This window comes from Leuresthes tenuis, unplaced genomic scaffold (assembly GCF_036924035.1).
Source record: "Leuresthes tenuis unplaced genomic scaffold, fLeuTen1.0.hap1 SCAF_21, whole genome shotgun sequence".
Lineage (NCBI taxonomy): Eukaryota > Metazoa > Chordata > Actinopteri > Atheriniformes > Atherinopsidae > Leuresthes > Leuresthes tenuis.
This window is the reverse complement of record NW_027325375.1, coordinates 2,446,963-2,591,141: the sequence shown is the minus strand read 5'-3', so window position 1 is coordinate 2,591,141 and position 144,179 is coordinate 2,446,963. Positions and strand designations below refer to the sequence as shown.

General features: G+C 42.3%; 3 protein-coding genes across 6 annotated transcripts; all 3 read right to left on the bottom strand.

The window, feature by feature from the left end:
- Positions 1-21,336: 21,336 nt before the first annotated feature.
- On the bottom strand, positions 21,337-23,272 carry msx2b (muscle segment homeobox 2b). The gene is made up of 2 exons (XM_072375337.1): positions 22,743-23,272; positions 21,337-22,280 (listed from the first exon to the last, which is right to left on the bottom strand). Exons 1-2 carry the CDS (start codon positions 23,131-23,133, stop codon positions 21,829-21,831), a joined length of 843 nt encoding a protein of 280 aa, XP_072231438.1. The 5' UTR covers positions 23,134-23,272; the 3' UTR covers positions 21,337-21,828.
- Positions 23,273-81,700: 58,428 nt separating this feature from the next.
- Positions 81,701-116,772, bottom strand: nsg2 (neuronal vesicle trafficking associated 2). Of its 2 annotated transcripts, none has more exons than XM_072374613.1 (5): positions 116,267-116,772; positions 115,761-115,930; positions 103,143-103,253; positions 85,354-85,464; positions 81,701-83,011 (listed from the first exon to the last, which is right to left on the bottom strand). In XM_072374613.1, exons 2-5 carry the CDS (start codon positions 115,887-115,889, stop codon positions 82,820-82,822), a joined length of 543 nt encoding a protein of 180 aa, XP_072230714.1. In that variant the 5' UTR covers positions 115,890-115,930; positions 116,267-116,772; the 3' UTR covers positions 81,701-82,819. The 2 variants fall into 2 exon arrangements, with proteins under 2 accessions (XP_072230714.1, XP_072230713.1); XM_072374612.1 differs by having other exon boundaries at positions 115,761-115,944; positions 116,267-116,771.
- Positions 116,773-117,947: 1,175 nt separating this feature from the next.
- Positions 117,948-142,891, bottom strand: cpeb4b (cytoplasmic polyadenylation element binding protein 4b). 3 transcript variants are annotated; one of them, XM_072375423.1, is made up of 12 exons: positions 142,457-142,891; positions 139,663-140,900; positions 132,010-132,100; positions 128,047-128,097; positions 125,974-125,997; positions 125,180-125,350; positions 124,969-125,058; positions 124,592-124,710; positions 124,403-124,517; positions 123,481-123,662; positions 122,146-122,418; positions 117,948-119,655 (listed from the first exon to the last, which is right to left on the bottom strand). In XM_072375423.1, the coding sequence occupies exons 2-11, from the start codon at positions 140,851-140,853 to the stop codon at positions 122,191-122,193; spliced, it is 2,262 nt and encodes a 753-aa protein (XP_072231524.1). In that variant the 5' UTR covers positions 140,854-140,900; positions 142,457-142,891; the 3' UTR covers positions 117,948-119,655; positions 122,146-122,190. The 3 variants fall into 3 exon arrangements, with proteins under 3 accessions (XP_072231524.1, XP_072231523.1, XP_072231525.1); XM_072375422.1 differs by having other exon boundaries at positions 117,948-122,418; XM_072375424.1 differs by lacking the exon at positions 125,974-125,997 and having other exon boundaries at positions 117,948-122,418.
- Between the last annotated feature and the right edge of the window lie 1,288 nt (positions 142,892-144,179).

Sequence of the window (144,179 nt, the reverse complement as noted above, 5' to 3'; positions counted from 1 at the left end):
ACATTCCCCCTTCAGTCGACATCTGTTCAAGGTGGAGCTTTTGGATGCCTGTGAAATACTGAATATGTTCTTGATGATATATTGATCCATTTTGTGTTTCAAATCTGCGATATTTTGTCCAGTTTATTTGATCTGAGCTCAAATCTTCAGATTGAATTTAAAAATTCACAGATTTTAAGATTGTTTAATCATTTCAAAGTTGCAGTTAAACAAAAATAAAACTGTCTTCTGCTGTAGTTTTTTGCTGTTTGAGCAACAGATTGATGAACAGGTAAGAGCAGCAGCACTTTTACCTGAGCATGGTGTGGTTTTGGCATCATATTTGCAGAAAATCTGGTCATGAATATCTGGGATTTAACGCAGACACTGGTTCATCCTTCATCTTTATAAGGTGCATGGTTTCAGTGGTGATTCTGCAATTGTTTACGATTCTATCCAAGCTGCCCCAAAGCTTCTCCTCCATGGGTGTGACATAGGTTTACAGTCCACTGTAGATATGGAGCTCACAGCAATTTTCTGCAAAGTCTGTCCTCAAAACATGCGTCCATGTCTTTTTTTTTCTTGCTTACTGGTGCAGAAAGGGCAATTTCTGTTAAATAAGCCATGGATGGAGAAAATGCAGACACTGCAAATTTGCTTCAATTAACTGAGCACAGTTTTGGTAAGTGACCATTTAAAATCAATCCTTATAATGTGTTTTCACCTTATGTCATTAGAGCAGCCAATACACGGTTTATGTTCACAGAGGAACCTTAGTTGTTCCTGATTTACGATCAAAGTGGTCTTTAGATATCAAATAGCTTCTATGAATAGATGCTCATGCATATGCAGATGATACCTGGAAAAATGCAGACCTTTCCTGAGCCTTTGTCACTCAATTCTAATGCAGACCATCATTACCAGCTGTTGGTTAGAGATGTCAGTCCTTCTGCTTAAATAGGTTAGACATTCAGCAGAGGCCTTAGCAGACGTAATACCTGACTGCTGATGCGTTGTCAGTTTTAAAATAGACTTTCACAGCACCTGTTAATGGTTTCAATTTGCTTTTAGGGGGTGGTGTGGTTGTCTGGAGCACCGCTGAGACACCTTAGAGTCTGTCAAGGAGTTATCAGTGCTGAGTCCAAACAATGAATCTCATCCTGGAAGAGCCGAGTGAACAAAGCATCAATTCTTATTTGAAGAGCGTGTGAAAGGATCAATAGAAATATAATGAAAAAATAACACATCTTCTGTCTATATTAAAGTTAAGTGGGTCTATACAAAATCATTATACAAGGCCATCCATGGCAATTTGTGTCTGGGGGGAAATATTGGAGGTCTTTTTCACATCGACATCATGTCCTTGTTTGTGACGTTGTGTAATACTGATGTTTGACTAAAAATATAGCTGACAGATGCTTTGGGAAAGATAAATGCTCTGAAGTCAACCTGCTTCTGACCTCCGTTTGTGTTGCTCATTACAGCAGAGCAGAAGCCAGCTTTTCAGTCTCTGCACAGAAATCTTCTCATCGATATACTCCACAGCAGAACGAACAAGCCATTTATTCGGCACCAATTGCTTCTTTGCAGTTTACCGAGCGGGTCTGTGGATTGGTTTGATGAAAACAAAAATGCAGAATGATGCATTATGTTCTTTTGTGTCTTCCTTCCGTCTTTTTTATTTAGAAGTGAAGGGGAAACGCAAACTAAATGTCTCTGTTCGTGCCTCGTTTAAAATGAAACTGACTGAATGCTATCAGGGTGTTAACATATGTACGGATCGTATTTAGGAGCTAATAGCTCCAATATGTATTCCAAAATTCATGAAAATCAAACTCATGGGGGTCATCGTGTAAGCTGATTAGCAGAATTTGACGCGACAGAGTGGAGGCATATGCTGTTTGCTCTCTCTGCCTCAGCAGAAAGGACAGAAACACACAGTGGTGGGCTTTTTTCCTGATCTTGCTTCACACAAGAGACTGTATTAGCTCTCCCACCCATCAAATCCTTGTCATTTATGGTTATCCCCCTGTTAGAGGCTGGGTAGAGAGGATATTCATCACATTTGTAGTTAGAGTAGGACATCAAAGCAGCAGGCATTGAAATACTTTGTGTGAAGATGAAAAGCAATTATAGTTAATTGCTCTTGTGAGGGCAGACTCTGATAGGAGGTTTTTTATAAGAACATCAGGTGGTAATGATCAATTCATTAGGTATTCAATCTTGGGTGGCCAGAAAGCTGAGATAAGGAGAGAAGATTGCATAATGGCCATGTTGTATGTCCCAGTATATAAGCTATATAAGCTCATATTCTAATGACTCATTGTTTGATTTCAAGGTCATTATCCAAAGATGTTTTCACTTGACACACTGAAAAAAGACAAAAGAAGATTTTAAACAAGCACAGACCAAATTTAAACAGAACCTTAACAATCAAGAGAATAAAATCCAGATTAGTTTTCCATCTATAACAGTGTGGAGTTTTTTTAACGGGTTGTTTTGTAGAGGAAAGCAGAAGATGGCACTAATTCCCCAGCCAGAACTGCAAAATAAGAAGGAACATTAAAATGAGGCAAGAAAACAAAGTGTGAACCCGTTAACATGACAGGCCTGATGACAGAGAGCACATAACTATGGAAACTGAGACGTTTGAACTACAAATATAACACGACGTGTTCTTTAAAGACTTCTGGCTGCAGCTCTGCGTGCACGTCATCTTTCATTCATTGCATCAGCTTCTGTTGCACTTACACCACGTCTCAGTAATAATTTAATTTACCTGTTTTTATTGCTTTGTTAAAAACCTTCAGAACAGCTTGATTTAAAAAAAAATGCTGCCAACGGATCCTAAATTGAAAGAAGAGGCTAGAAATAGAACAACTGTAAACAAAATTTGACACGTGCACAATACACGTAAGATTTTTCTTTTCCCACTTAAAACCGGTGGGATTCGCCACATGAACAGAGGCTTTTGGTGATTTACGTCACATAGATACTCAGACTAAGTTCAGACTGATTAACAAAAACTCTGCTTATTGGGAAAATTCTAATTTAATTATATCATATGTATTGATTTTTGTACTATGCGACCAGTCTGTTATTAACTTCATGAGTGCTTAACCAAGTCGTGAGTTCCCTGACCATATATGGAAAGTGATAATTAGTGTTGGACCCAGAGCGGCTGCGGGTGCAGTCAAGGTCAGTTCTGGGACGGGAGGAACAGGAGACGGCATGTTATAAGAAGCCGTCCCAGAGGACTGCTCTCGGAGCATCGTTTGGATCTGTATCATCCTTCTTCTTAGCAAGAATTAAAGCGCTTAAAAGTTGCAGTTTACCAAATCCTAGTAATTATTTCGACCCTAAGAGAGGTGGCACTCGGGTGAATTGTGTTCCCAGTCAAAGCCGATCGTTCTCTAGAGCTACCGGCTAAGTCTGTTTGGCGTGTTGGGGGAGGTGGTGTTCTTCAGGGTAGAAAGGATGCCCCTGCTCTGATGGCACTTCGTAATCTGTTCCAGCACCATGGAAATATAAATGGGAACAGCTGGAATTAAAGAATTTATTACCTGTCATAAATCATAACAGGAGGACACAGAACAAACTACAATATTTAACGTTCTTTGGATTCAGAAATGAATACAAATGAGTCATTTGAAGGTAACCTGTCCAACAATACTGTGTATCTAAATACCCTGTAAAATAAACAGGTTCCTACCTTATTCGCTAAGTCAGATAGTTAGTTAGTCATTTCATCAACTTCCCTGTTGTCCTCCGATGTGTCATTGCCCCGGCTGCCGGCCCCACAATGAAGTGAGATAAAAAGCTTGTTTCTCTACACACCATTTGAACTCCATTAGGCCTGACCTAATCTATAAGCCACAGCCGAGCGGGTGATGCTGTGTCAGCAGCCTCTGTCATGTACTCACCACAGCGGTGTGAGTCTCAGAGTTTGAACTCATACATCAAGTCACAAATACGTTTTCCCCCACAATTCAGTTCATGACGCATATTTTGTAAGGTTGCATGTGTGTGTCAAGGAAAAGAGAGCAGTTTGCATGTGTTTACAACTGGTTTTTGTGCCTTTATTGTACATTTGTTTGCACAAAAAAGTGGGAATTTTTGGAATTACCTTCCCCCAAACACGATGAATTTCCTGCAGCCTTGCAACTGTCCCCATAATTTTACTTCTCATGGTATTATTTATGATAACCAGTCTATTTTTCTGAATAAATCTTGATTATAAACAGAAATCATCATGCATGCATCAAACAAAAGCTGAGTACTTTCAAGTCAAGATCCCTTTGATATGCTGTCCTTCCACGAGAGGAATATTGTTTCTGAAATTCTCTTTGAAGGCATTTGGTCAGAGTCTATTTACTTGGTTATTTATTGTCCCATGCCGGTCCTTTCTTTTTGTTCGTCTAGTTTTGTTCTTCAGTATTTTCAACAACCATTCCCACGGAGGGGTATTTTTGTCGACCTAGAGGGAAATGTTCTCCTTTTCAGTGAAGTAAACATCTGTTTTGCTTTTCTAATAGCAAAGTGCAGCGACCGTGTGGTGATTCAACATTCAGTATGTCCGATTAATTAAATCTTTTATATTAATTCCCACACGTGAATCATGTCAAGGAGGAAAAACAAGAGCTTTGTTTTATCTCTCTTCCTGTTTCAACAGTAGTTGCCTGATCGAAACAGTGAGGCAGCCCAGAATTTAGCAGGAATGCTAAAAGTAAAAGTGCGTAAAGTAAAGCTAAGAGTGCAACAAACTTATGTCTCACACACACACAAAATACAAATACACCAACATCTGTTTGTTGAGTAGCACTTTATGCTGCTCCCTGTCCGTCTCTACTTTCCATGTACCTAATAAAGCTATGGGATGTTCATGTCAAGCACTGTGCTTCCTGTTTCACACCTCTGGTCGTGCCACATTCTGTTAGCATTCTCTGTTCAGGCGGCCGTATGAAAGTGAGACACACACCTGCCTCAGCCAAAGTACAAAGCCTGTCGCATCTCTACCATTCAGTTTACTTTGCTTCTGGCAACTTAGATTGTTGTGTACTGGGCTAGTTTTCTGTTCAGGTTGATGGATAACAGCCAGACTGGCTACACAGCTTGCCAGTTGGTTATGTGTATGCATGGCTGAAGAAATACCTCCAGGGTGAACGTATCAGCCTCACCCTCTTTTGTCCTTTCGTCGCTGTTCCTTGCCCCTCCTTTGCTCCTTCCTCCCCACCCCAGTCAAAACTAAACAGCAGCTGCACAAGAGGTAAAAGTGTCAGAAAGTGCCACAACTGTGTTCCTCTTGGTTTTTAGGCAGGTTCCTAGAATAGAACAGTGTTCACAGCATGGGGAGCGGAAGCTAAACCCTGGAGGCTGACATCCTCTATTCAGAAGTAGCAGTCCTTAAACTAGCTGCCAGACACTTGCACATGCAAACACAAACACTGGCAGGCAGAAAGAAGCAACAAAACGGAAAGAAAGCGTGAGCACTTGGAATTATGACTGAACAGAGACTGCATTTAGCGATCTCATGTGAATATTAACAGACACTCACTCACAAACACTTGTTTACAAAGAGCAACAGATCGAGACTGAATAAGGAATAATCTACTGATATGAGCTATGCTCAACTGCATCCCCTCTCACTGTCCAGCTGCTGAACAACTGCAAAACCAGAAAAGGTTGAATTTAATTCTTAAAAAAAGTGGTAAATAACTCATTTTAACATGAAATTTCTCTGTCATGCCCAATATGTGTCACAATTTTCCTCTCACATACTCCCAAATTGCTTCTATGATCTCTGTCCATGTGTGTTTCATGGTAAATTATACAGACACATATTGTCTTTTAGACCGGCTTTTGGTGCAAAGTAACTTTGCGGAACAGAACATAATCCCAGAATAATCCAAAATGTCAGGCATCAAGCTATGCACTTGTGACGGCTGCACAGAGGTTTCAGCCAATCAGTGTCCTATAATGGCAGAAATAGGCGAGATTTACTGTTAGTTCCTCAAAAGGTCATCATAAGTGCTGCTTTAAGATTTATTTAAGGGAAGGAAAAGCTTTATTTAGAACTCTTTGGTATTTCAGTGGAAAGAATGGTTTCTTCCAGCTGACCTCAGCCAAGTTTGATTTACTTCCTGACTCAGCTGGGATTTGTTGATCTGCCCAGTTAAGTTTAGCTTGTATTAGACACTAATACACAGATGGTTCTTCCAACCACCTGCCAAGTACTTTTTCAAAGTGTCTTCCCCTTTCCAGACATTTCCACGAGCAGCTTTCCAGATGGTTCTGTGTAACAAACCATCTGGCGTGTTGGGTTGTGCAGCGCCAGTGCCCTTAGTTGCAATAATAAGAGATCTTAATGGAACAACTGCCTTTAACAGACACCTTCCTCCATTTTTAGAACAGTAGTTTTGGAAAAGCCATTTCTTCTTTTCATATTTCTCAGTTTCTTTTGGGAGTATGTATATTTGTGAGCTGCTGGGCTATTGGAAATGAACAAATTATTTTATCTATTCATAAAACATGGTTTAAAAAAACATCCTCCACAAACACTGGAATGTTTATCGATGCAAGTCTGATATTAACGTCCATAATTTTGGATTGAGACTTCCTGAATGATAAAATGTTCATGTCTCAAGGGATATTATCTATCTATATGTATCTTTTGCCATCACAGACTGCTTATATATCATTTTATGTGTCTTTGGAAGCTTCGTGAGCTGTGAATGTATCTCAGAACAACACAAATTGAATGACTGACAATAAACCATAAGTCACAGTGTGATTAGTTGAAAAGGTAATACCAACTGCCCTGGCTGAGTTGCAAATCATTTACAAACGTATCTCCAAATCAATAGTAATTATTTAAACTGTATTAGATATGCAGTGGGGGGTGTAACTGAAGCAGCGGATTCTACTGTTGTCGATAACCCAGTCGTAGCCATATTCTGAGCAGGTGGAAATCTGTGCTAATCTTGCAAGAAATGCCAGCAAATACCATCTGAAGCTGATATACATCTTTTGCAGGGTTTTGTGTATTGTGGGTCAGTTAAATTAAAGCCAAGCAAGCAGCCAGGTGTCCCATTACATTTGAACTGAGCACCACAAATGGAAAAGACCACAGCACTGTGCAAAACTGTCTCTTGTTTCTTTATGTCTTGCTTCCAAGGATCTGCATCTGTTTTTTTTTTTAAAGTGGTTTGAAGCAATACTTTGGTATTGGTCTTTCAAAGTTTTTTGGACGTTGGCTGCTTTTTATATCATTTTAAGTCTACTCCTTGTACCTGACATTGTTTCCACAATGTGTTTTTGTTTTTAAACCACTGAAGGTTGGACTCATTCAAGCATAAAGACAGCCTCTAACTCATCAGATGGACCATTGTGGCATTTACGCGTAAGTGACAACTTAGCAAAGAACCAATTTAAATTGTATCTGACGGCCTGTCACAAAAGTATATCATTTATAAAAAGTGATTTTAATAAAAACACCAAAAACAACACAGTTTGACTGACATGAAATAGTATTTTTGCACCACCAAGAGGATTCCCACAGAGCTATGAGCTGAAAACTTGGCATATCTCAGCATGATGTGCAATAAGTCCTCAATAAATTTGAGGAAACTGGGAAAATAAAAGTGAAATGTCTACAGCAGATGAACAGGATCTGAAAGTGATGTCCTTAAGAAAGAGGAAAAAATCCAGCAAAGACCTGACAGGACCTGAGAGATGCATCTGGACCTTCAGCTGATCCATCTACTGTTGGCCCAAGCCTCATCAGAAATGGTCTCCATGGAAGGGTGGCTGTCAAGAAGCCGTTCTTAAGGAAGGGAAACAGGGAGAAAAGGCTGAGCTATGCCAAATGACACAAGAAGTGGACTGAAAATCAGTGGCAACAGGTCTTATGGAGGGATGAATCCTCCCCAGAGCCCGGACCTCAACATTATTGAAGCAGTGTGGGATCATCTGACAGAGAACGGAACAAAAGGCAGCCCACATCCAAAGAAGAGCTTTGAGATGTCCTTCAAGAAGCCTGGAGAACTATTCCTGAAGACTCCTTAAAGAACTGACAGAAAGCTCGTCTCAGAGGGTTCAGGCTGTGTTGGAGAATAAAGGAGCTCAGACCAGATATTCCCTTTAAAGCTCGTCATAAACTGTTCTTGCCTCATGTACTGTTTCAGTTCACATGTGCACGTTTCAATAAATAACGGCACTTATTTCCCACTTCCCTGGAAAAAAGGAAGAAAGAAGAGATGGCTCGACACTTTTGCAATGTGTTTATTCATTACTTCTTAAATCAAATTCACATCTATAAGGTGAACTTTTTTAAGGCTCACTGAGCAATCGTCACGTTTTGCTCAATAGGTCACAGCTCTATGCTAAGTGGTGTAGTATCAACTATATTTAAGTTTATATGCCAGATGACAATATTTTCTTGTTAATTTCATTAATATCTATGAGGTTTGTATAAAGTAAGGTGAAATTGTTGTATTAGAGACCAACGGGGCACCATATCTCTGGATTGCTCCTGACAACTAGCTCTTGTTCTGTTAGTCTTCCCCACTGTGACTCCACTGTGAACCATGACATCATGAAATGTCTTGCAGCAAAGAGAGATCTACTGGCCAATAGAAAACTTCATAGACATCAGAGATTAAAGTATGGAAAACAAAGGGGAAGTCCATTTCAAAGATGACAGTAAGACACATTTTCAACTGTGAAAATGACCCATATCTCCAGAAACCCCTGGATCCTCTTCAGATGTTAACAGCTCTTGTCATATTACGTTGCCCTATGAAAGGTCACACATAGCAAATTGCCCTTGCAATGGTACAAAAATGGCCAAACAGGCTTTGTCAGACTGACAAAGCAGGCAGCCACCACCCCCGGGTCATCTTGCCTTTAATGTGACGCAGCAGTGTCGAGCTCTGCTGACTCTTCGGGATGTGCAACGTGTAGGATACTGACAGCCAGATTCTCCCTCTGAAGACTGCAATGTGGAGGGTCTTCCCTCCACCCTGTGAGTCATATACATTCATACATGCATACAAGTGTACAAGGGCATCTGACCCTCTGAGAGGACATGTGGGTGAAGAAATCCCCTTGGTTATCATACAGGCCTGAATGTAAGATCTGACAGAGACATATTTCAGGATGTGGACTCGCTGCACATGGCCTCTCTATACGTCCACATGTATATGTTACAATGCATGAAAGGTACTACCTCCAGTAGGGGTCCTTAGGCCCATCTGCCTACCTGTAAGAAGTTTTGGATAAAATGCATAAACATAAACAATGTTATGCTACAATCATTTCAATTAATTTCCCACCTTAATTCCACATCCCATGAGAAAGCTGAAACAGATTTGCAGAACTATTGGCACTATTTTTAAATTTTTCTGTTAAATATTCAGACCTCTTTCTGTGGCATTTGAGGTTTTATTAATTGGACTTTAGTCTCTTGGTCTGCCTGCCTCCTGTACCTTTAATTGATTGAGCCTGATTTGTTCAGTCACACACCTGTCCTCACAGTCAGAACTGAGGGAGCAAAAACCAAGTCATGATCTGAAGGAAGTCACTGCTGAACCCAGAAAGGATTTCTTCAAGGGTAACTATTAAGTTATGTTCAATTCAGATGGATATGTTAGTCTTTAGGGATTGGTTTGAAAAGAAAAGAAAAAAAAAAAAACATTGCCTTTCCTCATAAATATCAGGCTATGGCCAGAAAACCCTGTAACACAAAACAAGGTGGCAGGTGGATATAAAGGCACCAAAAACACTGTGTTGGCGTCGGTAAAGTCGGGTTACCTAAACCGTATTTCTCTGAAAGACAACTGTAGAATTCAGTGTCTGTTCCCTTCTGAGATATCGAATCTCTAACAGGCTGAAATACACCAGTTTACAGGCTGGTCTGATGTTAAATTATCACGACATCCTAACTCAGAACAGTCGGTGGAATAGATGAGTATCGCTTCACATGGTAACAGAAAGTCTTGACACATTACTGTACCGTGTAATGTGGTTCCACGGGGTCACACTCATTTTTACATATTTCTGTTACACTTCCTCCTACAGCAAAATGACACAAAATGGGCACTTGCTGTGTTAAAAAGGGAAGACAGTTTTCCTGTTGGTACCCTATAAAATAAAAGCAACCCCCAACAAGATCTGGGATGTATCTCAGTTCAGCCTTTTCAGTATTCTCATTGCTTCTTATCAGGGTGTCACAGGACATGGGGCAGAAACTCCCTACTCCGAAGGGTGAATACAAAGAAGAACCGGGAGAGGTAAAGAGTAGCTCAAAACCAGGAAAGACCAGAAGAAAAACAGGAAGCAAGGTAACTAACGAGGGACGAATGAACTGACGACTGAAAGGAAAACTAGAAGAAGACGTGAAAACTGAGACCAAAAGCCATAACAGAGAAACTCCTAAACCACGACAGCTACAGCTATACTTTTATAGTATAACAACTAGATTTATGCTTGCTTATATCAAAAGGAGTTCCTCATTCCTTGTCAAATATCTTAAAGAAAATTTGGGAATTTGCTTATTCATACATGTTAGAGACAGTTCGGTTACTGTGAAATAAAAGATACACTGATGTCTATCAGAGTGAAAACAACGGTTACTGGTTTCATCATGACATTAAAGGGGAACTCCGGTATTTTTAAACCTAGACCTTATTTCGGGCATGAAATACTTTAAGAAGAATGAATGAATGAACGTGTGCTATAGCTCTGTTAGCTCATAGCTGCTGTTATGTGGCTACTTGCAGCTATAGGAGAGCTAACGGAGGGATTTCTACACAGGCACTCTACTGGGACCACTTCATCCACACGCCCCCCTGCAGCACAGCTCATTCACTCCGGTAAGAACGTCCATCTTACTCAAAGTCGTCGTTCACGTCGTCAAAATCTGATAAATATCCTGCCATGTTGCACAAAACTATCAGCAGCAAACTCTGTGTGAAGTTAGCCGACTGTCAGTAGCCACATAACAGCACCTATAAAGTAAAAAGTATAAAGTACACGTTCGTTCATTCATTCGGTTTAAAGTATAGGTGAAATAAAGACAGATAATGCCTTATTTAGATATTTAGAGGCTGTATTTTCTATGCCCTGCTATTTCCCGTTATATGGATATACATGATCTCGAGTTATCTAAATATCTTCCGAAGGACGCTGACTTTCACCAAACTGTTCTCAGTGAGTAGATGAACGTATTTCATGCCAGAAATAAGGTCCAGGTTTAAAAATACCGGAGTTTCCCTTTAAAGTCACCATGCTGTAACCTATGTCTTTCCACAGGGATCCACAAATCATGCACTGGAACGTGCCACCTGATAAATACAGACACAGATACAGACATGCATGCAGTCATTTGAGGGGAAAAATCACAAAAAGTCTTTCGATGCCAAAGTTTCGCTTTTCTGGACACAAAGACAAATAAAAATGAGGTAAATACAACTTCAGATAAACAACAGTTTGTGATATAGTATGTTCTTTATTTGGGGAAACAAAGAAAAATGCTGAAGCCGTGTCTATGTATAGCCTTATAAATGTACTTTGTTCTTCACGTTACTGTATATTAAAACAATCGATCACTCTCTCGCTGGCAGGCACAAGTGTGATAACACAATGGGAGCCAAGTTTTTTGGACTGGAGGTCAAATTTCACAGCCGCAGTCTGTTGGATGTTTGACAAGAAGCAAGTTTGTGTCACTTATTTCTTGCAAGTCACAGTGGACCAGACATCAGTAACTACATACGTGTATGGCAAGCCCAAAAAACAAAAGCAAGGACTGAAATGCTGTCTTAAGTCCTGAAGGAATCATTGAGACTGAAGAATATCCCTGCAGAGCGATATGGTTTGAATTAAAATGCTGCACGAGCAGATCAACCATCTTTGTTGTGTGCAGACGTGCAAACAGTACCACTCACCCAGTGCTGACTTTCTGAGCTCCTTATCTACAAACTCCTAATGCTCTTATGATTCCAAACCTTTTAACCCTCCTGCTGTGTCTGAGGAGTGTTTACACCCCCTGCTGTTTGTGTGCCAAATCTGACAGCAACCTAAACATGAATAGAAAAACCTATACAAATGAAGATGGATCTGTTTTCTATATGACCTTGCATGAAATAACATAGAGCGTGAAAATCATTAAATGTGGGCTTTTCATCTATTGAAATGGAGCCATCTATACAGCGCTCGAATCTACAGTTCTAGTACAAGATGCATCGAATCGACTAAAGCATAAACAAACATAACATATAGTTAATTTCCTGCCGTGTTGACTCCAGGCCACTTACATATACACTATACCTGGGACAGTATACCTGTGTTTCCCTGTCTGCCAAGTACAGATTGCTGGTGTTTCCACCATTATGAGTGACAGATTTGCAGGATTGTCAGCACAATGCGGTGGAATCACACCACCATGCGCAATTTCATTCTGTCTGTCATTATCACAGGAGGAGTCTTTGTATGTGAGCTGCTCCTCGCCTCACATGCAGGCTCGAACACAGTGAAGTTGCTTCAATACCTTTTTGAGAGAAAATTCCAACTCTGCTGAGTAGAGGGGCCAGAAACTGTCCATGCATCTATTTTCTATACTCACCTCATTGTATCCAGGCTTGTGGAGGGCCTGGAGCCTCACCCAGATGCCACAGGACGATAGGCAGGGTACACCTTGTACAGGACGCCAGTTCATCACAAGACCAACACAGAGAAAGACACATGCCCACACTCAGTGGTAGAGTTTAGAATCACCACTCCACCTGACATGCATGTTTTTGGCCGATGGGAGGAAGCTGGAGAGAACCCCTGCATGCACAGAGGAGAACATGCAAACTCCACACCGAAAGGCCCCCCATGACATTCAAACTGTGAGCTGGCAGTGCTAACCACCACACTTCTGTGAAGCCTGTGGGAGACGCCAAAAAGACGCAGTGTTCAAGGACGTCTTCAAGAAGTACAGATATGATTTATATTCCACTGTAAAAACATCATCAGTTATACTTGCAGCGAGCGAATTTGCTGATTTATTCTCTAATTTCTTCGTCACCCTCAACACCCAAAGTGCCGTATCTAAACTGTGTCTAAAAACAACAAGAACAGGAGGGAGTTTTTGTCTTAATCAACAATGGGAAGCGACACAACCACCCACACCTTCTCTAACACACAACCCTTTGATCAACTGCTGCACTCGTGTTTCTGTGACATACACATGCTCACAAATTTGTCACTTCAACTCCCCGACCGATCCCTTTAGAACCTGTGCACAATGCTTCCTAATGAACCAGAAAAAGGGAAGAACCTAGCAATCACATGAAGTCATACAAGTGAATCTATAAATAGTATATAATCCCACAGCTACAATATGTTCTCACACATCATATGGTCTCAACAGCCTGCAAATCACACGCCTTCAGGCTCGACTCAAAACCAACCTGATGGAATGAGAGTGGAAATGACTACTCAAAGGTAATGCTCAATCACAGCTGGAGACAAAGCTATTATTGTTTTGTTTTTTTTCCATATTGCAGCAGCACTTGAGCCTCTCCTGCATTGAAATTCAAGTGGGTGCGCTACCTTTCAAGAGACAATATTTCTATTCTCCGGAACAGTCACCCCTCCACACTCGGCCCCAGAGTTCAACAATAGTTTTCATACATATCACTGCATGAGGGGATTTCTTTCTCTTTTTTTCTACTATGCAGTGCTGCTTATTTTCCTGACTGCATCATGCAGAATATAGACACCTCCTGTCTGCCAAAAGCTTATCAGCATGCGCTGGTGCTCAGCCCGTGACTTGGAGCAGCGCGAGTCGAAGAGGAGATGAGGCAACAGCACAGTGGCAATAAGTGCGTGCGTGTTTCTGACAGCGTCTCGGTTTGCGTGGGATAGGGACGGAGCATCTGTGTGTTTACGGTCTGCGTGTGTCAGATCAAAGGGGAAAGATAGAGAAATCACTGCAATGGCATGTGTGGCCAGCACTCTACTGCACTGTCAGTCTATAACTGTGACATTTCTAAAAGCAGAAAAGGCTCTACGATGGAGCCGAGTGTGCACGTGTGCGGCATATACGGCAAACTCAGTGAGCGCTTTGACCAATCAGATCCTTTGGGTTCTCCTGTGAAGTAGTGGAGGCTGAATGAATGGAGGATTTGAGTCACAATACTCAAGCACTCAAATATTTTGCTCCCTCTTCACACACACTCATCACACTCTTACTTAAGCACGTAAAAGGCATTTCCTCAGCCGCATATGTGCACACGCTCACTCCCTCAAGCACTTGTGCCCGGGCTTTCTGCTGTGTAAACAGGTGCTAGAACAATATGAGAGCATGCCAGCAGGTTTTCTTCTCTCTATGTTATCATTTGCATTTTTAAAGACATTTAATCTCAATTCAGCGTTCACAAAAATAACTCAAGCAAGGCAGACTCTCTGCGTCTTTACAGATGCTGAATATAGACCCCCCTCCAATTTAAAGCAACCTGTTTTTGGATGGATCATATGGTGCTCGGTGAGGGTGCTCCTGCTAACATTTGTTGCTATAGTGACACCTGCTGGACGAGAAAGGAAAGTTTGTCCCTGCGATCCATTCAGCTCGTGCGTCAGTATGTGGGACCCATTGTTATGCTTGTGGAGTTCAATTCAATCTGCAACATAAAAGCAGTTCTGAACATCATCACAGTTCAGACGGACTTTTGAATGGTGGCTCGGAAGTGCAAAACTCAACATTACACAGAACACAACAACATTTTTTATGGAAAAAGTAGGGACAACAGCACCATGTCTGTTGCAACAAGTCCATTTAATTTCTTGTTTCCGATGTGTGCCACTCCCATCTGTCTCCTTACATTACAAAAAGCTGTTTTCTTCACTACCCACTTCAAACTGCAGCACAGCCCTGAAGATGGATTTCAATTCACAGCTTACAATTAGCCAGTTAGAGGAAAGCCAGAAGAAAAATGCCATTCGTGTTTTGCTTCTCTGTCTTTGTTTGTTCTGCAGACAGCCTTTGTCATGGTGTGGGGACACTGCATGAATTCTGGTTCTGATTATCTCAAAAATTGTGACCAAATCCAATCAAAAAAACTGGTTGACTGGTTAAATACGGGCCGCAGTGTCTCACAAACAGTATAAACCGTCTCACAAACAGCATAAACTACATGAATTAGACTGGTTTCAGCCTGGTTCTGATTATCCCAAAGTTTGTGACCAAATCCAATAAAAAAACTGGTTGACTGGTTAAATATGGGCTGCAGTGTCTCACAAACAGTATAAACCGTCTCACAAACAGCATAAACTACATGAATTAGACTGGTTTCAGCCTGGTTCTGATTATCCCAAAGTTTGTGACCAAATCCAATCAAAAAAACTGGTTGACTGGTTAAATATGGGCTGCAGTGTCTCACAAACAGCATAAACTACATGAATTAGACTGGTTTCAGCCTGGTTCTGGTCTTATCCCAAAAATTGTGACCAAATCCAATCAAAAAAACCATTTGACTGGTTAAATACGGGCTGCAGTGTCTCACAAACAGTATAAACCGTCTCACAAACAGCATAAACTACATGAATTAGACTGGTTTCAGCCTGGTTCTGATTATCCCAAAGTTTGTGACCAAATCCAATAAAAAAACTGGTTGACTGGTTAAATATGGCCCGCTGTGTCTCACAAACAGTATAAACCCTTTTAGTAAATAATGTGCAACAATTACTGACATCTAGTGGTCAAGTTGGAGATAGCAACTGTCTCAAATGCTATCAGTGTACCATTAGATCTTGTAGATAAATTCTCAGCTTCCACCTAGATCCAGACAAAATAGCATATGAATAGCAAAGCAAGTTTCCTATTTTTAGGTCCTCTTTAGGGCACGATGGCCTGGCTTTAAGGATGATGTCACCCTAATCCTTGCCTTACACACAAAATGTCACTTCACTATAATCATACACAATGCTACATTGTACGGCATTAAATACGGGGTTCTCTTAATGAAAGATATAGGCAGTGTTCGATCCCAGGATGATTTTCAACCAATATTTCTACACTCCATCGTGGTGATGGACTAAAATGAAAATATCCGTCTACTTTCTTCAGATCATTATTAGGGTTGTGGGTACATCAGGTCGAAAGGTAGAAACAGTGCAGTTTGATCTTGGATCTGTGGGTTTCAATAGTTTATTTCCCACTTTTTTTTTGCATTCTTCCTTCTCCAGTTATCCTTCAAAACAACAAACCATGCATGTGTGACAGCAGACCGACCTATTCGGGTGCCAATAGGGGCGAATTGCACCTGTTAGACAGTATGTGGGGTCACTTTACCCTCTCTGATAGGCCCCAGAAAATCCTAACTCCATTTGATTAGTTTTGAGCTCAGTCAAAACTGCTCTTTCAAATCTCCCAGCCAGGATTAGTGAGTGGATTGGAGCATGTTTTACAACCCTCCGGATGCATGTACAAAGCTTAAAAGTGTCACAATGGCAGCGTCTGCTTATCCGTCTTGCACAACGATAAGCAAATTGTAGAGTTTACATGATTTGATTATGTGGTTTATCATCAGGGCCAACCAACCCTGTCAGGCTCACCTCATCTTTTATGTTTGCACAATAATAACTTACATCCAGGTAATAATTATATTGGAAAATGATATGTATTTCCTGTCCTCATCGTTGCCAAACAGGTGTATGCTTTTAAAGCAGCAGAACGGCTCTGATGGCCTGATCTTCGGTGGCGTTTTCCCCTCTCTGCACTAAGCGTTGATGCTTTAATGGGCTGACAGACTGTGATAATGACATACACAATACAGACATGTTAATGAATCTGCTCCAGTTTGCATCTCATGTGTCGTTTAGACTCTGAATTCCTAAATTCATTAGCTGCCTTTCTTTCTAACCGTACAAATCAGTGTGTTTGTGTGTTGTCCTTCACAATGTAAAAGCTCAACCACTTTACTGCAGCAGTCATTTTTAACCCTAAATCCCCATTAGACTCTCAGCTTCCTCTCTCTGAGCATCAAGTACATCAATGAGTCCCCGAGAGGCCGTGGTGGTTTCAGATAAGGTGGCTCCGCATTTGCATTAAAAGCTTATTCGTGACGTCACGGTCACAGTGTAATTGGTATAAATGGCAATTTGCAGTGCTTTCAGAAGCCTCTTTGAGCTGAGAGATGCATTTCAGCTTCACTGTGACTGAAGGGCATTAATTCCACTGCTGAACTGTGGATCTGTCTCGGTTATAAGCCTCATTTGTGTATCTGTCAACGATCCATCGGTGAACAATGTTGAGAAAGTACTTGTACAACATTTCTGATGCAACTGCTCAGCATCAGGAAGGCGGCTTATCTGCTTCCCCTCGCTGCTTGTGGGTGTGTGTCCATGCAATCATTTGCAATGTGTCACACAGAGAAGCAGAACTCCCACATAAGAGGACAACACGCCTAATGAGCCTCATTTTATGTGACAGTTTTAATGGAATTTAGATCAAACATGCAGTTTGAGATTTAGCCGACAAACAGTAAAATCCACAAACAGCATTTAACCTTGTGAGCTCCTATTGACTTGTGTGTTCGTAACAGAAATGTATTGGTTAAAAGCAATTAACTCCAGCACACAGTTACAAGTCAATAATTCTTGGAATGATGTGTGCATAATGGTGTTGGTGACACATCGTGTTTTCTGCTCAGGTACTCTGGTCCTATTTAAAGCTTTGATGACTTCACTTCTTCAGAGACTTTCCAGTTGTGTGTAAAGTAGGAACTAAATGACACAATGAGAGAATAAATACCTGGTAAAATGTTCACCTTGTTATTTTTACACTGTGTGTGTGTATCTGTGCACTTTTTCCCTGTATTCATAAGGTCCAAAAACAATGGGCCCACTATACTTGTGAGGTCCAGTGTGTTTTCAGGGACTAAATGGTGGACCCAAAATGTTTAAAGAGAATTTTGAGTGTTCATGCTTGGTTTTGTGGTTAGGAACAATGCAGTTCCAGTACGCTGTGCTCTAATTTGTACAGGGAAAGTCAGTTGGGTCTCTCTTTAAATAGGGAAGGAAGTACATACACTGCCCGTCCAAAAAAAGAAAACTCACCACCTGGATTTATCTAAGCAAATAAGGAAGAGCCTCCAATCGGATACTTACTGCATGGATGGTTCTGTTTCAGCTGGCAACAAGTTATTTAACCCTAACTGATGCAGTGAGTAGCTTCTCATTTCTCAAACAACCTTGCTGGAAAAGATGTTAATCTGTTTGAGAAGGGTCAGATTATTGGCATGCATCGATAAAAGAGAACATCTAAGAAGATTGGGTTGAGAACTGTCTGCATACTAAAAACTGGAAGGATAGTGGGGAAGAAATGTGGTCGGAAAAATCTTGAATGATGGTGAGCACTTAAACGTTTGGTGAAATCGTAAAAAATAACAACATCAGAGCTCACGGCTGTTTGATAGTGAGAGTAAGAGCATTTCCACATGCACAATGTGAAGGCAGCTCCGGGGACTGGACCTACAGCTGTGTAGCCTGAAGAAAACCACTTATCAGTGAGGCTAATCATGAAAAAAGCTTCAATTTCCAAGGAGCATAAGATTCAGCAACATTATGAGTCCAAAGAATGAGGTCAGCTGACCACCTGAACATGCTGAATGAGCAGGTTATTCTTTATTTTCTTCTTCCCTGATGGCACGGGCATATTCCAAGATGACAATGGAGAGTGGTTCAGTGAGCATGAGACATCATTCTCACACAAGGATTGGCCACCACAGAGAGAGGAAACACCATTGAGAACCTTCGGGATGTGCTGGAGAGGACTTTGTGCAGCACTCAGACTCTCGCATCATCACCACACGATCTTGGCAAACATGAATGCAACTGGACGGAAATGACTGTTGTGACATTGCAGAAGGTTACCGAAATGATGTCACAGCGTGCTGCAATCAAAGCTGAAGGCGCTCCAACGAAATATTAGAGTGTGAGACTCTTTTTCTGGACGGGAACTGCATCTATATGTCTGAAATATTGACTGATTTTCTGTCTGTGAAGCTCTTGGAGGTCAGTTATCAGTTTTCAGTGTAGCCTCTATTAAATGCGTTTCTTTTTGATTTTATATGTATTGCTGTGGGCATCCTTGTTGAGTCCTAAAGGCTTAATCTGAACCTTCAATGACAGCTGAACTAAAGATTCAACTCATGGGAAAAAAAATCCACAAAGAGGTCAAAATAAAACCAGCAGAAAATGTATAACATCTGAAGCACCAAGTTAGAGTCACTTTAGCCTCATCTGGGTTTTTCGAATTGCTTCACAAACAGCCCTCCTTATCGTGTTTTTATGTATGCTGCACTTTTTTACTTTACTTTCTTATACTCCCATATTAGGTGAAGTGTCTGCAAAGGAGAAAAAGACCAATCAAACACCTGTGCATAAAGGTTTGTGGGTACATTTGAGATACCTGTGCTGTGAGATGTAAGATGTGAGTGTTTTAAGTGTTCTTAAGGATCTTTGAATAAATTCACCAGGATCTGGTTCCTCTTTATTCCCACATCATCTCACCACCTGCTTTCATGAAATCCAGCTTGGTTGTTCTTATAGAAACTACAGTTAGACACACAAAGAAATGGCACTGGAACACACCTCTGGCTCAGAAATGACCTTGGTGGAGGAGAATAATGGACTCTCACCACATTTATTTCTATCTATTCATCTTGCTCTGTTCGTTCACTGTGTCCACGTGCATTTAGAAATGTAACTTGATCAAGTTACTTTGTGTCCACAGTGTCCACTGCCAGCACTTCCACTGCAGGGAAGGTTCCTCTTGGGATGCTATGCAACAAACAGCCACAAGAGGAGGTAGGAGACAAGCACATGACCCGAGCCAGAGGGGCGCTGAGTCACATGTTGCCTTTAAGTAACACACAAAACCACAAATATGACCAATCACTGGGAAATGAGCAATAACTAACAGTGACAAAAAACAATCCTCAGTGCTAATGACAGCCCTTGGCACAAAGAGACTCCTTCATTGAATTCCCCACCACTGAAATTCAACACTCCTCCACTAAGTGGCACAAACTTGGTGTTTCACAAGAGACTCCCAGTCACTCCTGCCAATCTGCACTTCATTAAGCTACTTGCTCTGCCTGGCAGTTCCATCTGCCTGCCTTGTTCTGATTAAAGAGGAACCTCATAAATACACTGCTGCCCATAAACGATTTCCTCATTACATCAAAGTCACACGGAAGTTGTAAGCTGCTTTTACATTTCCAGCTACTCACAGGAACCACACACCATCAAAAGTCACCCTGCGGCTCTGAAGGCAGCGACACTGAGCCGGACGGCTGTGGTGGACGTTTGTTCATTCAAACCCAGGTTAACAGCGGTCATAGATAAGTTTAATGGCAGGAAGAGCAGAAGGCTGGAGCGGATAAAGGCAGCAGCATGTGAGTTAACTGAGCGAGTTCCAACTCTGGGGACGTTCTGACAATCAACACCTTTCCTGCAAGCAAAGTCAGAGACTCCCATGGCTTATTTCCACTTAAATAAAGAGCGAATGGAGCTGGCGTACCTTGATGCTAAGTTAGCCTCGTGCCTCTGTTGAATGTCAGAGTCGAATACCACAACAATGCTCACCATGGTGTGCAGAGATGATGCAGAAAGTGGACATGTTCACTCAGGATCTCTGCCTCAGTAGCACAAATGAAAGATGTTACCAGTGGGGTGGATGACGGGAACTATCTGTGAAGCTGTAGAATTTATGAGCATCATTTATGCTTTGTCAAACATTGCCTTGAACTGACCACCGTCTGATGGGAAACACAGACTCAGAATTAAACCGCACAAACACACAAAGAGCAGCTGCATGCGCACAAAGCTGTAGGCCAAGACGGAGCGAATAACAGCCTGGCTGGTTTGCTCCAGAAGCTTCCAAACACTCCAGTCGAATTCTCAGTGAACATAGATGCTCATGCTTACATTTTGCTACTTTATTGGTTTTTTTACACATAAAACAAAATGTCACATCTGTAGTTCAATCTGGTCAGCTTTAATTTCAGAAGCATGAATGTGGGAGGAAAATATCAACTGCATAGCAAAAGGTAGCCCCTTTCAGATATGTGCAAGAAGAAGAACAATATAAATATAGATTTGTACCATATTCTTATCATAAATACACAACAAACAGTAAGGCATTCTTACATTTTCCAGCATTGTATTTCATAGGGAATAAATATGTCTATGTGCTATAAGTGTGTCGTAAAGAAATTAGGGGAACAATGAAACTTTTATTGCTACAAAAGATAAAACGTTAACAAAGTTTAAACCGAGGCGATTCAAACAGAGTTTTTTTTTTAAAGGTAATCAGGTTTTGGAAATGAAAAACGACGCTTCGCTGATATGTTTTATCTGGCCTGAGTAGCTGAAACATCCATTCATCCACACAAGCATCCTGACATTAAGGCCCTTATCGCCACGAGGCTGTGCCTGAGCGGCGAGGCTCGCTGAAGTCTCCGTTTTGGTGCCCAGTCCAAGTCCTCGCCCTGCTTAATTATTGCAGATGTAAACAAGTGAAGAGCATAAACAGCTGGACAGTAACACCCCTCCTCATACAGGCAAGTCATGTAAACAGGCAGTCTAAGGGGGAAAAGCAGGAAGCCTTTTTATCCTCGCTGTTGGAAAAGAAGAAGAAGAAGAAGAAGAAGATGCCTAATTTGATTTGAAGTGCTCCGAAAGTTGCACTTCTTGTGCAGTAGATATATTATATACATGGACTTTTAAAAAAAAAGGTTAAGCACACATCCTCCATGTCCATTTTTTGTGAATGCTTTGAAACATGTGAAAATATTTCCATTTTTATGATAAGTGGTACATGCTGTAGCCCAGAGGCGCAGCGTAGAGTCCTAAAGGTGAGATGGGCAGCATGGGTCTGTGGTGGTGGTGATATGCAGAGTACTGTCCGTACAGCGACATGGTGCCCAGAGACAGAGGTAACGTAAAGCCAGGGTGTAATGCTCCTGCAGCCGTGGCCGCCACGGCCGCCGTCTTGGCGTCAGCTGCCATCTTGAGTTTCTCCAGCTCGGCCTCCTGGAGCCTCTTAGCTTTTGCCCGACGATTCTGGAACCAGATCTTCACCTGGGTCTCTGTCAGGGTCAGGGAGGAGGAGAACTCGGCCCGCTCTGCGATGGACAGGTACTGCTTCTGCCTGAACTTCCTCTCCAGGGCCAGGAGCTGAGATGTGGTGAAGGGGGTGCGGGGCTTTCGGTTGGTCTTGTGTTTTCTCAGCTGACAGGCGGCACTGACATGACCTGGGAGAAGAAAAGAGGAAGAGATTAGAATGAGAATTGCACTATGAATGCACCAGTTCACCCAATTATCACATCATCTGATTGGATTAGGAGCAGACACTGGGTGGCTGCAGGCTATAGTTTAAATGAACATGTCAAACAGTTGCTATACTTTAAAAATAGTCAAACTGCAGCAACTGTTTGACCTTACAAGGTTCAAGAGCAGCACATATTCTGATCCCCGGTGTAATCTGTAACAGAGTCATCCCTTTACACTTTTATCTGCTGAATGGATCATCTTTAGATCTCTGGAGATTCAGATGGTGGCATCCTGCAGGCGATGGACTGTTCTGGCAGTAAACCTTAAAGTCTTCCTTAAAGGCTCAAGCTGAAGCATAATGTTGATTTTATGCTCTGCAGAGTGAGACCAAACGCCGACAGTAAATATATCTGAATGAGTCACTCGGTAAATTGGAAACTTACGAGGTTGTGTCGAAAACCCGCCGGCAGTAACCCAGGCTCCGCAGTCCTCCGACTCCGACGCCTCAGATTTTACCGGCGACGAAGGCGTATTAGTCAAACTCATCTGACTGGGGACGGGAGGACTGCACGTCTCTCGGCACAGATACAAAGAGTTTAAACCCGTGGTGGACACCACCACCGCACCGCCCTTCGTGCTGCAGACGGATTCCCCGCCGCGGGTGTCCGTCTTCTTCCCGGACATGAGCGCCTCGACGCTGAACGGGTGATGCCGTCGCACCACCGGAGATGTCTTCTCCTCACCCGGCCCCTCTGTCCCCGGCAAGTCCGTCCGGTTACTGTCCTCCTCGGACGAACTGCATCCCAAGTCGTTAATAGTCTCCCGGGAGGCCATTTCTCCTCCGAAAAAACAGGTGGACTCCACGCGGACACGGCCGTCAAAGTTGAGCCAGGTGACACTCGCCCCCGTGAGCGCAATGATACGAGCTGTCAAGTAGTATGAGGGAGTATGTGCGTTGACACGACTCAACTCTGACCAATCACTGCTGCCCAAGATGTTTATGTCTGTGAGCTCATGCTGCTTTCAGGGACACCAGGAAACTTACTTTGTTTTTGAAGGAGCGCAGTGCTGCAAATCCCTTCAAAGTCCCTGAATGATCCCTTCATTCACTTTGTCACACGCACATATCTGTAGGCACCAAGTAGTCCAAGCTCACACTTTTATCCGGTTTTAAACCAGAAAAAAACATTGTAGGGTGACGACAATAATCGGAAACAGTCGTTTCTCACAGCCTTTTCTCCAAAATGCTGTAATGAAGTCAATTTTTCTAAACAGGGCTTTCATATCTCTTTTTTTTTCCGAGTAGTCGAAATTTCTTTGAAAACTTGATGCAGATTGTCCCCGTGCCACCTCTTTGATTTGATAAGTGAATTCAGGGAAATGGGCTGTAAAAATATTAGCAGTGCTACAGCATCATCACATGTTAAGCTCCAGTAATGGATTAGCTCTAACCTCATGAGACTGCATGTGTAAACATGGGCCCCATGTGGATAATTAAGCAGAATTATACCCAGGATGAAACACTGATCCCTTTCTTCTTGATTTCTCTCTCCGATTTGTTTGGTGTTCCCTTCATTGGGACTTTCCAAATTAACCTTCAGTGATCTTGTGCACTATACTGTAGCGATCCTAAATTTATGGAGGGGTTTCACACTCAAATTAAAGAGTAAATGGCTTAACATGATTACATATTCTGTACTTAATACGCTTGGCTTGGTCCAGTTGTTGTCTGAGGCACGACTGGACACAAAGTAGATTAGGCATTCACATGTCTCTCCATGTCTGTGGCTGAATCATTCATCTTATGTCCTATGATTCAGTCACATTTACTATCCACAGCAGACATCAAGTAACTCACTGTGATGTATTATGAAATAACTTATTGTGATTTTTACATGGACAATTTCACACTCTTTCAGATGAAAGTTCCCAACTCCTAATTGAGGACTTTACACTTATTGAGCCGTGTGTCTCAAGAAACAGTCGTTTGATGGTGGTTGAAATTCTTCCATCAGCGAATCTTTGACTCATTTGTGTGAACTCAACACAGTTCTTGCTAAATGATAATCACAGTTTCACATCACAAGGTCCATATAAGCAGTGACTTTGTATGTACAGCCCACAGCAAAGCCACCACAGCCTCCCGATCCAACAGAAATAAGTTGTCTTTCAGTTTGTTTTGAAGCCGTCTGTTTTTCCCCTAAACACACCGGATGCTAAACTTATCCAAAGCACTTTTCTCTATAAATTGATCTAAACTTTCCTCTGTTTTTGCATGTAGCCAGCAGGTCTGAGTAGCTTGTGCAGCAGAGCTCAGTTCCCAGGAGGCTGCCACTGCTGCCTTATTAAAGTAGGGTTATTTCACAGACAATCAGAGGTTTGTGAAGGCGCCAGTGAGCGGCCAGATGAAAGAGCTGACTCCTCAGGGGAGAAACTGTTGCCCTTTTTTTTTTACAGCTCTGTTCAGGATCCCTACCTCCTTCCTCCTCCACCCACGCCACTTCTCGCTCTCTGGCTGTGTCCGTAACCCTGCAGGCACCTTGTCAGTCAGCCACATAGCATGTTCTTGGTGGACTGTCATTTTCGTATGTTTGCTACTTTTCTAACTCCTGACTTCATCCTTTTGGTCCTTCATTCTTGCTAGTTTTACTTTAGCTATGCATCCCTATCCAAGGCACCCTCTTCATATATTCCTGGGGCTCATCTTCCTTTCTGTCCTGACCTACAGATGATTTGTTCATTTCAATTTGTTTGCCTCAGACATGATTCACTCCTGCTCCTGACCTTTTGCCCTTCCTTCCACAGTCTCTCTCTGTTTTGCTCCTTCATTCTGTCCATTCTTGCTTTCTGTACGTGTTTCTTTCCAGATTTGTTCTTACCGTCAACACAAAAACGTCTGATTTACATATGATCTGAAGTCCTACAGTTCTTCACTTGTGAATTATTAAAAATGACACAGGGAGCTGTGATCTTTAAAGTTTGAAGAAGGAAGCACTCAATCATTTATTTGTATTACATGGACGACACAACCAGTGTTGCACCAATAAATATTACACCCTCTACTGACAACTTTTCTATAAATAATGTCAGGCTCAAGTGAAAAAAGTGTGAGTGGATGTGATGCATTATCTATGAAATGCCAAGCCTTTCTGCTTGGTGCAAATTAGGAAATACTTGTATGTCTACAGTTATCAAAAAGAATATTGCTGGAGAAGTAGAAAGGGGTAAAGAGGAAGGAAGGAAGGAGGAGGTGGGGTAGAAACGAGAGGGGTGCCCTGCTGGGTGTAGCAAAATTACCCACACATCCTACTTCCTTTTTTCCATAATATCGTTTAAGCTTGATAATAGCGAAAGTAATTTGTCTGAGCATGTTTGTCTGTGTGTGAACTGCGTAGATGTCTGAGTGCGTGCATGTGTGACTTCTTGAGAAGTCTCTGGTTGTGAGGGTCGGGCACACCTCAGAGCATTGTAATTACAGCAGAAGCTTTGAAGTGGTGGAATGTTTGGTGGGATAATCAGCAGGCTGGGCTACACTTACATTGCCATTAAAACACTCATTCATGCCAGCGACATCACACATTTTATTATCTCTGCTGATACAAAAACAAAAAATAGGGGGCTTGGAAAGTAACACATTAAAAAGCTAAAAAAATAAAGTTTTTTTATAGCAAAAACTTATCTGATTTCACTCAGCATTATCTGGTAGATCCTCCCGTTTACTGCCACTTCTTCTGACCTTTTCCTCATATGTGTTGTTTTAGCTGGTCAGGTCTCGGTTCAGCAACATCATGTGCCCAAAAATTGGGTCAATTGACTATTTGAACAGTTTTACTGTCCGGATTTTTTTCTTGATATTTTTTCCTCCAGGCTCATTCCAAGCTGACAAGGCCAAGATTCACCAAATTGTGAAGGAGTAGTTGAACATTTTCATTCATGGATTAACCACCACAGAGTTCAGACCTCAACCTCACTAAGAAACTCTACATAGAAAGTCCTATTCTGCCATCGTTAAGACAAGATCTTGGTAAAAAAATGAACGGCTGAGACATAGCGACATTGCATAAACTTAGCAAATGTTGCCACAGCAAATAAGCACAATAAAGCTAACAAAGCTAACAGCAATCCAACAAAACACATACTGGAGTACGTGAACTTTTTTTCTGGTTTTCTGTGGGAAAGTCATGTGAAAAAGAAAGTTTGTTGGACGCTTTTTGCCTTTATCAGTGGTGCTCAGCAGAGAAGAAAATGCAGTGTTTCTCCAGAACCTGTAACAGACGCCGGTCCACAGCACAAATCACGGCTAAAAAAATGTCTTGCACTTTGTGAAACTGTCCTAAAAGTCTTGTCTTTTGGGACTCTGTAGTCCATGGCTGTAATCAGTGGTTTGACATGCAAAAACGTTAAGTTGAGCCCCATCTGACTCAACATATTCTAATGTTCCTGCACGTTTCCTTTCAAGACTGGGGTGGAAAATGTGGCTCTTTAGTGCTTACTTGCAACTAGCATCATTGTGAAAAGATCTGCAAACAACCCAACTGTGCATTTGGGGCTTTTTTTAAAGCTTTTTTTTACTCTGCTGTACAACAGGACACTGTGCTGGTAGAGTTGATGAGGATAATTATTTACAACAATAGGTGGCAAAATATCTTTAGATACAAAATGTGTGCAAATACAATTTGTATTTTCCCCTGTTATTTCCCCCTGTTATGCATTAAGTTGAAGGCCTACTACGTTCTTCTAATGCGAAACAAAAACACGGTTAGCTAGTTTTTGGGAAACATTTAGCTCAGCAAAATGATGTAAAACTAAAACTAATTACATTTTGTGAAAGAGTTTTAGTGACATTTGAAGTATTATTCCAGCTCTCTTTTTATATCCCTCGCCTACACACATTTAGACGCAGTGTGGTACACAGCTAAACCAAACTCCTCTCAGTGGAAACTGTAACTTATCAAACCAGTGGGACAAGTTGTAAACAACTGACACATGCACGCTCAAGTTGATCACATTGTTCTGACTTGGTACCTAATTACCTCAGTGCTGTCACCCACTCCACCTCTCCCTCTCTGCGAGGCTTGGGAAATCCTCAGAAACCCCGCCTGTAATGCACCTAAATGACTACCTTGAATGCTACAATGGCGCCAGTGCCAATTAGCTGCTAACACAGCAGACAGATCTATTCAGAAGCCAGAGAATGAGGCCTCCTGTAATGTGAAAGATTCATGGCCATTTTGCTAATGACAAGAGAAGGAGGCAATCTGTTGCTTGACTCAGTCATGGGCCATGTTACAGGATAGTCAGCTGATGACTGTGAGGCTGCAGGGGATGGCTCTTGAGAACAGCCCCACTGGATTATAGGTCACTGTCGGGGCTGAATGGTTAACATTAAAACACACATCTGTACAGATATGTGGAAGATTTCTGTAACTAATGCTGAAAGTTTTGCTTTAAAATAATGTTTTGGTTCCCTCCTTTTTGTGCCAGAACATATGCATGAACCAAACTGCTCTTTTGAGGACTATAATTTCTGCCAACCGCAGTTTTATTATTGGAAGTGCTCTCTGCTCTTTGATGAAGTTTTTGAACACTACCTGTGTACTTACATATAGGCTTATCTGGGTTTACAGCCTCACAGCTCCACAACCCTTCATTATCAGGTCTTCCTTTCATTTTGTGACTCAAATATTACGCCTTGAGGATTTTTGGATGTTTGGGCGTATTCAAGCTCGGCAACCTTTTCACCCTCCTTATATCCAAATAAAATTGTGCAAATGGGCCTGCATTTATCTCCTTTACAGGTGACATCTTAAAGTATTCCTTTTTTATCATCTAGTGTATCACATGAATTTGTTTTGAGGAGCATCTTGCAAATGTAAAAAGTGTAGTATTACTGAGGATTTAAGCCAAGGAGTTCCATGTTTCAGCTGATTTTACTTTGTGCTCGGAAGTGACTAAAGATGTGGCTTGGGTCTATGTGATCAAATTCAACTGAAGTGGATTAAACTGAGGCTTTTGGAAAATGATGGTGGAGTGAAATGAGGATAAGACACAAGAAGGATCCCCAGTCTCTTCGTATATGATTTTCAGTTTTCGTGTCAAACTCTGAACCTCGATACAGAGTTTAGGACCAGCCAGGGGCCATCTGATCCTTATACAATCATGTACATTCCCTGTGACATGTTATGCCTTAATTGGTTCTGACAGGTAGGATTTATGACGAGGCCATCGAGTAAATCACAAGGCCGCCTGTTACAATGTAGAGGCACTGAAATGGTATGATTGTTTTTAAGTGGTGCTCGAGGGGCTTGTGTGCATATATGTAATTATTCGAATGACGTGTGTGTGTGTGTGGGTGTGTTGCATGTGATCATGTAAACGTGCACTGTCTGGGAAGTTTTCCAGAGATTGGGGAAATCCACCTTCCACACAACAAACAATTCAAACCACAAGAACAAATCTCCTCAAGTGAAATTTTTGTCTCATTACAGTAAATTACATTTCATGGTAGAAAAAAGCCACAACTTTCCCAGCTATTATGACTGAGTTACACGCACTCTTCGGGTTACAAGTGAATGAAATGCGCTTACACACAAGAGCTGAAGTGGGACAAATAGAATTTATTCGTGCAACAACATCAGTCTTTCAGCAACTGTGACTACACAGTGATAATAAAAAGCTTTTCCAATTATAGTGTTTAATTAAGTTCTTAAGCCATGGAAATTTATTACTATACATTGGTCTATGTCATAGTTTAAGTTCATTGTCATACACCATAAAGCTTGTCAAGTACAGTATATCACCAGCTTAAAATCATATTTTAATTGCCACAGAAAATGTATCATTAAGATCTGATGGCTTGACAACCTGGTGCAGATGTGTGATGTCCCTACAGCAACATAAATTAAATCCTGGTTAAAATATGCTGCTGAAAAGTCAGTGTTTTTCAAGTAGTAACTTGTTCAATCATGTTAAAATATATATATATATGACTGTACCCCACTGGGGGAATAAAGTATTTTTCTATCCTATTCTATTCTATTCTCTACATGTATTGAAGTGTTTAGAAAATAATCCGGTTCTTACCAGTTTCTAAAAGCAGGTAAATACAACCTCAGACAAACAACAACACATGACATACTACACCGTGTCATTATTTATTTAACAGGCTAGAAAAAGACTGAACCAAACTGCCAAAGCATTGTATGAGATTCTATATATAGAATCTCATATAGACTAGGAATTCAGAGGGTAAGTTATAGCCTGATGCTGCTATTGAAGTGCACTTGATCATCAGCAGGTGTGAGCGCCTCTATAGAGCCATAAGTTGTGGTAGTTTGCTGGTCTGGAGCATTCAGGCGTGTATAAACACAATTCCAGGAGGAGGAAAGACAACAGCAATAATTTTGGAGAAGTTTTCCAAGCAATCAGGAGAATGTTAAAGGGCTATTTTAGGACTATTTTCAGTTATAGGGCCAGTTAAGCCAACTGTACATTTTCAAGGGACTATTTTTCCGTATTTTTGAAAAAATATCTCTGTAAAAGACTAGAAAGCAGAAAACATTGATATGTCAGGCCAAGCAGTAGCAAAAATGTCCACATTAAGGACACATTAAAGTACAAGGAAAGAACCTTCTGAGCAGGTCAAGTCAGCTGGTTATCCTTTGGTGAAAACAGTAGTTTGTGTGTGGCCAAACCGAAAGACAAAAGTGATGTTTGTGTGGACAAACCTCTGGAGTTGCTGCCCAACAACACATGACCGTGTAAGGCAATGAAAGCTCTGGGAAACATCGACAAACTGCATAGAGACATCGTTATGGTTATGGTTTCCGGCACACAAAAGTCGCTTTCAGATAGTGATGTGCCTTCTTTGCACATTGTGTCATGTGTGAAAGTACAGAGCCGGGACACGGGCCGGAGTTGATCCGCCGCTGATATTCCTCTGAGCCGGCGAGGGAGGTCGTAACGGAGCCTTCTCACTCATATATGTGATTTGGGAGGAGGAATGGCCGTGGGTTCAGAGACACAACTCATGTGGACATGCAAGAAGCAGGCAGAGATGCTCAAAACCTCAGTTTTTTACGTGTATGTGTGTGAACATACGTGTGTGTACACACATATCTACATATATATCGTATAGTATATAAATCACTGACCAAAAAGGAGGCCTTTTGACTTTTTATATACTTCAAAACAGTAAAATAGAGACATAAAAGAAAAGAAATGTCTCATTTCTAACGTTAGTACTTTTGAAATCTCTTTATTGGGCCAAAGGTTTGCTATCTCGGTATGAATCAAGCCTTTTGAAATACAGCACTAAAAGTTCAGTCATCTTTACTGAGCTTCAAGTTTGTATCTCTGTGTTTAACCTCTTTGGGTTGAATTCAGTTTGGGCAGCTTGGCCATTGGTGTCTAATCAGATCTTTTTTTTATAGAGTCATAAAATTACAAAGCACTTCCCTGAATAAACAAAACAGTCACCACTTTAAGACAAGGAAAAGCGAACATCAAAGTCTGTCACAACCATTTGAAAGGTCAGCGGTTGGAGAGGGGCTGGCTGGCTCACTGACTCATTTGTTAGTTGCCCAGTGATTTAAACAGTTTAAGATGATCAAGTGCCTGAATGAGCAAATGGCTGAAAAACCTCAGAGCTGATTGATTAACTGTGCAGCAGATTATCCAAATCACTCAGAGGTCGTCTGATTGATAGATGGTTCTGGAAGTCAGGTGATCATGGAAATATAATATGAGGTAAATACCAGCATATGACCTGACATGACAGCAGATCTGGGTTAAAATGAAAGGTTTACCGCTGTAAACTGATGTTAACAAGTGGAAAACTCCAGTCACTATGGGGTCAAGTATAGAGCTTGATATGATGCACACTGCAACACAAACATATCGGCTTTGTTCTGACCCTGTAGAGCAAGAAGTGGCTGAGGAGTTGCTGTGGCCAGTTCTGCACCCACAGGGTCAAAGGTAAAACTCTGCATGCTACCTTTGAAATGGAGTAAGATGAACTTGCCATTAAACTAATTGGCAGTAACCACACAAGCCAAAGAAAAAAGACAAAGAGTGTGTATGATCAGCAGACTAAGAATAAAAGTGGGCATAAGCTTGATTGTCTCAATTATGACACTTAAAGCGCTTTCAAAGAGGATAACGGTTGGCTGTGTTCGTCACATCTATACCATGCTTTTGTGAATTCATATTCAATCATTCCTAGAAAACACCTCCCACTGCATTTCACATTTTCATCCTCTTGAGTAACATAAACAACATCCACATCCTGTAAAGCAGCGCTCCTATGAGCTGCAGGAGTTTGGACAATCCGTGGTCTTCACCCTTTTCCTCATTCAGTGAACGGGGATCAATGCAAATGCAAATCCGTCCCACCTCCATCTCCCCCCACCAGTAGCTGAAAGTGGCCTTCACTAGTCTCTCTCTGTTTAGTCTTCAGTATGCTCACTTTAGCACCTCTGATGGTGTTGTAATTCAGCCATAAATGTTTGAGCCACAGAGGTATTCTCAAGAGGAAAAAGTTGAGTTCCAAGTTTACGTGCACAAAATAAATAACAGAATCAAAGTGTATTGAATTTCTGTGGCTTTCAACAGTGTAAGAAAGGCTATGCTTGCTAGCCAAGAGCTGCAGTGTGCGAGCTCCTGAGATCTAGCTCTCAGTTACAATCTGAGGGACCCTGCGACTCAGAGGTCCCTGCTCATTCAGTCGTTTTTTCAACTAGCTTCAGAGTTCCTAGTCAAGTGCTCCGGGGAGCTAATATGGCTAATTGGACCCCTACGTCTTTGGAATTCGCAACTAATTCAGCTGAGAGAGAGCTGATGGTTTACTCGGTTACATGCTGCCATTCCGACATCTCGCCATTCCGACATTGGTCTCCAATTGTCGGCGACAATTAATTTTTTATCAAACGTCCCGCCATTCCGACACTTTTTTCCTCCTATGGTCGGAATAGCAGTATGTTTTTTTTTTTTTAACATACCGCCATTCCGACAGTTCCTTTTAATAGCCTGTTTTACCCAAAACATTTTGCACTAATGATATGCCGGCGCAAATACGCCCTAAAGTTTGGCGCACAAGCTCTGCACATGCAGAGGCCACAGCCTCGCAAACAAACTTTAATAATCTATTATCAAAATCCCCTGAAATTCAAATATAAAAATACAGATATTAATGTAACTCTGGCGAGACTGAAACTGATTAAGCAGAAATACAGTGTCAGTGAGCTGTCAGCAGCCAGCTGGAGCGGAGCTCTCCACAGAGCCCATGCGTCTTTTGCCCGCTGTCATCATATGCAAAAGTAATAATTGCAATAACAGATATCACGGCTACTGCACAGGACACAGTTGCGAGCACTCTGCCTTGCCTTGCCAATAGGAGAGGAGAGAAATGCCAGCATAGAACGTATAAAACACAACAAAATGCAGTAAAAACGTTTATTCGTGTTATTCACGTGATTTATGAGTACTCGCTCCAATTATGGGAAGCGCGGATGGGCTTTGCGCATTTGGCACAAACACACAGCCGTTGCGCAAGGCTTTATACAGCCTGTTGATATCTTAAGGTCCTAACTGGTCACACCTGGGAGTAAATGTCATGTAGAGATTGTTTTTATATGGCATTACAGCTGAACATATAGCTTTCATCCACAAACCAACGTGGGAGAGCCCGAAGACGCATGTGCCAGACGCATATAGGCATGCGTAAAACCAATTTTGACCACTTCATGCTGTTTATTTGCTTTCCTTTAGTTAACTTTCGTTTCTTTTGGATTCTTGTGCGTGTTATGGAGCCGTTTCGGTCCATGTTTGTAAGCCTTTTTTTCCTGGATTAAATTTTCGGAAGTTGAAACAAGTGGCATTAGAGTGTGTGATTGAAAACCACCGCGGACTGCTTCTCCTCCTCCAGTTGCCCAGACTTTGTGTTTTTAATAACGCTTGTCTGTAAACATGTGTTAAACATATAAATTGCATGAACAGAAAGAAGGGACTCACCTGTTGAGTAACACACATTTCCTTATACGGAAAGCCTTGTCGGAATGGCGGGATTTCGGAATGGGTGTTGCCACCCCCTCACAATGCATGCAAGCCCCACAACACATGGTTCCTTAAAATAGTTTGTTTAACGTGTTGAAGTGTGGAAAGTTCAATGTTTTGTTTAAAAACACTTAATTCTATGTTTGATTACAGTCTATATCAAACTACATGACCTTTCATAACTAATCAGAGCAACTGCACCTCAGTTACATGATTGGGTGAAAAAGATCATCCCAAAGAGTGATTATTTGTCACTGTACAATTACAGAGAATTTGATCATTTCATCATCTACATACAAAACATCATTAAAAGATTCAGAGAATATTGGAGCAAGGTTGAAAAACCAATGCTGGGTGGCTTTGGACTTCTGGTCCTCAGACGGCGCGGATTTAAAATCTGATTCAGTCGCAGACATCATTGCTGCCCCTTTCATTCAGTGCTCACTTTAGCACCTCTGATGGTGTTGTAATTCAGCCATAAATGTTTGAGCCACAGAGCTATTCTCAAGAGGAAAAAGTTGAGTTCCAAGTTTACGTGCACAAAATAAATAACAGAATCAAAGTGTATTGAATTTCTGTGGCTTTCAACAGTGTAAGAAAGGCTATGCTTGCTAGCCAAGAGCTGCAGTGTGCAAGCTCCTGAGATCTAGCTCTCAGTCACAATCTGAGGGACCCTGCGACTCAGAGGTCCCTGCTCATTCAGTCGTTTTTTCAACTAGCTTCAGAGTTCCTAGTCAAGTGCTCCGGGGAGCTAATATGGCTAATTGGACCCCTGCTGATGGTTTACTCAGCAGCGGAGCTTTGGAGCAAACCGAGCTAGCATTTAGGTAAAAAAGCCTAGAGACACCCGCTTAAGAACTACGGTTTATTGCTTCTTCTGTCTTCTCCATAATGCTTGTGCTAACATCTGATCGCATGCTAGCTTCTCTTTTCCATGGTTCCTCACAATGCATGCAAGCCCCACCCCACATGGTTCCTTAAAATAGTTTGTTTAACGTGTTGAAGTGTGGAAAGTTCAGTGTTTTGTTTAAAAACACTTAATTCTATGTTTGATTACAGTCTATATCAAAGTACATGACCTTTCATAACTAATCAGAGCAACTGCACCTCAGTTACATGATTGGGTGAAAAAGATCATCCCAAAGAGTGATTATTTCTCACTGTACAATTACAGAGAATTTGATAATTTCATCATCTACATACAAAACATCATTAAAAGATTCAGAGAATATTGGAGCAAGGTTGAAAAACCAATGCTGGGTGGCTTTGGACTTCTGGTCCTCAGACGGCGCGGATTTAAAATCTGATTCAGTCGCTGACATCATTGCTGCCCCTTTCATTCAGTGCGGTTACATGAGCGCCATCGGATCTGATTAATGGCTAAATTACAATAACACTGAGTTATTCAGCTCATGTAGACGCCTTAATCTGACAAGAAAATGGATCGGATCGAATTAAGACCCCGAGATAACTCGATCCAAACGTGCACTGAACGTGCACATAGACGACAGTGGATCGGATCTGCACATGCTCCAGATTTTTTCTGTTGTTGTCGTCAGAAAGAAACAAACAAGGCGATGGAGAATGCGCCGTTGTGCATCGTCTGTGCCATAACCAGCTCATCACAGATGGAGAGGGACGCAGCTTCATCTCGCTCTGCGTTCCCCATCTTTCTGAATGCCTGAGTTTGTTGTTGTTGGCGGTGAAGACGTCAACAGGAAGTGGCTCTATTAGCGATAGCTGAAATGGGGACAGCGCCACCTATCGTACCGGGGTATGACATGCTTTGTGCCAGTGATTCCATTCATTCACCGCCATATATCCAAGGATAATTACCCTCAGATAAGGAGCAGAACCCAACTGTAGCTGTAATCCAGCTAATCTCATCATGTGGACCCCCTGAGTGTTACAGAGGAGCCACACTGACTTGATGTTTTTATTTTCTGAACCAACACTTTGGAGTTTTGAGTCACTTTCACTCTTCTTTTGAGCGTGTAGGCAGATGTAAAATCTATGTGCTCATAGATATTTTCAGTAATGCTGTCGTCACAACAAGCATAAATTGATTTAATTTTATAAACAAAAGAATTCAGTGTTGTAAATTAACATTTTGTCATTCTTTAGACTTGTTGAAATGTCACACGGTTGTTTAATGCATCTATTTAGAGACAACAAAGTATTTGCCATACGTTTAAATGCTGGAATATGGCTTCTCAGCAACTTCCTCAGAACATATTTGAGAATTGTCCTTTTTTTCTAACTCTCCCTGCATCACTTGTGGTACCTCCCTCCAAACCTCTTAAGTTTGGCAGTCTGCTGATCTGAAGATAATTGTTAACTGTAATAGTAGCCAGGAAATGGAGTGATCAACTCCAGATGATGAGACAAGAATGCGGAGGGAACAAGTAAGAAAGACACTGACAAAACAGATATTGTCAGGGGGAAAGGAAGTTATTTTTACCAAAGATGTGACAATTAGTTGCATATATTCATGTAAACACTGTATTTGTATGTAAAGCGCTCTGCAACATTTAGGTCGCACTTCGGTTAATTCTGTACTTGACTGAGTAGCAATTACCAACCATTCAATAGTATTTGAGCACTACTTAAATCTTATTTACTTGCAGTTTCCCTGTGGCTGTGTTTCAGTACAATGTCTGCATCTGCCAACTTGACCCAGGGTTTGAGGAACTGTGTGACATTGTTTGCATTTGGAGTAATGACTGTCATTATGGTGAATTAGTACTCTACCCAAACACAACTGATTCTCTAAAACCACCCCACAGTGTTCTGTCTCTATCTCTCTCTGGTCCTGGTGCCTTGTTACAATCAATTAAGCTGATTACAAGCACAATCTTCACCACTTCAAAGGAGGGCCATTAGAGCGGGTGAGACTAACTGTCTCTTCACTCCACTGCCCTGTTGTTTGTCTCAGAGTCAGAGGCTTCAGATATATTATTCTTTAACTTTTGAGGTGCTGAAATTGGTTGGTGGTTTAAATAAAAAATACCCCATTGGAAACAAAACAATGTTTTCATTCTTAGATTAAAGGATAAATGACAAGTAATGAGCTGGAGACAATTGGTGCCATGGGTCCTCTTTAAAGTTAAAGGTTGGCTCCTCGTCAGGTCAGACAACAGGTCTCACAATAAACCAGGGACACAGAGAGGGAGCGAGACATCAAGTCTAGACAGCATATTTAGGGACCCTCCCTGATTGCTTTGTTCTGCACCATGTCTACAGGTAATTGCTTCAACAAACCACTGGGAACCCTGTCAAATCTGAGACAAGGGATGGGTGAAATGAGTGAAAAATAAATTAGGCAAAGGCATTAATATCTTCATGCATCGCTGTTCGTATGTAGATTTGTGCTCCAGTGAGATGTCATGCAATGATGTGTGTTAAGGTATGAACAATAAATATCTGTGTTGCCATAAAAACAAACGGATATTTTGGTAAGAAGTTCTGATGCTTTAAAAGTCAGAGCATCAGCCAAGCAATGCAGAGTAATTATGAGTAATTAATAGAATTTAATCTGAAGATAATGATCAATTTATCTGATTTAAGATGGAATCTGAATGTATATCACATTCATAGCACCGACAGCAAACTGTTTATGGAGGGCTGTGTCATGCTATTCCAACATATGTGCTTTCAAATAATGTGTAAATTGAATATATGAAACAACAACATCAGTCTAGTGTGGCGAGTCCTGCAGCTCTGTGACAACCTCTGCTGTCAGCTCAAAGGAGCGACAACAGAAATCCGGTCACAGCAGTCCCCACCCAAACTGTCTTTGTGACTCTGACTTTGTAAGAGTAGCATTAGTGACTAACACGTCCTTCAGATACATTTACATCTACTCTATCTGTGCAAATAGGAGTGTGTTTTGTTTGTAGATGTTTTCTACCACAATATTCATATTAAAACATGTGGAAGCCCCTTCGGCCTTCGGTACATTAGTCATTTCTGGATTATCAATCAAAGCAGATACAAATCTGCAATTAACCTCAAATAAAACATTAGGCGCCAGAGTAAATTTTATCTTAACAGTATGAAAAACAGCTCTGTACTGCCCTTAACCTATAAAGATGGACTGATAGCGCAGAGCTGCGTTTGAGATGTTCATGTTAATTCTAAATGATCCATGAAAGTATGGTTTTGGCTATGACTGTGTAGTTTACTTATTATCTCATGAAAGCGAGGCTACTGCAGCTGCATTATAGCACACTTATACAGCAAGACAATTGCAATCCTGTTCAGAGATAAAAACAGGATCAAATTTAATGGCTCATTTCTGTTCTCTTTGAACATGCAAATAGAAAAAATCTCTCTTAGAGACAGTTTTTCCACTTTAATAGATATAATTGTGTATATTTAGAAAGTAGTATGATTTCTACATTGCATGTCAGTGACAGTGTACATTAAGTCATTGGTTGATCAAACAGTGATGCTTATCTGTTGTAGGGTTTTCCTGCTTTACTTTACCTGGAATTTACAACTGACAGCAGTGATGTCCTCTTCTAGGCACTGAATATATGCTATGAGAGCCTTAGATGCAGATAAGAGCACCATTAAAAATAAGATTTGTGTCAGTGTCCGTCATGCTGGCATGTCCATGGGAAAAAAAGCAGAAAATGAATTTGATAGATGACAATCTAATCCATTATGAAAGCATAGTCTCTTTACAATAAACCCTTTTCTCTGTGAGCCTTTGTATTAATCCATGTTAACACACTTGATTGTGATAACAGATAATATATGGCAGAAGGCGCCAGATGTCTTGTCAGAACTTCAGCCCTCTTTGTTACGGAAAACTGTCTATTTCTCTGCAACACATCAAGCTCATAAATCAGTGATTTATTAGATAACTCAAAGAGTGTTGGACATACCTGCCCAAGTTTTCTTAAACTGACCAAAACCCACGTCTGTAATTAATTCAGATTTAATCTATTTAAACCTTTATTTGACACACACAACTAAAAAAACCAAAGTATTTTCAGTATCTTATGTGACCAGCCTCAAAGTTTGCAGAAAGTAAAAAAAAATTCACTCAAAAGAGGACAAGAAAAGACATTTAACTCTGGAAGATTGAGCAGATTCGTTGATAACAGGTCACGGTGTCAGGGTTGGGTAAGTAGCGTTCTCTAAAGACACGATGTTTTGGTTTCTTGGTTTTCTTATCATCTGGTTTCCCCTTTTAGTTATTGGTTTACTTCTTGCACTGCTTCCTGTTTTATTTTGTATCGCTTGCCCTTATGTGTATTCTGGTGATTCACTTCCTGTCTTCAGCTGCTGATTTTGCCTCAGCTGCTGTTCATTTTGTAATTTAAACTGTAGTATATATCCTCCAGCTGCTTCTTTCTTCAGTGCCAGACTGTAGTTGTTCTCCTGCTGCTCTCAGTTGCCTTGTCCTTGTCAGCCAGTCTTGTTACTTTCTGTAAGTGTATTATTAAAGCCTGTGAAAATCATCTCCAGCTCCGGTAGTCTTGCATTTGGGTCCACTTTTTGCCTCTTGTGACAGGTTTAGTCTTTTGAAGGAAGGATGGGCCTCAACGAATTCCATGAGAAAATCATTGATCGGTTAAAAAATAATATTTCCCAATCCAAAATTGCAAAAAACTTCTCTTATCTTTTAACATCTGCAGTGTAAAATATTGTGACAAGATTCAGGGAATCGTGCAAAATCTGGGCTCCCTGCAGACGATCTTTGAGCTGCTGCTGCATTCAAAATGATGAAACTCAAACTGTATTACACAAGAAGGAAGCTCTATATCAACTATGTGCTGAAACACGGCCAAGTTATCTGATGATGAGCTCATCTGAGATGGACAGAAAGACGGTGGACATGTGTTCTGTCCAAGTTTCAACAGCTTCTGGGGGAAAAAACCACTGATTTTTAATTCCAAAGTAAAGAATAACAAGCCAGGCTGATAAAAGGTGAGCATGACACTATCTGTGATGGTATGGGGGGTGCATTAGTTTCCATGGACTGGATGACTTGCATAAGTATGACGGTAACTTTCATGTAGAGGCAAGCTCTGAGGTCTTTCCACTGGCTGCCGGTCCATCAGAGGATAGACTTTAAAGCTCTGAATGGACCAAAATGCATCAGTGACCTCCTGACCCAGTATGAACCTTCCAGACCCCTCAGGTCATCTGGATCTGGTTCTTTATCAGTTCCCAGAGTCAGAACCAGACCTGGAGAAGCTGCATTCAGCTTCTATGCTCCACATGTCTGGAACAAACTCCCAGAAAGCCTCAGATCAGCTGAAACACTCTAGATAGATGTGAAAACACATCTATTTTCAGCTGCATTTGAATAAGCTTGAGTTTCAAAATGGAATCATATTTTAACTCCTGATTTTATCTTTCATATATATTTTTTTTTTTCTGATTTTATCTATTGTTCTTATTTCTTTCTTTTGTTTAAATTTTAAACATGCTTTTTATTTCTTCTGTTTTAATGTCTCTGTAAAGCACTTTGAATCACCTTGTCGTTGAATTGTTCTGTACAAATAAACTTGCCTTGCCTTGCAAATGCAGAATAAGAATTCTAAAGAGAGCTTTTACTGCATGTCTTACAACAATGTGGCTTCACAGGCACAGTGTGCTCCTGCCTCCTATTAAAGATACATGAGCGGGGAAGTCAGACAACATCAACCCCTGACTGTCGAGCACCGATTCCTCTTCCAAAAGTCCAATAATTGCTGTCCTCCATTTTCAGATGATTGAAACGGACAATTAAATGGAATTTGCTGACTTCAAATTCTAGATTTGTTGATCATTTGTTGTTCAGACACTGAAAATAAGTTAAAGTTAAGTTAAACCCATGTTTGAACAAAGTTAATACCTAATTTCTTCGAACTGATAAACTTTCGAGAGTTCGTACGTGCATAATCCTCACTTGGAGTTCATGTTGAAGGGGCGTCATTGCCAACAACACAGTGTGACACAGCTTCCAGAAGCCTGGAGCTTCCAGAAGATGACCAGACATTGTTATCTTAATCCCTGTGCTCAGAGCAAAAGGAAAACAAGGGAAAGTCTTCCTCGGACTAACTCTAACGTCAGTTTAAGTGTCCCTGAGTAACACTTTTAATCTGTTTGTGTGTAACTGTGGCTTGTAAAACTGGCTGAGCAGCAAATGTTTGTCAGGTTTTGATCAAAGAGAAAAACACAATTTAAAATCTTGGCTCACTCATGTTGGAGCGTCCTTTGCCCCCACCCCCACTCCACAACCTTGGTCACCCCCTTTTGCACGCACACTCACTCAGCAATATTGCTTTGTCAGCCCACATTTAGAGGATTAACCTCGAAACTGCCCAAGGCCATCCCAGCTCTCCTCCAACCTCAGCTACTTCCCCCACCTTTCTCAGTGTTTCCTTCCCTGCAGCTCCCTCTCTGTGAAGACTTGCACAACAAGTGGCGCCGCTGTAGAGCCCCCTGGGTATTAGAGGGTTGAGTGGCGTCCCAGAGAGCCGTAATTACACCAGCGTTCAGGTGATTTAAGGGTCCTGGAACATGCTGACCCATGCACGGCACTGAAATCCTGCATTACACTGACACCTATTATGTGACACATTATTTATCCTCCTGTTTCAAATTTAACGATCTCACCGGCGTAAATAAGGTTTTGCTGTTAATTGCTTTTAATTCTGCACAAACATGCATGAATCGGTTCCCATGGTATGTCATTCCACTGCCTGCATTTCTTGCCAGTTGTAATTTACACTAATTTGAAGTACGGGTTAAAAAATGCATTTAGAAAATCAACTGCATTAAACTCTTTTGGGCTTCCCTGTGTAATTCCATCGGCTTTATTGCTGTTATTTATATTCTCTATTACCAGTCCTAGTAAATGGAAACTATTAGGAAAGAAATGATAAACCTAAACAAGTGCTAGTCACAAGAACTTGGACTTGACAGGCTATAATAAGGAAAAAGGCTGATAATTGGGTTAGGTGGACTCTCCGCCCCCAGCAGACACAGTGGTGACAAGAGGGAATGTTTCCTCTTGAACAAAGTTGGGGGTATTACTACCTAATGGGAAGGAGGATGTTCCTCTGCCCTGTTCTCTTCAACTCTCACCTCTTCTCTCTTATCTTCTCTGTCTTTGGCTTTGACTCGCTGCATTCAGAGCATCCACTTTGTATTAGAAATTCAATGTTTGTGTCTGCACAAGGCTAAATGTTCCCTCCTTTTCCCTGCAGGAGGTTCAAAAGTTGCATCAAAGTGTCCCCGTGCATTTCATGGTGCTCTTGCGCTACATTCTGTGCAGTTTTGGGGCAGGCACCAGCAGCTTTTTGCTCAACACAAGTTGTATATGGCTGAGAATCCAACATGCATTGGAAAACATGCGTGTGCTATGGCTTGAGAAGGTAAATAATCTATTCATCTCTGCTGAAATCATCGTACTTCAACTCCGGGGGCCTACACTTTAAAAAGGAATTTGCATACGACTTTTGTAAGAGCGTTGCCTCATTTGACAGCGAAAACAAAACAAGGAGAGAGATTTGAAATCATTTCTTTTCGCTCAACGCTTTCTTAGCGTTAGCAAATGAGGTATCAAAGTTTCCTTTCTTCCTACTACGGTTTGTGTCTAACAGTACTGGTAAAGAAATTATGCCTTTTCAGTTGTAATCCCTGCAATTAAGGCTGTAGGTGCGGCTCCATTACCTCAGCAGGATTAGTAATGACCCAGGAGAGAATATAATTGCTTCTTAATTTGAAGTTGTGAAGTGCATGAAATACCTGAGGCTCAGCCTGCCGTCTCAGCAGTGGTTAGTTCATAGATTAGCTACCCCCCCCCTTTCTTTTTTTCTTTCCAAACTCGGAGCTTTCTAGGACATGTGGTTTATGATGCTCTCTGCACTCTTCACTCAGGGAAATTTGAAAGAGATGTTACCCTGAAGACAGCTCCCAAAGGGTAAAGATGTGTTAAACCAGAGAAGATGCACCCGAGGCTCAGGGTGAATCACGAAAAAGGCTCGTTACGTCACATTATTCTTGCAGATAAGCACAACTTTTGCTTTATGCACGTTTAAAGTAATGCATTTCAGTTGAAGATTGTGTTTTCTGTTGTTTTTTTTATATACCTGCACCAGTTTTTGTGTAGTTTCATATTTGTTTTTAACATTTTTCTGATCATGTTGTTTTTTTTGTCAAATCCTGTGTTTAATGCTATATCTTTAAGGCCCTTTAATGTGTTAATTTAATTCATAAAATCAGCTGATAAAGAATAATAGAATAGTCACGGGAAACAGTTCATGCTTGTAATCCCCTTATTGTAAAGTAATCTTATCTCACTGGACTGTGTCTGCATATATTATTCCCTTTAACTTCATATTAATGTCTAAAACACACCGTTTTGCCATTATTCCTCCAGCGGATGAGCTGACTGTCAAATGTGAGCAATTCAATTCAATTCAATTTATTTCAATTCAATTCAATTTTATTTATAAAGCTCTCTGCACTCTTCACTCAGGGAAATTTGAAAGAGATGTTACCCTGAAGACAGCTCCCAAAGGGTAAAGATGTGTTAAACCAGAGAAGATGCAGCCGAGGCTCAGGGTGAATCATGAAAAAGGCTCGTTACGTCACAGTATTCTTGCAGATAAGCACAACTTTTGCTTTATGCACTTTTAAAGTAATGCATTTCAGTTGAAGGTTGTGTTTTCTGTTGTTTTTTTTCTATACCTGCACCAGTTTTTGTGTAGTTTCATATTCGTTTTTAACATCATTTGTATGTGAGACAGGCCGTGATGTTTTCCTAACCCTAACCAAGCTATTTGTAATCCCTTAAAATAACCAAAAAGTAAAGAAAGAAAAAATCAGCACAGAGCAAATGGGAGCAAAAGTGAAGTTTAAAACAAACTTGGACACAACTAGCCATTCTCTTTGATATAATGACTCCTCCGGTCTACGGCTACTATGTAGGACAATTATGACATTTATTTTGACGTGTGGGAATGACGCCGCCGTCACGCCGTCCAGCAGGTGAGTCAGCAACACCTCTCATTATTTAGACCTGACATCTGTCTAAGCCACTATATAATTACAAGGCCTTTGAGCACCCATAATCGTCTTTCACGTCCTGTTTATTGTCCTCAGGGAGACGTTTCCATGAGCGTCCATTATCATCATTACAGTCACAGATACCTCAGAGGCCAACACCTACTAATCATTGTCTCTCTGCAGGGATTTAACATTATTGTTTCTGTTTGTGTTTAATCAGAAATAAACAGGGTTAGAGACAGATCCACCTGCTCAAAAGAAAACAACGTCATTTATGTGTTGAAATGAGCAGCTTGGTCAGGGGGACAAGTTCATGGGTGCAACATAAAGAAGCTCCAGGTTCAACTCTCAGAAGAAGCTCCAACAGCTGGAAGATGTGCAGGTCAGGTTAAATTCAAGGTTGCCTGAAGGTACGAGTGTGAACCATTAGTTTACATTCATGGTCGTTGAGTTAGTTCTGGGAATAACTGATAAATAACTGGATCCTGGTTTGATTCCTGAGTAGAACTGTTATTCTGGTCCTTTACACTCAAGTGTTTATTGTAAAGTTCATTACGGTCCTTTTTGGTTTAGGCTGAAAGTTACCTGGTTCAGTTTAGGAACAAGTGTGAGTAATAAGAATGAATTTCTGCCATCCTTAGAATGAATGAATGACCTGGGGTGGGGCTCGGATAGAAAAGCTTCTTTCTATGGTCCAGACACTCAATTCTGTGTATTCCTGTGAGGCTCAAAGTTTATAGTCTTGTTTGCAGATATTCTGTTAAACCTTTTAACTATTTCTGATCATGTTGTTTTTTGTCAAATCCTGTGTTTAATACTATATCTTTAAGGCCCTTTAATGTGTTAATTTAATTCATCAAATCAGCTGATAAAGAATAATAGAATAGTCACGGGAAACAGTTCATGCTTGTAATCCCCTTATTGTAATGTAATCTTATCTCACTGGACTGTGTCTGCATATATTATTCCCTTTAACTTCATATTAATGTCTAAAACACACCGTTTTGCCATTATTCCTCCAGCGGATGAGCTGACTGTCAAATGTGAGCAATTCAATTCAATTCAATTTATTTCAATTCAATTCAATTCAATTCAATTTATTTCAATTCAATTCAATTCAATTCAATTTATTTCAATTCAATTCAATTCAATTCAATTTTATTTATAAAGAGCTAGATTACAATTGTCATCTCAAGGCACTTAAGTAATAAAGTTCAATTCAAGCCAATTGGAATTCAATTCATTGTAATTATAATCCAATTAATTCATATGGAGCCAATTCAAAAATAATATCCTAGCTAAGGAAACCAACAGATTGGACCGAAACTTGTCTTCAGTCCAATCTCCCGTCCTGAGCCTGAGGGACTGTGGAAAGGAACGACTCCCTTTAACAGGAAGAAACCTCTGGCAGAACCAGAACCAGGAAGAAACCTCTGGCAGAACCAGAACCGGGAAGAAACCTCTGGCAGAACCAGGAAGAAACCTCTGGCAGAACCAGAACCAGGAAGAAACCTCTGGCAGAACCAGAACCAGGAAGAAACCTCTGGCAGACTCAGGAAGAAACCTCTGGCAGAACCAGACTCAGGAAGAAACCTCTGGCAGAACCAGAACCAGGAAGAAACCTCTGGCAGAACCAGAACCAGGAAGAAACCTCTGGCAGACTCAGGAAGAAACCTCTGGCAGAACCAGACTCAGGAAGAAACCTCTGGCAGAACCAGAACCAGGAAGAAACCTCTGGCAGAACCAGACTCGGGAAGAAACCTCTGGCAGAACCAGACTCAGGAAGAAACCTCTGGCAGAACCAGAACCAGGAAGAAACCTCTGGCAGAACCAGACTCGGGAAGAAACCTCTGGCAGAACCAGAACCAGGAAGAAACCTCTGGCAGGACCAGAACCAGGAAGAAACCTCTGGCAGAACCAGACTCAGGAAGAAACCTCTGGCAGGACTAGAACCAGGAAGGGTGTCCATCCGCCTGGACCAGCTGGGGTTTGAGAAGACAGAAAAGAGGGAAAAGAGGGGGGAAAAACACCATAACACCATTCAAAGGATACCTGCTGGAACAGGGAAACACAAGTTAATAACCACAATAATGTCACAGGGACAGAAAATCATTTGAGAAATTAAACAGGGGGAAAAAGAGAGCAAAGAGAGGAAAGGTGTGACAGATGAGGCCCCCCAGCAGTCTGGGCCTATAGCAGCTTAACTATGGGAGCAATGTGTGTGATGGAGGACATTAAAGGGTTAAGTGACCTGCATTGTTAGAGTGAGAATGAAACAGTGGTGCTCTGATTGAAGGAGCCGCAGAAAGAGAGGCGGACAAGCAACAGGATGTCAATTAAACAGCAGGAGTGAAATCCACACTTGGTGTCAGCTTGAAGCTGTCAGCTGTCAATAGAGCGGGATGCCAGCCAGTCCGTGTGCTTGGTTGTGTGTGTGTGTGTGTGTGGAAGCATGTTTACACATTGTTGCTGTAATTGGAAACATTCGTTCATCCATGCACAAGTAAACTTTCAGATAAAAGTCAACTTTAACCGAAACAAATAATATGAAATCTTGTTCTCATGCACGCAGGTGCAATTATCGCTGTAGAAATGTTCCACTTTGCCGTGTGATAGAAAGCACTGGCTTGTGTTTGCATTTGTTTCATGAAACTCCAAAAACAAACAATTATAGCTGTTACATTACCGCCCTTTTCCATTGATTTTCATGCCTGCTGTACTCTTGGTAGATAAGTCTCAGCACACAAGGCAAATCAAGAGGGAAGCTCTCACTGAACCGACTATTCAGCATCTCAAACCATCTTACCCTCTGAGTGAAAGTTAAAGGCTAAGTTGCTCTTTCATTTAATGCATTTATCGTGTTAACAGTGACATAATAACTTATCATCTGTCCATAGCTTGTTTCAGACTGTAAAAGCAGCACCGTTTCTCTTAGATGGATTATATTTCCTCCTTCTGTGCAGACACTGTTCACAAGAAAGACACAATAAAAAAGGCAAGTTGAAACGGTACATTCATTCATGTGATGTGGCCCGCTATCATCATGTTAGATGAGTTAGTTACTGACAGGTCATTGTAGGTGGAAGCTTCCCTTTAACAACTGTAACACAGAACAGTTTGGTGAAAGTCGGCGTCCTTCAGAAGATATTTAGATAACTGGAGATCCATATAACGGAGTGAACGGGGCTTAGAGGATGCAGCCTCTAAATAAGGCATTATCTGTCTTTATTTCACCAATACTTTAAGAAGAATGAATGAATGAATGTGTGCTATAGCTCTGTTAGCTCATAGCTGCTGTTATGTGGCTACTTGCAGCTATAGGAGAGCTAACGGAGGGATTTCTACACAGGCACACTACTGGGACCACTTCATCCACACGCCCCCCTGCAGCTCAGTTTATTCACTCCGTGCTCTGTGACAGTCGGCTAACTTCACACAGAGTTTGCTGCTGATAGTTTTGTGCAACATGGCAGGATATTTATCAGATTTTGACAACGTGAACAACGACTTTCAGTGAGATGGACGTTCTTACCGGAGTGAATAAACTGTGCTGCAGGGGGGCGTGTGGATGAAGTGGTCCCAGTAGAGTGCCTGTGTAGAAATCCCTCCGTTAGCTCTCCTATAGCTGCAAGTAGCCACATAACAGCAGCTATGAGCTAACAGAGCTATGAGCTAACAGCAGCTATGAGCTAACAGAGCTATGAGCTAACAGCAGCTATGAGCTAACAGAGCTATAGTACACGTTCATTCATTCATTCTTCTTAAAGTATTGGTGAAATAAAGACAGATAATGCCTTATTTAGAGGCTGCATCCTCTAAGCCCCGTTCACTCCGTTATATGGATCTCCAGTTATCTAAATATCTTCAGAAGGACGCCGACTTTCACCAAACTGTTCTCAGTGGGTAGATGAACGTATTTCATGCCAGAAACAAGGTTTAAAAATACCGGAGTTCCCCTTTAATCGTGGCTTTGTTCAGTGTGTTCGCTTTTTTCTGTCATATCCCTTTTGAATTAGCGAATAAAGTGAATTAGAAATAAAAGAAAATTTGATTTAAAGTTTATTCTTATCTTCAAAATATTTACAGCAGCTGACTCAACTTCAAAGCAGAAGATAAAAGCAACAACGATGTCGTGAGTGCTGCCGTTCTTCTCCATCAGAAGTCTCTTTCCACCCATTTGCTGCTCCATCTTGTCTAATCAAGAACTCTTTTGATTAATGAGGCGCTTCTGGTCGCCACGTGCTCTGATTAACTAGCCTCAGTAGATTTTAAGGCACCTTCCAAATTGACACCCAAACCCAGCATAAAAGGAGGAGTGAAGTAGCATAATGAGCAATTATAGATGCATTAAATTCAACTTTAAGACTTACATGGATGATTTGTTCAGATGATCACAACCTGTATTAAGCCCATATGTTTCACTTCAAGAGAAATCTGCTAAAAATGGACACCAGTATGTTTGGTGCATGCAGGGGCGCGCACACACACACACACACACACACACAACAGAATTTAGAGAGGGAATAAGTCAACCTTGATGGGAAGCTGCCATTGACCTTCTGTGTGTGTGTTTGTGTGCCTCTTTGCTGTGTTTCCACTAAATTAAGAACTTATTAGGACTTAAAAAGCCTATCCTATTTCACGCAGGGAACCTGGATTACCCTTCAAAGCCTGCGGTTTGGCTCTTTTTATGTTGTAACACTTAATATTTTATGTCAGTGTGACAGTTGGAGCATTTAAGAGGGGTCATATGTCAAAGTTAGATTTTAACGCTGCATAAATGCACTTCTTGCCAACAGCTAATTGCACGTGTTGTGGATTTGTCTGTCAGAACGAAGAGGAAATAAATGTCTTCCACTGACCCAAAGTACAAATGTTTTGCAGTAACAGCATTTTTTTCCTCACAATTTTAGTCACAAGTTGACAGTTTTATGTCATTAAATGTACATTTTAAACAGTAATTATAATGCTTTATCAGCTTTTTATTTGGACTCTATTGTCTAATAACACAAAGTCAGAGTCAGGTTTTTTTCCAGCGCTGCACGAATCATCAGAGCAACTTTATTTAGATATTGTCGGTGCTTATTTCCAGGAACGCTTCACAAAGCGAGGGATGCGGCGTTAGCAGGAGCTGCTCCACCAGGGCCCCAAATGCAGTAAATCCATCTTCACATAAACAAGCGACATGGGGAACTGCAGGGTTGTTATGGGGTGGTGTGAAGCCACAGCCTCGCCTCGCTTGGAACCAAAAAATGGCCCCATGACTTCAGGTCTGCTACACATTTTTTTTAAAAGTTTACCACAGCCGTGATTAAAAACCCTTTTAGTGGCCAGCACTAAAAGTGTTTACACACTTGTCCGTAATTAGGAATCAGGCTTTTGTAGACTGCAGTTATAAAGTCGTTGGACTACAGAGATTCCAGTTAGATAAATATACATTTCTGGCAAAGTTATTGTGAAAATGATGAAACATTAACGTAATGCATGAGGAGTAAACACAGAAAGACAGGAAAGAAAAATGGATGAATTATATTGATGAAAGCCGTGCTGATGAGAATAGATAATAACGCATGAATCATGGTGTCACATCATGTTTTATTCGGAGGCCGCCTTTATTTTAAGCAGACCTCTGTGGAAGTGTCTCTCCGTCTCATTCTATCTGTCATCATATTGCATTAGCGTTAGCACTAAATGCATCGATGGAGGATATCAGATTGCCTGCCGAGATGAGACGGGCCGTGAATCAAACAGATACAGAGTGCTGCTGGAGACAATCCTTGTGTTCTTCTTCACAGCTGCTGCCAACAGCAGGCCAGTTCTGTCTCATTGTGTTGCTCAGAGCCTCCGACACAGCAGTGAAACTCTAGCCGTTTCTATTATGGTGGATACACTAATAAAAGTGGCTCGGTTTCAAACAGGAGAACCTGTTTTGTGGTTTCTAAGCCTGTCACTTAACCTGTGAGCTTCTTTTCCCCATTAAACCTGTCTCTGGAGATGTGTGCTGGGTGTGTGTTTGTACACGTGAAGTGCATGGTGGTGCACGAGGGATTGTGGCCAACTGTTGTCTACATATTTCAACTTAGTTTCCTGCTGTTTGTTTTCTGTGTTCAGACTCAAACGGTTTAGCCTCTTCCCTTTGATCAGCGCTTTATTATTGTGGCTCAAGATTTATAACTTTGTTCACAGCCTCAACATCAGAAAGACTTGGGATGCAACAAGGGAGAATCCATATTAAATGTTTTTAATGTTCCAAAGCTTTCATATGGACAGCATGAGCTGACACACAGACTGAGAAGCATCTTTTTTCTCTCTCGCTTTTATAAAACGTCTTCATGTCAGTCCCCAGACTCATTGTTGGTCATAAATTAGTTTTCTTATCATTAATTCTAAACAGTTTCTTTAAGTTCAGCCATTTGGCGACATACACCCAATGAAAAACTGTAGAATCTATTGATTAACTCGCTCTTGCACTGGAAGTGACGGGCAGGCCAGACCCTCTCTTAGAGTTTTCTCATCTCTTTTGCCCTTAAATTTGATGCTGTGAGCTTCCATCATTCCCCATAAACTCCATTAGCCCGATGGACAAATCTGTATGGTCAAGTCTGAACTTCTGCGTTCACTCGTGTCGGTATCTGGACAGAGTCAGGTCACGAGCATATTGTGTGTGAAGATGACCTCCAAGTCACACCCCCTTAAACTGTGTGATTTATGTCTTTAGTTTAAGTGAGTAAAGATTGGATTTCACTTGCACAGAAGCTCTTGTTCTCTACATTTACAACAGAGCAGAGATTAGAGTCATAGAAGTTAATCATTATTGCACAAGAACTCCCCCTAATGGTGAGGCCAGATACTCACAACATGCTTTTTTGTTCTCATGAAAGATGGAATAGCAAAGTGTAAACTCTTTGGCCAAAGTCGGAGCACTTTGTTTTCCCCCTCCTCCTCACCTTGAGTTGAACGGAGAGCCAGTGCACCGTACTTTTACTCCTTCGGTAGTCACACAAACACACTAAATTAATTCCTTGAACTGATTAAATGCTGTTGTGCAAGATCCCTGGAAATGATATAATAATTCAATAGAACAGGGACATCATTCAAACCTAATTTCCGGGATGATGGCTGCACAGCGGTGTGGTGGTTAGCACCACTGCCCCACAGCAAGCAGCTTCCCAGTCTGACTCTCAGCTCTGGCCTTTGTGTGGGAACAATGCAGACATGAGGACAAGCTGGGAGGTTCACCTTTATGCACTTAGGTACGATACTTACATGAATGTTTGCTTCGAAAACATTTGAACTGATCCTTTATCTGTCAGTTCGCCTGACAGAAGAGCAAATTACACGAGTATGGACCAATAACCTCTTTTTTTTTTTTTTTTTAAAAAGCCAGTTTTATCATATAAAATGTTCATGGAAAATATGAAAGAAAACATAGATATCGAATGATAGAAAATATTAAAGGAGCAAAGAACATTTCTGGCACATCAACTGCCCCATTATGCCTCACTATCATTGAATCACTGAGACACGTGAAGAATGCTTTCAGATACCGTCTTGTGATGATATAATAAGACTGATATATAAATAGAGAGCTGTTTGTGATATTTTCATCAATAATCTGCATCGTTTTCTCTAAAGAGAAGCGTTTTCTATTGTGTGTCCATTCTGTTTAGGTTTATATTTGCTTTAGCAACATCACTGAAGTCTTTTTTTTTTGTCAATTTAGAAACAATGTTAGAGTTCAATGGAAGCCAGTCAGTAACTCCATTATTTAACATCCGGTCTAACCTGCTCAGCTTCTAAACTCAGCTTGAAATACATTCTTACCAACCTTTACTCCAACTTTTACTCCAGGTCGGTAAAGAAGCAGTTCGCTGTTTACTTTTGGTTATTTCAGCAGATAGAGAACAGTCAATAGTCAAGTAAAGCATCTTCTTAAAGCTGCATTTCGCTTCAGGAATTCAAGATTTGGTAAAAAAGTAATGCAGAACTCTTATGGCAGACAGGAGCAGGCTGAAAAGACCATCATTTTGTCCAGACTAAACACGGAGAAGCAGCATTTAGCCGTTATTCTGCAAACAAGTGGAACAAACAGCCAGAAGAGATTAAACTGTCACCAAATGTAGACATTTTTATATCCAGGTTAAAAACATTTCTTTTCTCATGCGTCTGTACATTAAATCTGCTCGATATCTTTTAACTTATCTAGACTGTTGCTTGTTTTTATTCATTTTAATAATTTTATTTCTTTCTATTTATATTCTTTTACATATTTTAATGCTTTTTTCAATGTTTTTATTTCATGCAAAGCACTTTGAATTGTTTTGCACATGAAATGTGCTACAAATAAATTTGACTTGACTTGTTACAGAAGCTTAAAGGTGTTGCCATTCTCCCAGCAGCCACCAAGGAACCAAACAAGGCAACATGTGGACAAAAGCTCAATAAATGTTGCTCTCCAGGATTGATTTCTGCATTTATACAAACAGCCAGTAGGTGTCACTGTGCATCCTCTGAAGATAAAGAAGGAGGAGGAGGTTTTAAATTCAGATAGACGAGTAGTAAAGGCTCAGGTTTACAACTCTTTTTCTACTATGAAACATCACATTATGCTCACTATGTACAGCGTGTTTGAAATAAGTGACGAGCGTCCTTATTCAGCCGTACGGCGCTCAGAATTGTGCAGGTTTTTCTGTTTTGTTTTCAAAAGCATGAGGAGACCAGTATGCTTAAAACAAAAAGTGTGAGCCGGACAGGCTTTGCTCATTACCGCTCTTCTTTCCTGTGAAAATTTTCATTATGAAGAATGAGGCTCAAACAGAATGTGGCTGATGAATTCATCAGGGAAGTAGTTAATGAGATGAAAAGGCTGGAATAAAAGAGACTGAATCAAAGAAATGCATTCAAAGCTTTTGTGATTTTTATCTTTCGTTCTTTTTTTTTTTGTTTATTTACCAAATATTTGTCACAGTGTGCGTTTCGTCAAGAAGGAGCGACATTGTGTTTCTCCAGCTGCTGTCAGGCTTTTGTGTTGCAGCAATTGTTGATGCACCGTCCAGCGGTTATTCATACTCTGACCACGTACCTCTGAGTTTACCCCTTCTCTTGTGGCTGCAGAAGATGTGTTTGTGTGGGCTCCCTCACTGATAATAGCTTAAGATATAGATTGCACCTGAGAAAACACACAGAGTGATTCAAACAAGAAGGATACAAGCAGATTAATTACTGGGTTAAAAGTCACTTTGTTTTGCTGAAATCACCTCCATGACACAGATTGTGTAGAAGTCTTGATCGCCTCTCATCATGGATACAAAGATTTATAGAAACATGTGTAAACGTAGGCAAAAAGCAGCACATCAGGCAAAGTTTTCTGATAACTCTGATAAGGTAATGTGTTGTAATTTCTCCAAATAGTCTGCAGGAATACTTTTCCAGACTCCTTCCAAACCCTTCAATAACGTTTAATCCTCTGGGGATCATTCATCACTCCATAAGACTCACTGCCGCGGACTTTCAGCCCAGTTCGTGTGTCATTTGGCAATACCTCAGCTTTTTATCGCTGTTTCCCCTCTTTAAGACTCTCTTCTTTCCTTCCATTTCAAATTAGGTTTTGGCGAATGCTACATGGATCAGCTGAAGGGCCAGATGCATCTTCCAAGTCCTGTGTCAGGTCTTTTCTGGATTTTTCTCTTAAAGGCGCAGTATCTCATCCTCTCTGAATGCCCTTTTTGTCAGATGCGTTGATGTTCTCCTCACATTGTCACAGCTATCAATAAATATGTGTGAAATAAAATCTGTCTCAGGCATGTAAAAATCACTGCACTTTGGCCAAATCAATGACTGGACGTCTTACAAGTCCGACATGTACCTTTCACATCAAATGCAGCTATTCAGCAACATTGTGCGCCAGTCAATGACTGCATTTGCCACGGTTTCTGACGTTGGCCCGATGCTCTTCCAGCACACTGGGAGGATGCGTGTGCATTGTGGAAGTGTGGCTCTGCAGGGAGCTCAGAGGGGAGGGAGTGGGAGTTTGTCAGATGTGTGGTTTCAAAATCTAGCTTTCTCTCGCTTTGGGATTACATCCCCCACAGGAGAACATCACTTTTAGATAGTGTTTATCTGCTGTATATGGTTTCGAAGGCCTGCCACGTCTTCATTTGTCCTCCACTCGTTCAGCGTCTCAGTTCTTTTAAAACCATATCCCAGGTTTTGGGCCAATAGTGCTTGGGAATAACTTTGATTTTTCATAAATGCAGCTTGACAAATTTGAACAAATCATATGTCTTAGCTACAGACTTCTTATAATAAAGGACCTAAAGATATCAAAATGTGTTCCTTGCTTAGTTGTCACCTATGAGTAGACACAACACCGATTTATTCCTTGAATTAGATGCCTTTTTTTATCCGAGGATGATCCATAGGTCAGTGGCTGAGCAAACAATAAAAAACACTTTCCTATGAAAATGTTCAGGTACAACCACTGAAAATGAGAGAACGAGCAGCCAATCTCCAAAGAAAGATTTTAAAGTAATCCTGGAGAAGTATTATTTGAGACCATTTCTAAAGGTTACATTAAAGTTTGGCTCCTTTGAAGCAAATATGAAGAAGTGAGGAGTGACTTTAACACAGTGCTGCACCTCCTCAGACAACCACATTAACATCTAAAAGAGCAGAAAAAACATCCTTTCATGGTGAATGAATATTGATGTAACTGCAGAACGTTATTAATCATGATAAGATCAAAGCTTTATTAGTCACAACAGCAAAATTGTATTGATCAAAGAGCAATATACAGTAGCTTTAACTGAATAGTCCATTTAGTGTGAGCGAGAAGTCAAAGGGTTTCATGTCCAACATGGAAAAGAGAATTCTGTAAGAGTTCGTCACACTAGGCTGGAGTCACGTGGTTTTAATGTATGGTTTAAGTCCTGACTTGACACCCTCATTGAATAACACTGTTTAACTTACCATGCAGTAAGTTACCAAGCATTAGCTTTGTTTCTGTCACACATGTGACCAAAATGGCTCAGAGTCTCTGTCCTGAGTGCTGTGGCTGCATTCCACACTGAAACCTAACAAATGGCAGTAGTTTTGATGGCTGCTTGTGTAGCGGGACTGAAGCTGTGATGCACAGTTTTGCGTGTTTTACCTGTCTGCTGCTGAGTTTTCATCATGCAGCATCTGATGTTTACATGTATTATATCACTTCCTGTTACCACATTTGTGTTCTGTGTGACTTTTCGCTCTTTTTGGATCACTAAACATCACTAAATTTCTTCTTAAAGTGACACATTTCACACTGTAAACTCCATCATGCAGTTCTTCTTCTGTTCTATCGCATGTTTGCAGAGATCTTTTATCGTAGCTTAGCACGGCTACCAGTCCTCTCCCTTCATCTCCTGCTTTCAGTCGTTTTGCTGCTCCTCTGCCATCTACATGTAACAAAGATTGTCTTATTTCAATCTTGGAGACTCCTTTTAAATACTGCTGGCAAAAGGATAAATGTAGATACAGTAAGACATTTATTCAGTTACTGCCACATCTAACCAGTGGTGACATATTTAGCCGCACGTCATCTTCCAACCACTGACTGTGAGGTGGTGTCCAGCTACATAGATAACAGGTAATCTTTCTGGAGAAAACCTGGTCTGATTAAGAGGGAAATATGGCCGAATGAATTAGTCATCCGAAATCACCATGACAACCCAGGGTTCAGACCAGGACACAGAGTTGCAGTCTCCTCTCTGCAGCTTCCCACTTCCTGCCACGCCCCCAAACTGCGTAATGTCTGCCCAAAGAAAATGAAGACAAAAAACTTCACAGAACAAAAACATAAAACTATTATATTTCCAAGTCTCTGTTAATAAATTACATGACTGGTGACCCTCAAATTATTGTATTTTGTCCTACAGATATCTGGCTAGCTTTAATTAATGAACTCCCTTTAGCTATTTAAATTCCTCAAACCGCAGCCTGAGGAGGAGTGGCAGCAATCTTCAAATCAGGGTTACTAATCAGTTCTAGGTTCTAGTTTTAGCTCGTTTGACTCTCCGACTCTCAGCGTTTCTTAAAATTAACACAGACCTCTTCTCTTAATCAAATCAAATAGTATTTCCTGTCTTATGTTAACCCATTTTTGATAACCTTTGAGTTTAAATTAGTTGACTACTGAAACTAAATTTAAAGAACCAGTTCCATTATCCTATAATTATCCCAAACTATCCTAAACTTTACTCTTGGTTATCCTGTTAATGGCGCTACAGTTTCAGAGCGTAAAACATTAAAAGATGTCACCCCTCTGACAACGAAGGTAATCGGTCAGAGGAGGCTGGCTCTTTGGTTTAATTCACACATCAGTGCTCTAAAGCAGACTGCAAGAAAGCTGGAAAGAAAGTGACTTTCCTCTAATTTAGAAGAACCTCAATTAGTCTGGACGGATAGAGTAATGACAGAAGACTGCTTATTATTCACAACAGCAGTCCCAGGTTTCTTTTCAGCACTGACTGCATGTCAAATGTGGCTCAAATCCGATGTATTTTCTCATAAATGACTCGGATCAGATTTGTTCGTGTCAATGTGAACAGCACAGATCCCATCCGATTTTTTTCAGTTCAGACTTTAGTATGAGGTCATAAATCAGATTCAGATCGGGTTTTTTTGCAATGCGACCTCAGTCTATGCGGTCAAATCGGAATTCATGCGGCTTCTGCATCTCTCCCGATCAACATTCATCACAATTCTGCACAGGTGGAAGTCACCACATGTCTTTTCTAAACATGATGGACGAGCCGTTATTCGGCTGAAGCTGGAGCTGTGCTGGACTTAATAAGCATTTGGGAGGATAACTCCTGTATCTAGTGAAGCCTTTGTTTTTTGCTCATGCATCTTTGCTCTTTTCATTTCAATGTCGTTCTCCAATGAAATTGTTTCTATCAGAGAGAGAATTTATTGAATCCTTCCCACTAGCGTCACTGATGTATCATAAAGTCGAGCAACTTTAGAAGTGTCCTTGGAACCTGATTTTGTCCATTAAGCTCTTCTTCTTCTCTCAGAGCTTGCTGAGCTAACAAGAAGAAGAAGAAGAGCTTAATCTAAACCATCAACACTGTTCAAGAAGACAAGAGAAGCATAAGCTCATAGTTAGGGATGGCTCAGGTGAGCCTGAAACATCCCATAGTTCTGCTGCTATAGGCCCAGCCTGCTGGGGGGGCTCCCATGATGCACCTCTCCTCCCTCCATGTACATATGACATCATTGCTGTCATTAACTTGTGTTTCTCTCTCTCAGCAGGTGTCTCTGGCCTGGTGTTACGCTGCTTGTTGTCCCCTCTTTCCTGTCCTCTCAGCCCCAGCTGGTCCAGGCAGATGGACCCTTCCTGGTTCTGGTTCTGATGGAGGTTTCTTCCTGGTTCTGGTTCTGATGGAGGTTTCTTCCATAAAACTGCCTTGAGACAACATTTGTTGTGATTTAACGCAACATAAATCAAACTGAACCGAATGATTAAATCAGCTAATCATCAGCTAATCATCAGCCTGGTAAAATTTCCAGATAAAATTAATGTCTCACCTTGTCGATTAAAGGCAGCATGAGCATTAATCAGCACCCTAAACCCTCACAGAAGGTTAATTGTTGCTTGTTTCGTTTTTTTTTATGGGTCATATTCATAAGGGGGAAAAAAAAAAAGCACTTTGTGTTAAGGCAGCGGTCTGTTTCAAAGCTGTTTTACACACGTTTTACACAAAAGATGTAAGAGGTCATGATAAAATACCATAAAACTATGGTAGCAGTTTGAATTTGTTCCTTCAGTCCTGACTGCGCATGAGAATCAGCTTTATTCTGGCGTGTGAGTGTTGGAGAAAAAGAGGTTTTATAGGATCATTTAACTGAATAAACAAATAACTAATACAGTTTTTGTTTTTTCTTGCTGGTTTGTTTCAATTTCAGAAACATTGTATTAGGTTTGAAATCCTATTTGTGATAAATTTGTTAAAAATCAGACATTTTTAAAGGTATCCAAGCTAAGTTGAAGCTCAAGAAGTGATTCTAAATACGCCCGGGAAGGAGTAATTACACCCAAATAATACACTTTTAATTCCCTTATAAGGAAATTAATGTTCTACCAACTTAACATGAAGAAAAATTAAATGGAAGCCTATTTAATGTCTCTGTGAGATTATTCAGATGTCTTTGAAATAACAGCTCTGATCAAAGGAGCTTCACCTACATCCTCCCCTCATAATCTTAACAACTCTCTGAATCCATTAATCTGAACATCCTCTCCATTTCTGGCTTCCAATCCCTTCCAGACGCACTGCAATGGATCCACTATCTGCTATGGATGTTCTGAGCAAAGTCAAGGAGCACTTTAATGCCTCTGTTGAACAGAAATGAGCCCTGCAGAGGCAGAGCGACTGTCAATAAACAGTCAATAAATAGGAAGATGCAAATAGAATTTTATTTTGCTGCTTACCTGAGTTTAGAATCACTTCTTGAGCTTCTGTTTTCGTTTAATCTTAGCTGGGGCACAGCTGGGTCACCAGTCCATCACAGACACTTAAAAGGTCATGACTTTCTATCTGCAGCTGGAAACTTTGATAAGAATAGCCAGTTAATACAACTAGTTTGCTTCCACGCCTTAAAATCAGAAGAGTAAGCAAGAACAGCAATATTCTTTAATTTAAGATGTTTGTCCAAAGCTAAAATAACCCAAATACCGGAGATCTACGCTCCCAGCTGCAAGCACACAGTGGCTCAAAGATGGATCTGAATAGATCAATAAATGCTTCTTATTATCACACAATCATTTAGTAATTATTTGATTCCTTTTTGACAAAATATTCAGCGTTCGTTCTACTGCACTTACAGAAGAAACCGGACTAAAACTAAAGCTAATAGGGAATAATCTACCAGATTACAACAGATACATTAACACTTGCTGTAAAGACAACTCAGGGGATCAGGATGTTACTGCGTTTAACAGTTACTATGTGGCCTCATTAGTTTACGTCTCACATCATTAGAGAATGCCTTGGATTTTATGTCGTATTTTCTCATTTGTTATTCCTTTGGCCTCTCATTCCTTCCCTTCATCCATCTTTTGGGATGAAAGGCAGGGTATCAGCCTCTCTCCTCTTTTCCAAAGCCAGTCAGTTGCAGACCCAAGCAGTGAGAGGGATTATCCCTCTATTTCTATTAGTCACACACTCATAAGCCATGTATCCCTCCAAAGCTTTGTGTCAGCAACTCCACATCCAAAGTGGAGAGACTTCTCATTATTACTGGATTGAGAGGTTTTAGCTTAGACACAACCCGCAATATTCTGAGCGTTTCAAGCAGAATGTATTTCACAGATTACCACACGCTTTAATGTGTTTCAGCTTTCCTTAAGTTCTTAATTAGGCTTCTCGTTAAACTCAGAGGGACTATTTTGGAAAGGTTAATGCGCATCTTTAATGAGAATTTGTAAACAACATTATTTTGGACAGTGTGGACACTGAGAATCTGTTTTTCTATCAATCCAAAATACCAGCAAGTTCTAATAGTGGAGCAGTCACCATTTTGTTTGTTGGGGTTATTGCACGAACGGGGCAATTAGGACGCTGACTAAATGACAGTCTAATGAAAAGCCTTGCAAGTTGTGCAGTTTGGGTTCCTCTCCTGATCACATGCACTGATCACATGCACTGATCACATGCACTGATCACATGCACGATCCAACAGAGACTGAGGGAGACGAGTGAAACGGTGAGTGATTCATTTCCAGCAGAATGCTGTGATTCAGAAACAGAGGCTTTCCTGCTGTTTGTAGTTTGGCGAGGCGCTGGCAGATCTGGAACATCCATCCATTTTCTACACCCACTTAATCCAGTTTATGATCATGGGGGGGGGCTGGAGCCTATCCCAGCAGAGTACACCGTGGACAGGTGGCCGGTCCATCACAGGGCCGCACAGAGACAGCCGTGCACGCTCGTCCTTCACACTCACTCCTAAGGACAATTTAGAGACATCAATTATCCTAACGTGCATGTTTTTGGGCAGCCGGAGTATCCAGAGAGAACCCAGGCATACACGGGGAGAACAGCAGCCTCCACACAGACAGAACCAGCCGGGATCTGAACCTGGAACCCGTTGCTGTGAAGTGACGGTGCTCAGCACGCACCTTCCTAAAAGGTAGTAACAAGAGATCGTGACAAAGTCCCAAAAAACAACATGAAAACCTGACTGGTGTTGAATCACTGAAGAGAACAAATGAACTGACAGCAAGAGGAGAGCTTTTAAGGAACAAGATCAGCCACAAACATCTTAAAGTGTTTCCGTTAACGAGCCACAAAGGATTGGACGACTGAGGCGCCACTTCCAGGACAGTTTTATTGTTTCTGTTATGCTTTATTGGAGTTTTCTTTTATGGTGAAAGACCTGTGAACAGTGAAAAATCAAATGCAACCCTAGAAACCATCTGGAACCCCAAACACTAGATAAGCACTGACATATTCACATTCAAAAAGCCTTTTGTTTTCATGTTCAAAACATGCTTAGAAAGTATTTTCCATGTTTCTAATGATGTCAACATGGATTTGTTTGGTTCATTTAACTATATATAAACTTTGATAGCTAAACAATTGAAAATAAAAACATAATTTTGCACCAAATATGTATGTTTCAGTTAATAACATTGAGTTTAACATATATTTAAAAGCCTAAGTGTTCCTGCAAATAAAGCAGGCTGTGATAGCTTCCTTAGCAATACAGTTGCTGTTGTTGCCATAGCGATATACAGTATTTAGTCAACAAACATCAGAATAAACATGTACAACTACAAATATAAGATAAAATCTCAGACTGCTGCACACAAACTGCACTTACTGTGAAACAGATGAAAATAATCAGTGAGCTGGTGAGACTTCAGCTGAAAAACGAATGTATTTGTCACTTTTTGTGATGTTTGTTTTTCCTTTCTGTTTCTTGCTTGGGTTCTGTCACTTCCTGGCCTGTTTCCTCAGTTTCAGTGCATCAGCTCCACTCCTTTCACCTGCGTTCACTCATCCTCAGCTGCACTCATTCATCAATCATGCTCTGGAGCTAAACTCCCTTCACTCCTTCACTCCTTCCCAGATCCTCACCGTTACCCCCTGGTTCCTTGTGGCTATTTTTATGAGTCTAGTCCATCCAAGTTTTCTCAGCGTTTTGGTTTTATGTATCTCCGGCTTTGCCTTTATTTGAAATAAATAGTTTTGATTCATTTTTGCATCCTTCCTCGCCTCCACCGCCGACACGTGACAATAATAAGAGGAAGCATGTGTGTGCAGGAGTAAAACTTGATTCTCTCCACAGCTCCGAGTGCAAAGAACAAAACTATGTAGTAGCATTAATGCACATTTATCCTCAGGCGCAGAGTGCATTCCTGTGTGAAAAAGCTCCACAGGCTGACGCCAAGGGTAGTTCGATATGGTTTAGTGTACAGAAAGTCAGTGCTGCCTGCCATGAAATATCATTTGGACAATGCTGCAGGGAGGAATAGACATTTCAGAAACATGTGAGCACATAACACTGCCTGGTTTTTCATCTCTTCGGACTCCACAACCTTCTTTATCTTCTCAGTCTCAGCAGTACTTTTCCTGCAGTAATTATGTGACTATCCTTGAACTCTAAACTAATTTAGTCAACTTTTTCTTTGAAGAGCTCATTCAAGAGTCTCAGACTACTTAATTCCTGAGAAAAAAAAGCATTTTGCTGATTGTCGAGGTTGTGTTTCATTTTTAGGGATGTCAGCGGATTTTAACCCCCAAAAAATAACAGTTTTTTACTACTAAAAACTGAACTTTCAGTGACCTTTTATCTACTGAAGTCCTTCTACGTATTTTAACTCGAGCATCAACATAAACATTTTCAGGCATAGAATACAAGCAGATGTTTGAATTTATAAAATGTGCAACCACAAATCAGTCAATTCAAAGCAGTGATTCATACATTTACTGGGACTTTTCTTGCTGTGCAGGCAGTATGAATGTTGCTCTTGTTCATTCAGTTTAATGTACGTCAGATTTTGCATTTCAGGCCTGAAATGTCGACTGTGAGAGATTTAAACCCCGGTCGGATCGTATAGAATGATTGGATGATTACCTGACCTTGTGCACCTGTGTTAGTCATGCTTTCAGCACTTGTTCCACCCCACGCATGTGTTCATTTAGTTGATTACTCCACACCTGTGTTCTATCAGCTACCTTTCCCTATTTAAACATGATCCGTGTTCACTTTGTTCCTTTGCACAGACAGTGAACAGTTTCAGTCAAGCTCTCCTGTGCATTAACTCATATATTTCCTATGTTTCCTATATCTGCTTTATCATCATTGTTGGGGGAGCAGGACTTAAACCCAGAATACACTGTGTGATTCTTACAATGGTGGCAATCATTTAAAGGAAAAAAAGCTACAAAAAGTGGTGCTTTTGGTGCTGTGTTGCACAGCTGGGTTTGGACTCCAGCCTGGGCCCTTTGCTGCATGAATTCCCCTCGTCTCTCTGTCCATTTAATGTCTCATAAAGTTAACTAACATCCAAAGAACCTTGGACAAGTGCAACACACAACATAGTAAAACTGGCTCTAAATATAAGCGTCTTTCAGTGAGACACCAGCTTTGGCCCCAAGACAAACAGATTTACCGAAAGGAATCGCTTCATTTCTGATTCCGCTCACATCTCTTTTTAATTAAAGTGATCAATATTGTTGTCTCTGCCCCACCGAATGGAGCTTTAATTTTCGACCTCTACTCTCTGCAGCTTAAAGTCAATCTCTGCCTCAGTAATAGACTAGATTTAGCTAGAATAATCGACCTCAGTGTAGACTGCATATCCCTTATGAACCCATCACCAGCATTTTAAAGATAATGGTGGCAGTTTCTTCAGCAGTTTGCCTACGGATCTCCTTACTGATTATTCTCAGCTTTGTTGTGTCTTTCCAACACCTGCAAAATGAGGAGAAGCAGTCACATTTGGTCACATTTATAACTGAGTTGAGCTAAAACCATCATTACTCTTAGGTCACTTACATAATGGGGGCGTCCACATCTGATATGTATCTGAAGTTATCTGAATGCTGTTTTCGTTTAATCCATTTACCCTGACCACGGTCCACCCTCCTCTGTGAATAGATACTGAAAACTCACCAACTGGAAATCTATCTTTGTGCTTAGTGAAACTGAGTTACAACGTTGGCCTACTCATTTGAAGTCAGAGATTTAGTGACTGTCTTTGGATATAATGTGAGCTAGAAGCTGTAACTGTGTAAAAATCATAGACTCCAGTTCAGCTGGAACTAATTTGTTATGTTCTGTATGAGTTTGTTCCCCTAAACCCTAACCCAAAGGCATTTGTTACAGATACAGCCTATATTTCCCTCCAAAGAATACCCACTGATCATTAGAGCATTGACATGGGAAGAATAAAAATGGCGTCCATGTCGGGTTGTAAAAATGTTTTTTAGCCCTAACACTGATTTATCTTCTTGCTCTAATCAAGTAACGTCACCCCAAACCTAACCAATAAGTGTTGTTGAGAACACTTTTCCACCCATTAGTCTGATGTTGGACATACTGCCTGGGATTGGCATAATTACATAGAAGCAATATCACTAGAAGATGAACTCCCGGGAAGCATCGAACCCTAAAGAAACCTGACACTACAGGAAATGTGTGTCAAACAGTGCTTTACTTTCTCTGCCACCCCTTTAACTGCAGAGACGATGAAGAATTGAACTCACAGACCCTCCACAGTCGGGTTGAGTCACAGGACTGGAAAACCTGGAGGAGTAGATCAGATTATTCATTTAAGCCACCCACCCTCTCTTTGATAAGCTGGTGTGGCCACAGACTCGGAGGAGAGATTCAACATTTAATGTGTGCAAACTTCCATCCTGGTGAACAAAGCTTCCTGCCAAAGTCGCCAATTTCACTCCAAAGTAAACGTGACATAAAACAATGCAAAGCACACGTCCTGTGCAGCTTAATTCACTTTGGCTCAATGCTTTGATGAGAATTGTGAAAATAAATAAAGAAATATTTCAACAGTAAGTTGTTTGCGATAGGTTTGAATTGTGCAGAATAATAAGTCAGATTAACCTTTGCACATGGCTCACTGATCAAAACTGATCAAAACGGATCAAAACTCCTCACAATCATTTGAGCCATTGCATTGCACATGTGGAAAATCTTCTGTTCACTGTGTAGGTGCGTCTCACTTCCTGTTAGGCAGATGTTCCCTCAACATATTTCAGTTTTAAAAGTGCAATATGATTCAAAATAGCACTCAGTGACACAAAAGTTCAATTTCAAGTGAGCAATCACTGTCAACACTGATACTTCTTTGTTATCGAGCCAAGAATAATCTGAAAAGCCTCCAGCTGACCCAAAATGCTGCAGCCAGAGTTCTCTTCATTGGCTTCCTGTTAAATCCAAATTGGATTTAAAATTCTACTCAATGACCGAGCTCCATCATATCTTAAAGATCTCACAGTGCAATATTTCCCCAACAGAGCACTTTGCTCTCAGGCTGCAGGTTTCCTTGTGGTTTCCAGAGTTTCTAAAAGCAGAATGGGAGGCAGAGCCTTCAGTTATCAGGCCCCTAAAAGCAGAATGGGAGGCAGAGCCTTCAGTTACCAGGCCCCTAAAAGCAGAATGGGAGGCAGAGCCTTCAGTTATCAGGCCCCTAAAAGCAGAATGGGAGGCAGAGCCTTCAGTTATCAGGCCCCTAAAAGCAGAATGGGAGGCAGAGCCTTCAGTTATCAGGTCCCTAAAAGCAGAATGGGAGGCAGAGCCTTCAGTTATCAGGCCCCTCTCTGTGGAACCAGCTGCCAGTTTGGCTTCAGGAAGCAGACACCCTCTCTACCTTTAAGATCAGGCTGAAACTTTCCTTTCTGATAAAGCTCATAGTTAGGGATGGCTCAGGTGAGCCTGAAACATCCCATAGTTCTGCTGCTACAGGCCCAGCCTGCTGGGGGAGCTCCCATGATGCACCTCTCCTCCCTCCATGTACAGATGACATCATTGTTGTCATTAACTTGTGTTTCTCTCTCTCAGCAGGTGTCTCTGGCCTGGTGTTACGCTGCTTGTTGTCCCCTCTTTCCTGTCCTTTCAGCCCCCAGCTGGTCCAGGCAGATGGACCCTTCCTGGTTCTGGTTCTGATGGAGGTTTCTTCATGTTTAAAGGGAGTTTTTTTTCTCCCCACAGTCACACTTACGATGGGAGACTGAATCAAAGAGAAGTTTTGATGCTATCTGCTGTTTTTCTTAGCCGGGCAGTTTTTTAAATGTCTCTGTATGAATTGGACCAATTTGGAACGTATTGATTTGATTATGATTGTATTATAATGAACTGGATTCTAATTGGCTTCAATTGAACGGTGTCTTTGAAGTGCCCTGAGATGACATGGTAGTGATTTGACGCTATATAAATAAAGCTGAATCGAATTGAACAGAGCAAAAACTATAAAATAAAAAAGGAAATATGCAGCTTTCCAATGCCTGAGTGCCATAATGAAATAACATTATCTGGACATCATCATTGTTTCCATGTCTTAAAGGCATAAACCTGTAAAAGGGGTGGGTGGAAGGCATGTCTGATTGGATTATAAGCAATAAAATTAGGCTTGCTAGATGAGAAAAAGGCAGATTAAACCCTAACACTGTGACAGAAGTGTGAATGAGTGAAAACTCTTGCAAACATGCAACTGACTTGTGATGTCCCATGAAATGACTGATTGATTGAGGAGAACTGTACTGGGCTGATGTAAATCTGTGGAAATAAGCTTAACCTTTCAACCTTTTAACAACACATTAACTGCTGGTGCCGCTACAGAAAAAAGTGTCGATTGAAAGTGAGAAAGCAACTTGACAGTGTTGAAGATACTGCTTTTCTGTCCAATTAGATATATAGATTTAATCTAATTTAACTTAATCAATACTTCTCCAGTAACTGCCAGTCAAGGATTATACAGCAAATAATGACTATCTACTCATGGACTGTTAATTCTTATCTATTCTGTCAGTTACTTGACATTTACGCCACATCAATCGAGTCATTTCTATTTGGTTCATCCGCTTGGAGTCAATACTAAAGCATGATATATGTCACCAAGAAATCAATCAGTGGAAAAAATGGCCCTTTTAGAGGATGATTTAAAATGAAACTCTAAACTGCTCACATGCATGTTATGTGACCAGCCTAAGCCAGTCGGGTTAAAAGAGAGCCGAGACTCTGACTGTAGGCTAAATTTACCGCGCTGAGCCAGTCATTTAATTTTTATGACACTCATTTGCTCAGGAGCAGCTGATTCTTCATTAAGAGGGTGTACTTTCTTTTTCACGTGACATTTTTGTCCTTTTAAGAGTGTTGTAAACTGCAGTGCTAATCACTATCAGCAGATGGTATTAGTTCTTTGGTGTTCATGCTCATTCTTTATGATTTACAGCTGTGTCCCTCTTTCATCAGTTTTTCATCAAGATCATTGGGATCATTGTGATTTATTAAAGTTTCATCTTTCTACCTGCCGTCCTGATGGTTAGGATACAATCCAAGGGTAAATACAATCCAAGGGTAAATTCAGTCCACATTAGCTGCTAACAATCAAAGGGAAAGACTGGAATAAACCTCCTATAGGTGAATAAAAGCTTTTTATTAATTCCTGTTTGTTCTTTGCTCAACTGGCTGTGGCTGCAGCATGGCTGGGACGATAAGCTCTACTGTTTTAAACCTCTCCAGGAGAGTGGTAATTACTGAGCGTTAAGAGACCGAAACGAACAGACTTGGCAGACGTGAAGAGAGAGGGGAAAAGGGAAGGAAACACATCAAGTCAACAAGAGTCGGTGGGCGTCCTCAAAGGTGATTATTATGTGGCTTCAGCAGGAAAGCAACAGGCGGCTTAAGCTGCCGTCCATGTTTAGCTTCAGACTTTGTTCGACAGCTTGTAATTATCACACCCACACATGTGTATGCTTCTTTCATACTATTCAAATTATCTATGTTGAAGAAGAAAAATTAGATGTCACAATGTTTTAAAAAGTGAAACAGTTGACTGTTACTAATTATGAGCAGTCAATGTAAGAAATACTCCGACACAACCACCTTTATGCACCTCTGTCTCACTTTCCCAGAGAAAGACCTTCTTTAGAAAATAATTAACCAGAATTACAACTCAGAGAACTGAGGTCTATCTGTGTCTCCTTCAATGACAACATAATCATGTGCCTCACACCCAAACTGATGACAGGAAGTCTCATGGAAATCGTTATAAAGGTCGAGGTTAAGCCCACATAAGAGCCAGTTTAGTGTCACAAAGCAGCGTAGGTTTTATGGTATGACAGAATTTACAGTGTGGTGCAACTAGCTTAAGGCTTTCTAATAGCCTTACTGTTTCCCATCTTTATATTTCTACTTTTATGATTGTTAGATGTCCTCATCCAAGATAAAAGCGTGCTCCAAATTATGACTCTTTGTAGTTTTGTTTAAGTCAAAGTGGATATTAACAATGTCCAAGAACGCGTTTAGTGAACTGTCCTGTTCAGGTCTGAAGTTCTGACAAATTCCAAAGGAATAAGCTGAACCCTCTCTGAAAGAGAAACAAGAATTGAGTCTAAAATAAAACTCAAATTCAGCTTTTTGCAACATGCTGCTCAAAGGGGAACTCCGGTATTTTTAAACCTAGACCTTATTTCTTATATTTAGATAACTGGAGATCCATATAAAGGAGTGAACGGGGCTTAGAGGATGCAGCCTCTAAATAAGGCATTATCTGTCTTTATTTCACCAATAATTTAAGAAGAATGAATGAATGAACGTGTGCTACAGCTCTGTTAGCTCATAGCTGCTGTTAGCTCATAGCTGCTGTGTTGTTGCTATTAGCGGCTATATAGGGGTTTATAGAGGGATTTCTACACACTCGTCTACTGGGAAGACGTCATCGACGCCCGCTGCTGCAGCACAGTTTATTCACTCCGGTAAGAACGTCCATCTTCGTCAAAGTCGTCGTTCACATTGTCAAAATCTGATAAATATCCTGCCATGTTGCACAAAACTATCAGCAGCAAACTGTGTGTGAAGTTAGCCGACTGTCACAGAGCACGGAGTGAATAAACTGTGCTGCAGCAGAGTTATCTAAATATCTTTAGATAACTTTAGATAACTCTAAAGAATAGCATGTTGTGGCACTTGTGAGGTCTGGATGCAAGACCAAAGGAATCACGTCCAACAGCTACCCTTTGAACCTTGATTTTATAGCTCTTTTCGTAGCAACATGTTCTAGAAGGCGGTAGAATGAGCCCTATTTGCCTTCTGTCTAACAGCCTCACCCTATAAAGGGCATTACATGCATTCAGACATGTAAAAATACACCAGATAAATAACTGGGCTCGGGTAAACAAATAGGGAGAGCAAAAGCAAAGAGGAAACAACAGAAGTAAATACATCTATGAATAAAATCAATAAAGAAATGAATTGATAAGAAATTTATGATGAAATCTAAGCTGAATAAAGAAATATATCAATCGAAGGGAATAAACAGATGTAAGGGAAAATAACACAGAAATAAATAGATGAATAACACATTTACAAAGGAAATCAAATACAGTCCAATTAAGAGTAAATACATATCTACATTAACACAAGCTCAAATTAATGGAGTTTAAAATAAAAGCATAAAAATGTATTGATTTCCCATTCTATTAAATCCTTTTACATACATTTTTTTGTTATTTCATTCATTTTCACATCATTTCATTCAGACATTTTTGTATTAATTCCAGATTAGGACAGTAAGCTGCCATATAAATGTCAATTTGACACAAATAACAGTCATGAAAAACATTGTTACCGTAAAAGAGAGAACATACAGAACCAAATACTTTAACATGCACCAGTTTGACTAACAATGTTCCAGGGTTATTAGTGCAAAGAGTGAAAATGCATATTGATTAACTGAAGATGATCCCTTGGATGAGGCCGCATCGGTTTAGCTTTGCTTATTGTTCTGAGTAACGTCACCTGATGACACGGCGGAAGTGCCGCAGCTTCACATCAAGCGTGACTTTCATTAGCTGGGTGTCATTGAGAACCGACACATTAGAGAAAACTCTAATAAAAGATGAAATCATGCAAATCGCTTTGTGCCACTGAGAATGCGATGGCCAGAGAAAATGATCAAGATTTCCTATCATCATACTTTGCATTTCTGCATGTGTGTGTGTGACAAAGATCTTATTATCAAACCCAGACGTGAGGCTAAAAGGTTTCCATCCCCTCGCTCTAATTATGCCATTTACAGCTTTACATAATAACTTTGGCTTCATCTATTGAAAAGGAACCATCAATTTCTCCGGTTAATGACCTTGGAGCTCTTGATGAGATTCTGGGCATCTCATTGAACTGCAGGTCTTAATCATTTGAAAGAAACGTTCAGCATTAAGAATCCCCAGAAGCCTTAATAGAATCTGCTTTGTTTGTGTATTAATTAAACACGTGTACTTGTTTTATGTGAAATTGAATTCCATAAACACAATTAGGCTAAACAACCTCATTACGTACACGTAGCATTTGTCACATGACATGCAGTAAAAGTTTTGTTGAGTCATAAAAATGTGAAAACGAAGCACAGAAGCTGGTTATTGGCTGCCTTGGGTTCATGGCTCAGGCCTCAACCAACGCTGTTATCGATGCCTCGCTGATAAACTGCTTTCAGGCTCAATTGTGAGAAGTTCTCTGGTTACTGAACACATGAGGTCTGCCTCCCATCCGCTTGGCTCGGTGCTGTGTTACAGGCATAGAGCAGCTCTCCGTGAGCTCAGTTGGGTGAGATAAAGCAGTTTTGTCTAAATAAGTCAGCTGCCTCCATCTGTTGCCCTGCATTCTCTGACTGTCACTCACATAGAATACAAATTACACCACATCAAATCTATGAAGAGCCACTTGCCAAGTCTGCTTGTCCTTCTGTTCACCGCCACTGCAGACTGATCAATGCTTGGTATGAATCTGTAAAGTGTTTCCACGCTGAGGGTTAAACGGCCATGAAGACAGTTCGGATATGAAGGCCTCGGTTTTGTGCGCATGCAGGGTCAGAACACAGCTTATCATCATGGTAAGAAGTGTTATTACCAAAAGATTCCACCTTTCTTTGCTCTTTTTTTATAATAAATTAAAGATATGAGAAAAGTAAATACACTATTACAGTAAACCCTTTAAATCTATCAAATTAGATTCCAGTTCCAGATCAATTGGAAACATATTTGCCTGAAACATATAGCCTCTCGCCCTTCATATCGAATGTCCACAATTGTTTTAGGAGTCATTTTTGTGATACATTGTCTGGCTACATATGTTTGGTTTTCTTTTTACAGACAAAAAGTTCAATTTGACGTTCATGGATTTAAATCAAACAGCTGGAGGAACGTCTCATGATTAATCCTGTCAGCTGCCAACAGGTGAGTAAAGACCACCTTTAAGAGTCTGTCAGAAGTTAAGGTGGACTGAGGGGTTCACTGGCCACTGGCCACTGTGTCACCAGGGCGAAAGAGGAGAGAAATAGTCTGATTTGTAACCAGCGCCGTTCAAAATCTGAGATTAGATGGGGGCGTGTACATGTCCGGGGGCACCATTAAAGGGGAACTCCGGTGTTTTTAAACCTTATTTCTGGCATGAAATACGTTCATCTACTCACCGAGAAACAGTTTGGTGAAAGTCAAGCAAAGCAACGTCTGACCAACAGCGAGATGTTTTTAGAAGTCTTTGCCTGGAATGTGGTTCTGTCACGTTTTACGTTCTGTTTCATGTCTTGTTTGGTCATTTCCTGTTTTATTTTGAAAAATCACTGACTTTCTCCTCTGGTTTCAGGCATCTTGCCCTTCCTCTTGTGTGAAAGGTCTGATTGTCTTCCATGATTCCCAAAGTGTTTCCACCTGTTCCCCTTGGGTCCTCATGTGCTCAAATAGTCTGCACCTCCCTTCGTCCCGTGCCAGTGTCTCTGTCCATGAGCTTCACTACCAGCTTTGTCTTGAGCCTGCAGTGAAACAATCCTCCTGCAGAGCCATCTTGTTTTGTAATTTATTCATATTCACAGTCATAGTTTATTTATTAAGAGATTTTTCATTGCAACCTTTCATCTCCGTTAAAGGAGAGCTTTTAAGTTCATAGTTAAAGTTTCATAGAGCATGTTTTTCGAGTGCATCCTTTGTTAAATCTGCCTCGTCAGGAGAGCGTGTCTTTGTTTGGTTAAACTGTTTCATAGCGTTTCTGTTTCCCTCCTGAGTTGGAGCGGTTTATGTTTGTAACTGAGGTTTTCACAGCCTGTTCCTTTGCTCTGCTTGGAGATCCTCATCCTGCCTTGCTGTGCTCTGTTTATTTAAATAAACCTTTTTGACCCTGAGGTTCCTGACAGGTTCTTGCTCAGAAGGAGTTTTAGCAGAAAGCGAGTGTCGTGTCGCACCTATCAGTTTAAGCCAGCTGCTCCCGTGAAAGTAGACACTCCAGACACTTGACAAACAACAGAGGAAGAGCTCTTGTGGAGTCGCAGAAGGCCATCCTCACGTTACATTTATATCTCCCATCATGTTACCTGCAAGTCTAGCACCTGACTTAATCAAATGACTGCTCTCAGAATGTCTCTGTGGGCCAGTTTACTCCCTTTCTTCATGTAAATATACATTAAGTGTATGTTTGCACTCGTCTTACTGCAGTTTTCAGAAGACTGTCCCTACTATAACTGGATTTCATATCTTTATTTGGACGGTGTTCTTCCCTGCTGTTGTGACATACGGGTCGATGCACACCGAGCTGCTGATGAACCACTGAATGGGAAAAGAAGAGCAGATACAATTACAGAAAATCTAAATTATAAACTATGTATGACTTAAGCAAGAAGCACTTAACTGCATCTTAAAAAGGACAGATCTGCCCGCTGAGTTTTGTGGATGATTTGGTTTGAATGGAAAGAGTTACTTCCACTTCATTCAATGTAGAATTTACCAACTCGGGTCAAATAATAGTTTAAAACTTTTATTTCCTACGCAGCGAGTGGAAATGTCATCACCAACTGCTAGTTAATATTTTTCAGGCGTTTCACTTTCGCTGCAAAAGTGTTTGAACATTTTTAAATTCCGTAAGGAAGAGATAGACATAAGAAAATTATTAAACCCTGAAAGCATGCAGCGTGAACTGCATTGCAAAATAGAAGCATTTTTCCTTTGCTAACCATATGCCAGCATCCATCGCCTCAAATCCAGTTCTTCAGATATTTCACTCCCACATTCAGCTGGGTTGCTCAGGGGAGATTAGCTTTATCATCAGTGCAACTGCCATTTCTGAAAAGAGCCTGCGGCTGTCTTTAAACATAAAGATGACGCGAGGAGGAATTTTCCTTACACCACGTTTCCCTCTCAGACGAGCAGTAAACAGCTTAGCAGAAAGCAGAAAGCTCTCCTTTGCCACACATACACAGATTTGACAAAGTAATCATGACCTGGTGTATTGTCTGAAGTCATGCCACAGTGTGTCAGCCACTCTGGGGTGACAAACTACATGGTGTGAGCACTGCTGCTGCTGATAAAAAGAGGGGAAAAGTACTTCAGTTTACCTCCCATTCACAAGGTGATGGCCTGACTTTTGGGAGCAACAGGGGGCTCAGTTTCTTGTCAAAGGGGACTGACAGAATGACACATGGTGACGAGCATCAAACCGTTAAAGGGGAGCTCCGGTATTTTTAAACCTGGACCTTATTTCTGGCATGAAATACGTTCATCTACTCACCGAGAGAACAGTTTGGTGAAAGTCGGCGTCCTCCACAAGCTAACGGAGGGATTTCTACACAGGCACTCTACTGGGACCACTTCATCCACACGCCCCCCTGCAGCACAGTTTATTGAGGAACAGCCTGAGAAAGAGAGGGTAAGGGGGGGGGGGGGGGGTGCAAACTCAGCAGTTGCCATGAAAACAAGCTGTAAATTCGTGGTTGAAAAGGAAGCTTTTCTGCTTCATCTCTCTGGTATTTTTCTCAAAGCAAGTGAAAGAGACGCCATTAAAGCCTGAGGAAATTGTGTCAACTGATGAAAAAGGGCGCATCACATCTTCTTTAAAGACCACTGAGCACATGCATACAGCCCGATGCGTTTCAGTGTTCGGACAAATGCATTCAATGATAATATTAGTGTTTCTTTGTTGCACACGGCTCCTGCACACAGACATGAATCCATTTAATTCATTTCAAATGTAAATATTCATCAGTGGATTATTACAGGTGATCATTTAGAGGCTTGTATGCCAGGTATGAAATAGTTTTTAACTTCCTGTACCACCTTAATTAACTACCTAATGCACAGATGGATAGAAATGATGATTTTTATAACAGATGAATGACCGTTTGGATGAGGATTCTTTCTCAAGCTTGTCTCCCTCAGTGTCTGACATGTCAGCGCAGGACTGTTTACTGTGCAGTTTCTCCTGGGATGCAGCAACATGCTTCAAAATCTGCCAGCAATGTCAACCTCAGGATGTCAGGCAGCCTTTGGAGTTCTCACAGTGCGTCTGAGTGTGACGAGAGAATCAGGACATACCCCGAGTAACCAAGTTATTTGCTTCACAATATGTCCGAACAAATGAGAAACCCCATCGCAGTGAATTTACAGGCTTTTAACGTGGAGGTACAAACACGATCATACTTTGCTGAGAAGCTTTGGAGGCTGGTTTGTGTTTCTGGAGATATGAGTGAGCATATCTTCTGTTTCCTTGGCATTTTCAGAGTAATGAGAAGAGATTTCCCCTTGTGTTTGGATGTATTCGTTTCTAAAAATGCCACGACCTCTGCGAGATTGTCTGTCCTCAATACTGTGACATTTCACGCACCGAGGAAAAACAAAGCATTTGAGAGGTCGTAAATGGGGTGAACCCCTGCTTTAGAGGTTGATTGTACAGCTCACTCCAGCAATGTGTGGAGAGAAAGTGCCCAAGTTAACTTCTATAGCTTTCACCCTATTCATGTTTAATTTAAAAACAGAAGAAAATCAGTAAGTGCAGCTATGAATCAAAACATTTCACAACATTAAGTTTTCCCTTGGAAGGATCCATCCAGCTAGTCCCATCAGCCTCAAGCATGCAGAGCCAGACAACAGTATTTTGTGCGTGCATGTGCTCTTTGTTTGAGTGTGAAAGAGAATGACAGGCGGCAGTCAGAGTCCTCAGCGCTGGGTGTGCTAATCAGAACATATCTGTATCCACTGCATGCTGTGATTAAGTGGAGGAGGCCTGTCATGCAGATCAGAGGACTGTTAAACTGTTAAACAGAGCGTCGCAGATCCCCTTCATGTCTGATGCATGATTTACTGTAAACAATAAAGTAAGGTGTGCAATGTTACCTTGATGCTGAAGTGCCAAATGTCAACATACCCATGACATTTAATTGGGTAAATTCCTTTAATTATTGGTGATGACAGGGAAGATGGCACGGGTCAGGTTGGGCCCTTCCATGAGGAAGACACCCATCAAAGTTATGGGTAAATATATGAGGAGATACCCCCAAGGCATCACGAAGGGCGATGAGATCCCCAACAGGACATATTCAATAGCAAGGACACAGGCTAATGAAAAACCAACAACGATGAACTGTGGCGAGCTTTGTAAGAACGGCCTAAAGCCCCAGGATGAAATGCAGAGGGAGGGAACGTGAAGAGCACCGCACCAGCCCTGGAGAAACGCAACAGAGACCCGGCCAGGACTCCCCACCCCCCACAAAGCCCAGTGTCTCTCACCTCCCGACATTTAGCACAGCATCTCAGAAAAGGAAGATGAGATTACCTAAACAGAAAGACCGAGTGGGGACCATTTGATGTCTGCAATGTCATAAAGACCATTTTCAAGGGTGACGTTGACAGCCGGCTACACAGTATGACATCCATCATCACCAGCTATGCTGCAGAGCGGGTTGGCAATGATGAAAAGGGGAAACCTGGAGCCTTCTACACCCAGATTTGAGACAGGAGCTTCATTCACTGAAAAAAACAATGCAAGGGAGGAACCTGTCGCAGATTGAAGGAAGCTCATGACTCTACATATAGCAGAGGGGCACAGGAGAAGGTGAAAGGAGAGAGCTACATATCTAAACCCTTCAGCTTTATCAAGAGGCTTTTAGGGGATAAGCGCAACTCTCAAGCTCTTAAGAGGAGGTCGACCAGCTCCTCAAAAACACACCGAGTGATCCACAGAGAGATCAGGCACTTGGTCCCCAGAAGGCCCTCATCGAGCCACCAACCCCCAAAGGTCAAGCTCCACCTCGGGTCCAGGTGGCGGTGAAAAGAGCAAAAGAGCCTCGGATCAGATTTACAAGAGATGACTGCAGCTACCTGTGGAAGGTCCTGGGAGGCATCTGAAGAGGGAAAGCCGCCAATCATTGGTGGTGCAACAGGAGGAGTGTGGATCTAATGAGGAAAACGCAAAGAATCGCACCATCTCACTGCTCAGCGTGGAAAGGAAAACCTTCTTCTGTATTTTGTCTCGATGCCTGACAGAAAACATGTAAAACATGCGGTTGTCTACTAATATGAAACCATTTAATTTAATCTTTTCCCCAATCTGGGAGTATTCTGATTGCTTTCTACTGTGGGTAAGACACTGACTGCGTATCATAAATATTCTCCTTGATCCTCCAATAAAAACCATTCTCTGTAGAATGAATATCAGAAAATATGGGATAAATAAAAGACACTTAATTCAGCGATTGCAAATGAATTATTCTTAAAGTCTGGTGTACTGTGCTGCTGTTTATCACATCTGTGCTGTGGTGGTGAAATACTGCGAGATCTCAAAGTGGCTTTAGAGGTTCTACTGTACACAGTTTGGGGAAATTTAAATGTCAATTTGACATCAGATGTCTTTGTTATTTGCATAAAAGGGATTTGAGTCGTCTCACAGAGGCCACTGCTCCAGGACTGTGTTAAATGTCTCATTTGTAGTCGAGGCTCGTCTTCCTTTGCTTAATGACATCAGGATGAAACATGGAGTCTGCCCAAGTACACGAGAACATGTATTTTTGACCATCTTGCTCGCCAATCAGAGCAAAGGAGCCTTCAAGACACAGGAGCTAAAAGACCCCCCAAATAACATGATGTTCTAGTAAAAGAGCAAAAAGTTCTCCTTAAAAGTACCCACTCTGCACATAAAGAAGAAGGCTGGATTCAAGTTTAAACCCAAGGATCTAAGGGCAGGAATGCCCGTAATGAGCCTCCAGAAACTGTGCTTACTTTGCCTTTTCCACTGAAAAATAACTGTACCCCCATGTATTCCCATTCTTTTAAAATCCAAAACACATTTGCTGGTTTTGTTCATTTTTCTAACCACATAGGGGCAGCAAAAAACAAAGAGTGTTACCTGAACTCATACAGACCTGTCAAATCTGAGAGAAACACTATTAGTTTAAAATTAGAAGTAGGTTTAAATGATCATCGTCACACTAATGAAAGTCGATAAACCTCCACATGTGCATGCGGTGAACAAATAAACATGCATGCTAATGCCTTCCAGTGTCAGATGTTCAGCACCTCACACTAATCCCTGTTATCAGGTGATCTCTCTTCCTTTTCATCTACTTTGGCTCAGACAGAGCTCCTTCTCACGCTTTAATACTTTCTGCTCTCTGAGGCAACAGCCTATATTTCTGACTCACTCTGGCCTTATTTTGCTCACTTATGCTCCACATGTTTCATTCTCCCAATTCCTTCTGGCATCGTCTTTCCACTGAATTCAACCCTAATTTTTCCACTGCTGATAGGTGAAAAACATCCTTCAGTCTGATGCAAAATCCACAGAATTTTTTGCAAAACAGACTAAGCAGGGTGCATGTGGTTCAGGAGCGTGGTAGAGAGGAGATAACCAACCTGGCAATTTTTCTCTGCCTCCCTTATCCTCTGATTAGGCTCTACTGCTGGGTGATGATGTGATAAGACCGACATGCTGGGGAACAAAGGCTCAATTTCAGCATAATTAGGGAGAAGCAAAAAGAAACAACGAGGAAGAAGAGGGCAGAGGATAGGTTAGGAAAGTTTGGAATACTATCTCGGACTTAATAAGCACCAAGTCAAGAGCTGCAGCAGAACTCATGATCTCATACCAGAGTGTTGAAATTAGCTTTGACTGAGACAGACGACTTGTCTTTATACATACATTTTTTTGGATGAACTAAAAGCATTGCACTCATTTTGCTTTAAATTCTGCCTAAAGTCACTAAATTTGCTTTATTTAACATCACTTATTCCATTTGTGGGTGGTACATGCCGTGCAGGGGCTTCCATGATGGTTCCTCCTCCCTCTCCTGGCTTTGAGCTGCTTCAGACACTCACTTTGCAGTTCATCTTCGGGGGCCTTTGTTGTTTCATCCTGGATAGTGGCTCTGATAGACGACGCCTCTCTTCAGACTAGTTCTCCAAATCTATTGTTTCTGGGAATAATGAACTGTGGATAAGTCACCGGGGGGGAAAAAAGGGTTTCAGCGTCATAGCAACAGTAAAACAAGATCCTTTTCCATGATGGCAGCCTACATACAAGAAGAAATCCTAAAATGAACACTGTAATTTCACATGAAATGGATGTAGCCTGGTACTGGAGCATCTTTTTTTTAGTAATCCCTGCTCTGGCAGAGCACAATTTGCTGTTTGCGGCACAGTGTTGACATTCATCCCAAACAATGTCAGACATCTGATGGGATTAGACCCATTGCCCTAGTTTACTGGGACGGGAGGGTGCTGTGTCATATTGGGGGCTGCAGAAATATCAGAGTGGGTGTGTGCGTGTGAGCCTTTTTAAAAGTGTCCACACATATTCACATCTTACTGTGCCTGCATACGTTTATTTGATTAGGAGAGGCCCCAGAGTATGTTTTTAGCCATTTAGCTGTCTGCTCATGTAAAGATGCTACAGGAAAAACAAAGCTGACATGATCAGTTTATTTGTAAGCACATGACTAAATGATTTCCTGAAATAAATTAGATGTTAAAACACTGAGTCAGAACACAACAAGGGCAAATTTAGCTTTTTTTGTGCATTAAAAGATGATACAGACAGCCACATTATTATGCTTCCTCTGCATCTCCCTGAGAGAGAGAGAAAAGACTTGCATCCCTTAACCCAGACGTTTTCTTTTTAATAATTGAACGGTGCTCGGTATTTTGAATATTATATGTAGCAGGCACAGCAGGAGCACCCCGGTGGCATTAAGGGTTCATGGACTTAACTGACATCCTTCTGAATGGGGCGGGAAAACTAGGCCAGAACAAAGTACACACAGAGATATGCTTTTCATGGAACCTCAGTGAACTTTTCAATGCTCCTTCATTGTTATGGCAAACCACATTTAAATTCAGGAAGCATTTGAGGCTTTTCGTGGTGTAGACCTTTTTAAAATCAGCTTCTCTCTAACACACACACACACAGAGACAGTTTTTTGTTTTTAAAAAACCCGAATAAATAAGACGCATCACATGAGACGGAAGGTGTAACTATAATGGAAACATTCATTTGAAATTTTGCTTTCATCCCTTTAAATGAATTATTAATCCGCTAACACAAAAGCATAATGCACACAGTGTTAGTGCAGATATTTGGGATAGATATATTATGCTCTTCTCTGAGTTTATCCTGACAGATTACAGCTGATTTTAGATTTAATTTCTCAGGAGGTCATACAGTTAAAGTACACTGACTGGTTCTAGCTGGTTCAACACATGAATGCCACACTGGAAGCAAACAGTTTTATATCGTTGTAAGAAGGTGACAACATGGCTGAGATGTGTGAAATGTGCTCAAACTATTTTTGTAATGTGATACAAGTACAGACTTTTCACTTTAGCCTCTAAAACTCCAAATAAAACACAGAGAAATGTACCACCAGCACACATAAGGGTCTACAGAGCTTATATAGAGGAGAATCACAACATGATTTCGACTCCTCCACCGTCTGCCAGCAGGCTAGTTCATTATTCCAGCATTTTTCTTATCTGTGGTGCAAATGCAGCTGGAAAAAAAGCCCCTGAATGTGTGGGTGTTACGGTGGTTCTCCGGTCCCTGTAACCACCAGAGAACCTGTAGATTAGTCAGTCAAAAAGCAGCTGTACTGTACTTTCCTTAGAGCACTCCTACACCAAACTGAAGCTCCTCCCGTCGGCAAAGTCTAAACAAGCAAAATTGCACATGAACACACCGCAAGGAGAACTTCCACTTGCAGGAGATGACATACAGTCATGACCCGACATGATCCCATAATGACGGCAAAAACACACGAGACATTTACCAACAGACACTCCAGTCAAGCTCCGAGCACCTTTCTAACTTTAACATCTAAAATCATTTGCTGCTTTCACCACGAACACCACATGTGTTCAGGAGAAGGTGCGAAACATTTGGCCTTCTTCTGCAGTTGCTGTTCACATTACAGCAGGAGGCAATCTGCTAGAGGTGGTGGGAAATTAGAGAGGAGGGGGTGTGAGTTAGATGATTTAGAAATGGTGCTGTGGAAATCTCTGGTTTCTCTGCAACGTGCTCAAAAGAGCCACAGTATGTATACATGGTCTCACCCGCTGATGTCCTGAAGATTTAACGAGGTGGCTGGATAGAAAATCTCCTCAAGAGATCTGGAGCGAATGTTGTGGACATTCATGAGCTCACATGTCACTGATCCTGAGCATCTCTGGAACATTTCAGGACTCAAGTGTGTGCATTCAGTTCCCGTTCCCTTAATTAATGTCATTTAATCTATATTTATTTGAATTTAGACATAGAAAACAGAATAACACTCAACAAGTTAGTAAATAGCAACAGATTTCAGCTAAGAATTAAAAAATAAATCAATTTATTCAAGGAAAATAGCTGCATTTGTCTGTTTTCTTACACTTTTTGTGCAAGAAGCACATCCAAAACCTCCACAAAAATGTTGAAAATCAATGAAGAAGTGTGTCCAAGACCCCAGGTGTGAAACAGCCGATTCTCCTCACACAAACATCTTTGAACACATGCAGCATGAACATTTGATGACATTGAAAATGCAGCTCTAAAACTGACAAGTCGAACTCAAAGGCCGAATCGAAAACCTTTGCATGATGAAACCCCCTCATTGCCACAGCCCAAGCATTTACCTGACTCTTCTCCTGTCTTTGTAATTCCCTGCAGGTCTGCCCCCCTCCTCTGCTATTTCTCTCCTTTTCCTTCTTGTGTTTTCCTCCTTCACCTCTGAGGGGCCGACTGCTGAGAGGCAGCCTTTCTCTGACAGCAGGGGAGACAGCTGAGGGGAGAGATGGGGGTGTAGGGCACGCAGATGGCCGTATGTGTGTGTGTGTGACTTTTGATTTTCACTTGTTATTTTTAAAACACTCTTAAAAACAACATAGACATGCAGCAGATTCTTAAACTTAATCATATAAATGTGTGGTCTCACTAATAACTGAGAGGGTTCGAAAGCTGTTGGTGTGGAAACACGAATCTTATAGCTTAAAATATTATGAAACGTAATAACACCAGTTATTGCCAATGACTTGTTCCTGTTTTTTATTGTCTGCCACAGAATGAATGGCAGTAGAAGGAGATGTATGGATACAACAGCCTGTACTGATGTTTTCGACCACTGTGAGCTGTTAGATGCTATAATTAGAGAGCTAGCGAGAGGATTAAACTGAAGTTCATCCTATATCTGATTGCCAATTGTTCCTTGCAAGTAATCAGGGCAACAAGGTCAGTAAAAGGAATGAGCTAATAAGCCTTTCAGGGATTGTATATTTCTGTGGAGTGAGGAGAGGAAACAGAGCTAACGTTACATAGTTCCCTTCAAATCAGCTGTCCAAAAGCTCATTTAAGCTCTGCATTTAACTGTGGCAAATGTCTGTTTTCAAGGCAATTCCTTCAGTTTAGTTATTCAGATGGTTTACTTCTCAATCTTTGTTGACTCATCTCGAAAAATCTTTCTGAGTTTTGAGTTTGCATGTTCTCCCAGTGCAGGTGTGTCCAGTCCAGGGTGCATCCTGTGTCTGGCCTGAGGCCGGCTCTATGTGACTCTTAAAGGGTGTTGATTCTTTCTCAGAGAGCACATTAAAGGATGTGGGCTTATTACTGTCACGCTGTTTGTTCTGGGTTAAATGTACATGTTAGAAAGCTCCATTTTTTTACATGTTGTCATGTTTCATGGTTGGATTTCCACACTATTTTGATTCACTGTGATCAAGATTTTCCCTGTAGTGTGCTGTGATAATTGTATTCATTGAAAAAAAGATATAAACTATACCATAATATCAGATCCAATCAAATATAAGTGCCACTACATTAGCAGCAAGCGTTGTAAGCGATGCTCGAAAAGGTTTAAGATGAGGACCAAACTCAGATTGAAAGGCAGTTGTGAGGAAAACCGTTTACGGAGCTGTTGTAGATTAAATGCGGGAAACATGGTCATGAGTACAGAAAATGTTGGAATATTTTGGTTTTATGCCAAAAAGCTTTTACAGACAGGGATTTTTCTACCAAATGCACTAAAAAGGGAAAGATTGTCACGCCTTAACGCAGTCATTAACGCTACACTGCATGGCTGATTCTGCTCAGCATGACGGGACGGTGCGTTTCGCCTCTTCTCGGCTCACTGGCGGTGCTTGTATCATTGAGGGGTTAGCAGTCTGAAGTACACTCTTAAGACGTTTAAAAATGTATAAATTTAAAATAAAAAAGTGACTCATGGGGCTAGTTTAGTCCCCCCCCCCTCCTCTATCTGTGCTTCCATCTCTCTAAAAGCTGTTGAATTCAAAACCCGTTTCACTTCATAGTGTAAAAAAACAAAAACGGCTCTTTAGAGTATGTGCCTCTAATTAATAAAGTCAGCTATTGTGTCGCTTCAAACAGGCGTTCCATTTGCAGAGGACTGTATAAACCACATATGTCAAAGTCCGGTCCTCGAGGGCCGCTGTCCTGCAGGTTTTAGATGTTTCCCTGCTTCAACACATCTGATTCAGATTAAATGGATCTCTTCGAAAGATTGTTAAGTTCTGCACAAACCAGCTAATGATGCATTGATCTGAATCAGGTGCGTTGAAGCAGTGAAACATCTAAAACCTGCCAGACAGCGGCCCTCGAGGTCCCTGGTATAAACGGATAAAACACCCAGGAGACATCAAGGTATTTTTCTTTCAGTTTGCAAGGCTCTTATTAACACAGATGGCAGAAACAAAATAAGGATTAGATCTGAGAGGATCTAAATAACACAAAAAGTAAATGTTGATGACCGTGCTCTCCTTCAGGCGTGCAACAGGAAGTGTGTGCCACAGAAACAGCAGTAAGCAGTAAGACTGGCACAGGTCACAGCGTGTTTTATTTGGAATTCAAACCAAGAGAAGAGCAGGGACACGGTTACACCAGGTATCGATACAACTAGCAACATCACGATATCTCACTGAAGCGCTCTGGACAACACATCCGACATTACAAAGTCTTAAAAAATAAACAGTTCACGAACAACATTCGGCCGCAGATGAAACCCATCTATGAACATAACAGCATACTGAGCAAAATAAGAGGTTTGGCAAAAGACAGATGTGCACACGATCTGCTGCTTTCCCTCCGTCAACATAGTGTTCGATGAAGCTACGAGACCGAAGCGATACGTAAATCCTTCACATGAAGAAACTGTAGGTCTAATCAAGAAAGAAGAGTTGCTACTACAGTGCATACACAGAAAACTAGCCAGAATGCGCACCTGTACATACAGCTTGGGTCAATTTCAGGACTGAAAATGTGTGGCACAACACATCGATAATGTAGCTGTAAATGATCTATCAAACAAGCAGTGATGAACAAATGAATTCAGTCAGAATATATACGAATGTTGGCCTAAAAACTGGCGTTACAGCAGAAAAATCTGCACTATGACGTGACCTGTGAGGGTAAGTTTTGGCAGGTATGGCTAAGGTTACATGGTCCAAACAAGGGAAATGAATACACACCAACGGTAACTACAGCATACACATTTGAAAGAAATGACTGCTTTAACTAGTGCCTTTGTACAAAGAGTTGCAATCACTTACAAAACATCCATACATTACAGTAAAAAATAAATATGTTGTGACAGTCAATGACTACTAAATTAGAGGATGGGGGTAAACATGGCAATGAGAGAGCAGACTGCATGTAAATGTGTGTGAACTAGCAGACAATGATAACCCCCAGAGGGGAAATATGATGCCACTCGGTAAGAGAATGAGCAGAAAACGTATTCAGAGTATGACCTAGCGTGTGCTTGTCTTTTAACGTCTGCATGCATGTTTTCACTCTACATTATAACTGTTGTTGTGTCTCTTTTGTCTACTGTTCTACATAATTACCGCCTGTGAGTGTCTTTATCTGCTTTTATCTGAATGTACTTTTCTCCATCTGCATGTGTCTGCGTGTATTTACATCCCAGAACCATTCTAACTCAGTGGCCTTCACCGCTTGGGGGTTTAGCTTCATGCCCCGCTGCCCCTCCTGGCAGCCAGGGGGAGACAGAGTGCGAGGTGGTCTGCTTGGCCATGCTGTAGTGGCTGATGACTGTGTAGAATCGGCCCCTCGAGTTGGCATCTTGGGCGGCGTAATAGGCCTCAAGAGAGGCTGGGATACATCGCTTGTGCTGTGAAGGAGCAAGAAGAGGAGTGAGGTCATTTCGTTGTTAAATATGCTGCTTGTAGGATGTGGAAACTTTGCTTTTCAGCAGTTTACTATTTAACTGCGTGCCTGACAGAGCGGTTTAGTTCTCCCTGTCCATCCCATTTACCTCACAGTTTTACCACAGCTCATGTGATCTGATTAATCTGCTCACTGTGGCCCAGCCCTGCACTGACGAGGAGCCGCCACACGGAGCACAGAGGACTTCTGTTTTAAATACGTCAGCAGACTGATTCGCTTAATCCTTGTGGGACTTTACGCCACAGTGGAAACTCACTAACTTTCTCACTAAATTAAAGTCCCTGGGACTAAAATTACTGAGTAATTTGGTTTAGTAAAGGTTGTACATGAGCACGTCCATAAAACAAAAAGAACTGTTTTAAAGTGGCTGAATGATAAAATGAAAGCCAATTTCTAGTCGAATTTAACTCGCATTACATGTCTGTAGGTGCTTTAAACTCATTGTGTCTGTATGAAGCACATAAACATGCAAAGGACATCACCCAGTTTCATTCTTTATCTATTAATCATCGGTTTGGAGTCAGAACGTCACCAAAGTGAGGTGCTTCTCTGTGAAGAAATAAAGATATTGCTGCTTTCTCTCTTAACACTGTGGATTATGACTCCAAGAAATGCAAATAACAAAGCGTATATACAAGCTTTGATCTGCAGAAACCCCCCTGAGGCCGGCACAACAGCTCTGTAATTGAACAGAACTGCGGACAGGTAACTCACCTAATGTAACAGCATAATGCAGAGAATAATGTGGGAAAATGTTTGCGTCGCTCTGTTGACAATTTTTGCAGCTCGTGTGCACGTGACACAGCTAATAATACCTCTGTGGGAGCCCGAAACTAGATTTATTCCACCTTAAAGACCAGATTTGTCAAGAGAAACAGGCTTCCAAGGTGACTTCTTCCCAGGTTCAATGAATCTTAAAAGTACAATGCAGTGGAAACCAGGAGAGGAGGGTGTGTCTGCCTCTATTCATGCGCCATACAACAGTGAAACAGCAGGTTTCTCAGCAGATTGTTGGATAAGGACAGCTCTGAGAGACATTTTCTTTTATGAGCTCTGCCATATGTATTGGGAGTGAATTATTGTAAAATAGGCTTCTAATCTCCATAATACTCAGTGTGCCTTATAAGTCTTTTTCCTTGGCTTCTGCCTTAAGAGATAAAAGCATAAATTTACACTGATTTTAACAAAAATCCCTGATTTCACAGATTGACGATTGCCCATCGAGCCTCATTAGCCTCGTTCTGTGGCACGACCTCTGGAAAGTAGGCCGGGAGTATCTTATTTTTTCTTCTCCCTAAGGGGAATATGTTCACCTTTACTTCTTTATTTAGATAGGTGAAGGGCACACATGGTTTCTCGCCTTGCTCATGAACACTCGCCCATTACAGTCCATTACTGGCAGCATGACGGACTATTATAAGGCTTGAATACGTAATAAGCTATTGATCATTTCCCCAGGAAGTAAACACAAAGTATTAAGTAACTTCAGATCTAACTAATCTAACTTAATGGTTGACTTACCTGGTCAAATCATTTTGTGACAGCATTACACATTAAGTCAAATAAAAGTGGGGCACACACTGATTTTATCCCTATTATAGTAAATTTAAACAAAAAAACAACGGCAGAGTGGATGCATAATGGTGGGAGAGCCTGTGCTGCTCATTCATTTCACCAGAACTTTATTTTACATAAAATCAGACTTATTTTAGAGGTATGTTTGTTACTGGGAAAAATGCTTTCTCTTCCCTTGGTGGTGTGTACTTATTTTGTATGCAACGAAGCTGTTTGAAGCTCAGCCTGTTCAGGCCACTAGAGCTGATCAATTAGAGACCGTTTGGTTTTACAGGAAACACGTAAGTATCTAGAGGAAATCAGCGCTAAACTCCCATTTCATGGGAGCTTCAAATGAAAACTGAAGGTTCTGACTTTTTAGAGACAGTCCTAGTTCTGTTCCTCCTCCACAGCCAACTAAATTGTTATTTAGGTACTGATTAGCCACAGAGCTTGGGAAATTCCTGATCACATTATGCCATTTAAGCTGTGACAGAGTGTGCTTCCACATCATTCATTCCCCCCAAGTCTCTATGAATAAAGAAACGACGTTCTCGCATGCTGTTAGCACCAGTTCAGGGAAAGAAGGAACCAGACCAGAACGGCAGGCTTGTGTAACCGTGGTTTCCTCCCCTTGTCCAATCCCGTTGCTCTGTTAACCACTTGACTTTCCTGATAGATGTGGCGTTAAGCTGTAAAATGAAAAAAAAACAGGCCTCTTAAGGGTCCTACCTTATAAATGAATCCATCTGGGCAGGCATGGTCGTACGTGAAGGCTTTATAAACCACCAGGAACACGATGCAGGCGAGGAAGGCCAAGGCCAGGATGATCAGAATCGTCACCTGGAGGGGGACAAACGGACGGTCAATGAGTGTGTGTGTGTGTGTGTGTGTGTGCACAGCAATAACAGAGGATGGGCTTTATTTATTTGCGGTAGGACTAGAGTTAGACAGAGAGAAAGATGGCGCACGTGTGTCTGTGTCGTGTGTTGCCGTAATAAATGGTAAACTGCTTCTGACTGAGGTCAACGGCTCCTCGAGGCAAGGTGTTCTGTTGAGTTACACGATGAATGACTCAAGTTGTGACACTGCAAAGAACTACAGACACAATGCTGCTCGGTTCAGATAGTATCAGCCATCAGGTTTCCTCCTTTGTTGGGTTTAATTCTGTTCATTTCATTGTATCTATCCTTGATCTTTTTAGCAATTAATATTTTGGCTTCTCATTATAAAAAGCTACAAACGTTTTCCAAGCAAACCCGTTAATTGGAAATAGGTCATAGGTCTGATAACAATAGAGCATCGCTGTGATATCCAACGTTACACATCGCTTTAGACCATTCTATGCCCTTTCATCTATGCTCATCTATTTCCCCAGAACTGACTCTTTCAGGGGGAGAATCTCAGCTGAGTGCCTAATATGCCTGATATCCAGCACCAGTAGATGGGAAATGCACCTTCCATCTATCTGCTGATACTACTGCTTATATCTATGTTTATACAAGTTAAAGTTGTGAAATATTCATTTCCCTGGCAGGCAGCACAATGCTGTTGTAAATTACCATATGAAAGGGTCTGCTTCCTCCTACTTCCTACCTGACACTCCAATTAGAGGCTCCCTGAGTAAGCATTCACTTAGTTATGCAGATTCAAAGGAGAGCATGTGGCTGCAGCCACTTCAAAAGGGAAAAACATGTCGCTTTTAAACCACTGAGAAAGCTGAGAAATATCATTTTTCATGCTGAATGAACATTTCTGACTTTCCTAACTGAGGCTAAAGCCATTCCTGATTACCACTCCCTATCCAATCTGTCATAGTGGCATGTCAGAGCAATTACACATGAATGCGATCATCAGTCTCCATCAGGGTTATGTGGGAGGACAGGGACACGCAAACTAAGGGACTATTTACTGGATGTCAACTCGGGGACACGACTCTCACCCTTGGTTGCTGCTGACACTCCTATTAAAGAGCATCTCCCCACATCACACACTGTCAGACGTTAAAAGGACCAATTTAAAGTCAGTGGGACCCATCTTTTGCAGCTGCGACAGATGTAGAATGACTGATTAAGACCCATCCGACTGCTGTTTTTGAACTACTGAGTCGTAATGCAAATTAATCGTCTTATTAAGAGGGAGGATTACAGTAAGGCCTCTCCTATCATGGAGGAAGCACACATGAAATGAAGACTCGAGCTGCTCACGACTGGCGAGATTTGAGCTTTTGTGTACGACTAAAATGGAGGAAATCTAAACTGTCTCGTTATCCGTGCACGTGTAGCGCTTGTGTGTCTCATTCTGCAGATTATTGATCAAATCACTTCCAACAGAATTTATTATCTGGTCACTCTTAGTCACAGCATGGCCCATATATGAAACGGATTGGTGTAATTAACCTTTAATGTTCGGCCACACTTTAATTTGCAGAGTCAACACAGCAGTGCAGGCAGGAATATACTCTGCTCTTTGCAATGGAAATAATCATTCTAAAATCCCTGTTGTGGCCATGTGGCGTATAAATCCATTAAAAATCTATCCCGACCTTTCTCTATTATTCATAATCTGGCTGAACTCGGCTTTAAACCTCTGGAGGTCGTCAGGGTAACGGTACAGCTCGGTGTTGAAGAAACCTGGCCGACCTGTAATATTTCTCTTTGATCAGATAACGCTCCGAATCTGCAGGTGAATCAGCAGAGTGCAAACAAGACATTTAAATGCAAAGGAAGAAAATCGGCTTTTAATTTCTTTGTTAAGACAAAAAAAAGAATCATTTCTCCACCCATCATCAGCTAATTTCCGCTAACGCCGTCACAATTTGTCATTAGCACGTCACTTTGTGCCGTCCCAGACCACCATCCCCACCAACTCAAGCACCTTGTTGTTTGATGAGTGCGATAGATAACAGTTTGCCCCGGACGCAGGTAAAGGCACGGCAGGTTGTTGCAATTTAGACAAAGAACAATGTGTTTGTAACAAGGTTTGGCTCCAGAAGTAAAGGTTTCACCGACTGTGTGGCAGGTAATTGGGCCCTCTAGGCTTTAATCATTTTACTGAATCCGGGAAGGATTGATGGAAAACACATTGATTCTACTCACACACGTTTAAAAAAAAGAAAGGGGGGGGCAGGTTCTACAGAAAAGCATCCCAAACCCTGTGTAGATTCACAATGTTTGCCTCAATTTAATCTCTATTAAAAAAAAAACGTCTTGGAGTAGCATTCTGCAACAGGTAACCAAGGCAACCAGCAAGATTGCAGTTAAAATAATGTGTTTTAGAGTTACCCATGATCATTTTCTGACCCTAACCAAGTTATGTTATTACCTAAATTCAATCAGAAGTTGTTGAATTACAGCAGAGGATTTCTCTTGTGAAACAACATTAAAGATGAGATGATGTTCTTCATTATTGCTCTTTTTATTCCTGCATCACAGAGTGTCGGTAGAGCAAGCAGCTGCAGCTGGAGACAGATGTGCACTAGAGGCAAAGATCATTTCACCAGATTACAAAAGATCCATTACAGTTGTTCTTCTCCTCTTCATCTTGCTCATCTCTTGGCAGCAGATTAGGCATCTAGATACCGTTTTCTTCTATATTTCATAACACACACCAACTGCTCATCCAAAGAGCTTCAATAAAGGCTTATTCTTGGTTCTTGAAGACGTTTCGCCTCTTATCCGAAAGACTTACTCAGTTCTACACTAGTTGGTGGGAACCAGAACCTGAAGAACCAAGAAGAAGTTTCCCTTGTTCAAGCTCTTAGGATTACCACGACCTGAATGACTGAGAAGCTGCTTATTTTCTCTCACTGACTCTCTCTCTTTCTGCCTTGGATTGTCCAAAACAATTTATTATGAGGGATATTTTCCATGAAATGCATTCTTCTTTAATAATTTATGGCTGCGTGGTGCATCACAAGTTAAAAGGAATCTTTTAATTTCTTCTGCACTGCCTGTTTTACCACAATTTGACATACGATTTCTCTCATTTTTTCTGTTTTTACACTGTTTTTCCTTGTTAAAATGCAAGACACCACCCACACTCTCACTGCTGTAAGTTGGCAGGCCACATGTGGGAGCAGACACCTCCTCACATTCACTCGAGGAGCAGGGGGGGGGTGTGGAAGTGTGTAGCTGTGCGAGAGCGAAAAGAAAGGTGGGGAGTGATAGCAGGAAAAAAATGGCTCTGATAAAAACGGATAGCAGAGTGACAAAGAGAGCAAACTGAGGGATAAAAGAAGAGATGACAGGGACAATAAAGCAGGGGGCAAAAGGCAGACAGAGAGCAAATGATAGAGATCCGGGGCCAGATGGAGAATCTTTCCTCTTTTGGTGGCAGGTGGCAGAGACAGACAGGCAGGCAGGAGGGCAGCAAGCACAACAGGATATCAGTTGATGCATCAATCAATACTCCACTGAAGCCAGCAAAAACAACTATTTCTCTTTCATCCTCTTATTTCCCCTCAAACTTCCTCTAAATGGCAGCACAAAAGAATCTCAGTCACTGGCTCTTCTCTAAATTATTTTCTGCTCAGTTATTAGATGGGATTTTGCATTAAAAAGAGCTATTCATGTGAAACGGTGACAGACAATACGCTCTATTATTGGCTGTAATCTCTCAAATGCATTTTAGATCCCATTAATGTTTGTTGATTAATGAAATGACGGAGCGTAGCGACGAGTTGAGGCAGCACAGACTTAAAGCTTCCTTTTAAATTTAAGAAAAATAAGCTTGAATATCACTGAACACGTCCCAGTAAAGGCCAGTATTTCATTCAGGTTCAACATCCAAGGCCCAGTTCTATATGTAGAGGCTGCACACTTAAAGCTAATCACACCTATCAGATACGTTGTCTCAGAACAACTGTTATAAACAATGTTATTGACATTTTAACACCATCAATGCTGCTTTTAATAATATTGACCTGAGATTTTTCGAGCTCTTTCATTGAATGATAATGAGTCCAGTCCATTAAGATCTCTAAACCCATGAAGCTAATGTAAGAAATGAGTGAAATTACTACCTTAAGTGCCTTAAATATGTAAAATCCCAGTTCACATTTGACCTATTTACAGCGCTTTTCATAAGCATGCGCCTACAGTTTCCTAAGATTACCTGAAATTAAACGTTTTTGGATGAGAGTGTCCACTAAACTGGCTCTTTTTAGGGTCAGGCTTGGACACACAACACAGCATCTGTAAAAGTATTTTAGCAGAAACAGTTTCATCAGTGAGATTGTGAATAGTGATGAAATAATAAGTCAGTGAATCAACTGTTCTAATTAAGTAGCTTCATTCCCCCCGATACAAGCCCCCCGATAGCCGCCAATAACAACAACACAGCAGCTATGAGCTAACAGAGCTATGAGCTAACAGCAGCTATGAGCTAACAGCAGCTATGAGCTAACAGAGCTATAGCACACGTTCATTCATTCATTCTTCTTAAAGTATTGGTGAAATAAAGACAGATAATGCCTTATTTAGAGGCTGCATCCTCTAAGCCCCGTTCACTCCGTTATATGGATCTCCAGTTATCTAAATATCTTCCGAAGGACGCCGACTTTCACCAAACTGTTCTCGGTGAGCAGATGAACGTATTTCATGCCAGAAATAAGGTCTAGATTTAAAAAAACCAGAGTTCCCCTTTAAGGATGCACTAAGTCACTAGAACGCCGCAGTCCAATACAAAGCTAATTCTTTGTCTAAATTCATGTTTTTTCGAATTATTCAGAGCTCTGCTCAAAGAGAGCACACAGCTGCTGTTTTTCTTCCCATTTCTGTGTTGTCTCAGTAAAAAATTCTCTCTTGTTTTCAGTCAGCGGAACAAAGACAACCCTGGAAGCATGCAGTGTTTTGGGAGCTGACTACGTCAGAGCGGAGTATCTGAGACAGGCCAGGGGGATGTCAAGGAGACCGTGTAGGGGGATTTAGGCTCTCGAGAGCAGCTTATCCGGTTGAGACAAGTGCAGCTACTGTAGTGAGGGAACAAAATACAAACACTCCTCTGTCACGGTGCGTCATGTCTCTGATGAAAACACAAGCTGCTAAAATATCAACCTGAGGAAACACAGGATTCTGCTCTGATTTCAGGTCAGCTGAGATCTGTGCTTCAGTTCATCCGAGGTCAACTAACTGCACAGCTCATACTTTGCTAGAAAAGAACAAGACTTCGTGGTTTTCAATGTGTGTGAGGGATTTTATTTCAGAGCCCTCATATTAGTGTAAAGGTCACTTGGATGCAACACAGAAAACTCATTTAGGGAAACCACTTTAGACTCTGCGTGATGATCATAGCAGTCTTGGATCGCTGAACTGGAGGCTTAAGGTAAAAAGTGTTGTCACTAAACCAGATATGTATGGCATGAATACATATAATCTGCCTCAGTCCGACTGTGCAGATCAAGAAAAGTGAATGAGCTGCAAACATTTTGCACTCGAATGTCCTCTGCTGCCTCCTCCATAAAAGAACAGAGACAGTTGCTGAATTTTCTTTTTACCCAGACCAGGCTGGCCACAAAATGAGGGCCTTAAATCCTACAGATTGCTCTCTGAAAGGGAAATTTGAAAGAATGCACACAGAAGAAAGGACCCACATTGGTCCATTCGACTCATAATAATAAAACATATCTAATGTAATCACAAAGGATCGATAATCCTACGCTTTGCTGGAAGATTTTAAAAACATTGGGCTGCCTTTTGACTATATTTTTTGTTAGATAAGCTTCTTTATAAACTCGATAAGAGAGAAGTTTTATGGAAAAGTTTCTTGGGTGAGCGAACATCAGACCTATGCTAAGTTTAATGCTGCTGCCATAAACGTATTTTTCAAGGTTGTGCATCTAAAGATCAAATAATTATAAGCTCTTCAGCTTTGTGCTGAGATGTGTAATAAAAAAGCACAGCAGAACTATCTCACATGCACACAGAAGCCACAAGCTCGAGGGAGACACCCCAAGTTCAGCAGGAGATGCGTGCTAATTATCATGATAATGTATCCCAATTAAGCGAGGTCTCTTTGGAGAGAAAACTTCAAAGGCTTTGTCCATGCACACTGTCATATTAGTTAGAGATGCTGCTCAGAGGAGAAAGTGCTCCTGGGCTACAGACTCCATATCAAACAGCAGTTGGACTTTAATAAAGAAGACAATGAATAATAGTCACATGTCTGCTGCCCCACATTTCTCTTATCAACGGACATAATTACGTTCACTTGTTTCCAAAACATGCGCCAACCTAAGTGTCCTATTTACAAAAAAAACAGTCCCTAATAATGGAAAATCTGAATGCATCCTCATCACTATGCACACTGATCATGAATCCCTAATAAGTCTCTGGGGAGACGTTAAACATCTGGTTTGGGTTTGCTAACCAGCTCCTGCTCTGCTAAATGAAGAAGCTGTAAGAGAGGAGATATCATTAATAAGACCCCCCCCCCATGATGACATGATGATCAAATGCAGGAGGACAAAAAGTGTCCAGGAGACAGCGCTGGGAACACATGAGAGGAAATGTTAAACCTTGTTTACAGCTGTTCAGATATGCGAGTGTGTGTTGAGTATTCAGACATAATGCACATGAAAATCCATTCTCTTGCAAACATGCACCCTTTATTTGTGCAATTTAATTAGAATTTTGCATGAAAACCTGAAGCTGTTATTCTTCACTGATTTATTGTCTTGAATTTTATTTATAACTGTGATTTGCCACCATTATCAGAGGAATTAATTTCATGTTTATACTCGCTTAGCAAAACAAAAACTATCTAAAGTTGCTTTTTTTTTAAATATATATACATATTCAGATAAGCAAGCATTTCATCCTTTGTGGAACAATTCGTAATGATACATTTAATTGATTAATTAAATAAAAATAAGCAGCTATCTTTCTCATCCGTCATCTGTCAAACCCTGAAGTCCATCAGATAAGAATCAGGTTAGAAAGGTGGAACCTGACTGTAAAAGCCATGTTAACCTAATTATTTTCATATCTTTTCTTTTTCTTTTGCAGCTGAAGTGTGTGGCGTTATCATGCCAAGATCAAAGTGCCCTTTTGTCCTTAGAAAGAATGTTTCTGGATGACTTTGTGTCTGGCAAAGGATTTAAAATACGAGAAAAACTATCTCACTCGATACTTACTGGTCAATTTGACCAGAACTGGCAGCAAAATTCAGCCAATTTTTAGGCGGAAAAATCCTTCATTTTTGCTGCTGTTGGCGTCAAAGTGCTGCAACCAGAAAGAGATTGAACAGATCTGACCTGATTGGGATCCTGTGATCGAGAACTCTCTGCTGTCAACAAGGAACATCAGCACAAAACAGCTGTTTGCTAATGGAGGCAAAAGCTAGACCTTTAGGATGAATCCGCTCTGGGGAAGGAGCTCTCAGATCACAATAACAACTGAGCTGGAAATGTTATGTTTGGGGGTTTGCTGTCATTTATTTCACTATGAATCCTTACTGAAATGTCCAAAAACTGAGGAAGAACTGGAAGGAAACAAGCACGCTTTCATCAGCCTTTTGAGGAGATGTTATGGAGTCAAGAGATGGCAATAATACAGACTGACAGAAACAAGATGAACAGCACTAATGATGAATAAATACTTTATGGCTTAAAAACTCCTGCATTCACCTGGTTTATAACTGCATGGGCTGATATAAGCGAGCCGAATGTGAGGACAGATGTTAAAAGAAGAGGAAACAAGAGAGTAAGGAGTGGAGGGTCAGATTAGTCATCCGTAGTCTGTCTGTCTCCTAATTGCTCCCATGGCTCAGCTTGTCAGAGCAACAGCAGCAACGTGAACTGCTCTGGCAGGGAACAGGGAGCACAATGACCACTCTCTTTTCTTTACTCTATCATTTGCAACATAGAAACATCAAAGCCTGGCTTTTTCTGCATTTTTCATGTCTGCATTTCTATTTTTCACTAGCCGGCTGCAGCCGAATGAGCAGAAACTGGAGCCATCGTTGTTCTCGGAATCAGTCTGATTCATAAACATAATGGATTAGATTTCATTTCATCTAACAGATTTAAGAGTACACAGAGTCCCTTTTAACTGTCCTGCAGAACACTAAATGTATACATCTGTCTTATAGCCTTCCTGATATATGATGACATCCTTGTCTGTGACTTCTAAAACACCTTCGTGAAGAAATGACATAAAAGAAACAGAGAAAAGCAGCTCATTTGTGTGCCTAACAGAGCTAATAAATCCCAGTTATTTTAGTAATGATTTTATTTCATTGCAGTAAAATGTGCACCTTTCTTCCTAAATGTTCATTAGTTTTATGGCATATCAACATAATACCTTCAATCTATTTTCTTCATCTTACTTTTCTCACTTCTTAACCTCTTTCTCTAAAGCTCATCTGGAGTCAGGTGTTTGTACCTATAAAATAAGCCGTTACATACCTAAATGAATAACCTTTTAGTGTTTAGTTCTGGCCTGATAAATTCTCCTACAGATCCAGATCTTTGTCGTCTGATAAATGTGCCGCCGAACTATAGAGGTGTCACGATTTATGCTTTGTTTCATGTGTTGTTTTGTCATTTCCTGTTTTATTTTGAAATATTAACTTCCCTCTGGTTTCAGGTACCTTCCCCTTCCTCCTGGGTCAAGTGTCTGATTGTCTTCCCTGATTCCCAAAGTGTTTCCACCTGTTCCCTTTGGCCCCCCATGTGCTCAAATCGTCTGTGTCTCCCTTGTCTTGTGCCAGTGTTTCTGTTATGAGCCTCACTCTCACGTCCTTCATCCACAGCCATAGATTCCTTGAGCCTGCAGAGCATATCCTTTGATTTGTAATTTATTCCTTAGTTCGAGGTAAGTTTCATAGTCTGTTTTTGTTCCTGTTTTGGGAGTGATTTTGATTTGTAACCTTTCCATAGTCCCCTCCGTTAGCGGAGCGTTGCGTTCGTTTAATGTTAAAGTTTCATAGTTCCTCCACTAGTGGAGCGATTTTGTGTTTTCTTCTTAAAGATCTTTGTAAAGGTGTGCTTATAGTTAATTAAGTTCCACAGTGCCTCTGTTTTAAGAGAGCGTCTTTTGTTCCAGTCCGCCTCATTTGGAGATCGTTGAGAGTTTATTTGTTGTCTTTCTGTTTTCCTCCTGGAGTGGAGAGAGTTTTTGGTTATTGATAACTTTCATAGCTGCACTCTCCTCATCCATAGTTATTGAGGATGTGCTCAGGAGTTTCACAGCCTCTCTGTGTGGAGATCCTCAACCTGCTGTTAATTAATACACATTCTTGAACTGAATGGACCCTGCACCTGTGTCCTGAGGCCCTGACAACAGGAAGGCTGTGGATAATAATTCATGTTCACAGGCGTTTTCCAAAGGGCCGACGCTACGGAAACTTAAACCTGAATTAGTAATATCCATCCATCCATTTTCTATAACCGCTTAATGTTTCTGTATTTATCAGACGCTTTTATCCAAAGAGACTTACAAATGAAGATATAACAGCTTTATAAAAAGCTAACAATAAGCTACATAGAAGGAACCCAGGAGTCCGACTCTGTCAGAGGGGACAGAGTAGAGATGGGGTGCAGGCATAGAAGGAAGTGCAGAAAGATAAAGTGCAGAGATAGAGGGGGGAGGGAAGTACAAGGTAAGTGCTGGGATAGGAGATGCTCTCTGAAGAGCTGGGTTTTCAGGAGCTTCTTGAAGATAGACAGGGACGCCCCTGTTCTGGTAGCGCTCGGTAGGTCATTCCACCATCGTGGGACGACACATGAACAGAGTTTGGATTGTCTTAGGCGTGGTGTAGGAGCTGCTAGACGACAATCCTGGGACCAACGGAGGGACCCAGTTGGGACAGAAGCCTTTGCAAGAGCCTTCAAGTAGATGGGAGCCGTTCCATTAAGCTCTTTGTAGCTAACATCAGGGACTTGAACCTGATGCGGGCGGCTAAGGGCAGCCAGAGGAGCTCAATGAACAGAGGGGGGACGTGTTCTTTTAGGCTGATCCAAGACCAGACGCTCCGCCGCGTTCTGGACCATCTGCAGAGGTTTCACAGGCTGGAGACCAGTTAGGAAACCAGTTAAGAGACCAGTTAGGAGAGCAGTTAGGAAACCAGTTAGGAGACCAGTTAGGAGACCAGTTAGGAGACCAGTTAGGAGAGCGTTGCAGTAGTGAAGGTGGGAGATGACCACGGCCTGCAGCAGGAGCTGGGGGGCATGTTGGGTCAGGTATGGTCTGATCTTTCTTATGTTTAGTAATGCAAAGTGGCTGAACGAGCAACCGAGGTAACGGGATCTTTGAAGGTTAGTTGGTCATCAATCATGACACCCAAGTTTCTAGCAACCTTTGATGGAGCAAGAGAGAGGGATTCAGTTTAATCCGTTGGTCGGGTCGTGGGGGGGCTGGAGCACATCCCAGCGGACACCGGGTTCACCCCGGACGGGTCGCCGGTCCATCACAGGGCCACACAGAGACACACGCTTGAATTAGTAATGTCTACAGGAAATTTGGATTAGATGGCATAGTGGGACAGGAATATTGTTGTCATGGGCAACGGTGGGTTTGAAAACAAAATCATGAAACTAGGTGATACTCAACACTCAAACAGTCCAGCTGCATCGGATTATGACAGCGAAGAAGACTTCATATTGGATTGCAGGCCGTTGATAAGGCTCAGACTTACAGTTAGCGGTGGCCCCTGCGTCCTTGAACGAAAAGAAGATTTTGGATAGATTTGTTTTTTCCGAACACAAATTAATTTTCTCCTTGTTTTGCCCTCTGAGATAAAACGCAGTTAGAATTTTATTCAAATTTCCCCCGTATATTGACTCGGTAAGAGACTGGATTCATGCATATGCATTCACATCTGCTGGTAGCAATAGGGAGGCTGTGATTAACGCACGTTGTCCTTTGAGGTGCTGTTTCATATTCGTGCTGAAGTAAGAAGTAGAGCAGAACAGAAGCCATCTGCACCTCTAAATCATCCCAGATATCCCTCACAGCAGCCTCTCTGGCCTCTGTACCTCTTCTCTCCAGCCCTGACAGCATCAAGTTGTCTGTCAGTCAGCGTCTCATAAGGCAGCTTGACAAAGGCGACCTCTTTAAAGTGACAAATGGCTTGGGTCTGAGCTGACTTTCAACCTTCTGGGATGGCAGACTACCTGCCCACGACTGTTTTATGCTTCAGTGAAGCGTGAAGACATCTGAACAGCAGCAACTAGTTGTTCGCTGGTTTTCATTACATTTGCTGCCTGTAAGAACATCTTTTTTGCTGTTTTACGCTGATTTTTAATTGCAAATAATAGCATCGTGTCCAAACCTAACACTGCACCAACCGTTTTACGTGGTTGTGCTTCCTATGTTTGGCTTTTTTGTTTTATCAGAGGCCAATTCTGCAGAGTAAAATATCTGTGAGTATCTGCCTAAAGGCACAGTTTTAACTGAGTGTGCTGTAAAATCCTTCCTTGCATACTGTATCGTTTGATGAGAGCTTGTGTGTGTACTGCTGGCATGTTATGACACGAAGGAGAAGGAGAAAAAAAACCGAGGATGTGGGTGAAAGGAGGCAAAATGGCGAAGAAGAGCGTAAGCCTGACAGTTGACAGAGTTACGGGGGGGTGGGATGAGAATAAGTAGCTTGAGTGAGGGCAAAAAGTTGCCAGGCTGAATCCCTAAACAGGTTAACCCGTACCTCTGTCACCAATCACTTTCAAAGCTGCCTCGGGGCAAAACCACAGCTGCTGAGGTGCAGATAACAATAATGCAAGTCTATTCCACATTCAAGTCGGATCAGGGCTTTTTGATTTGTGCGAAAAAGCAAATAAAAGTAGATGGCCTTATGGCATATTTGCCCTGGGCCGACTGTTCACAAATATATTCACTTAATACATTTCCAGCCACATGTTCTTTCATAGTATTCCTGAGGGAAAAAAATGCATTTTCCTGCTTTTGTCTTGATTTAATTCCCCAGATGAATCTTACTGTAAAAGCAGGAATAAAGCCGGTAACATTGAGCCTTCTGCTTATGCTGCATCTGAGTGCAAAGACTGTAAATGTTTGGCTTTTTCATGTTTTCGCTCCATTTTCCTCTCAGCTCTCTCCTAATGGAGAGCACCTCCTGACCTGCTCCTCTCTAATATAACCTCAGCAGCTTTTCAACGCAGACGAGCCTGAATTTGGGTGTAAATCTCCTGTTAGAAAATACAAAGGCAAGCAAACATAAGGCCATCCTTAGATACAATTAAGGGTGAGTTACAGTGAGTAGTCGGTGGGAGACGAGCCAGTCTCCATAAAGCATAAAGGCATAAAGAAAAAGGTTAGCAGACTCTTAAAAGATGGCATAATGTTTCACAGAGCAGAAACATTTATTCAGATATCTATGAATGAATCATCAGAGGTGAACCTTTCCTGCACCATCAGCACAAAAAGCTAAGAATTGGAATTTTGCAACAATTAAAAAAAAAAGGCTGATGTCTTTTGGAAACAAGTCCTTTGGACTGATTAAATAATTTCTTGGCTGCATGAAGCATAGGAAGTGCTTAAATAAAAGAATCTCTTCGTAGCTTTGAAGCACGGTGGTGGATGGATCATATTTTAGGTTAGTTTTGCAAACAGTAGCAAAAGAAAAATCTCACCAGTAGAAAGAAGAAGCGATTAAATTACAGCAACAAATTACAGAAGAAAACATCACACTGTCTATAAAAAGCCTGCAATTAAAGAAGGAAGGATTCTACAACAGCATAACAAGCCTAAACACACCTCAAAGTGCAACACCGGATTACCTCAAGAGGCACAAGTTCATAGAAAAGACTTTCAGAGAAAGAGACCTTTTGCAAAAACATGAGCAAAAATCCCCTAAAAAGAAAAAAAAACAGTTGACCATGCTGTGAACCTAAAGTTTTATCTCATTTTTGTTATTTTCCATCCAGAAAATAAAGGAAGAAACCAAACTTTTGACAAAGGAAGTCAAAGTCGGTAAAAAAAACGTTCAGTTTTTTATAGACGGGTGACCACAGATAATGTGTTTTAATCAGCAGAGCTGCTGAGACGCTGTCTCTCACACATAAAAAACATCTGGAGACCTTTACTCTGACGTTCTCCTCCGTGAAATTTAGCCGCATGAAGCTTAATGTGCTCGTACAACACTTAGATGAGTAATACCGCTGGTAAAGATCGGAGTTTTTCCCCCGCTGTTCATTTGAGTGTACGTGAGCATCAGTGTGGGTGTTTAACTGGGATCCGATGAAGGCTATAAACCCTCCCTGTAATCAGCGTACTATTAGTCATCCACACAAAGCAGTGAGGAACAATATGTGAAAATGGGGGCTGTGTAAGGTTTCCAACCCACAGCAGTAATTACCTGCAACCTGACGAACAGCGAAGGCCGTCTGTGGAGGCGGCAGACTGCGGCAAAGCTTTTATCTGAGGGCAAAATGGAGGTAATAATGGGATAATTGTTTAGGACGATGGCTGCCTCTCCCACAGCCACTTGCACAGTCCTGCAAACTTCTGCTGGCAGAGAGCGTGTCCAGCTTGGCAGTCACATGCGTGCTCTCCTGTGCTAAGACAGTATGCATGTGCGTGCACGTGTTAGTGCACGATTAGGTTTCCAGTGTGCAACTTGTAGTTGAACGCTTGTGGATGAAAGCCATCCGACTGCACCGTGTTCTCCGGGAAAGCAGCACAAACCACGCTAGACAACACAAATTAAACCGTCCCTTCATCAATCTCTGCACCTGCATCTCTCAGCTCCTGCCTGACAGCACCGGCCTCATGCTCTCCTCCCATCCGATCCACATTTTGATTTCATCCTTTCACGAGGACGTCGGCGGCGTGGTGGAACAGACTTTCTGCAGCACAGGCTGCAAGCTGAATTCAGACTACTTTTCTTTCCAATCCGGACGTTTGGTTTCCATGGTTACGTTGGTATTTAGTGGTCATGTTACAGCGTTGCAGTGTACACAGCAGTCTCCTGCTATCCTATATGTGAGTTTCATTCACTGCAGCAGATGCCTTTTTGTGCCACGCTGGTAGGCATCAGGGAGGCTGATTCTGATTTAGAAAAGAAATCATATTAAGAAATCTCATGGGCTATGATGGGGATCATTTCTGGGCATTTGTCATTAATGGCTTAAAAAAATCCCTTAGTATCTAAGGGACAATGGTCCTTTTTCTTTAAAATGACCCACTGAATGCCATGAATGTATCATATATGCCTGTGGGGAGAGGCCCAGTTTCCACTCAATAAAAACACGTTATTCTACATGTTTTTCACATAAAATGAGCCTGTATGAACGTGTATTCTTATTCACAGTAATCAAAATGTCAGCAGTGACTCTTTCCTCCTTAATTTGCCAGCTCTTGGGATCATTTTACTTCTCTCTTTTATCCCAAAGATTTTTGCTGATGAATGCTGAAGTATTTCCCCATCTGTAAACATGCTCACTCACCTGTTTGTGATGAGCTGAAATCTTATGATAATACTGGCTGAGTCAGTCAATCTGTGTTTTCAGACCACTTATCTTGTCCTAGCAACCTTGCAAGGATCTCTCAAGGTTCAGCTTGCTCTAGGCAGTATTTTAGCTTGTTAATGAGGTGGGAAACGTTTGCTCCTCAGAACAAAACAACTACAGGGAATTCACTTTAGCTTGTGTCTGCTGGGAGTTTTCAGAGAGGCAGAGATAGCGGGAAGGGTAAAAGACGGACGACGGGGGGGGCAAATCAAGGACGGTCCTTGCTGTGGATTTAAGAGAAAAATTAAGTTAAAGGGGAGGGAGGCGGGGACAGTTAACCTCGTCTCAGAGGAAGAATCTTTGGGAAACAGAGTGATGGAGAAGAGAACGAGCCTGCTATTTCACTCCTATTGTTCTGCTTTCCTTGCTAAAGGATCACTCTGTGTTCACCAAAACAATCGTGGCTGAGTGTCTCGTCGTGCGCTGAAGCTGCAGCTTAACGTCTGAAACCTGAAATGTCATTTACAAATAAAGCTGCATTGAAACTGCACAAAAGCTGTTGGATTTTTTTTAAAAAAAAAGATAAAAATCAGCCCTGTGGGCAGAGAAATGCAAAGAGCAAAAAGAAAGACTTGGAAGGTGGATGTCGGGTGGTAAGCAGAAACAAGGCAGTGAGGGAGCACAGATTAGAGAGCATTTTACACTCTGATCTCTTCATCTATTAACACAATCTGCAAAGCTCTGAAGAGAGATGTGCGTGCAAGCATTTCATCAAGAAATAGCATGCAACACTGTCCTGTATGGCTGCAGAATGCTGCTTTCAAGCAAAGCAAACGGTTCAGCTGAGCACCCAAAGCCAACAGACGGTGCACAAAATCACACACTGACATGCATTTCTGCCCAACAAAAACTGATGCTGTGAGGCAAGCCAGAGAAGAAGAATCCGCTGCAGCATTCGGGCCGGCTCTGAAAAGTAACAATCTAATAACATCTTTGGACTCCGTCTTGCTCTTTGTGTTCTGTAATGAAAGTGGCCCGAATCCAAAAGTCACCAACTGAGCCGTCCAAAGTATCATAAAGACATTGGCGATGCAAGATGTGCAAACAATAAGTGAAAAATCAAACGTTTGCAGTTGAAGAGGCGCTGTTGGAAAGGTGTGAACACAAGGAAGTTTTTGTCTGGAGTTATTCATACGACAACTCAGATAAAATGAGTATAAAGGAAAGGAGTCACACAAAACTTCTTCTAATTCTTTAGTTTTTGTTCTCTGACGGTTTTCAGCGTACTGTGAGTTAAATAGCTGCTATGTCAGCTCTTTCATCTGCGCTGTCCGTGGCTCTGAGGCCACATGGAGGAACAGTACATGGCTTTATAACATTAGCAAAGGGCCAGAAGGCTCTCCAAGAAGTCACGCTGGAGTTTTCCTTTGTTATAACTGGGGAAGCCCTTTTTATTTTACTATTTAACGTTATTTTACTACAGTATTATCAGACTATTTCATAACTGCTTTGATCTCAAGCACTGTCCATGGTCCTGAACCGTGTGAAATAATGACAAATGACACTTAACTGAAAGTTTATTTAACACAGTGGGAGAGGTAAAGAAGAGCCAAACTTCCAGCTGAAGTTTCAAGGTCTTTTCAACAACTTAAAGGGGAACTCTATTTTTAAACCAGTGGATGAAGTGGTCCCAGTAGAGTGCCTGTGTAGAAATCCCTCTGTTAGCTCTCCTATAGCTGCAAGTAGCCACATAACAGCAGCTATGAGCTAACAGAGCTATAGCACACGTTCATTCATTCATTCTTCTTAAAGTATTGGTGAAATAAAGACAGATAATGCCTTATTTAGAGGCTGCATCCTCTAAGCCCCGTTCACTCCGTTATATGGATCTCCAGTTATCTAAATATCTTCAGAAGGACGCCGACTTTCACCAAACTGTTCTCGGTGAGTAGATGAACGTATTTCATGCCAGAAATAAGGTCCAGGTTTAAAGATACCGGAGTTTCCCTTTAACAAGTGTCAAACACTTGTTGAAATAAAGTGGAAGCATCTGTGTTCAGAAGCTGAAGCATCATTGGTAGCTCACCACAGAACTTTCCACTCCTGTTGGTATTTTTTTAAGATGTAGATTAATATTATTCTGTGAGGCTGTATTCAAAAACCCTTGAAACTCCTGGATGTGTCTCACCAAAGTGGCAGCAAGCTGCAGCAGCTCTGACCCGACTGCATGTACTTTGTTGTTGGCTTTTTAGTTTGTATTTTCATTTTTAAACAGGTCACCTAGCTCATTTCATGGCTTTAGAGTGCTGTGGAAGCCCAGTTTCTTACTTTACCTTGTCAACAATGTCCTTAAACAGCCTCAGACTGCCTGAGACAGACGGATTTCACAGCCTTTTGTCATATCCACCTTCTAATTCTCTTCTCTCCTGTTCTAGAAAAAAACCCTTTCAAGTATAATAACACTTCTCTGTTACATACAAGTATCGACACTGAAACATGCGCACACCTACGCTCGTGCACTATTTCTCCTGTCTTCCTCTCTGTCAGGGTTGCTATGGAAGGAGGTTTTCTTTGCTGCCATGACAACGTGCGTTCTCTTTGGTCTCCCCTAGCGACAGAAAAACCATAACAGACATCACCTCGGTGATGTAGATGTTTGTGAAATGGTGACTCAGGGATTCATAGCAGTGGTAGAAAAGTACTCAAGCTTGTATTGCCTTAAAATATTGAAATAAAAGTAAAACCTCAGCAGAAATCCGGAGGAAAAGCGCTGGTTCTGGAGTTAAATGTTGCCGTGGGAGGTTCACGTCTTATATGTTAGCAGCGTTTAACTGCTGCGCTGCAGCTGGCTCAGATGACGCAGGGTTTTTTTTATCTACTCAACGTTAAACCTGAGGGCTTATTAGTGTGTTTCTGCTTTTATTCTATCCCCTAATCTTTGCTTTTTGTCTGTCCCTGATAGAGCTGTGAGCAGCCAGTAGCAAATGGAAACATGATTAAAATGCTCCAGCTGGGTGTTCCAGTCGATCAGTCGGTATCTTGCACATAATCAGAGCCTTGCATTATCATCGCATACCATCCAGATAATTAACAACACAATTGTATGACGACTTACTTTAAGTCTCTCAGACACCCCGTCAGTAAAGCTGATGGTGAACTCCTCCACCTTGGGGACCTTCAGCCGCTTCTTCTCTGTCTGGTACTCCGTGCGAGTTTTCACCACCACCTCGAGAAGAGAGAAAGATCAGGTCAGAGCAGTTGGATTTCTCACACTTTGAATCAAATGGCAGCTGGGAAACTTTTCAGCTTTGTGAGGGAAGTTTGAAAGATGGAAGCAAACAAAAAGAGAGGAAAAAAAGGGTAAATGCATAATGTCCAGTGCAAAAGAAGTGTTTGTTGCCCAACACTGGGGGGGGGGGTACTGAGGCACACGACAAAAATCTTTAGTTTTAGATGCTCATCTGAATATAGAGCAAACGTGTGAAATAAATAGCCAAAAGGATCCTGATATTTCCACTGACATATGAGACTGAAAGCACAAGAGTCCAGAAAATGTAGGTCTCTTTCTCCCCAGAAAATGTCATCAGAAAAGACCACTTCACAGGTCAGTAACCAAAGCTGTTGTTATTAAATCATGAAATTCTAACAACACGGGAACACAAACACAGAAAATTGCTCAAATGCCATTTCACAGTATCTATGCGCTTGACTGGCAAAAGAACAAGCCCAGCACCCACCTACAGCGAAGCCTTCGTGTCAGACATTGGTTTCTTAATCATATCTGCTGCCAATAATTCAGGAGCAGCGGTGTGAGGTAGAAGCTGTGTTCTACGTTGGCAACTGAGAGAAAAACAAAAAGGAAAGACGAGGCAGCAGTTCTATGCCAGTCCTGTCAGTCCTCCTCCGGCAAACCAGAGCTGCAGTCAAACTGAAACTCCCAAACTGTTGTCACACTTTTCTGACTTTTTGCTGTGTGGCGGGAGGAAAATGGGGAAAGCAGATGGCATTTATGTTTCTGTTTCTGTATTTATCAGACGCTTTTATCCAAAGAGACTTACAAATGAAGATATAACAGCTTTATAAAAAGCTAACAATAAGCTACATAGAAGGAACCCAGGAGTCCGACTCTGTCAGAGGGGACAGAGTAGAGATAGGGTGCAGGCATAGAAGGAAGAGCAGAAAGATAAAGAGCAGAGATAGAGGGGGGAGGGAAGTACAAGGTAAGTGCTGGGATAGGAGATGCTCTCTGAAGAGCTGGGTTTTCAGGAGCTTCTTGAAGATAGACAGGGACGTCCCTGTTCTGGTAGCGCTCGGTAGGTCATTCCACCAACGTGGGACGACACGTGAACAGAGTTTGGATTGTCTTAGGCGTGGTGTAGGAGCTGCTAGACGACAATCCTGGGACCAACGGAGGGACCCAGTTGGGACAGAAGCCTTTGCAAGAGCATTCAAGTAGATGGAGCCGTTCCATTAAGCTCTTTGTAGCTAACATCAGGGACTTGGATCTGATGCAGGCGGCTAAGGGCAGCCAGAGGAGCTTAATGAACAGAGGGGGGACGTGTTCTTTTAGGCTGATCCAAGACCAGACGCACCGCCGCGTTTCCTGAATGACGAAGGAGTAGCAGCTGAGCTTCTCTGGAGCTAAGTGTCCTCAACTTAAAGTATCATACTTTTTTAACGTTTGCCAGATTTCACCAGTGTAAACGCACCAGATCACACATCTAAATCATCTTTTCTTTTCATTTAATGACTGACTTGACTCCTCACTGCTTCTATTGTTTTGCGGCACTGATTTAGATGAACAGGGATGCTTTTCCTCACCCCATGCATTAACTAAAGAGACAGAATGTCCAGACAGTTTCTTTGCTTTCAGTGTATACTTCAGAGGACAGGGAAAGGAGAACAAGCCAGAGGAGCTGGATGGACAGAAAAAGAACAAGAACAATGTCTCGGTGTCCTTGTAGCTGATTGTGCTGCCTCAGAGTGTCTCACTGTCACTTTGAGACAGGAACTGCTGTACAAACAAACTGCCTCCACTATCTGAACTGCAAAGCTTCCAGTTGGCTCTAGAAGCTCCTTTATAAAAGCTGAGGTGAAAACAGTGCGTTTGATTGGACTCCTGGAGCTCAAACGCCACGCAGCCTTCAGTCCAGCAGCATTTGACATCAGGCTTGCCATTTTGTCTCAATTTCCAGCTCAACTTTCTCTTTCTCCAAGTCATTTCACAATAAAACGTCCAGAGCCTCAAGGTTCAATCACACCAGCGCTGTGTGTTGCTTCATTACTCTTTGCCAAACTAACTCTCAGTACCTTACTGCTTATTACCTAATGAAGTGGCCATCAATCAGCTCGGCTCATTTAGCCCCCTTTAGCCATCAGCAGCACCTTCTCTGATTAGACAGGTCCCAGTACTTTACAGAAAACCATTAATTTATGAACAGAGGTCTTATCTAACAATGCTGGATGTAAAATAGTTAGTAATGGAGTAATAAACTTTCCAATTTTCTTGCTGTCTCACTTCACAGAAGCAGTCTTTTATTTTCCATTTGGGATTTCCTCTGACAATCTGTTAGTGTGCTCAAGTGTGTGGATGGAAATGTCAGAGGGTGGCACAAAGGAACCATCTCACCAACTATCAGATTTATAAACCGTTCTACAGACCATTAATCTTACTGATAAACGGCTTTGAGCACCATGACATGGACACCTTCGGTTTTGAGCTAAAGGAGTGGATTTCCACAAAGGTTCATGGTTCCCAGAGGACGTAAAGCAACTTATTGGATGAACAGGAACAGACATTAACGCCCTAGATGAATGGATACAGCCATTCGCTCCTTCAAATTAAGAGTTTTTCTGTCAGAAAACAGATTTTTTGCTTACAGAAAATGTTTATTGGGATTCTAACAGCATAAGCTGGTACAGCCGGAGAGCAATGAACCTGGATGCCCTGCTTTAGAGCAGGCAGCCTTTGTTAGAACATAGTCGTGCTGCACAGCACAACAAGTCCATGTTGCAGTCTCTTTTAAAAAGAAAAAAAAACATTTTCCTCTAAATATTTAACTGTATGATCGCATGGAAAAGGAAAGACAAATAAGAATGCATCAAGGAAGGGGGGAATATTCCATGAAGATCTATTACATCACTTCATTTTGCAAGAGCAGTGGATACAAACACCATGTGTGGTGAAAAGCAGAAGTTATGTCCCATAATGCATTGCACCAAAGGGTGAACAACCAATCAGACCAAAATGATCCAATTAGTGTCCAAAAGCGTTTGAATATACAAATGTCTAAGCAATCAGGAGGGATTAGTCAGTCATTGAGTGCTTTCCTGTGCACCACAGTTAGCTCTGCTTCCTGCCAGATTATTGCCCCTCACCTGGGTTTTATTAACGGATTACTTATTCCTGTGTACGGTCGTTGGTCCCTGGCTCTGTAATAGTCTTTTTTAGGGAATAACACACCGCTGTACACCTGATTTTCTTCCACTGCTTGATGCTACAGACTTACACCAGCTGTTTTATGAAGTATTAATATACCGTGTCTCTCTCTTTCTTGCATGGCTGAAGCCTTGTTGTATTTAAACAAGACTGACAGACTCTCCTTGAAGGTGAGCTAATGATTTCAGCACAAACAACAGCACCTGTTGACATATATTCAATTAGACGTGCACGTTCTATGCAAACAACTTGACTCACTCGGTGGTCAGGACAGCACCGGCATGCAGCGCGAGACGTGGTCAGAAAGGGAGGAAAGCACGACTCTGAGAAAAGAAAACGCAGCTACAACAAAGACTCCAGGATATCTACTCCTGGGTGAAACCAGTGCAAGACGAGTCTGGGAAATACAGGAAAGCCATACCCTTATTAAAGCACTATGACTGAAAGAACACTTTTATCTCCTGACTGTCTTTTCTGTTTAATTGTACACAGTCAGGTGTGTAAAGTTGAGAGGCACAGTATGAAAGCTCCATTTTCTTACGTGAGAGATGTACTTGTTAAGTTTTTATTTGCAGTCTGTTATGTGCTGCTGAATCAACCAGGAGGCGAAGCATAGTAACGTTACAAGCTAAGAACAGAGAGGTTCATTTTTCTAAAGTTATTTTACACCACCTCCATGCACTGGTATCCCACACTGTCCCACATAAACAGTCTTTGTCCCTTAGAGCTACTCTAAGGAAGTTATTTTATTATTATTTAAGTAAATATCGGCAGCATACTTTAAAAATTGTAATTCACTACAGTGGTAAGATTTCTGCTTTGTTTTTCAGGGATATTGAAATAAAAGAGGAGTTTGTATCGGACTGCTTGTCGTAAGCAATTGTAGTGACAAAGAAAAATTGAATAAGAAAAATTGTGATGCATTGCAGAATCAAATCGAATCGTTAAGCAGATAATCGGAATCGGATCGAACCGTTAAGCAGATAATCGGAATCGGATCGAATCGTTAAGCAGATAATCGGAATCGGATCGAATCGTTAAGCAGATAATCGGAATCGGATCGAATCGTGAGGCAGGTACAGACGCACGCCTCTTAGATCTGTATAAGAGCCCAACAGTTTACTACAGTTCATGAGCTGAAGACATAAGTAGAAATACACAGTTTATTACTCCAAACACTTTCTGGAAATGAAAAATGAATGGGTAAAATTTAGAAAAAACGTTTTTTTTTGCTCATCAAGCCTCTTTGTGTCTCCAGTCACGGTATTTTTTTAGGACTGATATTCCCTGCAGAAAACCTGTCAGAGCTTCTCTTTTCTGCACATCTTCCCCCTGTATGAGATTCCTCAAACCTGCTCGCACAATGATTGCTGTTTCATCTTTAATCCCCAGAGACTGAGCTGTGAGAGGTCTTTGGTAAGTTCCAGTGTGGAAGGCAACTGAAGATATTTTCAAGATTTTGGTGTTTTTTTTGGTGTTTCTTTATGAATAAAACACTAAACCTTTCTTCTAAAGGGATCAATCCCCGTAGCAGTTGTATGACACAAGTTCAAACCGGATGAAGTGATGATTTAACCAAGACGATTAATGCTTAATCAGCTCCTCTTGTGGTGTTTGCATATTTGATTGACGGGAATTACAGACAGTCCTGCACAAATACATCTGAGTGTTGCTGCTGCTTTGCTTTGATAAGCGCTTGAACGACATATTTTGGGATGTTTTCATGCTGTGAATGGATTTGGGACCAGTCACATGAATCCCTGATAGTAATGCATGATTCATTTGAAAGATATGAAGGTTCTGAAATGTTGCTTTAATAATAGATTTCGTCTATCATGTTCAGTTGCAAATTAAAAGATGTGAATTCAACACTGAAATATTATAATCTTTCTGTTTGATATTGGATTGTTTTGCATGCAGTTGCCTTGTTGCTTTTACACAACAGCATTTAAAGCCAACTCATGAATTCATTGAGGTTTCTGCTTTATTTAACAATGTCCTCCTCTGAAGTTTTATGCCATAGCATATTATACGCAGTCATACAGTCATTTGCATAATTTGTTAATATAAACTACTTGCTTGATGCCATTTCAAAAAGCCACAACCGCAGTGCTCAATGCTAAAAGCCTGAAACTGTGGGTCTCTCAGGGTGGCACAGCTGATCCTCTGTTAATCAAATTAATAAGAGAGGCTATTTGCATTCCCACCAGAGATGTGAACAAGTCACTGTTTAAAAAGCCGGGATAAAAACCAGGAGAAATCTGAGGAGCAGGACGGAAAGTCACGTGTCTAACCAACAGATAACACGACTGGATTACAAAGCATATGGCCTGCTGAAGCCCTGAGTGGCAGTGATAGTATCAAAGATAAACCTAAATGTAACAACTAATGGCACGGGATGCATGTATATTTGACATTAATTAAAAAATGTGTGGATATTTCTTGCATCTTCTGTTTCCAAATGTCCAACATTTATTTAGAAGAGTTGTTTTCGGGGCTGGAGCCGACTCTAATATGGTTCGACCACCGTTTTTCCGTGCTGGAACCAGCAGTACCAACTCTTTGCTGGGCCAGAGCAAAGGTGGGCTCTGGATTTTTAAATGTCACCCTCACCACATGCTCATTGGGCTGGCTGGTCTCTACTGCCCCACCCATGGTCCCAACACCAGTCTATGCTGCTCACTCTGTTGGGAGGACTTGCTTGGCTCACTTTTATGTGGCTCTGAATTGAATGTTTTTGGAGTTCAGTCAGAAAAAATACTGGAATCTGGGTTAAATACATGGATTTATCAAAGTATTTATCTGATTTTGACCCAGCAATCAATTAGATTAGAAAAATAATCAGCAGATCGCTTGAGTGTGAGAATAATAGTGACCTATGACCCTAATTTATATCATGAATTAACAAAGGCATGTTGTAAAGATGCTACCTTTAAATAAATTGTAATCATTAAATAATCTTGCTGGAAAAGCTTGAAGTTGTTGGACAATAACTGTGATTCTGCCTCTATGGAGCTAACTCTTCCACGGTCTGTGCAAAGCCAGAGCTCATGAGTAATCTGTGGTGTTTTGACAGTTTTCCTGGTAATGAGCATCATCCCAACACTGAGGATTCCAGACCCTCGGATATCATTCATACTGCCAGAGAAACCGTAAAAAATGATTGAAAAGGTCAAATGAATCTATTCCAAAGTAACTTAGGAAGGAGGGAAACATGAGGAGAGGCTTGTTGGGCAGGATAACAGAGTCTGTTCAAGCTTTTGAAAGAAGCCTTGTGGGCTTAGATTTGTTCCTAGAAAAATAACTAACAAAGAAGATCCCAGTGTCCCTCCGGGAGTCTGTCTGTTTCTATCCCTTTTTCTTTTTTTATCCAAACTGCCAGCAATCCAATCATGATATTAGTGACCCAGCAATGGCCGTGACGCGTCCCTGCCCAGATGAAATCGAATTTAATACCTCTCTAAAGCCGTCGACTCTGTAGGCCTCAGCAGCCACATTCGTGCGTCTGCAGCGTGCGCTTCCATCACCGTAAACCCCAACTTGACCCCGCCCCTGCAAACATCTCTGTGAAACCCTGAAGTCGGGGAGGTCACACAGTCATCAGGCAGGATCAGGGCGAAAACAGCTGGGGTCGTGTGTGTAAAGCTGCTCAGAAGAGCGCGGCTGGTCTGGGGTGACATCACATGAGCTAAAGCTAAAGCTAAAGCATCACTTTAGCTTTGAAGAATGAAAAAAAAACAAAAAGTGGTCTGAGATCGGACTAAAGCTGACTAACACCGAACCCTTTCTGGGTGAGACAAGGTTTTAATCCCAAAGATTTCCTTGGAGTAAATAGTTTCAGTTGTTTTCCATTCGGCTCCTCTTTGCTTTGCTGTTCAAGTCCAAGTTCAAAGATTCAGAGCTGCTTCCTGCTTCAGCAGCAGCCATTTCCAGTGAAACTGAAAAAAACCCACTGAGCTGCACACAGTGACGTTAGTAAGTAGCTGGTGAGCACTGGAGGCTAAAGAGGCCTGTATTTACCCAAAAGCACAAACTAATTAGGAGGTAACGTTGGATTTATGAAAATCAGGAAGCCAGAGGGTTGGGAAACGCTTTTAAATTTACATTTAGTTTCTGCTGCACCTAAATGATGACAAAAATCAGTTTCAGGGATTTTAATCAGGGATTACTCTGTAAAGTATCTTTAAATGTCATAAAAAGATGAGCAAAATAGTCCTGCGGGCTATCTCTGAAGGACAGAATAATAAGGACAGAATAATGGGCTCGATTACAGACAAAATAAAGATACAAAGCTGTGTGGTGACTATCTGAATAAGTCCAAGCTTTTAACTGCTAAAATCTGAGAAAATCCTCCTCCCCAGAACTGTCTGTTTGTGCAGGCCGAAAGGACCTGTTTTAACATTAAAAGAATGTTGTTAAGCTTGATTGTTTTCTAACTCCGCTCATGCAGTCTTAAAGGGGAACTCTGGTATTTTTAAAATACCGTCTACTGGGATGACGTCATCGACGCCCGCCGCTGCAACTCATTCACTCCGGTAAGAACGTCCATCTTACTCAAAGTCGTCGTTCACGTCACCAAAATCTGATAAATATCCTGCCATGTTGCACAAAACTATCAGCAGCAAACTCTGTGTGAAGTTAGCCGACTGTCACAGAGCACGGAGTGAATAAACTGTGCTGCAGGGGGGCGTGTGGATGAAGTGGTCCCAGTAGAGTGCCTGTGTAGAAATCCCTCCGTTAGCTCTCCTATAGCTGCAAGTAGCCACATAACAGCAGCTATGAGCTAACAGAGCTATGAGCTAACAGCAGCTATGAGCTAACAGAGCTATAGCACACGTTCATTCATTCATTCTTCTTAAAGTATTGGTGAAATAAAGACAGATAATGCCTTATTTAGAGGCTGCATCGTCTAAGCCCCGTTCACTCCGTTATATGGATCTCCAGTTATCTAAATATCTTCTGAAGGACGCCGACTTTCACCAAACTGTTCTCGGCGAGCAGATGAACGTATTTCATGCCAGAAATAAGGTTTAAAAATACCGGAGCTCCCCTTTAAGTTCTAATCCTAACAAACTGATGTTGTTGCCTAAAGTCAATCAGGAAATGACCAAGTTACAGTGTAATGAGCTGTGCTTACATGTGACCATGGCAACCAGCAACTTGGCTCAAAAGGTCATGTTATATAAAATGAATATAAATAACTGAAACTAATATCAGCATGAAACTTGATCCGCTTAAGACAATCGTTCTGGTCTTTTTCATTTGCAAATTTCATTAATTTGTTTTTTTTTTATCAGCATAAGAGGCTAAGGGCAGAGACTGAATGAGGGAGAGCTGTTGGAGGAGGGCTGTACCTCATCTTCAGATTTCTGCTTACCAATGCCATCACCATCACCCTTTCCACTTTTCCTAATTACAGCGTTAATTATCTTTTTGCCTGTGCTGCATTCATGGATCACCTATCAGGAAGACAAATTCTCACATTTACAACTTTGTCCGGACAAATTCAAAGATTTAGCAGCAAAGTGACTTTTCCAACTCCCATGGTGCCCCGTGCAGGAAATATGGAGCATGGATCTGCATCAGCGAGATGTCAGCGAGTTGATTCAAAAGCAGCAGCTGCAATCTTTGTGAATATGTCTCCTGTGAAATATCACAGATAGTTAAAGAAAGCTGTTGTCTCTGTTCTCCTTTCTTTTAATAATCTAACAACAATAATTAATTGAAGGGGGGCTTATAGTCGACTCAGGTTCATGGTACAGTAAAACATACATGTAATGTTAAACAGTGGCTGCTACAGTATGTAACGATGTTCTTTAATCTAACGGGACGAATTTAATCAGCCTGAAATGTCTGATGAATACACACACAGTCCTACAATAAGTGTGTGTCTAAGTGCAGTGAATGAACAGGTATGTGAAAGGAAAGAGGCCTCACTCAGCAGAATATACCTGTGGCTTCAGGCTGTGCTGCGAGTTTCTGCCGGCAGCAGCTGTGAATGGATGCTTGTTTCAGGATTATCCTCAAAATAAAATGATAAAAATAGAAAAGTAGCAGTTAAAAACATCTTAAAAACACTCCTATAGATTATTTTTTTAAAATAGCTGAATAGCTTTTAGCACTCTTAGATTCCCACTCTAGTTTTGACCAGAGTGAAATACAGACAAGTGCATTTATTTAGTTCATTTTTTCATTTATAACGAGGCATATCGTGAGCAAACTCAGCCACCAATGCTATGGCTAAAGATTTCTGCTGTGAATCTGCAGAGCAGCACCTAATCCAAGGACGAGGTCAGAGAGCACAAATGTTCAACGCAGAATATCTTCAGTGACAAGAAGCAGACTACGAGGAGAAGTTGGCACGAGATGGGAGGAGAAGACAGTAGAAACAAGGACAAACCAGCCAACTTGGGTTCACTCAGCCGAGAAAACGAGACAAAAACGAGACTGAAGGCCACTTAGCTCTAAAGATAGCAGAGGTGCATTTTCCAACTGCTCAGCTGGGAACTAAGCTGAACAAGATGGACCACTAGAGCCACAAGTTAGCCTAGCTCACAAGTTAGCCTAGCTCACAAGTTAGCCTAGCTCACAAGTTAGCCTAGCTAACTTGGTCAAACAAGCAGCTCCTGGCTGAGGGATCCACAGCTCTGGAGAGCCACACTTGTTGCCGAGTTCGTCATCTTTCAGCGAGCTCTCAGCCAGGAAAATGGGAAACTCCAGAGCCAAGCAAGTTTTACCAAGCACCCATGAGCTCTAAGCTAGCTAGTGAGATCTCCCAGCTGAGTGACCTGCCAGGAACTCATGAGCAAGCTAACAGGAGCCTGACTTTTGGTCCATGGTGCCCTCTGTCAGTGACACATTCCCAAAGCATGACTGGCTTTTTGAGGTGTTCTTTTCATAAAACTCTCCAAATATAACACAGCTTTGCTCACAGGAGCCTAAAAGTGCAACCTTGAATGTCTTTTAGAGGTCTTCTGATCGGTTTCCCTTAACATTAGCAAAGTGCTGCCAGTTAAAGGCGGGCCTTTAATGGAGCTCAAAGCCTCATTACTGACACCCCATGAAATCCCAAAAATGGGATGGAATCAGTTGATAAAACGAGGGAACCCATAACTAAATATAAGCATCTTTAAAAAGAATTTGTAAGAATATGAGCATGCAAAAAAGAAACATTTAAAATGACAATGTGTATAATTAGAATATTAATGAGCTTTTGAGATATTCATGTTTCAATCTGATGACATGAAATTGGCTGATCTTGGTTGTGACATTAAAACTCAAGTATAAAACACATATCTGGGTGCACATTTTATCTATAAAGAAGTTCATCTGGCACTGAATGATTTATTGTTGAGTTCTGATAAGGATCACACATCTTATTTCTACTTTAGAGCAAAGTCACTCGAGATTAACTGGATTAATGTCACTGACGTAAGTGCCCAGAATGAAATAAACAGAGTAATTATCATGAAAATGAATGGACTGTCAAACAAATAATAAAGAAATGTATTCCTTTTCTCCTGACTGTGAACCATCTGGTATAATATATGCAAGATTAGAGAAACTCTTTCAAATCAAGAAGGCAACAAATACGCTTAAAGCCTGCTTTAACTGCTTATTTAGATCATTTGAAGGAGGCACAGAAAAAACACAAAAGGTTCCATCACATTTAACAGCTGACAGAGTCTGCATTTGGATGTAGGACGGGTCGGGGGGGGGGGGGGGGGGCAAAACACACAGCTGTCAAGCCGGAGAACTGACTTAGGATCCCAACTGTCTTCACACATCATTGATATTCTCTCTCTGGTTCCTTGTGCTTTTACAGCAAGATGTGTCTGACACAAAAACAAAGCAGATGTCACATTGAAATCCATTATTTGATTGTGATTGAAGGAAAGAAGCAGAATTCCGTTCGTTATTATGTCACATTTTGCAGGAAGACCAGACTAAATCCATTATTTTAATTTCACCTCTTCTCTTTCTGTTTTTACCATTTTATTTTTATGCTAATTAAGGGATGCCAGCGCACTCCATCCACTAAAACAGCCCTAAAGCGCGGTCTGTGGTGCCTAAAGGAAAGACCAGCGATGGAACCTCTGTCTCTGGATGCGTTAATGAGGACACATTTCCTGTGACTCTTCCATGAATGTCTTCCTCTCCCTGCACAGTGGAACATGCACCACCACACAGCGAAATCATTCTGCATTCAAACAGGGTTTCAAACGCTCACACAAGCCGATATTTCTGAGACTAGACGGCTCAGATCTCACCTTTACCTGTTAACATGCATCAGAAAGTGAGAGAAAATCAGTCTAAAAACGCTTTGCTGACTTCTTAAAGCCCTCTGCTGCGCGGAACTATTTCATTTTTTGCATTTTTCCCTCTCCTGTTTCCTCTCTGATGTTTTCCAGAACAAAAACACAGCAGTGATGTCGCTCTGAAATGATTAAAACCACGTTTCATTTCATCCTCTGTGCATCCGTTTAATCAGCGGACGTTTCACTCATTTGGATGCTGCAGCAGGTTTGACCCAAACATTTTCTGCTCCTGAACCCGCTTCATCTGCCACATGCTGCATCACTCTCACTCGCCTGTAAACTTTAGATGAAGGCCATTTGATGCTGAGGAGATAGCGTGGGGTGGAGTTTTAGAGCTTTCTTTCTTTTGGTCTGAAACTGGTAAACAGCGAGGAGAAAGTTTTCGAAGGTAGCCTCAATTCGGGTTAAAATCTCCGTCTTTTACAGACAAACACTGAATTCTACAGGACATAACCTCATTTCCTTTAGCAGTTCCTCAATGGAAAATGAACAGATCAATCAGTAACTGTTGCTTAGAGACGTGCCAAACACTGTGACACATTTGATGCGTACAGCTTTGGATGTGCTGGAGGCGACAATAAGCTTTCCTGTTGCCCCATTCTTTTCATTTTCATAATCAGTGCGGCTCTCTGCCCCAACCCCACAGATACACCGAGCGGTTCTGCTTTGCCGCCATGGTAACTGGATTAACGAGCACCGGCGCAGTCACTATGGGATGTCAGGATGATAAATGACAGACTGTCTGGCACCAAATCTGTCTCCTAATCTCAGCTGGAAAACAAAGGACGCGGCTGGGAGACAGCTGAGATGAATGAATGTGTGAGTGAGTGGAGCGTTAAAAAGAATCAGGAGGGTGGTGCTCTGCGAGATCAAGAACACTGAGTTAACAGCAGAAAAAGCAGACAGATGCACAGACATGCAGGGAAACTCTCCATGACACACACGCACCAGCACGCGCTGATGGGCAGTCTCTCACCTTGTCAGGTGCTTGGCTCTGCAGGCTGCCAACATCCAGCGGAGTGATGAGGGGCACATTCTGAAAGCCATCCTCCACGCTCACAGCTTTGGCCCCTTTGTCCTGAAGATTACTCCCCAGTTTCACCATCTTCAACCTTGTATATTCCTTTGTTTCCCTCAAGACTGCTCCTGAATAGAAGAAGCTTTGATAAAAAAAATCAAAAAGGGGAATTTTTACAAGCCTCTCAAGTGAACCAAACCTTAGAGACACGGGGCCGTTTGCTTAGAGGGGAAATATAACCCAAAGGATGAACTGGATTTAACTTTTAAAACAGTTGTTGAGACACATGGAAATAAATTTAAAGGAATGCAGTGAAATTATGCGAGCAGCACACCTTTAAAAGACGTGAATGTTGCCTGCAACATAAGCGCATCCCTGACTAAAAACTAGCATATCCGCCGCAAGACAGCGTCTTCTCCTCCGTAACAACACGAGCAGAAACACGGAAAAAAGCTGGTACTTACAGCTCGTCCTTGTCCGTCCGCTTCCTCTGCTGCGGCAGGCTTTGTGGGACTGGAGCAGACGCGGAGGGGCGCGCAGACTGAGGAGCAGGTGGGCTGGAGGCTGCGCTGCGGTGTCGCTGCTGATGATGCTGCGGGGAAGCAACGCTGAAGCGCCGGAGACAAAGTCGGTGTCTGGCGGAACGTTTCCTACCAGCAAGGCAGCCCAACCCCCTAATCCAAACACAGCCTCTTCTTCTCCGTGATGCTACACTCAGCCGCTGAAGCTGTCGCTAGGGGGATGCGCGCGCGCGTGTGTGCGTGTCAGATGTGTTTCCCCTACCAGCACCATCAGGATGCTCGTTTGTTTGGTAAAAGTGGGAACATCTGGGATGTGGACTGCGTGATCAGTGGAGTAAAAAATCTTTTCGGATCGATATAAATGTGGACCAACATTCTCTTTAATTTAGAAACTGATTTTATTTCCAACAGGTGCTCTGCAGCAGCCAGATATCACATCCTGGGGAAGTCCCGTTAACAATCCCAGCAGTAAAGTTCTAATTAACCCCCCCCCACCGCCACTTAAATGCAGCACAAAAGCAAAAACAGACCCTCACACTGATTCCTGTGGTCCTACAGCGCCACCTGGTGACGCAACCAGTGCGACGCAGACACGTCACAAAGTGCGACGCAGACACGTCACGCACTGAGGGGCGTGTCTTATACAGCTGTGAGAGAGAGCCGCTCTTAAGTTGTTTAAAGTGATGTTTTACTGTCTGATGGGATAAAATAACGCGTAGAAACCAAAAACTAAACGCAACCAAACATTTTTAAAAAGAGCTTTGATGAGGTGAGACAGAAGTGAGGAGGATACCAGCCGCAGTTTCACCTTCTCACTGTCAGTTTAACAGCGACGTCATGGTGTCACGTGGAAAAGTAGATTGTAAAAAACAGATGAGTTAAAGCTCAAAGGACTCTGGAGGAGGAGACCTGAGCCTGTTCAAGCAACGCACGGGTTTCCTCCACAGTGCACGGCCACAAACTGTGTGCTTATCTGTATTTTTTTCTATTTTTAAGGGTCTTTTCTGTCCTTTTAAAACCACGAGCGCTGCTGAACGCAGCCTACGAGTTTCTGTGCTTTCCGGCGTTTGCAAAAAGCTCATTTTATACTGAAGCTTTAAACTTTCAGTACTGAGCAGGACTGTATCCTGCACTGATCTTGTTTTCTGTTAAATATTTCCTTCTTCATCCCACTCTTTTTTAAAGGACCCCTGGGTGTCGTTACCTGAAAGAAGGAGGCCGTGATTTCACTCCAAGCTGGATGTAAATAAGCTTTTGTTTTGCTCAGAAATGACACTGTGGGACTGCTGCTTCATCAGCTGTGAGGGCAGGATGCAGCCAGCTGGTGGCGTCACTGAGCTACTGGTCAGTCAGAGGAAAGTCCATCCTCAAAGCAACTGAACTGGTGACCAAAGGCTGCAGAGCTTCATGGTGCCAGTTGGTCTGTGGGGTCCAGTTCAGTCACTTTAAGCACATTAGTTTACAGTTAATGATCTGTTTCAGAGACTGGGAACAAACTACAGACAAAAGCTGACGTACAAACACTAAAACTACACAAATCGACCTGCACAGAGGCCAGTTTAACTTGAAAAAGAAAGAAAATGAGCCGGTAACCAGGCGGAAATAAGCAGACCACACACACGCATACTTTCATCACAGTTAAGATTTATTTCATTCAACATTTCACATTACAAATATTTAAAAATTATGCATACTGTTATAAATAGTTGGCTGCAAACAATTAAATAACAGATTTTTCTTTTCGTTTCACTAGCACTTCTACAGACCAACTCCTAGAAATATGGACATATCCGTATTACATAACTTAATTAGAAAGGAAAATACAAAAATAGGAACTTATAAAGTGAAATGACAATAAAAATTAAGGTGATATCTTAAGTAAAAAAATGCTATTAATAAATACAACAACCTTCCCATACACAGTTAAAAACTATTGAAATCTTGCCATTAAGTAACATCATTAACAGACAAATATTTAAATATTTATTTTCCTTCAGAAAATGTGAACCATATATTGTGGAGCACAATATAGCAATTAGTAAAAACTAGACACTTTAACATATTAAAAGCTTCACCTCAAAAATATAACAAAAATCTGATCAAAATTATAAAAATCAATTATACATTCCAATTAAAAATATACCAATAAACAGCTAGATACATTGTTGACCTAATAATTACAATGCAATCAATCACAGTAGCTTAAAATAAACAAATAAGCAAATGAGCACAAAAAAACTTTAATGTTTTAAAAATAACTTCAATTATTTATATTAGTACAAATAGTTTGATTTCTTTTCTTTTTTACAAACACCAGCATGAAAAGGATTACAATAACAGTAGAAAATGACTGTGAAAAACATATTAACATCTTCTTTAATTAAATGTCTGCAATTAAAAATGGCATTAAAGAATTACATTGCAAAGAGTCTTTATCTGGAAAAAGGTTCAAAAGAAGTATTGCACATAACAACTTGAAGTTAACTTGCAACATTTACCACATTCAAGTCTTTAAGCTCCCCTTCCTCCAGATAGCTCTATATAAGATCTCCTCAACAGACGGCGGGGACGAGTTCTCAAGTCTCTTAAACAGTGTTCGATACGGATGTCCTGCACTGCCACATGGGGTTTTTACTTATTTTCTCTTCCTCTCAAACCTTTTCTAACATCTCTCCGTCATGTGCATCCTGCAGAGGTCTGCGAATGGGAAAGCGAGGATCAACACGAGGGGGAGGGAAGAGGGGAGGAGGGTGAGCTGAGGTGAGAGTGGGTTCGGGGCGTCCTTAACTTAATAGTTGAGAAACATTTGGTGCACACCACAACAATTAATTTCAATAGCTAATTCATGTACTTGTCATTTTCTCTTTTTTTTTTTGTCATGCATGCTAAGGATTACAATAGGTGCTAGTTGGCAAGTTCAAGAATATATATATATATGTATATATATTTTTTTTCAAATATTAAAATATCTAAACACCAAACATCCATTCTTGTGATACGAGATTCAGCGTTAAGCCTGAACCGGATTTTTGCATTCTCCTCTTAATAAGTTATGCTCCATCTATGGAGAGGAAACCAAGACAGAAGTTACCATTTCCAACTAGTATAGCCATTGTTTAGAGACATTAACATCAATTTGAAATTACACGGTGTTTTTTTTGCCTTTTCTTCTTTTTTTTCTCCTTCCTTTCTCGACATGCTGTCACTGACCAGATTGACTGGAAACATCTAGTGTAGGAAAAGCTAAGAGAGCGACACACTTTGGTCTCTCCTCTGCAGATCTGAAGTCGCATCAACACAAGTGCGCACTTAGTTGTAAAGATTCCTCAGCACTGAAATGTATAAAAAGCATAATTGAAAATAATATATATTGAAATCACTCAACTTTGTTTTTTTTTTTCTTAAAATGAACATTTCCATATATGCAGATCTCTCAGTAACAAAAGTACAAAAGCTACCTTTCACAATGTGAAAAATTGAGGTATTGCAAAAAGGAGTTTCCCCATTTGTGAAAAATGTGCCTAAAATGACTGTTGGAAAAAGAAAAAATATTTAGAAAAGTAGTGCATAATAAATGTTTATATGTGCATGACAAAATAATTTAGCTAGAAAACACTGTACCAAAAATCAGCAGGCCATGTATAAAATAATCTTTTTTTTCATCTCATTTAACAGCAAATTCTTCACAAAGTGTTTTAACTTCTAAAATGCTCACCCACCACACCCACAAAACTAATGTCCAGGGTGCAAAACCGGTGCAAGGACACCACGCCGATATGAGGACTCTCACTAGTGTGTAGTAATCAAGTTTCTCAACTAACTCCCTGACGGTTAAATGCTCGGCTAGAAGGTCTAAAAACGTGAGGATTAACTTCACCTTAGCTGTGGAAATGTGCACTTCGTGTTCAATTTTCCCAAACTGGTGGCGCTACTCGAGCTCCTGCCTGACAGCGACGCCCCCCCGCTATGAGCTGTGGGGGGAGCGAGGCCGAGTTTGTGTATCTGCAAGCCCTGCTGGGGTTCCACAGGAGTTCTGATGGGTTTAACTGCGCGTGGTGTTCACGCCACACAGCGTGGACGTGCCAACCGTGCACGCCGTGCGGCTCGTGTTCAAGGCCAATCTTTGGTTTGCTGGAGTCCATCAGGGCTTGACAGTAAAACTGCAAAACTGGGTAGAAAGTGACAGATTTGTGAAACTATATGAACACGTTCCTTGAAATAAATGAGAGAAAACACAAAAATCTGGACAAGAAATAAGCTACAGTATGGCCCACTACTGCACAGCCGTCTTTGGTTCCCATAAGCCGCTGGGCACAGCTGCATGGACCTGCGATCTCGTGATCAAACTGCATGTGGGGCACCGGTGCGGAGTAGTAGAGCACACTGCAGGGACTATCTTCATTTATGCTTCAAAAACACTGGATGCTGAGTTGGATTTGCTTGGCAGCAGAAAAGGTGAAAGGGCAGATCGACTCGAATGTGTGCCGACGGCTCGGCTCGGATCGCTTCTTTTTTCGGATGCAAAGAAGCGCGTCGGGAGAATTTAAGCGTTTTAAGAAAACTAACAAAAGACGGGCGCTTCCCGTTTAAACTGCAATAGAAAGGAGCCCCCTTGGCCTGGCCTTCTTTGGACCCCTGAAAGATCTGGATCCCCTGGATCCCCTGGATCCCCCGGATCCTCTGGATCCCCTGGATCCTCTGGATCCCCCGCCCTCTGTCAGCTGCTGGCTGAGCAGCAGAGGCTCTCCCCTCCTGTAGCCTCCCTATGCCATACATTCCCCTAATACACTGTATACTGTACGATGCTTTGTCCCGAGCACAACCCTGGGTTTGATTACAAAAATAAGGAGGTGATGAAGCAAGTGAGTACAAAACTGTGCCAGTTACATCATTCTCTGCCTGTTGCATCACTTCCCTCTGATTATAGTTCTGAGGAAAGGAGAACGCCAGAGAGTGTTAATGTTTTCTTGCTTTCTTTCTTTCTTTCTTTCTTTCTTTTACTATATTCGGCACATTAGCAGCTGAGTTTGAGGTATTAGTTTTTGCATGTCAAAATGGAGATCAAAACCCAAATATGTGTTGCTCAATTTTCTCGTGAATTTCAAGTAACATCAAAATATTTGTACAGTCTTGGAAATCATAAAGAGAGGTTCAGACATTTTTTGATGCGGGAGGAAAAAAGAAAATGAATCCATTTCGTTCTGCAGCGGGCCCTTTCTGTTCTTCAGAGTTAACTCAGGTTCAGCTTTGGTTATCTACAAACGGTCTCATGTACGCTGTTTTCACTCCTTCAACCGGAAATAAGTGCACTCTTCTTCAGCAACACCCTTTTTTTCTTTTAATTAATTCACATTTGCTCTTGAGCCTGGCAAAAATTGAATCCCAGCTCTCAGAAATAAACAGCCAATCGCCTGCTGGTTCAGCAGCTTCTGCTGCGAAGGTGGAGAAGTGAGAAGTAACGGCTCCACTGGAAGATTTTTAAGGGAAACTTTAGAAAAATATGCCAATTGATCAGCAGAGTACCATCTCACACATCAAACTATCCTAAACACACACACATATACACATATATATGTGTATATATATGTGTGTACTTTGAGAACTAATAAAAAAGTATAAATAAAATTATGTTACACATCTTTTTTTCTAGATGGACATATTTGGATATAACTCCAGTTCTTCTTTTCTATCTTCAAAATATTGATATATATTAACTTTTAAAGGAAAAAAAAGAGAAAAATGTTCGGTGAAATTAGAGCAAAAAGGAACTAGCAACAGAAAAGTGCATTTATTTGTACAATGATTTGCGACTCCTGCACTACCTGCCCTCCTGCTCCTCTGTTGCCTCTCCCTCTCTGTCGTTCCGCTCAGTTCCAGCGGAAGGAAATGTGTCGGGGCCGGTCGCCCCCCTCCTTCACCAGGGGCTTGTGAAACTCGCGGCCGGCACGCGAGTGGATGGCGGCCCAGCAGTACTCGCAGTAGTACTGCAGGCAGGTGACGTTGGCGCAGAAGAACGGCGCAAACTTGCCACCGCAGCGAGTTCCCTGGCATTCATCGCACAGCTGGTCGTCCAGCACGTATGGCTTCACCTCCACCTGCAGGGAGAGCGGGAAAACGCAGCATTTCTACGTTAATCCCATTAGAATTCATGCATTTTTGCACTCCTGCTCTTAGCTTTTTATAAATCAGCTGCCTGAGGGCTACACAGCCATTTCTGCTGGCTTTCACACGCTGTCCCTTTTGCTCCGACCATCGCTGTAAAGCGTTGCCATGCCAACTGCTCTATCAAAACTTCAAGTTACCGCAAAATGCTAATTATTTCATTTTTTTCTTCCAGGAGGCCCCCCATGTGCTTCAAAATTCCCTTTTTCCACAGAAAACTAGCTGGGATGTGCTATTATTAGCGGGCAGATGTCACTAAGGCAGTACATCTACAACATTTGCACACCAATTATGCAAATGAGTACATGCTGCAATATCATTTCAGCATTTCATATTCCGTGTTACACCTCGCTGCTGAGTTTCTGCTCGAGTTCTCAACAAGAGGGCATTTTTCAAAGCAAAGAGGAAAGAGTACAAGTGTATCTAATGAATTTAATGATGACCAATCATGCCTGTTGGCTCACTGCACCTTGAATAGTAAAAGTTTAGCTCATTTTTCCCTCGTCTACATCAGGCATCGGTGCAAAAATCAGCAGTTCAATCGTTCACCGTAAAATGTACGGTCTGTATACTGTTAACTGTTAACTGTGCAGCGAAAAGGCAGCTTTCAGAGGCAAAGAGAAAGCAATAAAATGGGATATGTGCTACTTAGATGTAACTTTCTGAGCAGTTATCGCCACAGATCTCTTAAAACTAGAGACTGCAAACAAGCATCTTCATTTTAGCTCTCATTAAGATCAAATCACTCGATGCTACTGAAATACTAAATATACATGAAAGACATACAAAAATACTCAATATGTCCATATATATACTTTTAATTTCTCTCATTTATGGAAGATCAGCATTTTATCTCTCCTGCACAACTCCAGGAAATAGAGCACGGACAGTTAAATATGAGATAAGAAGAGCAGGAAGTGAGGTGTGTGTGTGGTGTTGGGGGGGAGCTGAAGAAGACTGACAGAAAAAACCTGAACACTCCTCTTTTCACTCACCCGTTTATCGATTTCTCCATGCTGCAGCTGTACAAAGCGAGCACTGATAGCAGCAATGTAGCTCTGCTGATTAGAGAAGGCGACCCGCCCCGCTCCCTTGGGGTACTTTAGCTCAGGGTCTGTGTCGATGCCGGCGTAGCAAACTCCACCGTACAGGCGGTCCATGATCATAGCCAGCTCCACTGCAGAGGGGGCGGAAACGAACAAAAGAAGCATGCCGTAGCATTAGCTTAACAAAAACCTTTTAAAAAAAAGACGTAAAAGGCCTGAAATCACATTTATGTGTGAAGACAAACTGCATCACGTTGGATCTGAGGTCAGAACTTCAAGTCAGGTGGTTTAACAAAAGATTCAGGCTTAAAGTCTGTTCAAATGTGTTTATTTCCTGCAAATTTAAAATGGTTAAAAAGCCTAAAAGTCCTGTTGCTGTTTCTAATATGGAAATTTGAACATTTGTATGACGGGGGCTTGTAGAACATGCAGTGCGCTGCGGGCCCTCGTGACCTTGATCATTACTACAGCAACACAACAACCAGAGGATCAGACAACACAGGATCCACAGAACACCATGAAAAAAAGCTCATTTCAATATTCAGCTCAGCTCAGCCACAGAGAGTTTATTTTAATCCAACCAGTGTAGGTCGCTGCCTCTGCAGCTCGACTGCAGAAGGAAGCGTTCTGCTGCATTCAGCTGGCATTTAGCAGAAAATTAGGTGCAATGCATGACTTATTATTCCTTACATGTGTTTTTAAACAAATATGAGGACGTGTGAAGCAAACACTCGGAACATTTTAAAGGCCTTTGATAGAGGACTGAAAATATGGGCGAAAACACGCGGCTCAGCCCTCATGCTCAGTATATACTTCAAATCTAAGTGTTTCCATTGCAAACACACTAGAAAAACCTTAAAGTCAAGGATACCTGCGCGGAGTGGACGAGGAACTCCTCCCACAAAGATTGTTTTCCTCGGATCCAGAGGCTGAGAGCCATCCATCACAAAATCGCTGTCATTCAGGTTCCACGGGCGGATCTGGACCTGCGGCACATAAAACCTGCAGGTGTCAGCGGGGGGAGATTCAGACGGACGGGTGTGAGTGCGTTTTCACTCACCGGCTTGTCTTTGATGGTGGGGCTGGACACGCAGAGGTACAGCTTGCCGTCCTCCTCGATGCAGGCGTCGATCAAAGCCTGCACTGAGCTCTCATCCTGGAAAAGCAGGAAGGCGTAGCCTGCGGAAAACACAGCAGGTTCAATGCGAGCTGCCCCAGGAACACGCCGATTACTGCGAGGCCATCTCTGATAACGGACTGCACTTTCACAGCCATGTTTAATGCTTTCAATGGCAGCATATTTCACACAGATCACACGTCTGCTGCACTGAGCACAGCCAAAGCCTCCATTACTAAACATATTCGCAGTTTTTTGGGAAGGTAATTTGGTCACAAGACGCCCAAAGACACCCAAGTGCTGATTGTGACGGTTCATACCTTTAGGGGGGAAGTAGGATTTGCTCTCCGCTTTGTGAGGCCAGTCCACAAACAGATGTCCAAAGCGCCGGAAACTGGCTGTTATCTCATCTGAAAACAGAAGGTTTTCAAAGAAAACGCTGATAAAGACGAACAGCAGAAGTCAGACTTCCTGACAACGTCTTACGACGTCTACTTCACATTAAATCTGGCAAAAGTAAGACTGCATTACCTTCATCTATATCCGGGGGCAGTCCGCCAACAAAGACCTTGCGTGAGTAGCGTTCCACGCGCTCGCCATTCTGATGGGGAAAGCAGTGTGGGGAGCCCAGGCCTGCCAGACCCTGATCGCCACGCTCGTCGTCAGGGAAACCATCCTCCATGGGGAAGAGGGAGGAGTGGCCTGAGAGAGAGGAAGAGGAGACACCAGAATAAAATAAGTAAATACATTTTCCATCATTTCCCATAAATCGGGCAGCTGAGAACAGAACATGCATGCAGCTTATATCAAGTAAACAAGGAAGTCCTCTTAAGAGAGCGAGACTCCACTGTGAAGCATAAGCATGGCAGAGGCTAAGCTCTCCCTGCCCTGTTCCTGCTCCCATCCGACCTGCCCTGAGCTGCTTTATAAAGATTTATGCGGGGGTGTTAGCCTTAACTTGCGGTGTGTGCCTGTGTCACAGTGTGAGTAAATGAGGTTCTACACTTTGTGGGCCTCACTGCCTCATTAACTTTTAGCGAAATGCAACGCTCACTTGAGCCGTCTGAAAGAGGCTTCTGATACGAATGTGAAGATGGGAAAAGGCATGCAGAGCGAGGCATAATGACAGAAAACAAAACACTTCACAAGCTGCTAACAAGGCCATGCAGACAAAAACGTCACTGGACCACACGTCTACAAAAAGCCCGGAGGGACTGGAAACCTCTGAGCCATGCATGCAACAACAAAGTGGAGGACTTCCACCACAGATCAGCCAAAACAGCGACACCTGTTGAAAACTGAATAGATTCAGGGTTATGTTTTACCTCGTCTCCTGCTATAATTCCTTGCTGCATGTGGAATAAGCACAAACCAAAGAAGAGGTTGCTTAGAACCGGCGTAGAAACCCATTTAAGAGTGCCAGGTGGCTCATGACAACGCAGGGACGTGCCACAGTCAGCCTGTTTCTGTTAATCAGCGATGAATCACCGCCAGCCTGCTGCCGAATCCTCCCCACGTTCGCTTCAACTCTAGCAGGCAGTTAGAGCACGGACTTTAGATCTTTTCGTGTTTGAATTTGGTATTTAAACAGAACGGAGATGGTTTGCGTGTTTCAGGGCATTTGTCACTTTCCAATACAGGGCATAAAACAGCAAGAATTTAAATCAATGAGCTCCTGTGGCATGGAAAAGAAATGCAGTTCAATACGGCACAAAAAACCCGAGGAAACTCAAAGACAACAAGATTCAGGCCACACCAAGTGTTACGCTACATGTATATCAAAGGAAAGCTGAGAAAACTCATTAAAACGCAGGACTTTTAGCTTCCTCGGGGCAGTGCTGGCTTTCATGGCCGCTGCACAGCAAGTACAGAAGGGTGCAGCGTGCCCAGAAACACGGACAGCAGCTTAGCTGGGAAGAAATAATCAGATATGAAGAGATACTCCACTTTTATTCATTTAACTCGGCTCCTAAAATAAAGCTGGTTTGCATAATCATGGGTAACAGTGGGGGGAGACGTCCTGCCTTTGAATAAATCCTGCAAAGGATGAGAAGGAGCAGAAATCACCCAGAGACAGGAGGCACATCGCAGGTAATCGGGGAGAATGATGAGCTGCAAAGTCGGTGTTATAATGCTCCACGAGGCGCTGCAGTGAGGTCAAGCTGCACCAACCTGGCAACCGTCTCAATAAATGGAAAAATACACCAATATGGTAAAGTGTGACACCATAATCCAAGCTCTTCCAAGGACGGCGTTTTGTTTGTGTGACGCTGACACAGCGCGCCGCAGCCAATGACCTTGGGCTGGCAAACAAAGATTCAACAGGGTGAAGAAGTGCACTAATCCTCGTCTCCCTCAGCTGACTTTTCCAACCACACGGACAGTAACTCTGCCGGGGGGGGGGGTCAAAGAGAGCCACAACAAGAGAGAAGCTGCAGGGAAGCAGATTGAAAGAGTGCTGGGAAAGATGTGCGCGAGGCAGAGGGAAATAGATTGGAAGCGATGGAGAAATGAGCTGATAAAAAGCTTTGTGGGGGTAAGAGAAAATGAGAGTGACTGGACGGGGGAGGGGAGGGGAGGGGAGGGGAGGGGAGGGCTGGTGTGCAGCCTCTATCCACTGGCACCATCTGCCTCAGCGCCCGATGACAGCTCCTGACCACGTGATCTGGTCATGTGACCCTGCAGGCCTCTGAAGGAACTACCGGCCTCCTGTGCTGTGCAGCCGGCCGGAGAACAGACGCCAGAGTTAGAGCAACTAGAAGGAGATCGACTGTGAGGACAGGTGCCGGTTTTTATTTGCCAAATAAAACCCACAAGTTAGGAGAACAGAAGCTCGTAGTATCAGGCAGATGATCGGTTATCTTTCTGCCCACTTTTCTACTGCATCCATCAAACCGTTTGTTGCATTTTTCACCATTTTACGAAACCAAAGGTCATTATTCTCCTGCATCTCAGTCCGTCTCTCTGCTTCTTAGCTGGTGTGAAAAACCACTGCTTTCCACTGTCTTTAACAACAGGAAGACAATAGGAAGAGACTTAACTGAAGGGGAGGACATCGAAGGCATCACAAAGCAAGGTGAAAGGTGTCAAACAAAGATGCTTGTTAGTCCAAACTGCTTTGAAGCAGCTATTGGAAGCGGCCATTTTACACGAGGCCCCAACACTTCACAGCGTGCAAGAAGCGCCTGTTCAGTCCTTTTTATCCGTGCACTTAGTCCACGGTAGTTGAAAGAAACGTGCACGATCCCCCAGAGGGAAAACACTGTTGGATCAGAAGCTAAAGTCTTAGTTAGCGTTTGATAGGAGGCGTGTTTATGGAGCAGCGTTTCAGAAAGGTTTGTGGTCAGGTTCCAGTTCATTTGTGAAAAATGGCGCTTAAAGTCTGTTTCCATACGTACCGTTGAGGGGAAGAGGGCTGTCCCCTCCAGGGTGGGGGAACCCCAGACGACCTACACAGGAAGACAGAACAGAAAAATATATTATGGACAATATTCATCTTATGCTGACCAACATTTTACTCAAATCAGAATAAGGACAATGATCTTAGCAGGTTCAGAAAGTAACATTACGGCTTCTTTAAAGCAGCAGCTGCTAATGTGGCTAAAGGCTACGATAATGTTCTGCAGCATATGAGGAGCTAAAGAATGCAAGAAAGGAGCTGAGCTCCATTGGTCTGCTGCTGGCTGGCGTCCAGTCGCAGGGAAATACAAAGTGCTCCCATCTTTACTGCAGCATCCGATGTGCCGACCGAGCTGTGGGCCGAAAGCACGAGACTGAGGGACTGCGTTTGGATCACTGATGCTCAGATTTTATAGCATTTAAAAGACGTGAAGCTTTTTCTTTCTTTCCAAACAATGTCGCAACCATATTACTCACAGAGAGCATTAAGGGGTGTAATTAAACTCCTCCAATTGCATCTCAGGAAACAAGGTTTACTGCAGGTTAAGGCAAGCTATATTCAAGCCTTTAAGGCTTATTTAATGCCTCTCGGAAGTAAATCTGATTACAATATCCCGGCTCTACTGAAGTGACTCTCTATATGGCAAATTAAACTGTTTTTTAGGGCAAAAAAGGAATGAAAGAACCTTTAAAGATCAGCAGAAACCCCAGAGAACCTGCCGTGGCCGCAAAGAAAGCAACAAGAAAGCTTGTCGGCAGCAGACTGAATGGAAACATCAGAAATGGGACGCTCCACACAGCATCTGTCTGCCATGAGTGATCGAAACTGCAAAGAACATTAGGTGCACCCATCTGGTGAGCGTCAGTAATGCTTGTGAGGTGATGTGTTTGAACAAAGCCCAGAGGATAGCAACGCAGAATCATCCACAGCTGCACCACCACCTCCTTCAGACCCTTCAGAACAACACATCCACAGTTTCCTTTTTGTGAATCTTGAAAACAAGTTGCTGATTAGCACCGTTTGAACAGTCCGGTTCAGGTCGGTCTTCAGCTCCGAGTGTCTTAAAGCACCCAGGGTGGCCCCCACATCCACCTCACTCCAGACTCCAGCTGTAGCATCTTTCTGTCTCACATCATGCGTTTTACATTGAGCTATTTGCCACACACACACACACACACACACACAGCACCCACACAAATGCATGTTATGATGCCAAACAGCTTCAAAGTTATGCAAGGCCCACTTGCTGCAGAGCGATAATGAGATGAAAGAGCTCAAATAGTGCCACCATTGTTGTATTGCTGTGGACCGCCTGGTGATTGGTGCATTCCGATGTCACATGGAGATGTGGCCCCTCCCCCCCTGAACCACACAGAGCAGAGACAGCAGAACCACAGCTGACCAACAATGGCTTCAGGTGGCACCGCACCACTGAGATACACTTCTCACATCCTCACAATCCGGCTCACTGGAGTTCAGATCGATAGAAATTAAATTATAGGTACGAATCCGAACCAATTCGCCTCCCTCTGTAAGTCTCTGATGTAATAAACTCTCGTGTGTGGCTGTATTTGCATACGGCCGGCTGTACACACACAGGCGGCGTGCGTGTGCACGGCGGCGTGCACGGTGGCCAAACAGAGGGATCCTTTCTGTCTGTCAGGACAATGCTGGAAGGGATTCAAAGCCACATCCACTGCAGACATTTTGCCTCGCATGTTCCCTTGCTTCGTTGCTCTCGCTTTGTTCAATATATTCAGCTGTAATGAGAAATCGGTGCAAACGTGCATCTGAACGTGTTCGGATGCCGTCTGTGTTTACCGCACTTGAACGCCCACGCACGTGTGTGTGTGTGTGTGACAGAGAGCAAAACAGAAGGAGGGCTGGCCTAGAGAGGAGGGCGCACTCAAAGAAAATGTGGAGTAATTACGCGTTTCTTCAGGGACAAACTGACTTAACTCAGAGTTACTCTGACACAGGACTGAACGAGCCTGGAGTATATTTAGGAAGGCAAAGAACGGATTATTCTGCAGCAGCCAGGAGCTGCAAGTATTCCCAAAAAAGGTAGAAAGGGATGCGTCGTGAGGCATCATGTGACCGCAGCACATAATAAACTATTAGAACAAACCGGACGAAGATGACTGAAAGACACGAGAAAAACAGGTCAAATCTGAGGCCCGAGAGAAAGGAATATGTCAAAATAAATGTTTAATAAACAGAAGATTGATCTGTTATAGCAGAGTGACACTCATCTACTGGACATTAGCTTTGTAGTACGAGTGGAGAGAGCATTTATGTTCTTCCATGGCTGGAAAATAGAAGCTACTTATGAGACTGTTTCTGTCCTATGAGGCAAAGGCTTGGGAGGGAAGCATGTTTTTATTTCATTTCTCTTGGATCTAACAGCCAGAACTGCTCAGACTGTTAATTGTCTTAATATAGAGGTAAGAGTTCCTCATTTCTGAGCATATCAGAGCAGAGCTGGGTGTAGCTGAGGCTAACTGTGGGGAGGAGACTTCAGTTGGGGTTTTCACCTGGAATGTGTGTTTTACAAGGTGGTGCCTTTCAGGAAGTCTAGAGCTCTATTATCTATCATTTTCCTTTACCTGCCGATCAGATCTGTGCATTTAAAGCTTTTAAAACTCGTCAAATTAAAAGAAAATCCTCACGGCCAAGAAATACAGTCACCAACTTCAGTTAGAGTGCCCCACCCAGAGCTGAAGCCTTGGGAAATCAAAGGTGTTTCCTACCAAACAATGATCTGTATCAGAGCAACTCCAGCCAGCTCCTCCCTCTCAGCCAACAGTTAACAATCGGCCATTTACAATCAGCCAATGTCCAATCAATGACCGTCTGTTTAAGATAAACCCGAGAAAACAACCCAATTTAAACACTCTGAAACCCCCGGTGGGCGCAGTGAACAAAGTTCCTCCTCTGGGTGGAATTCAGACATCACTTTGACACATTCTGCTCACCTGAACACACCAGCCGACTGGCCTCCAGACTCCCCGGACGCCTACGCTCTTCCCCACCTTCAGGATGCAACCAAACCAGCCGAGCCCCACCCAGAGAGCCCATCTGCTGCAAGTGACCAGTGCGACTCAGAACACGAAACCCCCAGAGACGCCGCGTCCCTGCCGGAGCAGATCCGAGCTGTGCCGCCAAAAAATGTGGCGTTTGGCGCTTAAATGTTGTCAGTTTTTGCATAAATGCACCAGAGTCTGTCAAATCCTTTCTTTCTCTGTCAAGAGCTACTTATAATGGAGGGATGCATCTACTGCTATCTTTGGACAAATAATGCATCAGTTCAAAGGTCTGTGATCGAAAACGAGCGCTTCCTCTTTCCAAATGTGTTCAACAGTTCGATTATTCGTGTTTACAGGCGTCATCAAACACGTCAGGAGGCTCCGTAGCACCAGTAATAACCAAGTAACGACGGCCAAGCTACGCCTGCATCATTCTCCTCCTCAATGTGCAGGAGAAGAGAAAGAAAAAACTAAAATTAAACCTTTTTTACTGCTTTTAGCTGTCAGAATGACTTAATGTGGAAAGAGGGGAGAGAAAGATGGAGGATTAGCCCAGACCGACCCCTCTTATCACCGTTGATTAAACACCGAAAGGAAACCGTTCCGACTGCACATGGCGGGCTGAGGAGGAGGCGACTGGATAGATGTTAATTAGCTAACCTTCAAGTAGCCAATGAAATGTGACGTGCAAACACTGGTGCTGGTTCAATATGACACTGGTTTTCTTTTCATTTTACTCAGCGCTTCATGGGACTGAAGTGAGGTGACATAACGGGATAATAATGCACGCTCGGCAGATAATGACAAGCTTAGAAATGATGATGAAGCCGAAGCTGGTTGGAAACACACAGTTTTAGCTGAAAATGAAAGGCTGGCACCACACAGTTCAGCGTCTGCTTGGTTCTTCGCAGTCTTATTGACGAGTGGAGTGTCACCTTTCAGGTTGTCCTGCTCGGCCCTCATGATGTCAATCAGGGAGCTCTCCAGAGTGTTCATGTTGAAGCTGTCAAACGACCTGGTGCGTTCCTAAAGAGAGGGAGAGAGAAGACACTTCTTACTTTTCTTAAATTGCTTTTAAGCCACTCAAATGACCGGAACATCACCGTCGTTTTGGTCTTTTTTTGGTTTAAACCAAAGGTGGAGACTGGTGAACCAGAACTGAGGCAGCTACAGTCGGCCAAAGAGCACAGCAACACGAGAAGTGGGGACAGCATTCTTCCTTTACACATGAAAATATGCTCCGAGCACTTCACACATAGCCTCAACACCTGCGACCAGCGCAAGAAAAAGAAGTTCGAAAAACCAGAGCAGCTGGATGCTGCTGCTGCTCGGCCTCACGTCGTTCTCACTCCGGCTCATTCAGAGGAAATGTTGTTTTTTTAAAGCCTAACACATCAAATAATGCAGATTTGAAAGGTGAGAAAACCAACTACTTTCAACAGCCGCTGAAAATATTCTCACTATTCACACGAGTGCTTTTTCCCCTGATAAAAAGGCATAAAAGTGGCTTTTTCCAACAGATTGGGACTTTATCGCTTTGCTGCCGGCGTACGTTTGTCCTCATCTTACGGTTTCTCGACACATCCTGTTAAGTTTGAAGCACAATCCGCCTTTTTTCGAGTGTTTTTGTTTGCAAAGCCGACTAAATCACCTCGGTGAGGTGGCCCAATGAAAGTCTACAGTAACATAAGCAGTAGAATCAAACTGGAGCCCAGAAAATGCCACTTTTCAGCCTAAAACTGAGGCATCGCTGGCATACCAACGAGGCCGGATCGTGTGCATGTGCACGCAAATATGTGCAAACACTCAGAAGGGCTTACAGCACGAAAACATGTCCCAATACATGAAGCCATACTGCAAGTGCCACGCTGATAAGGCTTCTGGCTCCACCTCTGACAAATATGCCGGCCGTGACAACAAGCAGTGAAACGGACAAATATTTTCAGTTTCCTTCAATTCAAGACAAGCAAGTCTGCCGAGAGCCACAATATGACATTCATAAGGCCATTGTTTTCATTTTATACTGCTTATAAAGCTCTAATTTCCCACACTTGAATGTCTCATTCCTTCCTCCTTTTTTTTTAAACCATTTTTCCAGTCATTCTCTGATGAATTTCACCTCAAAAGCAGAAATCCCTTAAATAGTGTCATTTTTCAGAGATCTCACACTTCAAAGAGCCAAAAACTCTGCTCAGTAAGCTTTCCTTTCCCACTAAAAGATGTTTAGGGCCCCCTAAACTGTCCTCATCCCGCTTTCTGCATCATATCTTTTAGCTTTGAAAAGTTTGCAGGTTATTTTAAAGCTAAGATTTAATCTAAATGCACGAGTCAGCCTTGGATTAATCACATTTAGCAACACTGGAGAACAGGGAGGCTTGCAGTCTGCAGAGATGTGTGTAGAAGCATCTAATGAGACGTGCTTTAAGGCTGGAAAGTATCCACTTATTGAGTCCGACTACATGCTCCACTGACTAACCTGCAAGCAGCATCTCTATGCACCAACACGCCCTCTTCTCCTCCAAAATGCATTTGCAGCATAAATTAGCTAAACTGCGAACGGCCGCCGTGAGCCGAAAGTTTAAAAACCCGAAAGCGGTTAAAGCAAAAAGGGGAATTGGGGTCGGCAAAGCCAGCGCTGCTCTCGCTGGTTCGGAAATTGAGCTTGAATTGAGGAGCCGAGGAAAAGCTGAAGGTGGAGCGCAGAAACACAGCATCAACCTCACAGTGTCGTGTCAGATTCAGCTGTTCTGAAAAACATCCTGGCTCGGTCCTCAGCCTGACTGATAACGACCAGGCCTTTCACAACAGGCATTACCCAACGCCTCCGTTATCTCGACTGTAAGCCACTCTTTTCATTTGCTACTCTGTAGTCCAGCCTAATAACTGCTCTTTATTAAGTCCAACCCTCATAAACTGCAACCCTCGTCAGTAAAAGCTCGTGGCAGGGTTCAGAATAACAGACCTGCGTCTGTGAGCCACATGACCCAAAGTCGTCCAGGCAGGCCACGCCGTTTTTAATCCAAGATCCAAGTTCAATACCAACTTTTACTGTCTGTCAGCCACGGAAATCTGGCAGGCTGGCTGGTTAAAGAGCCAAACTCCCCAGCGGTAGCCAAAATGGAACCATATTTGGGCTGGTGCAGACTTCCCACACTGCCTGAAAGAGCCTAGAACAACATGGCAGAACACACCCAGTACTCAAATACCAGCACGGGTCTGTAGACCAGACTATGTCTTCTGTTTTCTCACATCCGCTTCACTGGCATATATGAGGGCTTAGGCCGTCGCTCCAGGTCAAACCAAACCAAACAAGAAGCTAAAGCAAGCAAAGGACTGGGTACTATATCATCTATTAGCACGTCCCTTCATAATGACAAACGTAGCACCACCAGTTTAGATGCAGTCTTCTTCGGGAGATGCAGCCTAATTTTATCACACCGTCACTGGATGGTCTGTGTGTTGGAGCCGGACCGGTTGCTAAGCATTAGCCTAGAGAGGCGCAGACGGTGATTAATCATCACATTCGTGCATCCCTCTTTCTCAACAACTGGCCAACTGACCAGCAAAGTGCTTAGCCCTGACAGATTGGAGAGTGCGTGCACGTGCACGTGCACACACACGCAGACACATTTGCTATAAGCTGGGCTCAATTTGGAGGTCATGTCATGCGAATCTGTGAGAAATCGCCCACAGCAACCCGAGGCAGTAACATAAAAGATATTACAGCCCGTATTTCAGGACTTGCAAGACAAAGCAGGCCACGGCACCTTCGTGCACGCAAAGAAAGCCTCTTCGTGCACATTTCTCAATTTGGGAATATTCAATGGTGAATTGAAAAATGCACACTGAGCTGAAATTAATGTTTCAGGATTGCACAAGTATGCATGAATCAGCAGGTTTGATCCTCAGCAAAGACGAGTTGTTGAGTAATTCCAATCAGGCGTCGAGGGAGGCATTAAAAAAAGGCCCCAGCGTGCGCCGTGACCTTTATGTTCATCACTCTTACGCAAACGTTTACAGAGACGCACGTTTCAGCCTTTCGGGGTCGGACCTGCGGCACGGCCTCAAACCTTCAGAAATTAAACGCAGCGATGCAGAGCGACAGGATTATTCAGGATTTCAACAACACCGGAGAGTCCCCTGTGATTAACTTTGTTGCCTTAGAGCCCACACGATGCGTGGCAGGGCTCGCCATCCTCGCCGTTTCATCCTGACGCCGCTATTCATCGCCAACACCTGTCACATCAGGCTGTGCAACTCACTCAAAACACTCAAATCTGCTGGAATAAAGAGCGAGAAACGTGTTCATCTTCAGCGGCACAAAACTTTTTGCGTCCTCGTTACCTGCCTCTTCGTGACAAACGGACGCCGTCGGAGGCTGCAAAGTAAGGGGTGGGAAGGTAATAAGGAGGCGTGCGGGGGGGGAGGCCCGAAGCAAAGACGGGAAGGTGAAAATGGCGATGAAAGAAAGGGAATGATGGAGAGAGGCAAAGCGAGGCGTTGTAAAAAGAGAAGAAACGGGGGCAGGAAAGGGAAGCAGGCTGAGCTTTGATGCTCGCGATTATCTTTCTTCCTGGTCAAGTATTTCAAAGAAGTGTGATGACATGAAAAAGCCCAACTGTCAAAAACAACCAATTACTCCGTGTTGGCTGAACGGCTCATAGTGGGCGCATGTGGAAGTTTAACAAGAGCGGCAGAGGAAAAAGTTGCAGCAGCACATGTACCGCTGCAGGATCAGAGCGATCCTTTCGCTGTATGCAGAGTGAGCCTCCATGCAAAATGACACTTCCACAGCCACTCCAATCTGTCCTTTTGCTTTGTTAAGACACAGGAGCCGAAGACACAGGGCCGGGTGCTAATTAGGACTCGCGCACGTGTGGGAAACGTGCGCACGCACACACACACAAGTGCTCTTTCTTCACGTTTCAGAGCATCTGTCAAGGGTGTGAGAAGGGCAGAGTGGGGCTGCACGAGCGGTGGAGTTACGGGCCTCCCAGAGCGGCTCAGACCTCTCATTAAAGCAGAAAACATTTCACTCATAAAGCGCCGCTGTCACAAGAACCCGAGGTAATGGCTGCAGCCGGGGGACAGCCAGCGTTTTTCTGCAGATGCACGTTGGGGAAGGACGGCTACTCGGAACTTTCCTTCAGTTTCCATGAAACCCTGCTTCCATCACAGAAGGCTGACATCAGACGCAGGAGCAGAGCTGATGCAGAAAGCCAGGAAAGAAAATCAAACATCAAATCTGTTTGCTTTCTGTGGAGGACGTAGTTTCTGTTTCTATCGGCCAGATATCTTTAGAGATCCTAAAAAGTACAGCAACAGTGATACAGTGACACTCATCAGCCCTAAAAGGGTTCAGACAGCTGCTGCGACCACTTGCCTCACGAGAAAAACTTCAACCAATACAGAATATATAGAAATAAAATGGCTCCTCTTTAGGTTAGTTCATCTTTTTGGCCGCAGCAGTGAGCGATGCCTCCTTCAACATGATGTTCTGCATTAGAAAAAAAGAGCAGCACCATGCGAAGCTGCAGCGTTTCTGAGCTACACAAACAGAGAGGAGGGAACTGTAACCAACGGTTACCCAGGTGGCTTACTGAGACAATATCCTGCCCTGGCTTACTCCCCCTCAGGCCCTGTGGGCCGTGACCTGCTCACTGGCCAGATCTAGCAGTTAAATCATCCCACTGCACCTGACACAACAGCAGGCTTCTGACCTTGAAATTCACAGGTAAGGACCTGGGGAAGAAGAAGAAAAGAAAAAGGATGCTTTTCTTACACGATGAAATGAAAAACGTTTGGTCTGAAGCCACTTAGTAGCTGCACAGCGCATTATCTGTGGTGTGCCTGGACATGAGCCCGAGCAGAGTGCTAAAGCTGCTCTAATACATGGCCGGGCCTCCCTGCCTGGAACATCTCCTTCTGCTCCACGCCACTTTGCATGAAATATCTGCCAAACGCACCGGCAGCTGTACTCTCACATGGCGTTTTCAAATGGCTTCTCAAGAGAGTATCCAGCTCTTACTTAGAAATGAGGGCGGATCTTTGCCCCCACCGCCAACAAAACAGCGGAACGGAACAATATAACAAAAGGGAAACGTCACAGAAGCGCTGCCTTGTGTCTGTGGACCCATCTTTCCACCTGCTTTCATAAGTTATTTAAGTGAACAATAGGAACCCTAAAGCCACAGATCCTTCATCTGCCACGTTGGTGCTAAAATGGGAACTATGTGAGGCAGCTGGAGACGGCTGACAGTGGGAGGGAAGTCATCTTAATCCACAAACCAGAGTTTTTATTACACCTGACAGTGTGTAACGCAACATGTGGCATCTCAGACGTGCATGAGCTCAACAAATGAAAGTCAATCCTGAGCTCTGCCACACAGCGTTCTGAGTTAAGTTACGTTTGGCTACTCATCGAATGAGTAACTCTGCACCAAATGCAACACAATGGAAAAGGAACGGAAAGGATGAGTCGAATAAACGTGGACAGAGGAGGAATAAATACATCTGAATTACTTCACAAGCACAGGATCCAAATTCTGTGAGGTGGAACTTCTAATTCACACGACATTTAACGCCAGCGCTTCCTGATTTCTGCATAATTCAGAGAAGAATATTCTTTCAGAAATGGAAAAAACCCTGGAGCCGAATGCAGACTCACAACTTGGGAAGCATTTCCAAAAAAATGCCGTTCTCCAGACGCAGAGCAACGAGATCAGAGGAGAGGTTCTGAGGCAGAAGGACGAAGAAGTCAAACGCATGGTGCAGTCCCAAACAAATACAGCTCCAAGTCACCTGGGAAATATCAGTTCCAGCAGTTCAAAGCTTTAAAGCATCATCTTGTGCTGCCTTGACAGTCAGCTCATCTCTTCCTGGATGTTTCTACCAGCCTAGCAAGCAACTAGGCCAACAGAAACTGCAACAAGGTCGAAAGAGAAAAGAGAAAAGCAAAGGTTTTGAAGCTCGGAATAACACCGAATATCCCTAAATTTAGAAATCTGTAATCAAAATGCATTTGGGGAGCCTCCGAGCAGCAGAACGTGATCGTGCCGTTGCCTGGTAAAGTGCTGAAGTGATCAGAGAAGAGTCTTTTAATTAGAGTTTTACAAGACGAGCAGCTACCCATGAGCAAGGAAAAGAAGCCTGAAGTCTAGCACCGACGGCCATAAACGTCCCTTTGCTTATCGAGTCAAAGAAATATCTAGAAAAATGTTTGTTATTTGTAAATGGATTACTCTCACATAATCAATCCCTCCTCACAGAAGGGCCATTCAAGGCCCATCCTCCCATCTGTCCTTGCAGAACCAAGAGGGCAAGAGGACAAAGCTACTTTAGTCAATCTGATTCAGCCACGAAGAGAGAGCAACGTGCTAAAGCCAGTGAAATGCTAGCTTTGGTTCAAATCTGGATCAGAAAGGAAGAAAAGATCAAGAAAGACTCATTCAGATGGACTCCTCTTTGTCCACGGTTGATTTTTCTTTACTTTGACTCCAAAATATTAGTGGTTTAGAGCTGGATCAGACAGAAATCAGGCCCCGGCGACGAGTTCTTGCTGTTCCTTTGCCCCAAACTCAGCAAAACTCCCAAAGACATGTCGAGACACGTCAGCAACCGTTTAACCCATGATGTGTCATGAGTCACTGGTCTTAAATGGGGGGGAAACAATCCCTGGAAAGGTAACAACAAACAGTGCTTTCAAATTTCAAATTGAGCTGTTTTTGCTTGCATTGAGAAAATGAGTTACAGCCACTTTGCTCCCAGAGAGCTGAAACAATAAAGGGAGGCAATCCCTCAGACAATTTAGCACCGTTCAACCTATGATGGCAATGAGAAACAATGACAAGTTACAACTGACCGCAAGCTGGTTTCAGACCGCAGGTCGCCTGTGGACAAAGACACATTGTCCAAAAGTAAAAAGGCAAAGGAAAAACCCTTCTTCGGGTCATCAGACCGGTTCACCCCCACCTGATGTAATGACTTCTACCATCAATCCTGATAATGATCAATAAAATGACTTCTCAAGGATGTCCAACTAAACGCTCCCTCTGCCTGCTTCCATCACATCTGGTTCCTTCGTAACACAATTATCTGTGGAGTGCTACTTTTCCTCAGAAAGGCTCGTTAGGCTACGATTTAAGTGATTAAAACAGCTCCGGTACTGAAAAATCCCCCGGCTCAGTTTCACCAACTAAACTCTAACTCAGCTACAACATCCTCTGTGCTTAGGGTGATGTTTTGCCTAGTTTCCACTTCCCCATCTCTCTTTTCTTCATCCCCACTCCCCATACCCCCCAGCCAGCATGCCTGGCTCACGCCACTGCAGTGACGGAGCAGTATTAGTCATCTTACAGCTGTGGAGATACGACGGCTTCTGTGTAAATCCATGCCTCGTTTCTAAAAGTAGCAGCAATATCCTGTGAGGAATAAATGGCAACACAAATTACACCTTGATATCTTAACAATTCAGGTGACAAGCTGCCCCTGCTGAAAGAAATCCTCCAGCAAACCCATTTGTTGCACGTGCACGTGCACGTGCACGTGCTCGTGTGCACAGCGACAGCAGAGAGGGAGATAAGACCCACCTGGAAGGGGAAAATGTTATCGCTGCGGCCGACTCCATCATCCATCCAGGACTTGGGATTGAAGCCTGCGGGACTGTTTCGAGGATACTTCTGGGACGCCACGTGGTTGTTCGGGAACGTCTTCTTCAGTGGGGAGATGGAGTTGATGGGGGTCATCCCGCCGTTCAGCCCACGGCGATAATCTCTGCCCTGAGATCCTCCCCAGCCACCGCCGCCACTACCGTAGCCCCCCCCGGGGCTCCACGAGGTGGACGAGCCGGGGGAGGGAGAGGGACTCTGGTAGCTGGCTGGACCCCAGGGGGACGGGGGCTTGTTCAAGCTGTTGGACAAATGCGGTAACTGGCTGAAAGCCGGGTTCCTGTGCGGGAAGGGCGGCGGAGGGTGGGGAGAGGCTGGGGAGCGCCGATGCTGCTGGTGCTGGTTGTGGGGGTGTTGGAAGTGGGGGTGCGGTGGAGGGGCCGGGTGGTGCTGGGACAAGGCCGCAGCCGGTCCGATCTGGGGGGAGAAGTTCCCACCGAAGCCTGGACTGACGTGGTGGGAGAAGTTCTGGAACAGCAGCGGCCCGTTGTTGGCTGAGGCCGGGTTGAAAAAGCTGACGTCCTCGTTGATGATTGTGGAGGGAGCGGGCTGAATGGCAGCCGACCAGTTATTGAAGCTCGTAAGGGATGACGAGGTTGTGCTGGACTGCACCGGGCCGGTTCCCCCGAGGCCAGAGGTCTCCTGATAATCGAAGCCGGTGAGAACAGGGGACTCCAGGCGGAGTTGCTTCTCTTTACCATTGCTGCCTTCAGAGGTGCCGTTCTCCGTCTTGGCTTCCTCTGATCGGGCTTTTTCCAGTTCTGAAATTATCCCACCACCACTTCCACCGTCCTGGTGACTCCCGGGAGACAACTGCTGCTGCTTTTCTTGCGTTTCTTGCATTTCCTGTTGCTGCTGTGCTTTGGGCTTCTCTGCCCCCCCCAGGATTTCGTCTTGCACACTGTTGTGGGTGGCAGAGGCAGGGAAGAGCCAGGGAGAGCCTCCCGTGGTGCCATTCCCTGTAGTTGTGGTGCTGTTTATGAAAGCAGCAGGGCTCTGAGATACATTTTGGTGGTGGTGTGGGGGCTGCAGATGCGGGTGGATTCGGACCGGGAATGCAGACTTGTTGCCAGTGTTGTTTTGAACTAGGACTCCAAACCCGTAATCCCCCATTTGTTTTCTCCCCCAGAAACAAATGCTATCCCGTGATCTCTTTGGTCCTATTGAGAGAAGAGCACACAGGATGGCATACAAGTTAGCAGACAGCCCATCTCGTTCCCCCAACAGATCAGGGGATTTCAAATGTACCCCGTGGTGGACATCAGGACATGATGGAAGGTTATTTTTTATGTGAAAGGTTACAAATCTCTGTTCACTTGGTTTTAATCGCTTGATTAAAGTAGTGCAACTTATCACATTTGATAACTTATAAAATACTTTTGTAATAAATGTTTGGAACAGAGCAATCCAACTTCAAATATCTCGAGAGATGAACTCGTAGTGTGACATTAGACATATGGACATCAAAGAAACAGGGAAACAATAATTCAACATTACCGATTCTGTAACAACATCAATTACTATTAGTTAAGTCTCTGAAAAATTTATTTTCTTATCGAAATCCGGCTCTCATCTAAGGGATAAAGGGACTTGATGGATAAAAAAAAAAGGATAGCGTCAGATATTGCAAATCTACAGAATAATAAGACCGGCGAATGACCCGAATACCAAAAATAGCTTCTTAGCGGCTTAAAACCTGCTTACTGACATCAGATTATTAATTGTGGCTCAGTGTCGTATTATAGTTAAAAAATTAATAAATAATAATCACAGTATTAATTACGATCAACACTTTAACAATGTTTACTTCCTGGGCGACGAGTCCAACGAAAACTTTGCCTGCATTCTTTCACGTGGCCACTAGGTGGCACTAATTTTCAAAACGCAACTAAATTGTCATAAAATCTTCCAAAAATGACTGCATGGTGGGGAAAAAATGGCTCAAAATTAATATTCCTGGGGAGATTTAACCCTTTGTACTCGCCAGCATTATTGGTATCAAGAAAATTAATTTACGTTTAGAGAGAATTACGTTTGTTTTGTCATCTGTCTGCATCTAAATTAATTCCTAAACGTATCACAATCCCGAAATGGAGTGATAAAAAGGGGTAATTCATGCTTGAACCGTCTGCTGCAGGTACAAAAAAAACAACCAGCCAGCCTCACATCTTTAGCTAATTATAACCCCGTGACGTTGCCAGTTTGTAAGTCTACAGCTGAGCTCCTGGCAGCCTTCCGTGAAACTAGACTCACTGCTGTGGCGAGCTCAGGCTCCATTTGGAGACGTTTTACAAACGCAAACAGGCTGACAGATACTCAGCCGTCAACCGGGGTGCATAAACCAGAATACGGCTATATGACACGTCGAGGAGCCCGGAGGATATTAACAATAAACCGACATAACGTTCAGAAATTAAACGCTCGACCTTGTTTGACAGCTGTCAGCAGCGTAGTCCTCGATCAAATTTAGTCCGACCTAAGTTTACTTTGATCGGAATGTGTCTAAAGAAACAGACGTATTTTCCTCGCAATTTAGATGTAATCATTTCTTATCTGTGCTTGAGGCGGAAGTCAACGGACGGGCTGTTAATAATAATAAAGCTGACAAGCTAAGTTTTCCATTCGACGCTAACATTAGCAAGCTAGCTACCAACGGTTAGCACGAATGCTAGCTAGCCGAACAAGCTGAATATTGGCGAATAGATATTATTTTCACCTTCCGATCACCACCTTCGACCTCGGCGATGTCTTTTGTCGAGATTCTTCCCTCGGACTGAGAGCTCAGATGGTGTCCTTGAAGCAAGGAGTGCGGCAGGCAAAGCTTTAAGAGGCGATTTAATAGCTGACTCGTACAGAGCAGTCGGTCAGCTTTTTTTTTTTTCCTCTTCTCCTGACGTGTCCTGCCTGCTCAATGACACAGCTCTCTATCTGCTGCCTCTGATCTGGACTATATGATCAAACAGCTTTGTTGGCGTGACAAGTGTGCGGTTCTTTCACAAGCCTTATTCGATCGGTGTCATTGTTCGTTGGATTTCAGAATAATCTTTCTATAGCTGTCTTTTCCAGCAGAGCCAGCCGATCCCTGTGTGTGTCTTGGCTGCCCCTCTCTCCTGGAACCGACCGTGGCCGAATGACAGCGAGAGATCAGCCGAGGCACACTTCCGCTTCTGGCGCCGCCCTTTCCATCGGGGCCACTCCTTCGCAGGGCCACACCTCGATACGTGATTGGTCGCACTGCCGGGAACCTCGCCCAATTTCTCCATCATTTAGCAGTCATGCACCAATAATACACCCGTGCCAACCATAAACACGGCCCACCGAGGTCAGGAAGATTAGAAAAATAGAAAAAAAGAGAAAGAGAAAACTCCTCCCAGCACGGCCCTGTTCTTTCACGATGCAGCCGGCAGCAGGTCGTGAGAAAAATGAGAAACCTAACCACCCCCTCCTCCAAAAGGATGGAGGAGCCTCAGGAGCAGGGCAAGCTTTTTGATCTCAGGCTCGTTTGTTGTAGAGGTGGATGTGGAGCAGGAAGGCTTGGTTTCATTTCACTAGATATTATTGTTGTTTTGTTGTTCAAGGTGTTACCTTTTTCTAGGGCAACCCTGCTTAAATCTCACCATCTTCACAATACATTCACAGACTACCGCACCGTGTAGTTTCCTTATTTTTTCTTTTGATCATTTCTCATTGTTTCCCCTGCTGTCTGAATCAAAAGATGTCACGATGCAATCGCAATACTTTACTGAACTGAGCATTTTTGAGGCTCAGGAGATGGAGCAAGTCATCCTTCAGCTGGAAGGTCGGTGGTTAGATCCCAGTTCACGTGGTTAAAGGGGAACTCTGGTATTTTTAAACCTTATTTCTGGCATAAAATAAGTTCATCTACTCACTGAGAACAGTTTGGTGAAAGTCGGCGTCCTTCAGAAGATATTTAGATTCCTCGAGATCCATATAACGGGAAAGAGTAGGGCATAGAAAATACAACCTATAAATATTTAAATAAGGCATTATCTGTCCTTATTTCACCAATACTTTAAGAAGAATGAATGAATGAACGTGTGCTATAGCTCTGTTAGCTCATAGCTGCTGTTAGCTCATAGCTCTGTTAGCTCATAGCTGCTGTTATGTGGCTACTTGCAGCTATAGGAGAGCTAACGGAGGGATTTCTACACAGGCACTCTACTGGGACCACTTCATCCACACGCCCCCCTGCAGCACAGTTTATTCACTCCGTGCTCTGTGACAGTCGGCTAACTTCACACAGAGTTTGCTGCTGATAGTTTTGTGCAACATGGCAGGATATTTATCAGATTTTGACAACGTGGACGACGACTTTGAGTAAGATGGACGTTCTTACCGGAGTGAATGAGCTGTGCTGCAGGGGGGCGTGTGGATGAAGTGGTCCCAGTAGAGTGCCTGTGTAGAAATCCCTCCGTTAG

Coding starts and splice junctions, on each gene's coding strand:
- msx2b (XM_072375337.1), bottom strand. CDS start 23,133: ATGGCCTCCCGGGAGACTATTAACGACTTGGGATGCAGTTCGTCCGAG. Junction 22,281..22,742: donor CGGGTTTTCGACACAACCTC/GTAAGTTTCCAA, acceptor TTCTTCTCCCAG/GTCATGTCAGTGCCGCCTGT.
- nsg2 (XM_072374613.1), bottom strand. CDS start 115,889: ATGGTGAAACTGGGGAGTAATCTTCAGGACAAAGGGGCCAAAGCTGTG. Junction 85,465..103,142: donor GGGTGTCTGAGAGACTTAAA/GTAAGTCGTCAT, acceptor GTCCCCCTCCAG/GTGACGATTCTGATCATCCT. Junction 83,012..85,353: donor CAGATGGATTCATTTATAAG/GTAGGACCCTTA, acceptor GCTCCTTCACAG/CACAAGCGATGTATCCCAGC.
- cpeb4b (XM_072375422.1), bottom strand. CDS start 140,853: ATGGGGGATTACGGGTTTGGAGTCCTAGTTCAAAACAACACTGGCAAC. Junction 125,351..125,973: donor GAATTATAGCAGGAGACGAG/GTAAAACATAAC, acceptor CCTCTCTCTCAG/GCCACTCCTCCCTCTTCCCC. Junction 124,711..124,968: donor ATCCTACTTCCCCCCTAAAG/GTATGAACCGTC, acceptor TGTTTTCCGCAG/GCTACGCCTTCCTGCTTTTC.